This window comes from Myotis yumanensis, unplaced genomic scaffold, assembly GCF_028538775.1.
Source record: "Myotis yumanensis isolate MYYU_CA2020_CCGP unplaced genomic scaffold, mMyoYum1.0.hap1 SCAF_13, whole genome shotgun sequence".
Taxonomy (NCBI): domain Eukaryota; kingdom Metazoa; phylum Chordata; class Mammalia; order Chiroptera; family Vespertilionidae; genus Myotis; species Myotis yumanensis.
This window is the reverse complement of record NW_027223764.1, coordinates 4,637,488-4,779,723: the sequence shown is the minus strand read 5'-3', so window position 1 is coordinate 4,779,723 and position 142,236 is coordinate 4,637,488. Positions and strand designations below refer to the sequence as shown.

General features: G+C 53.7%; 1 protein-coding gene across 1 annotated transcript; it reads left to right on the top strand.

The window, feature by feature from the left end:
• The first annotated feature begins 36,869 nt into the window (after window positions 1–36,869).
• On the top strand, window positions 36,870–135,460 carry TCERG1L (transcription elongation regulator 1 like). The gene is made up of 12 exons (XM_070433232.1): window positions 36,870–37,193; window positions 39,229–39,375; window positions 40,172–40,352; window positions 59,685–59,870; window positions 106,279–106,370; window positions 109,005–109,093; window positions 113,492–113,646; window positions 120,348–120,417; window positions 122,672–122,807; window positions 131,046–131,135; window positions 133,462–133,580; window positions 134,640–135,460. Exons 1-12 carry the CDS (start codon window positions 36,870–36,872, stop codon window positions 134,794–134,796), a joined length of 1,746 nt encoding a protein of 581 aa, XP_070289333.1. The 3' UTR covers window positions 134,797–135,460.
• The last annotated feature ends 6,776 nt before the right edge of the window (window positions 135,461–142,236 follow it).

Genomic DNA, 142,236 nt, shown 5'->3' with positions numbered 1-142,236 from the left:
GGTGATCCAGCCACGTGGGAAGGCAGTCCTGACGGCCACAGCCAGAGCCAGAGAGGTCACCGGTGAGATGAGCGCCGGGCCAGCAAGGTGCCCAGCAGTCAGGAGGGCTGATCTCCAGGGGTGCCCCTGCAGAGGCCCCTCCACAAGGGAGATCCCTTGTCCATTGCACAGTGGGCGGCCACGCCCTGGAGACCCCCCGGGAAGCTCAGGGGCCCTCGTTCTGGGGACATTTCCTCTCCAGTGACACTGGGGGCAATCCAGGCTGTGCAACGAATGGTCCAATGCGTGTGACCATGTCTGAGGCCACTCTGAGGAATAAGAATCCACTGTCAGAACGAATGTCCTACTTTGCAGAGCTTCCCAAGAAAGTAACCACATGGGAATCACCAGCATCCCCGCAGCGACCGGCCCCACAGCGACCCGTCCAGGTGTAGGACCCGACACGGACTGCGCGGAGCTCAGATTAAGCCGCAGCCGGAAGGAGATGCCTGCTGCCCTGTGGTCACCCAAACCTCAGACCCACAGGTGGAACGGGAAAGGCGTCGGCAGCTGCCGTGGGCAATACCCGGGCAATGCAGTCGGGCCGCCTGAGCCACAGGTAATTCCTCTCACTGATCGCGGAGCAGCTGCCAGCTCCACGCCCACTCCCTCAGGAGGGTGACCGCGTGTGCGGGTGTGCAGGCCACATGCCTGTGAGTGAGTGTGCAGTGAGTGGTCCACGGTCGGCGGCCTGAGCAGGAGCCGTGAGCCAGGTGCCTTTGGTTGGGGATCCTTGCAAATGTCCCGGGAGTATGAGGCAATGTTAGTATAATTAAAGCCTGAATCGCTCAAATTATGTAATTGATTACGTTCAGCTTCAATCACGGCTTCTAATTGATGCCGGTCTGCTGCCTCCACACCTGGGCTTGTTGACACCAGGAGCAGGAGCAGGTGGCTCGACCCTGCTGGGGGAGGGGCATTTGGGGTGAGGTGCTGGAGGGGCAGAGGAAAGCCCCAGAACCAGGGTCTCTCAGTGCTGACACTGGGGGAGGGGGGTCTCTTTACTAAAAAGGGGTGACAGCAAAGTGGAAGACAGCCCAGGGCTGAGCTGGCTGCCGCTGAGGATGGGGCCTCACACCCTCATCTTTGTTCTAAGGACGCGTGTCAGAAACTCAGAAATGGGAGGCAGGTGGAGGGGTCACTGAGGAAGCCGAGAGAGGTCAGGTGAGCGGCCTCGGGAAGATGCCCAGAGCACGGAGGGCGGGCGTTAGGGCGCGGGGCCGACCTGGCCTGCCTGCAGGGGCGCCTCAGCCAGGCCTCTGGCTCGGTGCTCAGCTACTTCCAAAGCGGATTCTGACAAGTTTTTCCAGGTCACAGTTCCGTGCATGGACATGCAGAGCAGAAAGAAAATGGTAATAAAAACCAACGATGAAGCCAGAGCACTGGGTAGGTTGGAAGGACACGTTCTTAGCTTTATTTACCCCGTAAGAAAGCCGTATCCAGCCACAAAGAACACACAGCTGATTAATCTTTAAATCTTCTGAGATCCCTCAGCAAGCAATCCTTTAAGATTTCCTTGAGCCTAGTAAAATTTGATCTTTTTTTTAAAGTTTAATATACTCATAGCGAAGAGAGTCACATGCTTTTTATTATTTGAAAGAAAAAGACAAGAATAAGATGAGGATTTATTTTTATTTATGGGCCAAAAACCATATTTGAAACGGAGTAATCTGTTTTGCTGGGACTCAAATCCTCGAGAACATATTGTGTGTGCACGTGGGTGTCTGTGTTTCCACTGTCTTAATCGTCAGCAGACTGAGAGCAGGGTGCCCGCGAGGTTCCTGGGCCGAGGCCGGCTGGTACAGTGGGTGGGCTGCAGCCAGAGCTGGGGTGAGCTGTCTGCCTGCTCATGGGGATACCCGGCCCCCTCGGGTGAGGTCCTCTCAGAGCACCGGGCTCAGCAATGAGCTGTCGGAGCACCGTCGTTAGGCAGAGCTTTTCGATGACTAACACTTTACATTCAACAGACAGTCGTGTCATTAGGGCAGACGATGACCTGGGTGGGGCCCCCGGCTGAAGGCGCCGGAATGAGCATCCCTGCTCACCTGCTCCGTGGGGTCTGTGAGCCAGGATCTGCTCCTGCCGCTGCCCAGGTCTTCACAGAAGAACCGAACGGAATAGAAACATGTGCGGCTGGATGGAGGCTGATGCGTTTGCTTATGAATAACATGAGCCGGTGATTCCAGCCGGACGGGGCCTCCCTCTCCCAGTATGCAGAGATTTTTGAATAGATCAAATGAATTTTTCAAAACCTGCTAATAGTTATACATTATTCTAAGCTTTCCATTTATGTGCCTATCTTCTCTCTTTGTGCTTATTGCATCTGACCTCTCCCTCAGATCCAATACACCCTTCACTCAAATTGCTTATTTTAAGCAGGACACTGCTCCAGCCTTCGCCGACCGTCCCTGTGGCAAAGGCCTTGGCATTCTAGGAGAGCAGGGCAAGGCGCACGCGTGCCAGGTCCAGGTGGCTCAGCTCCATGTCCACGGAGCTGCGCATTTGCAGGCTCCCGCTCCGGGGTCTAAGGAGGAAGAGAGGGCTAACTCGGTGTCAGCCGAGGAGGGAAGACAACTCTCGCTGTCAGTCTTCGGGTTGGACTACACGAAGGCCTGGACAAGGGGAACCCGTTTCAGGATTGGTCCCTTCGATACTTTGTCCCTGAGGTCAGGCAGTACTGGCACGGGAGGAACTGCCTTTTAAAGTCCTTCTGATATGGGACCACGCCCCCGGCCACCCAGAACCCCATAAATTCACCATCAAAGGTGTCAGAGTGGTCGACTTGCCCCCAGTGTCTCTGATTCAGCCTCTGGATGGGGGGTCGAAAGGACCTTTGAGTCTCATCACACACGGTCTCCCTGGAAGGATGGTCCGGGCTGTGGAGAGAACCTGGCAGAGAGCATCATGAGGTCGGGGAGGGTCACACCCCGGAGATGCATCCTGGCTATAGAAACAGCCGTGGAAGCCATTGGGCCCGGAACAACGAGAACCTGTCCAGATGTTGCACATGACCTCCCTGTCCAAGACTTACGTTACCATCTGAATGCACCCCTTCCTGTAACTGGAGAAACAGTGTATCGAGCTGCCATCACAGGTGAGTCCCTTTTCATAAAAAAGCAATAATCTTTCCAAAGCTGTGCTGTCAACGTGACTGTAACACCGTGTCCCGTGACAATTCTAACGCCTCATGCGCGAGCTCACAGGCCCGTGGGTCGCACTGGGCGCGTGAAGCCGCCCGCAGCTGCTGCTCCGTCATCGATGCCCGAGGCGTTGCAGCTGTAAGTAGGTAGGAATTTCCTTCCCACATTTGTTTGTTTTTGATGTCTAGCGTCAGCGGTACATGGAACACTCAGGGTTTTGTATCTGATAAGACGATATTGTAGGTACTGACAATTCATCTTGCAAAGAGACGGCATGCGTTTAGCAGCGTTGATAAATACAGTTTCTACCTCCCTTACAGTTTTCTTAGTAACATTTCATTTTCTCTCCCTCACTTTATTGCAAGAACATAGTGTGTAACACACATAACATACAAAATATGTGTTAATTGACTTATTGATAAGGCTTTCCGTCACCAGTTGGCCATTAGCAGCTATGTTTTGGAGGAGGTGAAAGTTGTACATGGGTTTTCGACTGTGATTTGTGTAACAAAACAGTTGACATTTTTACTTGTGTCACCACAGACGCCTCTGTCCGGCTGCCCTGAATGTGGCCGCTGCACCTGCAACCGGGGCAGCAGGGAGGAAGCGAGCGTCTACCTTCCTGGGTCCGGAGGTCACGGAATGCCAAGGCACAGTCAGGACCGGCCGAGACCATGTGCTGACACTCAGGGCCGCTGGTGGGCTCTGCATCACACTGTGCAGGAAGGAGATGAGCTGGGCATCGGGCTGCTGCGGCCCCTCCTTCCCGTGCATCCTGGGCCCGCCCGCGTGGCCGCCTCCTGAGGACAGAGCCCACTGCCGCTCCCAGTGATTTGACGGCCGCGGTTCCCTCCAAGAGGCAGCTGGGGCCACAAACGGAGAAATCAATGCTTGTCCATCAGACTGTGCGAAAGCTCTGGGGCATCAAGCATCTCTTGCTAATCACCCGTCGAGACCAATCACGCAGCCTGGTAACAGCTGGCCCCGCGCTGTTGACCCGGGTCTGTGCTCAGCCCTGGAGCTTCACGTGGGCTCCTGGGGCGGGGCTGGTCTCCTGCTTGTTTACCCCCCGGGGCAGCTGTGGTCTCACTGACCGACTCCGAGGAAGAGGGAGGCAGGAGCTGCTTGAGGCGGCTCAGGAGCCCCTGGGGCCCCGCAGAGGCGGGAAGGGAGCCAGGACGGGCAGGGACGGCTCGCAAGCCCTCAGGTAAGGCCATGAGGAAGGTGCAGAGACTTTCCAGTGGCGGGAAAGGAGGAAAGTCCTGTCACCAGAGAGAAACGTTTGAAATGAGAACGTCACATAACTGCTCCCAGGGCCCGGAGAAACCAGGAAATGCTACGTGGGCGACTGCAGTGGCCGCATCCACATGGCAGTTTAGGTTCCCAAGGTCCAGAGGTGGCTTTCGCTAAAATGACATCATCCCAGAGACTGTTTTCATGAAAATAAGCTGGCGCTCAGCCGTCTGGGTGCAGTGGGACTACTCCCGACAGGGGCCAGCAGGGCTCCCGCGATCCTGGTGCAACCGAGGCACCAGGCCCCCCAGAGGCACAGCCTGGGGTGGGGCACAGCGTGGGGATACGCCCTCAGTGACGAGACGCAGCCTGGCCCCCGGGTTACAGTCCAGTGGGGGAGGCAGACACAGTTGCAGTCATGCACACGTGACTGAGAGATTTCGGTGTGACAAGTGCCAAGGAGGGGGCCTGGGGCAGGAGGGGCTGGTGTTACCCAGAAACCCCTGGGTGGGCTTGGGTCGTGTTCAATGACGAAGGCAGTGTTGAATCATATCAGGCATTTATTTTTTTATTGATTAAGGTATTATATATGTGTCCTTATCCCCCCCTTTGCCCCTCCCCACCACTCGGCTCATGCCCTCACCACCCGCCGCCCCCACCCCCCATGTCTATGTCCATTGGTTAGGCTTATATGTATCCATACAAGTCCTTTGGTTGATCTCTCCCCCTCACCCCCACCCTCCCCTACCTTCCCTCTGAGGTTTGATGGTCTGATCGATGCTTCAGTCGCTGGATCTGTTTTTGTTCATCAGTTTATGTTTTTCATTATATTCCACAAATGAGTGAGGTCATGTGATATTTATCTTCCTCTGTCTGACATTTCACTTAGCATAATGCTCTCCAGCTCCATCCATGCTGTTGCAAATGGTAGGAGTTCCTTCCTTTTTACAGCAGCGTAGTATTCCGTTGTGTAGATGTACCACAGTTTTTGAATCCACTCATCTGCTGATGGGCACTTAGGCTGTTTCCAAATCTTAGCTATGGTGAATTGCGCTGCTATGAACATAGGGGTGCATATGTCCTTTCTGATTGGTGTTTCTGTTTTCTTGGGATATATTCCTAGAAGTGGGATCACTGGGTCAAATGGGAGTTCCATTTTTAGTTTTTTGGAGGAAACTCCATACTGTTCTCCACAATGGCTGCACCAGTCTGCATTCCCACCAGCAGTGCATGAGGGTTCCTTTTTCTCTGCATCCTCGCCAGCACTTGTCATTTGTTGATTTGTTGATGGTAGCCATCCTGACAGGTGTGAGATGGCACCTCATTGTTGTTTTGATTTGCATCTCTCAGATGATGAGTGACTTTGAGCATGTTTTCATATGTCTCTTGGCCTTATGTCCTCTTTTGAAAAGTGTCTATTTAGGTCCATTGCATATCAGGTGTTTATTGAGAAGGCTGGCCAACCAAGAAGACAGGGTGCTTACAAGCATTCAGATCCTCTTTCAGCAAGGTGCAGGGGACGGGACTATATAGGGGAAGGGGCTGGGGTGAGGCTGGACGTGCAGCCCTGGGGTCCGCAGGCGATGAGACGATGTTGATGAGATGGTGATGTTTTGACTTCTGGTGGGTCGGTCTGACCCTGCTTATCGCTTCTGCTTCCTGGATTCACAGCTGAGTCACCTCCTCAATCGCTTCGCACAGGCCTTGAAAAGGAAACTTAAGAAAAACTTACCCCCCTCTTCACATAAGTATATGTGTCTGAGATTGAAAGTAATATGGCTATTTTTCAGATTAATTCAGGTGCTTTATAGATCAGATTAATGGTCCCCTATCACTGGCGGTGGGGCTGGGGTCCGGAAGTCTTCTCTGTGGGGGTGGCACCTGGGATGAGGTCTTTATCAGGGGCTGGGGGAAAGGACGGGTGTTGGGCAAGCAGAAATGCAGACAGAAATGTGTGTAAAGGGCTGTGTTGAGCAGAGCGTCAGTGGGAGGCCAGTCCTTGGAGCCTAGAGAGCAAGCGTGGCTGGTGTGAGATGACGCTCGGTGGGGTCTGCCCAGACAATTACAAAATGGGGGTGATAGCTCCCTCAGTTTTAAATAAATGCATTTAAAGTCAGGTCGTCGATGGAAATGTCAAAGTCAGCTATAGTTTCGAAAGTGGTTTCATTTCCTCCTTCATACATGGTGATCCTGGTTGAGGGTTTAATCAAAATGTAGAGGAATTCAATTATTTAAAAAAAAAACCCTGAATTTTAGGCTGCTCAAGGGGATAGAAAAACTCATTTAAAATATCCCACTTTAATAATATAAAATAAGACTATCCGGTAATTACAAAATTATATTTAGCCACTGGTTGAATATATTTTAAATCTTTATTGTGACGAAACATTTTCTCCACTTATTAAGCTTTGGGGACATGGGCATCAGAGATGATGAAAAAGACATTTCTCTTTACCACAAGGTTCAATGGGTCGCCCAGGTCTCACAGAGCAAGGCTCACTGGAGAAAAACAGCCCGAGTTGGAAGGTCACCTTTTCACAGGCTGGGGGCTGCTTGCGACTCGAGTCCTGGGACAGGCTTCTCAAGACAGGGACCTGAGGCCCCTCGGCGTGGCTCAGTGGATAGAGCATCAGCCTGTGGACAGAAGGCTCCCTGCCGGGAGCCAGTCCATCCTTGCTGCTTGACACAGTCGCTGCAGAGAAGAAACATCTGCACAGCATATGTTTCAAGGGACCTGGTGTATATGGCATACTGTTCTTAATATGTTTGCTCACCTTCTTGGCGCTATGTGTTTTAACCAAGGTCACCTCTCTGAGAAAGGTTGTTTCCCCAGGTAGGAATTTTTCCCTGAAGTTAGGGAGGGAATAAAACCCCTTAACTAAGTGCCAGGCGGGTAGTTAATCACTTTAACTAAGAACAATCACTCTTAAGCTACATAATCTTTACTCCCTGGAAAAAGAAACGCCCTAACCTTTGGAATAGAAATTGACAGGATTAAAATCAACTGGTATAAATACAGATGTAACAAGACAACAAGACACAGAACCTAGAGACAGGACTTGGCTGGAGATCCTAGCCAGAACCTTGCTAGAGAACATGGCTATGCTGATGGACTGAACACTGTCTCCGTGTCCTTCCTTCTTCGCCGACTCCGTCCACACCTTTGGGGATCCCTGGACCTGCTGGGGCTGGACCCCAGCAGCTCCCAGTTCGATTCTGGTCAAGGGCACTTGCCCGGGTTGCGGGCTCCATCCCTAGTAGAGGGTGCAGGAGGGAGCCAATCAATGACTCTCTCATCATTGATGTTTCTCTCTCCCTCTCCCTCACCCTTCCTCTCTGAAATCAATAAAAAGATATTAAGTACAACAACAAAAAAAGACAAGGACATGAGCAAAGTCGGTATACAGGACATTCCACACGCAAAAGAAGTCCCCAAATCTTGTGCAATACCTGAGACGTATGAACATGTGGTTCACGGGGCGAGAGCTGCAGGAGAGCTAGTTCTGCCCAGGATTCGAGGTCTTGGGCAGCGTGCTCCTTGGTTATTGAAATGATGTCTTTCCCACAGGAACCACCTCATCCACCAACTAGCATTCCTCTCGCCCTTCACCGTTAGCTGAGCAGCAGCATGTACCTTAAAACAGTGCATTGAGGGCAGGTTGTTACTGTGCCGCAGCGCCTGTGTGGGCACTCGCGTGTGTGTCTGTGTGTGTGTGAACATGCTGAGTGTGAGAACGCCACTCCCTCACATCTGGGGTGACCAGTCCTAGAGCCGCCGCCGAGCACTTGGCAACTGTGATAAAGCCTCCAATGACAGGTGTGCTGCGTTGCCAGATAGTTGTGACATTTGTAAAAGAAAGACCACAGTCTTAAAAAGAAAAAAAAAATAGCCAGCGTGCGAGAGGCAGGACCAGGGAAGTGAGCACGGAGCTTCTGTGGGGGTCAAATTAGCCGCTTAGCTTCACTGAGTGACCTCACTTCTCTGAGCCCCAACTTCTTCATTTAAAAAATATCCCAGGCCCTGGCTGCTTTGGCTCAGTGGATAGAGCATCGGCCTGCGGACTGAAGGGTCCCAGGTTCAATTCCAGTCAAGGGCACATGCCTGGGTTGCAGGCTCGATCCCCAGCGTGGGGTGTGCAAGAGGCAGCCGATCAATGATTCTCTCTCATCATTGATGTTTCTATCTCTCTGTCCCTCTCCCTTCCTCTCTGAAATCAACAAAAATATATTTTAAAAATCCTGGGATTGAGTTAGACTCCCTAGGATGAAATACCTGGACCCCGCTAGGACGTCCCTTCTCTGATCTTTCTAGTTAGATGTTCAGTCACCTGAACAGGGATCTAAACACGCAGAAGGAAGGCCTTGTCCCGATGGGCCGCCCAGCGTGCCGTCCTCACCGCACCCCCGACACACCTTCGCCCTCCAAGGGCAGGTGGGCACGCTCAGGTTCCACGCGTTCCATGGTCTCACACGCAGGGGCTGGCTTCTCCCCGCTAAGCAGCATTCCCCATCACTGATTAGGATGCAGGGGTGCCTGCGTGTGTCCTCTCTTCTGCAGTTGTCTATTGCTGAGTAATTTTTCTGACAAGTAAATCACGAGTTCCTAAAGCGCAGGAGAGTGTGAGAGAGCGCGACGCTCCCGGCTGACAGAGAGGCGGGCGCTGCCTGGGGCACAGGTGCGGTGGCTCCGCCGTCAGGGGTCAGGGTCAGGTGCCGCCTCCTCTCTCGCGAGCTCCTCTCCACCTCCTTCCACGTTCTCCCTGGACGCTGCCCCCAAGGCCCCCATCGGTTGAGACTTACCCCCACTCCTCACAGGCTCTGTCCTCCCATTTCTCCCTATTGACGTAATGGAGGATGGAGCAGGAACCAGAGACCGACTGCACAGGCCAGGGTGGGCAGTGAGGAGCAAGATGGCACTGAGCTGTGTACCGTGGGTGCTGGGAGGCTGGGCACCCTGACCTGAGCCGGAACTCGGCAGGGGACAGACCTGTGGGAGTCTGGGAAAGGTAACGAGCTGTGGGCCTTCCCTGGTGTCTGTGGTCTGGGCTGTGCAGCTGGAGATCTGTGGAGTCTGGAGTTTGGGGGGTGGAGGCCAGACTGGCTATTTGGGGGATTCAGTGGCAGGTGGCTGAGGCCATGCAGGGAAGATACATCGAGGGGAAAGGAATGGCAAGGGCGGTGGGGCTGAGAAACACCCAGGGCCAAGCTCCAGCTGCTGGAGAGCCTGCGGCGTGTTGAAGTTGGAGAGGAGAACCTGCAGAATGGAGAGGACCAGGGCGGGACGTGGCCAGGCCGGGTGGAGGCAATGTGAATGGACGGAGGAAAGTCCACCTGTCAGGAGCCCAGGAGCGAGCTAGGCCAGTGCCCGTCAGACCAGGTGATGGCGATGCAACCTGCAGAATGCTCTACCAGGTCCTCCTGACGCATCAGATCCCGGAGCTGAAATTAGAGACTGAGCCTCATAACCAGCCACATCTCCTCACCACGGGGTCCAGGCAGCTCGTGTACTCACCGTTCCGGGCTCTGTGAGGTGGTTCAGTACCTCTGGGTCTCCTGGTGGGAATGCCACCCCCACGAGGCATGCACACACCGCACCCAGCCCTGGTCGCTGGGTCCTTCCCGGGAAAGGAAGAGCGTCCGCCAGGCCCGCTGAGAGGGAGGGGCCACGGGGCTGGTGGGGGCAGAACTGCTGTGGGTCAGTCACCACCGGCCCAAGCGTTTCATCGTCAGCGTGAGCCCCCCAGTCGGGGGAGGAAGCTGAGCGCCCAACGATGTGGCTTCCAGGTCTGGCCTTGACCTCTGACCCCGAGTCACCACATGAAGGCACTTCCCTGGCAGGTCCCGGAACCCCAGGGAGCAAGACGTCCAATGCTGTTCGCAAAGGCCAGAGGCGTGGAGACGTGTGACTGCATGCACTCCCCACGGCCACCAATGCACCTGCTCTGGGCACTTCCACGGCCCTCTGAGCAGCACCGGACCCCGTCCCTCCGTGAGCTCTCTCCTCCCCGTGCCCAGCCCCCGCCTGCTCCCTCGGGCTCCTGCTGTCACTGGAGCCCAGCTCTCGGGGGCACTTTGTCACACTGTTCCAAGCGCTCATTTGCATGCCCGCCTCCCGAGCTCTGGCATGGGCCCCCGAGGACGGGCCTCGTGTCGGTCTTATTTATCGTCGCAGCCCAGTGTGGGTTCAGGGACGTTTGTTGAACAAGTGAATGAAGGAAAGCTTTGCAAAGGGAAGAAAAATCACACCATGCGAATGAGTACGTGCTGATTTATGGTTTCTGCGAATCAGGGATTGTTTATTGGGGTTTCCTTTAAATGGGACACACATTACCCTGCTGCGGGATTACTTTTAATTAAGCAGACACTTGTGTGAAGCTGCTTTGGGTTTAATCTTTTAATGTTGCACATTGTTCATGAATGAGTCTGTGGTGACTTTCCCTCCAGCGACGGGGGGCGCGGAGAGAGCCTGACTCCTCGGGCAGCCTCTGTGTTTGCTGGAGGAGTCAGCTCAGGCCTGAGCAGACGCGTCTCAATGGCGGTTCTCCTCGCAGGGGTCAGACGGGTGGGAGGGCTGGGGTGCAGGCGGGTGGGACGGGCGGGAGGGCTGGGGTGCAGGCAGGTGGGACAGGCATGAGAGCTGGGGTGCAGGCGGTCAGACGGGCGGGAGGGCTGGGGTGCAGGCGGGTGGGACGGGCAGGAGGGCTGGGGTGCAGGTGGTCTGACAAGCGAGAGGGCTGGGGTGCAGGTGGGTGGGATGGGCGGGAGGGCTGAGGTGCAGACTGGTGGGATGGGTGGGACGGCTGGGGTGCAGGCGGGTGGGATGGGCGGGATGGCTGGGGTGCAGGGGGTCGGACACGTGGGAGGGCTGGGGTGCAGGCGGGTGGGACGGGTGCCCTCACCTGACAAGCTGCATGTGACAGGGCTGGGCGGGCTCTCGCTCTGGTTCTGACCCTCTCTTACCCCTGTATTCACTCGCCGATTCACTTTTCAACTCACTCTGGGCCAGTATCCGCAATCCATGAGGAGCAAGGCACAGCCCTTGTCACCGCGGAGCTCCGAGTGTCCTCTGTGCTCCCCAATATGCTTAGCCCATCCACCAGCAGCCCAACCCCACAGAACACACACATGTGCAGCCACACACATGTGCACACACGTACACAGATCAACCCACATGAGCACACTCAGCTACACACAGGCACACCCAGAGGCTCTCAGATATACACATGCACAGACCAGACACACATGTGTTCACACACACACACACACACACGCACGCACAGCTCAGACTCAGAGCTGGGGTGGAGGCGTGGGCTGCCGGGTCCGGGTGCCGTGGTGGTTGGAGGGCTGGGAGGGCTCAGTGCTGCTCCTGGAAGCGATGCCTGAATTCCTCACACAATAACCTCCCAGAGCCACGCGCGGCCATGGCCGCTTTTCAGTGGCGGCAGGAGCTGAGCCCTGACACTGCACTCAGCCCTTCGTGGAAGGACATTATCTGCTTTGGGGAATTTTGCCAAACGCGTTTCCTTCTCAGCTTCAAAAGGAAGTGCAGGCCGGCGGCTGGGCACGTGAGCAGGTCATCGGCCGCCTTCCAGAAGCCAGTGCCGAAGAGCTCGGGCCTCCGAGCTCGGACCAGAAACCTCGCTCACGTGGCCTCCCGGCTGCCCTCGCGTGAAAAACCAGACGCTGCCACAGGCTTACTTTTGAAGTTTAGGGAGGGTGCCTTCCGTTTCATTTGCTGAAAATGTTTTGATGGGAACCAGCTCAAACAGCTCTACGAGGAGGCGTTAAATCACAGTGTCCGTGGCAGAGAATGCAAGAACCGGAAGCGAAACCTCGAATTTGGAGCCGACACAGCGGCCTCTGAGCACATGCTCTGTCCACGGGTGACATTCTGTGTTCTTCCACTGAAGCCGCAGATCGTCGGGGACAGGACAGGAAGGGGCATCAGCAGGGCCTGGAGGTGGCTGAGCTCCTCGTCCCCCAGGTTTGCCTCGTGTCCCCCCGGCCCCGCAGCCCTCGGAACACAGTGATGGGCTGCGATTCACGCTGAGAGCCCCAGAATGAAGCGCTGAACTTGGGTACGGCGGGCGGGTAGCCCTCCACCCTCTCCCTTTTGGGGCCAACGGGGTCTCCCGGAGCCGGAGCCGGGCAGGGCGAGGGGAACTGCGCTGCGGAGCCTGAAAGCCAGCGGGGATTTCCTGTGAATGTGGAGGTGCACACTGCATGCCGAGGAGGCAGGCTCCCCACCACAGACCCGCAGCCATTGATTTTTAAAGCTCCTGGAGAAAACGCGATCTTCCCTGTTTGTTGGTTAGTGCAGCTTCTCGGGGTACCTTCCGTTTCCCGCTGCTCAGAATCCTGTGCGATCACCAGTCACTCGGTCACACCCTGTGCCAGCGGCGGGCCTCCGGGGCCCAGCTGCTGGGGAGTCAGAGACCACCCGTGTGGAAGGACTGACTTTCAAACCCTGGCTGGTGATTTGCTCTGTTTGCCCAGCGTCTCTCTATAGGACAGCACGTGCTGCATCTCCTGGCCCTTTCACGGTCACCTGGGATCTCGGATCTGGAACAATCTGCTTGTTCTCAGGAGGCGTCAGGATTCCCCGTTAAACCCCGTGGTCATAGCGAGCTGCTCGGGGGACTCGGGTGATTCCAGGGTGTCCCCTTGTTGAGCTGAGGGCAGTGTGAGGGCACCATCACCTTTGGCAACTGGCATCTGGGCTGGGGGTGGCACCCAGCGGATAGCAAGGTCAACGCCAGGACCGCCGGGGCCCACAGGGCACGTGGCAAGGCCAGCACCCTCTCATGGAGCTCCACGCTGGCTGAGGGTCAGTAACAACCGGTTGTACCAACATGGGAGCAATGGGCCGAAGAGCAGCCTTTCTCCTGTGGGAGGCATTAGTCCCGCATTTTCGTTGAACTTGCATCCCCACCGAAGGAACGCCAACCCTGCGTGGCCTTAACCTCTCGGTTTAGACTTTTTTTTTAAATATACATATTTTATTGATTTTCCACAGAGAGGAAGGGAGAGGGATAGAGAGAAACATTGATGAGAGAGAAACATGGATCAGCTGCCTCCTGCACACCTCCCACTGGGGATGTGCCCGCAACCAAGGCACACGCCCTTGACCAGAACCGAACCTGGGACCCTTCAGTCCGCAGGCCGACGCTCTATCCACTGAGCCAAACCGGTTTTGGCGGTTTAGACTTTTAATGCTGCCCAGTCATTTCAACGCCGGTAGGATCTGTGGGGTCGGTTTCTCGGGCTTGGAGTCCTGCTACCTGTCTTCCTGGGACCCTGTCTCCTCTCCCCAGAGCTTCATCAAACCCCCACACGTCAAAGCCTGGGTCCTGGGAAAAGGCATGCACAGCAGCTCACAGGGGCTCGTGGCACAGCTCACGTTCTGTTCTGAGCGAATCATTCTGGGGTGAGAACGCTAAGCCTAGAGCAAGGAACTGACGGGCCCCGGTCCTGGTGGGAACGGGAACAGGAACGGGTCCAGGGGCCTGGGGGACGGAGTTCTGGCGACGCACGTCCTGTGGACGCGCGAGTGTTGGGTGGAAACGAAGTTTGCGAGTCACAGGCTGTCTCCCGGCGTGTGGCCTGGCCCTTCGCTCCCACAGAGAGGTCTGTGGCAGCACAGGCACATTAGCCACTGGCTGAGGCTGTCATTCTCAATTCTGTGCTGAGCCACTTTCAAGGGCCCGGCTGCTGATTCTGACACGGAGCTGTAAGCTACCGTGGACTGAGATAAACCTATTGGGAAGGGAGACTATCGTCCACCATGTGGCGGGGCGGGGAGTGTGAGGCGGGGAGAGGCTGTTGGCTCAGGCTGGGAAAAGGCCCCAGTAAACAGGACACTCACTGCCTGGGTGGTCAGCTCCGACTTTAACAAGATGGCATTGAAAATAACCCCCAATTTCCTTTAACACTCAGAAAATGAAATGTCCTTTAGGTGGTCCCTGACATCAAAATGGGTCCAAATGTTAGGCGAAGGGTTCTGAGTTATCAACAAATGCTGCCCGGGGTGCCCTGCGAGGTGCCCCCAAATTGGTGCAAGGAAAGTTATCGTGTCCTGCCAAGCGCAGGGAGGTGAGCAGAGACGCGAGTCTCCATGCCGACGGTCCCTTGCGCTCTGCAGCATTCAGTGGTGAGGTGGCTCACGGGAGCTCTGGTCCCTCAGCGATGCCATCAAGTTGGCTCGCAGTGGAAAAGCTCCTGGTGCAGTTCCCATCCCGAGCCTGGGGTTCCTTCATCAGCAAAGGGTCACTGAGCGCCACTGCACCTGGCGCTGTCCCAGGTGCTGAAGACACACCAGGGAAGGAAAGACAGTAAGAAACCTTTGCCTTCCAAGAGGGGCACGAATGAGTCCTGCCAAAGTCAGCCAGACTGGCCCAGGTTACAGAGCCGTATGCTCACCTGTGACTCACGGGAGGTAATATATGCGTAATGTTTGAAGGCAAAGAACACAACCACCACGACACCCTTGTCCTCCTAGACCTTAGAGCAGGGGTGGGCAAACTTTTTGACTGGAGGGCCACAATGGGTTCTTAAACTGGACCGGAGGGCTGGAACAAAAGCATGGATGGAGTGTTTGTGTGAACTAATATACATTCAAAGTAAATATCATTACATAAAAGGGTACGGTCTTTTTTTTTTTTTTTTTTTTTTTTTTTAGTTTTATTCATTTCAAACGGGCCGGATCCGGCCTGCAGGCTGTAGTTTGCCTACGGCTGCCTTAGAGCTTTCGTTCCAGGATGTAGACAGAAAATGATGGGAAACTGTGACCCATTAGGTGGCAAATGCTCTGGGGAACACTAAGCAGATGTGAAGGAGGCGAGCCCTGGGAGCACCTGGGCTCAGTAAGGGCTCAGCTCCTGGTGAGTGAGCGAGGGTTTGGCAATTGAGAGGGACAGCAAGGAGGCCGCATGGAGCTGGACTTGTGGGCATGTGATGGAGGGAAGGAGGGTGGGACAAGGGCCGGCTGAGCAGGGCTGGTTGGCCCACATAAAGGCCTTGGCTTCACTCTGAGCAAGACAGGCGCCATTGGTTGGTCTGTGAGGCCCCAGGGTTCCCTGGCAGCGGGTGGACATGCTCCCACCTGGCTCCTCTGACGGGCAGGACCTGGGGAGAAGGGTGGCCTTCCACACGGCACAGCCCCAGCTCACTGCCCCGCCTCTGGGAACAGGTGCTGCTGCAGAGACGCAAGATATCATCAGGAGATCCTTCCCTCCCGGCAAGGACAACTGCAGCTCGGCCCGCCGAGAGTTATGGTCAATAAAGTCTCACACTCACAAAGACACGCTCACAGTAGCCACACGATGCGTCCATCTTCGAGTCGAGTTCTATTATCCCAGTGGCTGCTACACCTCTGGGTGTCTTGCTGCATCAGTGGTGAGAGTGTAAATGCGTCATCATTCAGCCAGGCGCCCTGGCTGGAGGACAGCTGAGGGCTCTGGAGAAGAACGGACAATAGCCCAGTGCCCGTGGGTAAACAGGACACCGCACGGCCCACCCAGGAGCACCACTGACCCTCGGTAATGAAGGCGGAGCACGCAGGCTCCCTGGAAGGTGACTGCATAACTTACTCTGAGATTAGACCACGGGACAGACTGGCCACAACCTGTCCACCTTGAGGAAGGCGCCGGATCCGGTGCCATGATCGGCTGTCTGCCAGGCGTTGCATCTGCACCGTGAATTCCTGCAAGTCACCGCCTCACCTGTGCCTTCTGAGTTTCAAACAGAGCAGTTTAATTTTCAGAGACTTACTGCGTTCCAACCAGCTACAGAAATACTTCTATCACATGACGTCAGGCTTCGGAGTGTTTGATAAGTTGTAAATTATCATAAAAATAGAAAGAAAGCGAGATGCTGCCATGGTTGCAGCCGGGTTTGGGTTCACACCGCTGTGACTCCTGAGCTGCCGGGAGGCCTGGGAAAACCTTGTCAGAGGAAGGAAGGAGCGGGGTGGGAGGGAGGAGGGGAGGGGGAAGCAAAGAGAGAAGGGGACGGAGGAAGTCAGTTAATTGTCGTCACCCCGCTCTCTTTGAGCACCTCCAAGTCTAACGTGGATGTCAGTGGTCTAAGATTCTAACCTACCCTGTGGGAGGTGGTCCAGCTGGTGTTCAAAAACAGCTGCTGTTGAATGAACAAGTTGGATTGTTTAGCAAATATTTATTCATTGACTTTTCTCAGCTTAGCTCAGCACCCGCTGCCGGCCTGTGACGCTGGACAAAACCCACACTGATGCCACCTCCCATTGATAGGCCTGGTGCCCGCCCTGCACCCAGGCTCCCTTTAATCTGAGAAGACCCTGACTTTGTCAGGCTGGGTGTGGGAGAGCGAGGTCACGCTGAGGCCGATCTCAGGACACGGTGCTCGTCCTGAGCAGGTGGGCCTCCTGGGACCTCTCAGGACCCATGTTATTAAACAGTGACAGCAAAGGTAAAGCACGGGACCACCCGAGTCTAGGACACACCCAGCGCCTCGAGGACACTGTGGCGTTGGTGCTCTGACAGTGTGCCATCAACATTTTATATGCGACACGCTGGACATACATGTGCATCTCCACGTGCCCAGGAACATGCATGAATTACAGGTAAGATCTCCACTCCTCACCGTGACCCTAACGAGCTGGAAGCACATCTGCCATGTGGTGATGGAAAGCAGGTTGCAGGTCACGTGACTGGAATAGCAAAGGCAGCAGCTGAATCCAAAGGGAACTTCTCCCTGCAGTGACAGGACGTGTCCCCTGGAAACCAGTTGGAGGACAGACATGGTGTCCCTTCTCCCGGAGTCTGGCGTGGGGAGGGGCCTTGGCCAGGCACATGAGGTTGCCATGCCAGCGGGACAGCAGGGCAGGGCCTAGGGGACAGGTCCCTCCAGGGTCCCTGACTCACTGTAGGGGCTCAGTCTCAGGACACACCACCGGGCACCTACAGGTTGGCTTCCCATTCTGAGATGCCCTTCCTTAGCTGTCCCCTCTCATCCCATATTTCCATCTTATCCTCAACCCTGCTCCCCCCGAGGGTCCACTACCCCCACTTGCCCTCATGTTGAACATTGAGGTGGTGGCCATGTGCTGAGGCTGGGCCTTTTGGTCCAGGCGAGAGCCACCTCCCCCCCCCCCCCCCCCCCCCGAGGATAAGGGGCAGCTGCTCTGCGTCGCTGAGCCATTTGGTGCCTCAGAGACCGTGCCTTAGAGGTGGGCTTTCTCTCCCATTGGACTGCCTCGGACCAATCCCACCCGTGGAGGGGAAGGACGTCATCAGAGTGGACCCACGGTCACCAGAGGAGAATGCTGCTGTGAGGGTTCCCAACACTGGTTGTGTCCATTGCCCTCCCCGTGGCGTCTTCCCAAGATGACTCCACATCAGCCAGAACGCGCTCTGTAAGAAGAGACCATAGACAAGCGGAGGCCTGGGAAGGTCATCTCAGGCTGTCCTCAGTCAGCCTTGGCCATAGCAGCGTGTCCCTGCTACCTGCAGGAGGACGGGGCAGAGGGAGGAAACCCACTGCAGCCGCCCAGACGAGTGAGTGAGCGCCCACAAGACCAAAAGGGGCAGCTGGCCAACCCGTGGGTTCACGAGGGAGATGAGCGTTGATGGTGTCAAGCTATGGAGTGTGGGGATCGCTTGTTACGCAGTGGATTCCATGGAAGGCCGCTGAGACGCCAGCACAGTCTGAGCAGGCAGCTGCAGGCCCAGGCCCAAGGGGCAGGAGAGCTGGGAGGAGAGAGACCTGCCAGGAGGGCACCTGGTCGTCTGCCCCTGGCCAGGCAAAGCTCGGAGGACACCGCTTATTGTAGAAACGGACAGCAAGCCGCCCGCCAGCTCTTTCGGTTACAGACGCCCCCGGGGTGCTTAGCCCCCCTCCTCCTGTCTTGTGGTTTGAACGATGGCACTTGTGCTCTGTGGGGGAGACAGCCTGGCCGGGAGTGCGCTCCCTTCCCTTCCCCTCCCGGGGGAAGAATGAATCATCAGCAGGAACCTGCGAAGGGCAAGGCGGCTCCTCCTCCCCGAAACTGAGCGACTCAGCTCCCCACCAGCGCAGCTGCAGGGCTTGACATGCGTACACGGCGCCGCGATACCATAATCAGCGCTAAGCCGATAAGATGATGTGTTTGGACAGTGATGAACCCACGGAGGACGGGATTGGTGGAATTAAATTAAACAAAAATCTGAAGCAGAAACCCGCACTGCTTTCCCATTATCTGAGCTACAGAAAAATTCGTTTCTGTAAACATTTTTTAAAGAGATTTCATCCAGTTATTTCTGGGTCTCGATTACTCTTGAAAATGAGACAAGCTGGCAATTTAAAACAGCTTTCTTTTAACTATTCGGTGCCAGAGGAAAACATAAAAATGACTCTCGCTGAGCAAACGTCCCATACACCGTTGACCTTGCGGGAAGCCCGGCTCTGTGTGAGGCACTGCTCACCGTGTCGCCTGACATGCCTTTCCCTTCCTGTGGGTGACATTTAAAAGTACTTCTTAGAATCAAGAAACATACCCCATTAATCTTGCTTTCCCATAATCCAGAGAAGGAGCAAGTGTCCATTTCTCACTGTCACGGGGGCACGAAGCCAAACCCCATGCCCCCAACCCCTATGCCACTGTCTTCACTCATGTGGCTCCATCAGGAAGAGCAGCAGGGGCGGACGAGGCCCCACCGAGAGGGACGGAGCCGCGGAGTCCACGTTCTCCTGGAGGACCTGTCCGTGCTTCCTTGCAAGCAGGTTGTGGACCGGCCCAGGAGCGAGGCTCCTGACCTGGACACTCTGCCTGCGACACAGACAGCGCATCCCAGGGCCAGGAAGGCCAGAGGGTGGGCAGTTCGTCTCGCCCGTGTTTCCTGTCCACTGTCCTCTGACTCACCGACTGCGGCTTTGCTGGGAGCGACAATGGAGTCCTGACTACCTACCACCGCCTGTCTGACTCAGCCTGAGCCGCTGCCAGGGTCCACATCCAACCGTGCTCTCTGCTTGGGGTCCATAGTTCCGCCTCCGCCCTTGCATAGGGCCAGTCTCCTCATGTGGCCTCAAATTTGCCAAGAACATTGGCCAGTTTCCCCAGCTCCTTCTCCGATGAAGAACCAAGTATCCCTGCTGTTGTCCCCACCTCAGACCTGTCAGCACTGAGGCAGGAGCTTCGGCATTATCAGAGCAGCAGCACGAATTCATCCAGCCATGCATCCTTCCATCCATGCATCCATCCATCCAGGCATCCATCCATCCATCCATCCATCCATGCATCCATCCATGCATCCATGCATCCATCCATGCATCCATGCATGCACCCATCCATCCATTCATGCATCCATCCATGCATCCATCTACGCATCCATCCATGCATCCATCCATGCATCCATCCATCCATCATGCATCCATCCATCATGCATGCCTCCATCCATGCATGCCTCCATCCATGCATCCAGGCAGTATTATTGAGGTGCACTGTGCACAAACAGATGAGATAGAACTCGTGTTCTCGAGAGAAACATAAAAGAAGATGCAGCAGTGTGATGAAGACGTACAACGGGCCACGGGAGTAGAGCAAGGTGTGGGTTAGCAAAGGCCCGGAGGTGACGCGATGCTGTCCTCAGGTGGAGATGTTGGATTTCGGCCTGAGGCGTGTGAGGAAAAGGGGATGGGGGGCGGGCAGCCTCCTCTCCTCAGGCAGCGTTCATGTAAAGAGAAGACTTCGGTGCCTTGGAACAATGAGCAAGCAGCACCCACCAGTGAGTCACAATCTGAGACACACACAGGGACACCAGCCAACGCCTTTCCCAAAAGGATCCGCCTCATCAGGAACCCGGCGGACAAAACTGAACTACTGGAAGGGACTATTGCCACCAGCCGGAGCCAAAGGCCTGGGAAGCGATAACCTCCCCGAGGGCGCTCCCACGCCACCAGCGAGCAATGCCCGTGGGGATTTTAGGAGCGCCCGTCCCTTTGGCCTTCAATAATCTGAAGATAAAGATTTACATGCAAAGGTGGTCACACAGCATTGTGCGTATCAGCAAAATTGGGGAGCCCTAAATATTCCAGAGAGGGGTATGGAGTTCTCACCATATAGGTTCTTGCATGGCTGTTTAAAATCATGTTCGTAAGAAATGTTTAGTGAGAGGGAAAAGTAATGATGGTGTAAGTGAAATTTACATTACAAACGGTGGCTCTGAGTGTTACAGCCACAGAAAGTACGCAGTAGGCAGCACGCTTTCAGATGCAAGTAACAATGTGTGAACTTAGGGTGTCTTAGGTAATAAGGAGTTTACTGTCATCCACAGCAAGACATGTGGACATAGGTGGCTGTAGAGTTAGTCCAAGACCCTTTTGAGGACTCAGCACTCTCATCTTTCCTTTCTGTCATTTGACTGTCCTGGTCCCTCCTGCTGTTCACAAGGTGACTGCCAGTGTCATGGACGCACAGCTATGTCAAGATGTTAAAAACAAAACAAAAACCCAACACCCAGCCATATCCATCCATCCATCCATCCATCCATCCATCCATCCATCCATCTATCTATCCATCTTCATAAATAAGTCCCTAGTAGACTAGCCCTTGCCTTCCATTGACCATGGTTCAATATGCCCATCCCAAAACTAACCTCGGGTGATGAGAGTGGACGAGACAGAGCTGTCACTTTCTGAAGGTGGGGAGGAGTTATGTTCCCCGAGCACGTAGTCACCTGCTATCTGAACAGGGTCAAGAATTTTGCCAGCAAAGACTGTGAGCAGAGGAATATTGGCTGTTGGGTAGACAACCAGCGATCTTCTGTACTCTACTTGGAGTAAAGAAAAATATACTCCAAAAATTTAACAGTAATTATCTCTGGGTTATTGTTGAATTAGAGTTGAGTTTCATTTTCTTCTTTATGTGTCTGAATCCTTGCAAATATTTTCCATCATGTGTGTTTACTTTAAAGTCAGCGAACCAGTACAAGATAATTTGGAACAAACATTTGTATGAAGAAGTTTGAGTAAGTGTGAGATTTGTGTGGATTGTCTGGAGTCACTGAAAATGGAAGTTTCAGCATCTTCCACATCTTCAGATGAGGTGTGTCCCTGTTACCTACCTTAAGTAATTAGGACAATACTTTTCTCTTTAATAATTTCCATAGAATGGCAGAAAAACAGGAAGTGGGGTGAGCTACAGATGCCATGACCAATTGCTAAAGTGAGATAAACAAGGAACAAAAGAAAAAAATTATTCACCCAACCGCAATAAAATAAAAAACATAAATACAGAAAACCAGGTTTTAGAGAAAAGTTAAAAATAAAGGCAAGAATATGTAAATAAAACGTTGTGAGAGACAGTGTGCAAAAAACACTGGAGGGCTATGGCTTTAAAATTGAAATATATAATTAGAAATAATAGTAGATAACTTCAAATAAAAACATTTGAATAAAAGTAGGATATGGTACAGAAAGTAGGAGATGGTACAGAAAAGCATAAAATAATTTATATAATTTATATTCCACTTCCATCCATGACAGATCAGGTGATATAGACTCATCTTTACTCCACTAAGTAGAAAACTGGATAAAATATATAAAACAAAATTTTGGACTCTTTCATTAATGGGAATCCAAGACTGCAGTCCCTGAGAGACAGGAAACAAATTAGGTGGCCCAGTGACCAGCTCACCCATTCCTCCTGGAGGTATTACCCAGACTGTGGCACAAGGAGTGGGTCCCAGTGGTGCGTGGCAGCCTTGCTGAACTGAGGACACAGGTCAGAGTTGAGCAAGGTGACGTGGCTGAATTTGCAGAGCAGTTCACCTGAGAGGAAGAAGCGAAGCAGAGAAAGGGCTCCAGAGAGTTTCATAGGATCCTCATTGCGTATCTGGCTGAAGGTTAAGCTACACATCCACAGTGTGGAACTCCATAAATTTAGGGCGTGTTGCCGTGTGGCTGTGAAATGAACAATTCCTGTTGCTCACACAGCTGGAAGATGTTTGAATGCTGAGTGGCCAAAGTGGCCTTATTTAACTCCAGACCATTCATCAAAGTCATAAGGAAGAATAAGAACAATTGTGGAGTTCATAACATGTAATTGAGTGGAGTGAAAACTGAAGTAAACTGTTGTCTGTTTCTAATATTAAGTGTGAAGCTGTATACTATTTGAAAGCTGACTGAGACATTTTAATTATGCCTATTCCCTATCGCCTCTAATAAAAAACAAACAAAAGAGAAGGTTTTGCTAATAAGCCAGCGAGAGAGAGAAAATGAACACTAGAATTTCTCAACCCAAAGTAATGGTAAAAAACAGGAAAAGTAGAAATAAGGTAAGAAAGAACAGAAGGGGAAGAAAAAGAAATGATAAAATGGTGGACTTAAACCTAACCATATCAGTGAGTACATTAAATGTAAATTATCTAAGTTGCATCGAAAAGGTAGAGATTATTAGACTGGAAAAATGCAATATAACTCTATGCTGTCTTCATGATGTATATATTTTATTTTATTATTAGAGGCCCAGTGCATGAAATTTGGGCACTGGCCAGTAATCAGGGCCCATCAGGGCCTCCTTCCCCCAGCTACCCGGCTGGCTGGGGCCTTCCTTCCACACTGCCCCCTGGTGGTCAGTCATGTTATAGTGAGCGGTTGAACTCCCAGTTGGTCGAACTCCCGAGGGGACAATTTGCATATTAGCCTTTTATTATATAGGATTTTTTAAAATTAAATTTTTACTGTTGAAAGTATTACATATGTCCCCTTTTATGTATTTTAAATATAAAAAGTAGAAAGATGACGAGTTATGTCATGGAACTCTTACTGATACAAGAGCTGGAATGGCTATATAATTACTAGATAAAGATTACAGAAAGAGGAAATATCGTAAGAGATAAACTTTCACAAGGATAAATGATAGAATCATTAAGAAGACACAGCAGTTTTAAGTGCATATGCACCCAATAACAAATTCCAAATACTGGGAGAGTAAATACTCAGAATTGAATAGAGAAATAAAGAAACCAACAGGTATAGTTAGCTCTTTCTCAGCTTCTCTCTAAGTTATCTAAGAGCAGGTCGATATAAAATCAGTGAGGACACAGGAGTCTTGAACAGTGCTAACAGCCCAGTTGACTTAGTTCTCATTGAATACTCCACCCAACAATAGAAAAACACACATTCTTGCCAAGTACACATAAAACTTTGCCAAAATATACTGTATATAGGGCCAAAATGAATAAAAATAAATTTAAAAGGATTGAAGTCGTACAGGTTATGAGCTCTGAACAAACTAAAATTAAATTAGAAATCAATAAAAAACATGTCTAGAAAATCTCAAAATACTTGGAAATTAAAAACATTTTGTACTCAATGATAACAGAGCATATCAAAATTTGTGGGGTACAGATAAAGCTGACAGGAATTTAGGGTTTTAAATGCTTATATCAGGGAATAAGAAAGTTTTAAAATTAATCATCAAAGCTTCTACAGTAAGAAATGAGAAAAGAAACAATATAAAAACAAAATATGTAAAGGAAATGAAATAATGAAGATGAGAAGAAATAAAAAATGAACAAAAACAGAGGAAATAAATGAAAAGTGATATTTTAAAAAATCAATAACATTGATGAGCCTCTACCTAGACTTATTTTTAAGAACAGGAAAAATTCAGATATCGGGAGTGAAAGAGGTGACATCACTATAGCTCCTACAGACATTAAGAGGGCATTAGTAGGGACAACAGTATTCCAATAATCATAAAAATATAGATGAAACTGGCAAATTCCTTGAAAATGGTAACATACCAAAAATGATACAAAATAAATATATCTTATCTACTAATGTATTTTGATTTATATTTAAAACCCACTCACAAAGCAGACTGCAGACAGGGTGACGTTAATGGTGAATTTTATCAAAAGTTTAGGAAAGACATAATACCAACATTACATAACCTCCCTCAGAAAATAGAAGCTGGAACACTTTCCAACTCACTTATGAAAAGAAAGTTCACAAGAAAGCGAGGACCAATATTCCTCATGAATATAGATGTAAAAATTTAGTTACGTATTAGCAATTCAAATCAAGCCATATATAAAAGAATAACATATTATCGAGTGGTAATTATTCTCAGAATGCAATTTAATTTGGCGTGTTAAAAGAAACTTTTTTTTAAAAAAAAGGTGACCTCAATATTATGTGAGAAATGCATTTCATAATGTCAATCAACATCCAAGACTGGAAAGGGACTCCTCGCCTACTGGAGGGCCTGATGCGGACGACTACCCGTACTCGCTGACCCAGCTAAATTCATTTAAAGTTCTCAGGCTTTCTTCTTTTCTGAAATTAGTGTGGGTCCTCTAGTTATTTTGAATTTCGTATGATCATGCCATCTGATTCTAAAACTTACGATGAAGCTGCTTAAGAAACTGCAATTTTCGGGATGGATGAATAGATCAAATAAATGAAATATAAGGTCAAGCTAATTCAGTGGAGAACAAAGACCCTTCTTGGGAGCCTCGTCCTCAGTGAGGAGGCCCTCGGAGACCCAGCACTCCCCACGAGCTAGGAGAGCGCGGGGAAGGATGGTCTGCTTTTGGACTCTGTAAGTTAACTGGGGACTGTAACAGCCTCAGGAGCATCTGTCCAAGGAAAATGGCCTCTCTCTCCTGGCCCCCACCACCCTCACTGAGCTAGCTTCCCCCTGCGGGCCCTGGGGGAGGCCTCAGTGTCATTCAGGGCACAAGACAAACACAGCGCCAGCCGCAGGTGGCTGTGCAGCTGAGTGTGAACGCCTGCCACGTGCCAGGCCCCGAGCACAGGGGCTGCTCCAGGTCCCAGAGCGAAGGCGAATCCGAGTCAGGACGCAAGCGCAGGCACGCAACCGAGTGCAGAGCGTGGTGTCTCCTCAGAGGGACAGTCGGCGTCCTGTGTAGTCAGACAGACGTGCGCCATTGCTCACAAATCCGCTCAGAGACCATCGGCACCACATCCTGGGAAGCTGTGTGGATGCGAAGGCCTCCATGGTCGAGGTTGCAAGTTGTCGTCCAAAAGCCTGTTTCTTTCCTATGAAGTAATTGAGGTGTTTTCTGTTAAATGTTTTTATTGATTTTTAGAGAGAGGGAAATAGAAACATTGATGAGAGAGAAACATGGATTGGCTGCTTTCTGCACGGCCCCCACTGGGTCAAGGGCACGTACCTGGGTTGCAGGTTCAATCCCAGGCCCAGTTCCGGGCACGTGAGGGAGGCAACCAAACCATGTGTCTCTCACATGGATGTTTCTCTCTCTCTCTCTCTCTCCCTCTCTCTCTCTCTCTCTCTCTCCCCCTCTCTCTCTCTCTCCCTCCCTTTCTTTCTCTCTCCCTCTCTCTCTTTCCCTCTCTCTCTCTCCCACTCTCCCTTGCTCCCTCCTTTCCACTCTCGTTGAAGGATCAATGGGAAAATGTCTTTGGGTGAGGATGAGCAAACAGAAATGGTGTGGAAAATTGGTACACATACTATTTTTCAGTGTCTTTGGATCCCACCACCCGCCCCCATAAATATTCTAAGTAACTTCCAGTGGTCCACAGACCAACTGTCCCCAGTGCTGGGCTCTGCACAGCAACCCCTTCTTGGCCATTTGTGAGCAATGAGACTGTGGAGGCGGATGGTAATTAATGCCTCCGGAGAAGTCTGTCCTTGGCATGAAACACGATTCCCTCCCCATCAGCGCAGGGAGTGTGGGTGCTGCGGCCCTGGCTGTGGGGTGGGTGGGTGGGTGGGTCTCAGGAGGGCCCTTGAACCCTCCCACTTGATGCCCAAGCAGCTGGGAGAACCTTTTTGGTTTTGAAATGGCCTAATGAACACTCTGTATTATTGTTGCAACAGAGCTGGTTTTGGCTTGCTGGGAAGGAATTGGGGTGTAGACTCACAGATTAAAGGAAGAACAGTGCCGTTCACACTTTGCTGAAGGTGTTTCCCTTTTTGTAAAAAGAGCTTTTGCATCTTGTTTATCGATAATTTCTGGGAAGGGCAAGAGTGTGCATTTACAAGCTAGCCATGCATCACAGGAATTACATTGACATTATAAAATGGTTTCATTTGTTTTTTTCATTCATTCATTCACTCATTCATTCATTCATTCTCTTGTCACTCATTAATGTGCACAGTGATGGAATGTGCAACATTCCTGGGTCCTGGGGAAATTGCAGGCCTTCCCATTTGCGTGGCAAAACCAAGCTGACAGTGTTCCGTGGCCCCCTGCGCCCATGCTCTGTGAAGGAGAAAGAGATGGCGACCAGCTCTGTCTGGAGGCGCCAGGCCCACCTGAAAGCGGCAGTGAGGTGGGCCTTGGAGAGAGGGAGGGTTGATGTGGATGAAACAGCACGTCCAGGACAGGACCGCCAAGCCCCAGACTGAACCAAGGAAGGGCTGTGGGATGAAGAACTCGCCCTCTAGGACGTCCCCTGTGACTGCCCAGGCGTCACCTGTTTCTCCTGTAACGCTGCGCCCTCCTCCTCCCCGGACTTCTCACCCATGGGGCTGGGCCACTTTCTAAAGAGACTCGTCCTCTGCTCGCCTTTTCTGTGGGTCCTGTCTTCACTCACAAAGCTCGTGGGGAGGAGGTCTTGTCCCACGGAAGCATCCAGAAGAGGAGTGGAGGGGAAACCATAGCGCTGGCTCAAACCCCATCTTCTCCGGGACTCCCTGGCAGGTTCGCACCCGTGTGGGCCTCTCGGGGGCCTTCCTGCGGGCTTCTCTCTTCCTCAGGAGCGTGTCCTACCAGTCCCCGAGAGGTGCGGGCTCAGTCCCCTGAGCTGCCCGGCCCACACCTGGTCGGGGCCAGGATGACTCGGTCCAGGAGCAGCTCTCCTTCCACAGTGAGCTCAGGGCAGCGGGCACAGCTCCGCGGCTGTCCTTGTGCTGGCAAACGTCGTTGTCGTTCCCGGGGTGGGAAGGTGCTCAGGCTACCTGTGCCAGGCTCCGCCCTCCGCCCCTCCAGCCGTGGCCAAGCCCAGGGAAGCCATGGCGCTTGGCATCTTTTATTCATCAGATCTCCGTGAGGCAGGCTCCCACGGGGCCGCGGCGGCAGCATGAGTGATGGTGTTTAAAAGCGTCGTGCCACTTGATAGCAGAAGTGGAATTATTCTTGTAGAGCGACTCATCAATCTGTAAATATGGCTTTTTAATGCGTTTTCCTGTGGAAGGTCAAGTTTGAACGGAACAGCAGGAGTGGCGTCCTTGGGGGCTCGTTGCAGGTTTACTGATTGTTCTTCCTTAAGGACTCTGAATGGGACTTGTTGTTGGACGTCGTCCAGGAGAGGGTCCTTCTGCTGTGACAGGGCCACCGCCCGGGGTTCCTCGAGTGGAGGAGTCATTCTGCAGGAGCCACTGGAGAGGAAGGACAGGAGCCCCGGGGCCGGGCCCTCCATGGGAGCGGGGCACAGTCACCAGCAGGGAAGGGTCTTCCCAGGGCAGACAGGAGGCCCGAGCCCAGCCGCCCCGGGTCACACCAGGCACAGAAGGCGGGCCTGGCCCGGCCTCGTGTGCTTCTCAAACGTAGGTCAAAATGAACCATGGACTTAATGTAAAATGTGAGCCACGAATCTTTGAGGATAAAAAACAGCGCAGGAGAATTTCCTTGGTATCCAGGGCTTGGCAAAGAGTCGCTCTTGATCCCAACAGTATGGCCCAAAGGAGGGGGAAGCGACAGGAAAGTGTTCGGCGCTATGAGAAACCTGTGAGGAGGATGAGAAGGCAAGGGAAACGCCGAGAGAAAATGTTTGCAAATCACCTGTTCCACAAAGAATGGTTGCCTAAATGTATACAAACAGCGCTCGAAACTCAGCATTAAAAACACAAACGATCCCATTGCACAGCAGGCAAAGATACGAAGAGGCATTTAACCAAACAGAACGTACCAACGGCAAAAAAGCTTGTGAACACAGATAGTTTCTAAAAACTACCCTCTCCGAGGGCCCGCATCACCGCTCCAGAGGCGCCTCCTCAGCCCCAGCCCTGCCGTCCAGGAGCCCCCAGGGCGGCCGCGGCTTCCTGCTGGCGGCCCCCCGCGAGGTCTCCTTCAGAGCCGGGGACCTGCCCTACTTCCAGGAACTGGCCTTCCTCTCCGCCAATTCCAGGAGGTGTTTGGCCGTTGTCACCCCGAATATCGCCTCTCTCCGTCTTTTCATTCTTTCTTCACTTTCTGGAACTCTCACTGGACATTCGCCTTTTCCCTTGAACCCCATGTTTCTTGGCCTCACTTCGCACCACCCAGTGCGGCCCCCCGGTGGCGTTTTCCGGGGAGTTCCTCCATCTGTCCCCGTCCACGAGGCACCTCTTCAGCGGGGCCTCGTCTGCCTTTCAGTGCACGTGTTGTGTGTTAAACCCCAAACACCGTCTTTCAAAGCTAAAAGGTTTATTAAATCGGTTTTAAAAATTCACCTGTTGTTTTTTTATAATCTCTCTTCAGCTGCAACTTGAGTACATTATTTTAAAATATTTTAAAAGAGCGCACTAAAATATTTAAATTTTATTTGACTGTATCAAGCACACATATTTTATATTCCGTGTGCTGTGATCCTAACACTTTCCGTCTTTGGGGGTTTGGTTTTTCTGTTATAATTTTTCCTACAAACCTCCCGTCAGGATGGCCTCTTTCCTTGGGGCTCTTGGATCCGTCCCTTTGGTCTTCCTCTGTGGCATATGTCGGGGGCCTGGATCGCCCATGTCCGCCTTCAGGAGGGTTCCTATTCTTACTGCCAGGGGCCTGGGGCCACCATGCCTCCGGGACAGTCTCACCCACTGTTCACATCCCACAGGGAATGTGAATTCTGACGCCTGCGCCCCAGGAGGCCAGCCTGCGGCTGTAATGTTCAGAGGAGGCCTTCTCCTCCCGCCACCTGGGATCCGGTGCCCAGGGCCGCAGCGGGGACTGGGGAAGGAGGTGTGTCCTTGGGCTCCCGCCCCACCATCTCTGGGTGCATTTGGGAGCCACATGGGAGGGGTGCCTCCTCTCCCGCAAAGTCAAGGCCAAGGCAGCATCCAGAGGGCCCTGGGCCCCAGCCTGGCCTGGGTTCTGGGAGGCACGAATCTCACCTGGGCGTGTGGAGGGAGCTCCCCCCGGACAGAGAGGGCTGTGGGAGCCGAGACGCATCACCTCTGCCCTCTCCCGGGCTATTTTATTTATATTATTTTCTTGTTTGCCTTTTCCTCTGAATGTGCCCAGGAAGTTGTCCCTTCTGAGGCAGGGGAGGCCCCAGAGGGGTGGCGGAGGGTGGCCTGCAGGTACCTGACAGGGTACCTGCGGGGGGCGGGGCTTCCAGAGTGCCCGGGACCCAGTGGGTGAGGCTCTGAGCTGGTCGCTGGCTGGTGCTCTGCCCTCACACCTCAGGGCAGGAGGCCCCTCCGGAAGTGCAGCTCCTGGGGCCCCTGTGCATTTTGTGCGATTTCGGGATGGCTCTCAGCATGCCTTGCACATGCACGCCGTTCTGGTCTGATTTTCGTGTCTCTCCCCCAAAGCCATATGTGGAAACCCAGCCCTCAGTGTGATGGCGTGTGGAGGCAAGGCCTTTGGGAGGGGACTAGGGCTGGATGAGGTCGTGAGGGCGGATCCCCCATGACTGGCCTGGTGTCCTTCTAAGGCAGCGGTTCTCAATGTTCCTAATGCTGCGACCCTTTAATACAGTTCCTCATGTTGTGGTGACCCCCCCAACCATAAAATTATTTTTGTTGCTACTTCCTAACTGTAATTTTGCTACTGTTATGAATCGTAATGTAAATATCTGATATGCAGGATGTATTTTCATAGTCACAAATTGAATATAATTAAAGCATAGTGATTAATCACAAAAACAATATGTAATTATATATGTTTTCTGATGGTCTTAGGCGACCCCTGTGATAGGGTCGTTCGACCCCCAAAGGGGTCATGACCCACAGGTTGAGAACCGCTGTCCTAAGGGTCCTGGAGAGCTCACTCTCTCTGCTCTCTGCCATGTGAGGACGTAGCTAGAGCGGCTGACAGGGAACCAGAGAGCAGGTCCTCAGTCGGCTTTCTCTGCCAGCACCGTGACCTTGGACTGACCGCCTCAGAGCTGTGAGAAGTGAAGGGTGTGTGTCCCCGTCGGTGGTACTCGTTGGAGCAGCTGCAGTGGGGGCTCGGACACAGGATACTCTCTTGCTGAGCTACCATGTCCCAGGCACCGCTCTAGGCAGCAGGGACACTGCCGTGACCAAGGAACAGAGGAAGAGGTGAACACGGGACACCTATAGTTCACCCACTTCCAGGACATCCCACCTCTGTGCCCACACACAGCCCCGTGCTTCCTCCCTGTGCTCCCGTAGGAGCCTGCTGAGTGGCTGCGACTTACCTCTGGCTTCCTTTGGGGGAAACTGCACCCACAGAGATGGCAGGACGTCTCCAAGGTCACAGGTCCCCCCAGGACAGAGCAGGGCCCAGACTGAGGTCTTGAGGGGCCGCCTTCTGTGTGACAGCCATTGGTTGGGTCAAACCTCTCTCACGAATGGGCACTTGAGGCCCAGTGACATCAGGGACCTGGAGGGACAGCATCCCTATGACCCCCCCATAGGGCTTGGAGGCTGGCCGTGGGGCGTCTGTCCCCCCACCTCCTGTGGGCCCTAGGAAAGGGCTGCGTGGAGGGAGGGTCTGCCACTTGGCTGAGTCATCGCCACCTGCCTGGTCTTGGGGCAGCTCGGACGCTCACAGGGCAGGCTTTTCAGCAGTGGGCTGGCCTGGCTGTCCCTCCACCAGCGTCCTCATGAAAACCCCCCTCTCAGGGCCCCGGTTTCATGGTTGCATGTATGCCTGCCCGTTTCACCACTGAGCTCCTTAAATAATCACAACTTTCGCCCTGTCTAATTTTGAACATGGAAAAAGGGCAGAAGTCGGGTGCCCCCGAGATTGGTCCCGGAGCCAGTATATTTCCATATGTTTATTAATGAGCGGAGAGTCAGAGGGAAGGTTAAGTGGCAGAATCGCTGAGCGCACAGAATTATCTAAGCTAACAGTGCAGGGAAGAAAACACGGGCTATCTTCTAACACATTCTATTTTTTTCTCTCACCCTAAGAATATTTTATCAAGGAGAAAAATATTAGGACAATCAATGGTGTGTTGTTAGTCATTGCCTTATTTTTTTATTTATTTTTTTGCTGTCAAGAAATAATTTACAATCAGGAGTAGGGCATTTGGATGAAAAGGATTCTGATTGCCGAATTCAGAGTCGTCACCTCTCAGGAGGTGGAGCTGGTCGGTAAAGTCAAAGACTCGTGGCCCAGACTCTGAGGAGGAGGCAAGAGGGGGAGCCTGTACGGAGGCCGAGGCTGGACGCGCCCACCTGGCCTGAGCCTCCCTGGCCACTGGGTCTGTCCAAGGACCCCCTTCTGCCCTGTGCTTGGTGCGCCGGCTCTCGGGAGGGACTCAGATGTCGATGGTCACATTGCCCAGCGAGCCTGCGTGGGGACACCCATCGGGCGGCTCACATCTCCACCAGGGGAGGTCTTTGGTGACCGTCTCAGTTGTGGTCAGCTGGGCACATGCAGACAGGTGCGAACCGCCAGGATCCCCACATCCCGGCCGGCGTCTCCCCTGGATCTGCTCTCCTGGTGCCACTCACCAAGGCGCCTGGAGCTACATCATGAGATCAGACCTTGACCTTTGCAGTTGGTGCTAATTTGAACCTGGTTGGAATCGGGGAGGTGCAGCCAGTGCTGAGCTGCAGACAGACATGGGCGCCTGCAGTGCTCATTGCCAGGGTCTCGCCTGCTCTGTGGCCAGCTCCGCGGGGCTTCCCTCGATCTCTTGTTACGTCATCACAGCGAGATGGCGTTGGAACCGCATCCATCACCCACACCCTCCCCCACCCCAGCCCGAGCCGCCGCTCCTGAATTATTTCCAATTAGTGGATTTGTCATAACACGTGTCCAGCCGTGGCCTCTCTTATATGTCAGCATGTGGCACGGCCACGTGCAATTAGGCTGAGTGACGGCCAAACGTGACTCCCCACAGGGACAGGAATGAGGGCAATTCCCACCAACGGGCCTCTGCCTCGTCCTTCTCTGGGAGCCCAGCCACTGCCTGTGGGGTCGGATTTGACAGTGACCTGACCCTGCTCCACACAACCTCTACGCCAGTGGTTCTCAACCTTCTGTCCCTTTACATACAGTTCCTCATGTTGTGACCCAACCATAAAATTATTTTCGTTGCTACTTCATAACGGTAATGTTGCTACTGTTATGAATCATAATGTAAATATCTGATATGCAGGATGGTCTTAGGCGACCCCTGTGAAAGGGTCATTCGACCGCCAAAGGGGTTGCGACCCACAGGTTGAGAACCGCTGCTCTACGCATTCCAGCACACAGGGCGTTCTGTCTGTCTGAGAGGAACAGACAGAAAGGTGATGGACAGACAGACACTGTAATCTGTGTGACAGGCTGTGGGGTGGGTGTCCCCGTGGTCTGTCTGTCCCTCAAGGGGCTACTGAATGTCCAGTAGAAGCGCGTTTGCCTGAACTCCCGGATTCCCCAGTGAGGCATTATTCTGCTGTGGATAAGGGGGGTCCTCCATGAAACTTTCCAAATGAGGAGATACCCTCCTGCTATGACACTGAGTGAAAAATAAGATCCAAAGGTCTGCATAGGACAAGCTGGAATTAAAACTATTCCTTATCAATGCAATGTTATTAGGTAACTAATAACTAATGTCTAATCTATACAACATATATCATATTACATACAGAGAGAGATTAATAGAAAAAAAATACTGTGCAGGGGAGGCCCCCGGAGGCCCACACCCGTTTCCCTGCCCGAGTTCGATTCATCGTGCTTCCTGCGCCTTCCAGACACGCTGCCGTAACACGCGGCCAGTGAAGTGACAACACGGCCCTTCATCAGACCAGCGCACTCCCGTCCATCTGCAGTGGTGTCTTGGCCACCGCCTGCCTCGGTTTACCTTTCTGTGTTCCCATTTCCGGGCCCCATGTCTGTGCTGGCCAGGTGATGTGTCCACACCTGGATTTCCGTGACGGGACAGCTGTCCCACTCAATTCTTGTGCTAATTCCAGTTCTGTACCTCCATCCGAGACTGTGCCCTGAGCCCCAGACTGAAGCTTCCACTGTGACCCAGGTGGCCCGGAGCCTTCAGAGTCACCACAACCAGCTTTCCTCTCTTTTCTGCCGGCCCCGCCCCCCGCCACCCACCCCCAGACTCCTCATGCCGGGAGGGGTGCTTGGCTGCGCTTACTCCAAGTTGAGCAGAACTGTGGGATTCGCTCCCACTCATCTCCTCACTCTGATGAGTCAGGTATCCAACTGCCAACTTGCCTCCTCCCGCGTAGACACCTCCCGCTTGCCTGCGTGGCTTCCATCCAGGGCCCCTGGTCCCACAGTTGGAGAGTTTCAGGAGGGAAGAACCCGGCAGGGTCAGCATTTGCTTGGAAAGTAGTTCTGGCGGTGCGGGCGGAGCAGGGCACTCCTGAGGTAACATCTTGCCCCCCACCCCATTCCTCTGGGTTTATTTTAACTCCGCAGGCCTGAAAAAACAGCACTTTTATCTCTCTCCTTCTGATTCTTGTATTTTACTTAAAACAACAGAGTAAAATAATTTGAAAGAAAAACCTACAGGCTGCAAAATCGTATTTCGCTGATCTCTCCCTAACACCCAACATTATTTCTTCCCCAAGGTAAAAACAATTAGCATGTGTAGCTGTTCACGCATGGATCTGCACTTGCTTAGGTGCTATTCTCTCACCTCAGCTGGGATTTCTGCTGGTGTCGCCTGAATAATATGGACAGACTTTAGGTTGTTTTCATTGGTTAGGAGAACTTAAGACTCGATTGTGTAGAAAGCTCTTTATAAAGAAAATTTCTCACTGTGATTTATTATCCGAGTGTATGGGGCACCAGCCCGGGCCCTGCCCAGGTCTGACCCGTGGGGGTGCTGACAGGTCAGTAGACCTGCCAGCCAGCGGCACAGGTCCGCCTGCACCGAACCTCTGCTCACAGATGGGCGGGCTCCCATCTCTGGTCCTCGGAGGGAGCAGTGCTTCTTGCTCCGAGTCACTAAAATCCCCGTGGGGATGCGTGTCTCCCATCCACGGGGGTGCAGGGCTGTTCCTGGGGGTGTGGTGGTGGGGGGAGGAGTCCCTGAGATGAAATGAGAGCCAGAAGCAGGGGAAGAGCCCTTACCTTGGGTGTCCCTTCGTCTCACTTCATCGTGGAAACCGCCCTGCATGTGTCCCTAGAATTAGTGGCAGCAGGGTATGGCCAAGGGGCCCAAAGCACTATGTTAAGTGAATACAGTGAGGCCCGCGGCAGGAAGTGGCAGAGGAGTGTGGCCGCTTTGAGGTTCTCTGAGTGAACGAACAGTCACTCGTGACTTCCAGCTCTGGCTCGGCGCCGAGGCAAGCGGCTGCCCAAGGCGCCTTGCACCCGGGGCACACATAGGGCAGCCAGGGAAGGAACATGGATCACCGGTTGACAAACTCGGACTTTAGCAAAACCGCTCCAAGGACAGAGCTGTGTGGGGATGGGGTGAGACACCCCCGCCAGTGCCTGAGGAAGCTCCCACAGATGGCTGAGCCCCGCCTTCCGGGAGCGTGGGGTCAGTGCGTGTAGCACTTTGTGCAGAGAGCACCATGCAAGCCGGGCTTTGCCATGGTTGGTCCCCAGGCCCAGCTTACTCAAACAGGGATCCCCATTACCTGCCTAAAGATGCCTCCTCAATACCTTAGTCTGGCTGTGCCCATCAAGGTTAAGACACATCACCTTTGTGGGCACTTACAAACATAGGCACATGAATTAAAAGCTTGAGTTGAATAGTAACAGGCTTCAAATCTGCTGAGCTTTCTGATTTTAGGTGAGGGAAAAAAAATCCACAACAAAATCTTGCCAGTACTTTTGCATCAAAGAAAGAGATAAATTTGCTAATTGAAAAATGGAGAAAAATATGGAGATGCCAGCTATGCAAATTAACATATGCCCAGATCTAAAAGAAATCCTGCCAGAGCAGGAGGAAATTAAGCAAATTAGGGTTATGTGGAAACAGCCCTGGAAGAAAATGGAAAGCACTCAGGTGGCTTAGTTTGTACCTCGGAGGGTGGTGCGGACCAGGTCAGAGGTGATTAAGAGCACGTGTACGGAGAGTCCCAGGTGTGTCTGTGGGGGCAGGCAGGTGAATGCATGCTGTCCAGCCCAGGTCAGGACGGGTTTTTTCTACATGCTCTTGAATGCAAGCCTCATAACACCCCTTCTGCTTGGAGCAGCAGGAAGCCCTTCACCAGGCCTCCCAAGAAGCACCGGGCTTGAGCTGCAGGTCACTGGTTGGGCTTCTCCACTCAGCGACCTGAGGACCTACTTAGCACTGCGAAGCCTCCATCCCGCCCCAGCACAAGTCCTTCATGACTGGGCGAGGTTCCCAGAGCTGCTATTGCTGCCAGGGAATCACAAAGAAGTGACTGGGCCTCCCAGGGACCGGGTCTGTGGCAGGAGGGAGGTCGCCGGAGCTATTGGGAAGCTCGCCGCCTGGCGGTGACGGCTCTAGAGCAGCGCCGAGCCAGGCTGTGGGCCGGCCAGGGTCCGAGGAAGGGTTTGTCCTTGGCCCCAGGCAGCTCACGGTGCACTGCAGGGGCCGCGTGCGGTGGGTAGAGGAGGAGCACAGTTCTGTGCCAGCGGGAACCCACGACTAGTTTACAGTGGGCTTCTCGCGGGAACCAGGGCGTCCCGTGCAAAGGCCCGGAGGCGACCTGCCTGGTGCGTTGCACTGAAGTTAGTGGAGCGTGGGGTAGGGGCCGCGTGGAAAGAGGACCCGCTGGGGGCTTAGGGAAGTGTTTGGCACATTTTCCCAAGAGAAATCTACTCATCCCCAGCGGCAATCAGCGCCGCCTAGCGTCGGGGTCTGCAACCAGCACGCCCTCGGGCCCTACGCCCTTGACCCAAGTAAAGCCTGGCAGAGAGCGGACCTCGCGCGGTCCCGGCGGCGGGACGTGCCCGGCTTGTGCGCGGCCACCTGGGCCTCGGCTCGCCACCGCGCGTGGATTCCGGCTCCGGGCTCCAGCGCTTTGCGCACCGTGGCGAGGGCCAGCGGCTTCCAGCGGCCGCCCGAGAGCCCGGGGGCGCCATCCGCGGGATCCCGGCCAGGCGCGCCCTCAGCTCCCAGCGCCCCCGCCCGCCCCGCCTGCCCAGGGGTCCAGAGGCGCGGGCACGCCGAGCCCGGGAAGGGTGCAGGCGGTCAGGCGGGGGACGGGAGTCTGGGGGCGCGGGCGGGCGGGGCCCGGGCTGAGGTCCGGGAGGCGGTGGCTGCGCTGCGGCCGCGCTCGGAGGGGAGGACGGTGGGCGGGAGGAGGGGCTCTCCGCGCGGGGCAGGGGCGGAGCGAGCGGCGGCGCCGCGGAACCAAGTGAGTTCTCTGGAGCCCGTGCTGTGGCCGGCCGCACCTTCGGCGCCCGCCCGCCGCCCCCGCCGCCCCCGCCGCCCCCGCCGCCGCCGCCCGCGTGGGGATGTAGGATGCTGGTGAGCGCCAGGCTCCAGCGGCGGCGGCGGCAGCCTCTCCTTTGGCCGATGAATGCAGACCCGCCGCCGCCGCCACCCTGGGTTTGGATGGTCCCCGGCTCGACCGGGCTGCTCCGGCTGGGCGCTGGGGTCGCGCCCCCGCCCGTGCTGCTCGCAGCGGCCCAGCCCCCCGCCGCTCCGCTGCTCCCGGGGCTGCCCGGCTGGCAAGCCCCCGGCGAGCCTCTGCTGCCGCTGGTGCCGCTGCCCTCTGCGCCAGACCACGCCGCCGCCACCGCCGCCGCCGCCGCCGCGCACTACTACCCGCTGCTCCACGGGCAGGTAACGCGCCCCCGCCCCCGTCTCGGGTTCTGGTCTCCGCGCGCCCCTGCCCGGGGCTCGGCCCTCGCTGGCCCGGGCGGCCCCGGCCTGGGGCTCGTGCTCTTCCGCCCCTGGTGGTCCAGGCTCCCCAACCAACAGCACCAGCCCGGCCGCCGTGCATCGGCCACAAAGTTCATGCCTTGCCGCCCCGCTCTGCCCCCCGGCAGTCTTTCAGTCTTTCCCGCGGTCTCCCAGCCAAGCATTTTAGGGACCAGCACCCCAAGGCCCGAGCTGGGACCGAGGTGGCCACAACTTTCGCGGGCCCGGGGTCGCTGTCCAGAGAGCGGTGCTGAAGTCGCCGCCGCGGGAGCCGGCGTGGCAGCTGCGCAGCGTGGCCGGCTTATCGCAGAGAAGTTAATACTTTTACAGTCTCTGCCAGACTTGAAAAGCAGGCTGGGAATCAATAGCTATTTCTGATGCTGATCTGGTTGGGTTTGTTTTTTTTCCTATGTGAAAATAGACTCAGGACAATGCTTAAGAGAATTCAAACCAATGGAAGCTGCAGGGAAACCCTGCCTTTAATACCGAGAAATGTTACCGGTGATAAACCGCCGCCCCCACCCCCAAACTAGGTCCACCTGAGCCCGCCTCATTAGCTAGCTAGTGCCATACTGCACTTTGGAATACTTTGGCATTTAAAGCCTGGAATTAAAAAGGAAAAGTGACTCTACCTTTGATTAATGGTGCAACCGTGCAAGGCAGGCTGGTTTTGGCAAGATCCATTGTTTGCTATCTAACTATGCAGATGCATTTAAATCAGGGGAAAACGCATTTCATTCCAAGGATAGCCTTCCTTAGCATATTCAAATTAACGGTATGTTAGAATCCACCATTTAATTAATTTTATTCCTATATTATCTTGTGAGCTTTCCTTAAAGATGTTGTTAAACTCCGCCCACACTGATCTTTAGACCTAATGATACATCACATATGCAGTCCTAGATATCTATTTTGACGTGCGATGCAGTTCATATTGGGTTTTATTGAATAAACGGTAGCTTTTTGGGCATTTTCAGGGGGTTGCTATATCAGAGTGCTACCACTAGAGGTATATAATGCCCAGGAACTACATTTTTTCTCCCCCCTATATAGAACACTGCATTTTTGGGGGGTGTAAATTTAAAAATATATTTTAAAAAATCATATTCTTCTTCTTTTAACTATTTTTGAGTTCCATGTTTTCTGTTCAGTGACAATATTTAGAACCAGAAGGACATTTTCACATAACAGGAAAATTAAAAAATGCTTCTTTGATCTTAAAAGAAGTCGATGTGGAAGCATTCCGTCTCACTGAGCCACGATTCTGTCAGTTCTCTGCTCGTGGAGATTCAGTTATTTTAACAAGGGAGACTGTCTCCCAGACGGCCTGCCCCTGTCGGTGTTCGCTCGTTGACTCTGTGCTTTGGGATCTTCGGTTATTGATGAGCTGCCCTCACATCTCCTTTGCTTTGGAATCTGTGTGCACTTGTGAGCCGTGGGCAACTTTTAATCTTAACCCCCAAGTGAGTTTTATTTTGAAAATATTATTTGTGTTTGCCTTTTAAAAAGGTAAGTATAATTCATACACAATGCTATACTGAAAGGACTCTCCTGACATACAGCTCTCTGCTTGCTTATGAACAGAATTCACGACTCATACAGGGAATGCCCAGCATCTCCCCTTTCCATGGTGGTTCCTTCTATCTCAGGCAGAAACCCACTTCTTACCGGGTTCTCGTGGTTTTGTGCTTAGGAGTTCTTTCTCAGTATTGAAGAATGCAATGTAGGTAATGCTTTGTGATGGTTCTGATGGGAAACCTTATACATTTTTAAAATGTGTGGGTGTTATTTTTTTTTAAACTGGGGAAAGAGGAGGTTTTTCTCATAATTAAATACATATATTTTAAAAATTCCCTTTAAGAAAATTAAAAAGCAGCTGCCCCAGTAGCTTATGGGACAAACTAGAGTTGATTGCTACGGGCTAACAAGCATTCCCTTCTCTCTTCTTGGGTTTCAGTGGCTATTCAGTGGCCCTTCTCCGTCAATAGGGCTGTCCCCCTCTTCCACTGTGGAGCTGGTGCCCATCTTCCCACATGTCTGCCCATCTGCTCTCCCCCCTCCTGTTGGGAAAGGTTGGATAGACAAACGGATACCCAATTGTAAGGTAAAAATGCAAATAGTTTCATTGGATAAGTGGGAGTCAGCTATGAAGTCGTTGGGTATTTCCATAACAACAGAAAACAGTGTGTTTTCTCTGTGCTAATTGCACTAGACTGACCTTCTAGGTCTAAAGAGGAATCTTTTCAGAATAAGATCAGTCTGTTAAACACCAGTAGATTGGGTGGCGGCAGGGGGGGCGGGGAAGGGGGGGATGGTATTTTGTTTTAGCTTGATATATTTGGATTCCATAGCACAATACAGAATTTTCCATTGTGAGTCAGAATCTACTCTTGACAATGTTCAGTTTTCAAACCTGTAACAATGGGTCAACAGATGGCCTCAAACATGATATAATTCAAGTATAAATTTTAAAAGCAAGCTTTTCTTGCAATGATTGCTTTAAGTATTCCTCCTTCTGGTGGTCTATTTTGGCGTTTGAATTCAAATGTACTAATTACACTTTGTTTGAAAACTAAAAAAAGAAAAGAAAAATTATGTGGTGACTTGTCTATGCCACACAACGGACCTCCTTGCGACGGTTCTTTAGTCTGTAAACGGGCTGCTGTGCTGAATTAATCAAGTCAATAGTTGAAGACCAGCGCAGACCATGGTAACTTCATGGTGACTGTTATTGGAGCCCTGTGGATCTTTAGGTTGGAGAAGGATGCTTTTATAGAGTCCTCACTTATAGACTCTCCAATATTTGATCAATGTAAGACAAGACAAATATTTTACAGTAGCCTTTAGTCTTTCTCATGTGCATGGTCTGAAATGTTACACTTGCTTTCTTTTTTGGACAGATCTTTTTAAATAATTCCTTTGCTCTGGACTCAACGTGGATATATCCCGAGGAATCAAGATTGTTCCATGGGTATGAAAAGCCTCATTTATTGGCAAATCAAGTAGCTGTGTCTCTGTCCAGGCCAGCACCTGCCTCCAGGCCTCTTCCCACAGTGGTGTTAGCACCTCAGCCTATACCAGGTTGGTGTCCAAATAGCCGCGCCAGTGTGCTTTCCCCCCCTTTTCGTTCTAGCCACAAGTGAGAGAGTTCTAGGTCTGAACACTGCATTTGTCATTGTAATGAAACAATTCTTTCAGTAACATGTCATTTCTTTCCATTGGCACGATTCCTTTTGATAAAGAAATGGAGTTTGGGGTAACTTCACTGTGTTTGGGGGGCATGGAATTTGATTTAAGATGAAGAGATGGCAGAAGGGATTTTCCAGGACCATATTTTTGGTGCCTTATTTTTAGAATTGGACCACAGCTTCTGCTGGTCGCTCTTCACAGGGGCCCCAAATGATCAGGACACTCATTACGAAATGTTTCTTGTGTGGGATGAGGTGCACACGTCAAAGCTGCCTGGTCTGCAGGACACACGAGGTTTCTGTGGCCTCCCCTTGGGGGTGATGTTGGGCGTGGTCTATTTGGAAGATGGGTTTTGTTCTGTCTTTGGAGTCTTAGTGACCTGAAAGAACACTTGTCTGGGAATAAACTCCCTTGAAATAATCCCCGCATGAAAGATTGTATAATAAACCCATATAGTAACGGGAGAGTAAAATCGTCTTATGAATTTTTAAATTGATTTTTAAAATCACCTTAACATACGATCATATTATAAAAGCAAATGTTGCCCGTGCCAAAATTACCTTGCAACACCTTCCATTATGGAATATTTTATGACTTCAGAATTACATTAGCTTCCGGTAATTTCCTACCTACCACGCTTGTCTCAACGGGTGTCTCTAAAATTTAGTAATAAGGACATGCCCTGTGGCTAATGTGATGGTCGAGGAGATGGATCTGTGTGCTTCTCTGTTTGCCTACCTTACGTATTCTAATTTGCTATGGATCTTGTTTAGTAATAAGTCACGAAGAACAATTCCATTACTTGTTTTTTTTTTCATGGGTCTTAATGATTCTTGACTGAAACTTGCCTTCTCTCCTTGCCTAGTAAGTAGGCATTACCATGTTATTAAAATCCGCATGAGCAACATCCATACGTGCATTTACAAACATTTTTCACTGAGATGATTATGTTTCCTATTTCATGTAATGATGATGAAAGGTGGTTAGGCTGCATGTGTTAACACAAGGATTCGTGCCTGCAGCTGGCTCTTTTGGTATATGTAAGAAAAATATTTTCATTTCCTAACGCATCAGCAATAGCTGTCACCCAAATAATTGGAAATTAAGTTTAAAAATAGATAAGTTAGTTAAACTGGTTAGGCAAAAACTTTGCGGGAAACTTTCCACCTCTCAGCTCATCCTTGAGTATCATAGACATTTTGCAGTGTACCTTAATCCTCTTCCTAGAACACTCATACTATGAACACACTAAATATCTCTTTAGTTGAAGAAGCTGTCGATGTAAGAAACGTCCAAACCTGTAGAGAATTTTTAATAAGAGTTTATTTGAGCGAAACTGATGACAGCTGCCGGGAAGCAAGATCGCAAACACTCCTGAGATAATCGTTTTGCAGCTTCTTTTATGCATTTGAAATTAAGGAGGGAACCCTGGCGGGGGTCGGATTACAGAATAGTTAATAAGATTATGTAGTCTTTTGAGGGCGGTAATTACTTTTGTTATTTCGAAGGTGTACTAAAGTAGATGCACAAGAACAATGAACAGGGCTGGCTTAAAACCTTTCACTAAAGAAGAGGGCAGAGCGGGGATAAATGATGGCGGAGAGAGATTTGGCTTTGGGTGATGCGTGCACAGTGCAGTGGGCAGATGATGGGTTATTGAGTTGTATACTTGAAACCTGTAGGGTTTTATTAACCAATGTCACCCCAAGACATTTAATAAAAAAGAAAAAAGAAGTTAGAGGCCTACAGTGTTACTGCCCACCATGACCTACCCAGTTAGGAATTTATGGTCAGATCACTGTGTGAGGATGCTTTCTGTAGAACCCCTTTATCTTTCACAATTCCCCCTTTCGATCATAAATCAATCTGAAGGATGTATGGATGACCAACCTTAAGTTGGACAAGGTGGTCTCACAGGGCTAGGAAGGCTCATTTTTAGGAAGTCTCAGTATTAATGTTGTCTTGTTGAAATGGTGGACCACTGGGGATGAGGCAATGCTATAACCATGAGATGTGAGGCTGAAGTTTTCCCCAAAAGGGAAGGGCAGGTAAACGGAAGGCCTTTGGGTCCTATGGCTTTCACTCTGAAGACCATTGGATCATTTCTGTCCTGTGAACTGTCATGATTTGAGTTTTGTCTTCTGTCTCATTTTTTTTTCTGTATTTGGTACCTCGTATGGCATTTATATAAGCCATGAAAGCGAGTATTAAGTTATTTTATACATGTTCAGTCATCAGGAACAGTTGAACTATAATGAAAAACCTCCAAAACAAGTATAACTATTATTAGGACTAATGTTCTTAGCAAACTGGTAAAGACAATCAATTGTTTTCTGTGTTGAACATCAATCTGTAGGTATACAGGCCTTGTCGATATCTTGGGACAGCTGTCTAACTCTGATGTTGGCAGCTTCTCGTCCTCAAGGAGTCTTGGATGACTGTTGTAGGCAGAGGCGCGTAGCAGAGACAAGGCTAGATATTCATTCGCAGTTAGGCGCCTGATAAGTCCCTTCCAATGAAGTTGCAGAGTGTCTTTCATATTTGTCCTTTCCAATAAACAAAATCTCCAGGTAGCAATCAGTGAACTCTAAGTCTGTGTCTCCTGGGAGTTCACTGTGAAAGGAAGTGGCTACCCATTTGACATTTTCTTGAAGTGACTTTATCAAACCTTGATAATAGCTAAGATGGCTCCTTTGAATAATGCCAACTCATAAGTTACTTCACCCAAGTCCATCTTAAAAGAAAATGGGGTTTGCCAGCGAGCCTGGGAAGGACCACGCAGCTATTTTGGGTTTCCAATAACCCTGACCATTCATTTAATTGACAACTATTATTCACCCATACAACATACCCTGGTAGTTTTCTATCACTTATTGTACTATGATTTCCATGTAATTTAACATAAAAACAAAACTTGGAGGTATTCCAGGGGCTCTTCTAGCTGCAAAGTTATTCCTACATATATTGAGATTTTAACCCTTAAAATCTCAATGGCCAATGAAAACTAAGAAGTAAACAACTAGCATTCTTTAGCTTGGCAAATTTGTGAAGATATTTTATAACCTCTAGAAGCATATTCCATTGACATCAGAGTCAGTTATTGACACGGACTTATTTTTATAAACTTGAGTAAAATATAAATATTTTATTAACAATTCAAAAGACACGTCTGTTCTTGAACCAACAAATTTAAAATAGCTTTTATTTAGTAAGGATCAATCTAAAGTTGTGAAGTTGAAAAGCATTTGAGTTAGTTTCTATATTTCTGAGAATTTTAGAATACCCAATTCTTACCAGTGCTGGCCTTCCCATTAATTTTAACAATAGCAGCAGAAGTTGAAAATTACCTTACATTTACAACATGCATACGTAGGCACATACAGACAAACAAACAGAAACATATCTTTTATCCATGAGAAAAACTAACATTAGTTTATGAAAGAACAGTTGGATCCACTTTTTGTATTGGAGGCATTTACAACTTATATCTTTCCTTGACAAGTCAAGTTCCAAATGATCATCCCCTTTTAACATAAGGACAGCCATTTTTAATACCTCAAAGAATTGGGTTGACACCTAACAACATCATTGGTTGATCTATTCATCTAAATCTTTCTTTTAACGCTTCGAGAGACCAATTAAATATGTTTTCCTAATTTTAAAGTTTTTTATGGTGCGTACAAAAAGATTAATCTAGAAGTCACTTTAGAATTAATGGAAGGTTGACTGTCATGGGGCTTGTTGGCCTTGAAGGCATGATTTCCCATGTTAATTTTAGTGTGTGTGTGTGTGTGTGTTTTTTTTTGAGATCTATAGAGTCTGAACAGACTTCTAGGGAAACCAGCCTTTATGTGCATGTCTCCACATGAACCAGATGTGGTGGGTATCCCTATAGGATTGCCTCACCCCCCAGAGGGCAACAGAGATTCTCAGATACCAGGAATACCCAGGGTGAGGGAGAGCTTCCCGGACTCCACCAGAACCATGATGTTTTCCAAGGATGGGAACCCTCTTTCAAGGGGAACATCCTTTCATGATTTAAAAAAACAAATTGGGTCTGAAAGAAACATACACACCTCAACATAATGAAGGTCATAGATGACAAACCCACAGATGACATCATACTCAATTGTGAAGGGTTGAAAGCGTTTCCCCTAAAATCAGGAACAAGACATGATGCCCACGCTCAACACTCCTAGTCAGCATAGTATTGGAAGTCCTAGGCAACGCAGTCAGGCAAAAATGAAAGACATCCAATCAGAAAGGAAGAAGTGGAGTTGTCTTTATTTGCAGATGACATGATCTTATATATAGAAAATCCTAGAGACGACACCAAAACATGGTTGGAACTAGTCAACAAATTCAATAAAGTTGCAGGATACAGAATCAGTGTTTGGAAATCAGTTGAGTTTCTATACAGTAACACTGAAATACCTGAAAAAGAAACCACACCCATTCACAATAGCATCAAGAACAAGAAAATACTCAGGAATATATTTAACCAAGGAAGGAAAAGATCCAAGCAATGAAAACTACAAGATTTTGACAAAAGAAATGGAAGAAAACACAAACAAATGGAAAAGTATCCTGTGCTCATGAGTCAGAAGAATTAATACTAAAACGTCCATTCTACCCAAAGCCATCTATAGATTCAATGCAATTCCTGTAAAAATTCCAGTGGCATTTTTCACAGAAATAGAAACAAGAATCCTAAAATATTTATGGAACCATAAATGACCCTGAGGAGCCAAAGCAATTCTGAGAAGCAACTAAGCCAGAGGCATCACACTTCCTTATTCAAACTGTAATGCAAAGCTATAGTAATCAAAACAGCATGGTACTGGAATAAAAATAGACACATAGACCAATGGAAAAGAATATAGAGAGCCTAGAAGTAAATTCCTGTATACACAGTCAACTAATATTTGACAAGGGAGCCAAAAGCACTTAATGAGGAAAGGATAGTTTCTTTAATAATGATGTTGGGAAAACTGGATAACCACATGCAGAAAAATGAAATTAGACCCCTATCTTACACCGCTTACAAAAATTAAGTTGAAATGAATGAAAGACTTAATCATAAGACCTGAAATCATCAAACTGCTAGAAGAAAACATAAAGAAAATCTCCTTGACACTGGTCTTGGCAACAATTCCTGGACACAGCACCAAAAACATAGGCAACAATAGCAAAAACGAACACGTGGGACTGCATCAAATTAAAAATCTTCTGCACAGCAAAGGAAACAATCAAGAAAATGAAAAGCAACTAGGAAATTGGAGAAAATATTTTTAAATCATATATTTGATAAGGGGCTATTATCCTATATAATAAAAGCCTATTATGCAAATCGACTGAACAGCAGAACGACCAAGTGGTGGGGGCTGGAGCTGGAGAGTGGGCGGTGCCAGGCCAGCCAAGGTGGGTGCCAGCGGGCAGAGGGAGGAGACAGTGATCGGGGGGGGGTGGTGGCCACCGGTGGTGGTGGAGAGGTGATCAGAGGGGTTGTCCCTGGATCATCCCACGGGTCACCTCCCACAGAGGTGCAGGTCTAAGCTGTCAGTCGGACCTCCCCAGAGGGCTCCTGGTCTGCGAGAGGGCGCAGGCCGGTCTGAGGGACCCCCCCCCCCCCCCCCCCGCTCCCGCCAAGTGCATGAATTTTTGTGCACCGGGCCTCTAGTTCAAAAATATAAAGGACTCCTACAACTCAATAACAACCCCCTCAAACAAACAAAACAAACAGTCTTATTAGAAATTGGGCAGAAAAACAAAACAGATATTTGTCCAAAGAAGACATACAGATGGCCAACAGGTACAAGAAAAGATTCTCCATTATCACTAGTCATCAAGGCAATGCAAGTCAAAGCCACAATGAGATATCACCTCACACCTGCTTGGATAACTATTATAAAAAAGATAAGTGATAACAAGAAGTTGGTGAGGATGTGGAGAAAAGGGAACCCTTGGGCATGACAGCTGGGGAAGTACATTGGTTCAGTCATTATGGAAAACAGCATAGAGGTCTAAAAAATTAACAATAGAATCACCATATGATTCAGTGATACCACTTCTGGGCATGTATAGAAAGGAAATGAAAGCAGGATATCGAAGAGGTACCTGCATTTCCATGTTCATTACAGCATTGTTCACAGTAGCCAAGATGTGGGAGACAACCTAAATATCCATCTGTAAATGAATGGATAAAGAAGATATAATATATGTAATATAATTGGATATTATTCAGCCATGAGATAGGAAGAAGTCCCACCCTTTGGGACAACATGGATGGACCTTGAGGGTGTAATACATGAGAAAAGCCAGGCACAGAAAGACTAATACCGGGAGATCTCACTTATATGTGGAATCTAAAAAAGCCAAATCTAAGAAAGCAGAGACCAGACTGGTGGTTGCCAGGGCTGGGAGAAGCGGACATGGGTAGATGTTGGTCAAAGGTACAGACTTGCTGCTGGAAGACGGATACGTTCTGGAGCACTCACGCACAGCCCGTGATTATAGTCAACAAGACGGAATCACCTACAACAAGGCTGCCCAGAGATTTGACCTCAAATGCTCTCACAAAAACAAACCAAACACCTCCAAAAAACAAGACAATTCTTAAATCAGCAAGCTAAGCTTCCATCTTAAGAAACTAGAAAAGGGAGAGCTAACCTGTAAGACGCCGAAGGGAGGAAATAGTGAAGATAAGAGCAGGAATCAAAGAGCCTAAAACTAGAAAAATAGAAAGAAAATCAATGACACCAAAAGTTCTATTTTTTTTTTTTTTTTAAGAATGATCAATACAGTCAAACCCCCCCTGGCTACAGAGTATAAGAAAAAAGAGAGACAACACAGATTGCTGAAGTCATGATGAGCAAAAGGCATCACTATAGATTTAGTACTAGAAATTTAATAGGAAAACCATATAGAGTACTCCATAACAATGAATTTAACAGCCTGGAAGAAACAGGCGAATTCTTTGTAAGACACCCCTACCTGTGCTTACTCAAGAAGAAACAGAAAGCACGGATAGCACAAAAGCACTGAGCCAGTTCTGTTCTTCCAACAGCGAACACCAGGCCCTGACAGCCCCACTGCAGCCCTACCCAATGTTTAAGGAGGAAAGAAGACCAAGTTTAAGTAAACTGCTTCAGAAAATAAAAGCAGGAATAACATTTCGCAAGTTATTATTATTTTTTTTAGGTCAGCATCCCTCTGATATGAAAACCAAATAGATATTACCAAAAAGACAATTACAGGCCAATATGCTTCAGAAACATAAGTGCAAAAAAATCCTCAACATAATATTAGTAATGTACACAACTCGCAGCGCACCGTGAGCCAGTGGGGCTTTTTCTAGGAATGCGATGCTGGCCCAGCACTAGAAAATCAATGTCATTTACTTCACAGAAACAATGAAGAAGGAAAACAGCAGGATCGTTTCAACAGATGCGGAAAATACATTTGTCAAACTCAAAACCTATTCAGATATTTTAAAAAAACCAAACAAACCTCTAATTCAACTCAGTATTAAAGGGGACGTCATCAGACTGACAAAGAACATCTATGAAAGACCCATAGCTGCAGTCATATTTCATATCGAATGCCTGATGTTTTCTGAGATGGAGAACAGGACGAGGATTTGTGCTCTCAGCACTCCTATGCAAGCCTGTACTGGAAGGCCTACCCAGTGCAATAAGGAACAAGAAAAAAAAAGAAGAATGAGGAGCATGCATACAGATTGGGGAGGAAGAAAAGAAACGGTCTCTATGTGCAGACAAAACGAGGCATGTAGACCACCCCTAAGAGTCTACTGAGAGTGGCTAGTGCCAACAGGTTGTTTATCAAGGTTGCAGGATACAAGGTCAATGTGAAAATTCAATTGCAGTCCTGTATTGCTGCTGATGAACAATTGGAAATTAAAATAAAATAGTAGTACATTAAAGCACCCAAAACATGAAATGTTTACAGATAAAGCTAACAAAATAGGTACCCAGAAAACTAGAAAACATTGATTAGAGAAATCAGACATTAATACATGGAGGGATATTTTGTGTTAATGGGCTGGAAGACTCAATAACGTTAAGATGTCAGTGCCTTCCAGGTTGACCTATACGTTCCATGTAATCCTAAATAAAACCCCAGTTTCTTAGTGGCTTGCAAGCTAATTCTATAATTGGTATAGGAAGCCGCAGGAAGTAGAGTAGCCACAACAGTTTTGAGAAAGAAAACTAAACGTGGAGGAAGCATAAATAAGTGATTTGAATGCTTGTGATAGAGCTATAAGAACGTGGGCCTTGTGGAATTGGCAAAAGGATAAGACCAAAGATCAATAGGAATAGTAATAGACCTTCCAGAAATAGGCACACACATATGTGGTCAATTGATTTTTGACAAAGGCATAAGGGCGATTCAATAGAGAAAAGCTTGACTTTCCATAAATGGTTTGGGGACTGGTCTTTAAAAAAAAAAAACAAACCTTGACCAATACCTTGTATCATATACAAGAATTAACTCCCAGTAGATGATAGGTGTGATTATAAAACCCCAAACCCTAGAACTTCTGGGGAAAAAAAAACAACAACCCACACACATAAAAGAGAAATTTGTGATCTTGAATTAGGCAAAGGTTTCTGAGATATGACACCAAAAGCATGAGCCATAAAAGAAAACGCATGGATGGACTAGATTTCATCCATATGAAATGCTGCCGCTCTTTGAAAGTACTTGAAGCGAATGAAAAGAAAAGCCAAATACTAAGAGAAAATACTTGCAAAGCATATACCTAATAAATAATTGATATCCAGAATACACAAAGAACTCTCACAAGTCAAGAACAAGAAAACAAACAACCCAACAAAATGGGCAAAATGTGTTACCAGACGCGTCGCCAACGAAGACGTGTGGACGGCAAATGAGCGCAAAGATGCTCGCTGACCTCCTCAGGGCCGGGCACGCTGAGTCCGCCGTGAGGGCCCCCACACCTCTCAGAGGGGCTGTAACTTCAGCATGCAGGGAGCGGCCGGCCCTTTCAGAACCTGCTGGTGGGAATGCAGTCACTTTGGGGTGAGTGTGGGCGTCTCTCACAGGCATACCCACATCCGATACCCAGTAATCTCATGCCTACACAGTCACCCAAGAAAAACAGATATGCCCACTCAGACACCTGTGCCCAACGGCTTACGGAGGCTTTGTCTGTAAGCAACAAGACCCGGGAACAATGTAAATGTCGGTCACTTGGTGAGTGATGGACGATGACGGAGATACCGAGGCACGGCTTCTGGTACAAGCAGCCAGCGGTTGGACCCCGAAGCCGTGATGCTAGGTGAAACGATCCAGAAGCAAACATCCGTGTCATACGTGATGCCCTTTTCATGATGTAAGACCAGACACAGATCAGTGGTTTTCAGGGTTAGGGTTTGGAGGAAGGTATTGACGATGGGGGGCTCGCGGGGAGAGGGTTAGGGGTGGTGGACAGGTATCTGACTGTGGTGGTGGTTACATGACTGCTTGTGTTTATTGAAATTCGGAGACCTGTGCACCTGAAAAGAGTAACTAGCTGAACGCAAATTTTACGAGAGTGCACCCAACATTTGCTTTTTTAAAGAAAGAGACTTAAGAGACATACCCAGTGCTATGTGTGAAGTTTATCTGACCCTGGTTTGAAAGAAAAAGATGGGAAGACAATGGGGAAAATCCAGACACTGACTATGTCTTGAATAATATTAAAGAATTATGTTAATCTCATCAATCTGTAGGTGTGACAGGTGTTCTGTGCTTACGCTCTTTAAAAGAACTCTTATACTTTAGAGTCGACTACTGCAACGTGAGGATAAGCTCAATCCGTGCCGCATGTGCTTGGATCCAGGCGTGTGGCCGGGGGACACGCGTGTAATGAGGAAACATGCCCACTGCCAGCTGGTGACCGTGGACGGTGGTGACGCGATCATGGGGCTCATGGTGCTATTCTCCACTACGTTATTGCTGGAAGTTTCCATAATAGCAAAGAGAAAAAAAATAACGCCATGAAGCACACTTCAAAAAAAATGACAGAGTGATAGTGGGGATCTCACCTGACTGCCACAGTGCAGGGAAAGTGAAAATTAAAGATGAACCCTAAAGAGACACCCGGCAGCCTTGAAGTTACACGACTACCAGAAATAAAGGAACGAAACAAGTCAAGATGAGAAAACTAGACCTTTTATGAAAGAAGCAAACATGATGTGTGCCTATTAGGAGTGATGAGTTGTGGGCAGTGGTACTAACGAGCGAATCCAAAACTCGAAATGATGATGATGATGATGAAGATGATGATGATGTGAACTATGGAAGTGTGGGGACCAGCGTAAATTCACTTTCAAGTCAAGGCAATAGAAAGTTAGAGAAAACTAAGGAAAACCTGAGGAAGCAAATGATAAGAATAAAGGCAAACATTTATAGTTTTAAACACAAAAATAAATTCAATTGATGAAAAATTCTGTCCGCACTGATGGTTATAAAACCAGAAATACATGATCTGGAGACATCTTTTCTCAATAGTAGTCATGATTAGGTTAGCTATTTCCTGGGAGGTGCTCAGCTTGGATCAAGATGGACACCTGCATAAAGGCCCACAGGACTCCTGCCTCCTCGGACCAGACTTCTGCTCGGACACCTCCTTTTCCCCTGCCCCTTAGCCTGACCCTTCTCAAGCTTCACCAGTAAAGTCTCCCAAACTCCAAGGAGAACCCTTTAATAACAATAGTTTGTTCAGAACATAGAAAATTGGTGACATGCTAATATAGATTTTAGAAATTATTGACCCATTTTACCAATGTTTTTAGAAAATAGAAAACAAACAGAAACAAGTAAATTATATGGTCAGATTTCAGTTGTAAGGGGAGCTGTAACAATCCTAAAAGTATCATTGAAAATGTAACAGTCTGGTAACCATAACAACTGCCAGGACTCAGTGGAGCATTGCAGAAATTGTATAAAAATAAGAAAAGCATGGCAATGACATCATATATGTGGGTTTAATAAGAAAAAAATATGTTCTTTCATTAGGTTACTAGAGGCCCAGTGCACGAAATTCATGCACTTGGGGGGGGGGTGTCCCTCAACCCAGCCTGCACCCTCTTATAGTCCAGGAGCCCTTGCAGGTTGTCTGACTGACGGCTTAGGCCTGCTCCTGTTAGTCAGACACCCTCCGTCAGTTGGACATTCTTAGCGCTGTCACGGAGGCGGGAGAGGTTCCCGCCTGGCTTCTGGCTGAGCGGCGCTCCCCCTGTGGGAGCTCATTGACCACCAGGGGGCAGCTCCTGCATTGAATGTCTGCTCCTTGGTGGTCAGTGCGCATCACAGCAACCCTCATTCTGCCGTTCGGTCAGTTTGCATATTAGCCTTTTATTATATAGGATAGGAAGATATATTACTTGATAAAATGCAATAGCCATTTAGAAAAATCAGAAAGCTAAAGACCAAAGTGTAATCCCTCAACATGATACATAAAATGTATCCAAAATCTGCTACATTACATGGCAAACGTCATTGGTGTTTCCATGATAATCACTCACTATTTACCTTTTCCTTTGATCATTTTTAGCCCATGCAATAGGAAATGAAAGACAAATAGGAAATGCCACTTGAAGTTTATAACTTTTATGTTTTGAAAACTCATGACATTCAACTTTATAACTCTCAGAACTTACAGAACAGTTTGGCAAAATGGATGATAAAATACAAACGTACAAAAGACAGCAGATTTTCTGCATGATAACAGTTACTTAGATGTTGCAATGGGGAGCTTACCGTCTTCATATGGGATGGACAATCATATAAAGCACCTGGACACAGCTGTCAGGGCATGTAGATAGATGGCTCATAACCTTCACTTATGTATGAACCTTAAACAAAGAAACTAAGAATTTGTGGAATTATTTTCAACTAGAGAGACTCACTATGGACTTGGGTAGGAAAAATGGAACATTGTGAGAGATCAATGATTTTCAAAGTAAGTTATGGATGTCGTACAATGCTAATTATATTACTTTTTGAAAAAATTTAAAAATCTTGATCACGGAATATACACCTGAGATGAACAAATATAGGGTGCCCCCCAAAATGTATACACACACTCTGAATAATTAGAAAGGAAATATTTATTAAAAACACATTTAATTTTCAAAATGGAACTGTCAGCTGTTAAAGTGTATACATTTTTTTTTGGACACCCTGTATATATATATTTTTAGAAATCTGTAAGAGGGATTTAGCTTATTCTAAAGTTACATCAGTTTTTAAAATGTGGTACTGATGTACTAATCTACATATAGATTATTGTAATAAGTTTTAAAAGAATTGTTATGGAGAACAATGTTCTAATACCATAATAAAAAAATAGACACAAAGAGATGACTCACAACATTATTATAAATTATTACTTGTAATTATGATTATTATGCAAGATGTGGTTTACTCACAGGTGATTCAGGAAATGCAAATTTAAACCAGCAAATATAATATTCTCCTATTAAATTGGCACAGGTTTTCAAAAACCTTGGCTCTACTCAGTGTTTGCAGTAGAGAACAGTGTTCATTCTTCCACAACTACTAGAAGTAGTGTGTTTTGAGTCATGCGACTGGACTTTCAGATCCTTTAAGATGTTAATATAATTTCACTCCGTGAATCTATGTATCTGGCCGGTTACAGAAAGAGCACGTGACAACCTATAATCCCAAGAGGAAAATTAAATCTTCAATGTCCTTGACTAAGTAATTGCCAAGCGAATTGTGAAACATCACGATTTAAAATACCTTCAACTCTTAATAAAATCACATTTGGAAGATTATGTAGACAAAAGCAAATGCTTTTATTTTATTTTAGTAAATGTCTAAAAGCAGGGAACAAACCGTTTGAACCGGATGATCCGAATTCTTGGAGCACCAGACGCACACTCACACTCATGTGCACACTGACCACACACAGAAGGAGACACATCAAGATGTTAATCGTGGCTATTTCTGGTTGCTGTATGCTGGGGCGAGGGGTACTTTTATTTCCAACTCTGTAATACCTTTTATTTCTGTTGTTGTTGTTAATCCTTACACAGAGGATATTTTCCCATTGACTTTTAGACAGAGTGGAAGGCAGGGGGAGAGACACAGAGAGAGAGAAACATCGATGTGAGAGAGACACATGGATCGGCTGCCTCCTGATGCGCCCCAGCCAGGGCCAGGGATCAAGCCTGCAACCGAGGTACGTGCCCTTGGCCAGAATGGAACCTGGGACCCTTCAGTCTGAGGGCCAACACTCTATCCACTGAGCCAACCCGGCAAGGGCTTATTTTCCACTTTAACGTGCATTATTACTTTTATAGTCAGACAAAAGCCATAGGATACATGGAAGTGCTTCTCTCTTCCTCATGCCATTGAAAATGAGGGTGTTTCCTGCTGCTGGGGCTCGTCCACCCGAGACACCCACAGAGGAGATAATGGAGCCGGCCCACCTGTCCCACAAGGGCCCCGCCCTGCGCGGGTGATGCGGGGGTATCTTTAACCACACGTCAGGTCAAGGGCAGCGTCCTTGAAGGATCAGGCGTCCGGAAGAGCCTGGGAAGAGGTCTCTCACTGCATCCTTGCAAACGTGCCCTGTGGATCCATGGGTTCCAGCAGAGGTGGCAGCACGCAGCTTCCCAGACAGCGAGCGTCCCCACAGAGCGCCCATCCCAAGTGCAGCGGTCTGTCCCCACCGAAGACTGTGTCCGGGTGCTGGTGATGCGGAGAGAGTCAGCAGTCAAGTGTCACCGAAGCCAGTCGGTCCTGGTCCAGAACCAGCCGGCTCCCCGGAACCCATCCTGTGACGTCGCCCTCAAACGGGGCGCCTGGTACCCGGAGATCTGGAGTCATAGGCTGCACAGAGAAGTCTTTGGGAACCCCCAACATTGCTTAGCGCGTTGGGGGAGACACGCTGCTTGTCTGTGATGGAAAAGCAGATATCTTCGCAGAAGAAGCAGCTGTGTTTGAGTCTCAGAGCTGCCCGGAGGCCCTCGGGGCCTTTCAGGCTGGTGGGGGTCAGCCTGGGCTCGGCCCGGTGGCCTGTGGATATGTCAGCGCTTAATTCCGGTTCCAGAGAAAACTACGGGGGATCCCAGAGGCGCCGGACATCGGGCCATCTGGGAGAAGTCAGAAAATGCCGCACATGGAAAATGCTTACTCAGCCTCCCCCCAGCAAGTGGCTGAAAATTCTGCTGTGAGAGAAGGATTTTGATGCCAGTCTGCCCGGGTTCAAAACGGTCCTGCCACTCGCCAGCTGTGTGCTAGCTGTGGGCACTTGAGTGCATCACACCAGTGGCATCTTCCGTGCTGGCGGTACCTACCAGCTCTCAGAGGTAATCCCCACAAGACGCCGCTCCGCACAGGAGGGAGGCGGCTACCTCCCCAAAAGAACCGGGCGAGCAGCTCCCCGGTGACTGCCTCATATTTTGTCTGTATCACACGTACCTCAAGGCGCCATTTGTATGAAAATTGGTTGTGTCTCCAGACCCAGTGGTAAATTATTCAGGCATCAACTAAAATTGAGAGACTGTCTAGATAATGAAAAACTTAAATGAGGGTTGTGTTTACCAACACAACTTATATCATTTTAAAAAATGAGGAATTTATGGCTGGTGATCTTTTCCCCCCCTTGAATTTATGGGTGACATTCCACAATGTAATGAATCAATTCGACGCAAGGTGACAGTTCTAAGTCACAGATGTGATACAGATTCTTTATACTAGTGCCGAGATGGGGACGAGGAAATGACAAAGAAGATGTTGGAATTCCATAAAAGCGGACTTAGGAAATTAGGGCTATCGCCTCACTTTCATCTCATTGGAAGTTTCCAGATGTTGGAAAGCAGCAGTCTCTAGAGGAGATACAACGTGAACCACATGTAGAATTTAAAATTTTCTGGTACTCATGTTTCAAAAGGTATAACAAGCCAGGCTGCCGTGGCTCAGTGGTTGAGCATTGACCTATAAACCAGGAGGTCACGGTTCGATTCCCAGTCAGGGCACAGGCTTGAATCCCAGTGTGGGGCGTGCAGGAGGCAGCCGATCAATGATTCTCTCTCATCATTGATGTTTCTCTCTCTCTCTCTCTCTCTCTCTCTCTCTCTCTCTCTCCCTCTCTCCCTCTCTCCCTCTCTCGCCCTTCCTCTCTGAAATAATTAAAAAATATTTTTAAAAAAGACATAAAAAAACAGGTGAAATTCATTTTAGTCATTTATTTAGCCCAGTGTCCAGACCATTATCATTTCACCATGTCAACAATATAAAATTATTAATGAGACATTTACCCTTTCTTTGGTTTTGCTCTTGAAACCCAGTGTGTGTTACACCCAGAGCACATCCCAGTGCCACGAGCCACAGGTCAGGGTTCAGTAGCCACATGTGGCCGATCTCTCCCGGGTGGGACAGGGGAGCATGAGAAGCTAAGTTTATCTGTGGGGCTCTCAACAATCTACCTGTGAGTGCATTTTAGAGAAACCGCTCAATCAGGAGTTTAAATAAGCATTTCAAAGAAATGTACTCAGTGCCCATTCTGTGAGCACATTGGATTCAAACGTGACCTCTCTCTGTCCAAGGTCTTATAAGAGCCCGCCTGCCCCGCCCCCCTCCCTGCCCCCTCCGTGTTGCTGAGGCCAGTGGAGGTTTCAGTAAGTGAGCGTGCCAGCCGCTGGCAGAGGCTCCGTGCACAGGGCCCAGGTGGGTGCCAAGGCGAGTCCTCCAGATGCCTGGGTGGCCAGGTGTCTCAGAGGGGAGGGGCCCACCTGCAGGGCTGGGGGTCAGACACAGCGTTCTGGTGCTGGCATGGTCCCCGGGCCTGCCTGGAGTTCCTTAACCCTCCTTGGATTGTTGTCTTTGGCAGCAAACAGGTATGTGTGGCTATCAGGAGGTTCCTCGGGACAAAATGTGCCAACACAGCTCTTTGCAAGTTTGGCCCTGGAGGAGGTAGACGGTGATGATAAACAGAAGGGCAGCGCAGGCCCAGCGCGGAGCTCGGCTTCCACAGCCACCCGCCAGCTCGCCTCCCCAGGCTGCCGCCGAGGGAAGCACAGGGTTAATCACTGTTTTGCTTAAAACATTGATTTTTTATAAGTAATCCTTACGGGATAGCATCTCTGGCGTATCTCTCAGCTGGCTTAGCAGTTTTCTGATTTTCTCTCTGGCTGGACCCCTCTTATCTCACTGCTATTTACCCAACTCAGGGATTCTCTGCCGTCCTCTGGGGAAAGCGAGTTATGCTAATTATTTATCCTTCGGCACAATTTATTGAGTGCCTGCTCCTCTTCCAAGAGTCAGCTCAAGAGGCTCTGGGGGTGGGGGTGGGGACGGCTGGCATCCCAGGGTGCCCTTGCGCCTGGGTGGCTCCGTGGGCAGCTCGTACCTGCGGTGTTTATCTGTTTGCATCGCGCTTCCTGCGGCATCGTCGTCTTTCCGGCCGAGCCTGTGCAGACGGGTGAGCAGAGGTGCTAGCGAGATGCCCGACCGTGGCGGGGGCGCAGGAGAACACCAGGCCCCCGTGGCGGGGGTGCAGGAGAACACCAGGCCCCCCCGTTTCATCTTGCACACCAGCCGGGGAAGTTCTTCGGCTCCCGACTCCCAGCGCGCACTCTGCCCCCCACCAGGTGCTCGTGTCTGAGAGCTGCCTGTGCTGGCGGTGGGAGCGAGGTTCTGCTCCTGCACAGGGACCTGTGCTAATGTCAGCACTCCTCGCCCCTGGCCGAGGCCTGGGGCCTCCTCCCAGCTCACCCCCTCATTCAGAAAAGAATGTTGTCGCTATTGGTTATTGACTTTCTGTCTCCACTGATAATAGTCAGTCGATTTGGGGAACTCACCGGAGTGAGTTGGTAACCAAATGAATTCAGAACAAGCCCCAAACTATCTTTCCAGGTGTTTGCTTTTAAACAGGCAGATCAGTTTGCTTCCCAATTTTCCTTTTCAGTCGACACATCATTTCTGACAGCAAAATCGTCACCTGGAAATAGAAATGTCCCCACCCTTTCATTTACAAAGCAGCTTTTGCCTTAGCATCCGTTCCTTCAGAACACGGCGAGTGTATCCTTCCCGGGTAAACCTCTGTGTGAACAGGAAGTGACGTCATGCCCGGAATCCCTGGGCAGCAGCCCGGGGTCATCGGGTTTGGTGGTTACCGCTGGGCCACAGCAGCGGACCTGTCCCTGAGCCGGGCAGGCACGTGGGTGAATCCCCGGGAAAACACCTGCGGAGGAAGAACACCCCTGCGGGAGCCGGAGGGCGAGGCAGGTGGAAGCAGAAGCGTTTGAGTGGGGCTTTCACAACATCACGGCATCGGCTGACGCATGCGTGCCTCAATGCTGGTGCGGCTGTGCAGGTCACGGTTGCTTATAATGGGCGGCACCTAGTGTGGTGGGCTGGTTAGGTCAATGGTTGGCAAACCGTGGCTAGCAAGCCACATGTGGCTCTTTGGCCCCTTGAGTGTGGCTCTTCCACAAAATACCAGCTCTTCCGCAAAATACCAACTTCTGCGCATGGGCCATGAAGTTTTAATCACACTATATGTGTGCGCCCGCACGTGGTATTTTGTGGAAGAGCCACACTCAAGGGGCCAAAGAGCCACATGTGGCTCGCGAGCCACAGTTTGCCGACCACGGGGTTAGGTGGACGCGGCCAGTTTGTGTGGCGGGTCCCTGGCCCGGGAGACAGGGCTCTGACTCATAGCTGGACCCGGGGAGGCCCTTGGATGAGAAGGGAAGAGTATTTTGTAACATCTCACAATAAGGGCTTCCCGACAACCCACCGAAAGCTGAAACCCACCTTCCGATTCTCAGTCCTCTCCCCTCGCCCCAGTGTCTCCTCAGTGCCACCAGCCTTCATATAAAGCAAACCAACAAGGAGAGCGTGGCCGCGTGCGCTCCCCACCGGGCAGGTGTACTCCTGAAGGCAGGCTTCTGTAGGCTGCGCTCTGTCCCTGGGAGCTAAATGTGCGCGGCATTAAGCCAGCCCACGAGGCACCGTTGGCCGAAGGGCATGCCGTGCGGGCAGAGGTGGTTTTGAGATCTGTGCTCACTGAGCACATCGCAGCCGTCCCTGCTCACCGAGTGTCCTCCCCACACGGCCGTGCCGGCTGCTGCCGTCTCACTGGGTGGACGCACATGCAGCCGTGTGCCTTTTGCTGATATTTCTAGTTTCTTGCTAGAAACCTCTGTCTCAAGGCATCGGGCACATGGATGAATTACAGGAAGGGAAATGCCAGGTTAAAAGTTGTGAACTGTATTAAGATTTTGTTTTTTATTGCACAATTAATTTTATTGTCCTTTGAGAATGATAGTTCAATTTATTGCTAACAGGTATTATGGAATTTTTATTTATTTATATTTTAGATCATACTTTCTTTTCTTTTTTTAAATTTTATTTTCATTGTCTAAAGTTTTACATATGTCTCCTTTTTCCCTGCTTGAACCCCCGCCCGCCCCCCCCCCCCCGCCCCCCGCCATTCCCACCCCGGCAAGCCCCCACCGCCCCACTGTCTGTGTCCGTTGATTATGCTAATATGCATGCATACACGTCCTTTGGTTGAAAACACATTTCCAGATTGCTTTCCAGAGCTGAGCAAACGAGACTTCCACCATCAATATAAGCTGGTGCCTACAAAGTGTTTCTCAGAAACCAGTTATTCCAGGCACTGAGGGTCCCTTTTTTATTTTTTTTAAGCTTTACAGAGAAAGCAGAGAAGAAGTCGGCTTTCGCATTCTCCCGTGATGCCGAATAATCCAAGCTGGATCTGTATTTGCAGCCCGACCCTTCACAAGGAGCTGCCAGGCTGAGAGGGGTGGGGCCTCCCCATGGTGGTGGCCAGTTGGGTGGCAGCCATGTGCCCAGGGCCCTCTCTGCCCCCAGCACAGCTCCCCTCTCCACCTCCTCCCCCCACTGCTTGTGCTGGTCCCTGGGCCCCCTCAGCTCCTGCTCCCAGCATCATCTCTGACTTTGCACGGCCCTGCATCCGGCCCCTTCTCCGAGGAGCTGGTGACGGTCCGCGTGTGCTCTGTCACCTGGACATCTGAGAACGCATCACGTTAGCTCTGGGGCAGTGGCACAGTGTCCACTCCCAAGAAAGGGGGCTGGCCCACTCTTGGGTTCTGTGCTCGTGTGTTGCATCATGAAATGGCATCTGTCTCCCGTGGCCCCGGTGTCCCCCGCTGACCTCCTGGCCCTCTCCCGCAGGTGGTTGCCACAACAGCCTTAAGCCCGTCGGCAGCAGCCCCGCCATCGCCATCGCCGCCGCTGCCGCAGCCATGGTCTCCGTGGACGCTGAGGGACTTGGGGGCCCCTCCCCCTCCGGTGCGCAGCCCTGCCACTTCCTGACGCTGGCACCCATCAAGATACCCCTGCGGACTGTCCCCTTCCCTGGTAAGCGGGAGCACGGCCTTCAGAGCCTTGAGTCGGTTCCAGAATCCACGGTAAGGAGCACGAGGTGGGACCAGCCACCCGCAGGCGCCTGGCTCCCTGGGTCCGTGAGCTGTGGGGCAGCCAGGCTGGCCAGGGGTGGGGCGGGGCAGGGAGTATACAGGTTAGCTCATCACTCATCTCCACAAAGGGAGTCGGGTCCATTCAACAAGGCTCTGTTAAGTCAACCCGGGCATTTTCTGCCGTAGGGCAAAGCTCCCGGTTTCTGTTTGAGACATGCCACGGCCCTCGCTAACTCGTTAGGGGAGGGGACACGTAGGGGACAGGGCACGGCACCGAGAAGTTTGAGATTTTCTTACCAGAACACGAAGGGAAGCAGAGCAGCGTGCCAGCAGGCAGTCAAGCATCTCAGTCAACACAACACGGAACGTACACCGTGGGCCTCGTATGGACTCTCGGCGCCTGGGAGTCCTCCTGGCCTTGCAGCTGGGCCTGTTCCGAGCACAGGGTTGGGGTCTGCCCACTGCGGCAGGAGCTCTGTGAAGCCCCGGAGCCTGTGGGCGTGCCTGACGGGCCGGGATGGCCACAAAGGCGTTGAGTCCGGGCGCCGTGGGGGCGGGGGGGGGGGGGCTCTTCTGAAAAGTCCTCAGGTGGCTCAGGGGGCGGGCATCCTGGTGTTCTGTGCGGTGCCTGATGCCCGATGCCTGCAGGGGGTTCCGGAGGGAAGTGGGAGGCCGGTCCTGATGGGTGGCGACTCCGTTGTCCACACGTGTTCACAGTGTACGTGGGCGTCTGTGGACTGTGACCACGATGTCATGTGTCCAAGCCGTCCTCTGAACGCATGGTTAGGTCCCTTCCGTACACATAGCAAAAGCCACGTCTCCTGGGCGAGTGCTCTTTGATTTTAGCTTTCTTTTTTTTTTTTTAATATATTTTATTGATTTTTTACAGAGAGGAAGGGAGAGGGATAGAGAGCCAGAAACATCAATGAGAGAGAAACATCGATCAGCTGCTTCTTGCACATCCCCTACTGGGGATGTGCTCGCAACTAAGGTACATGCCCTTGACCGGAATCGAACCTGGGACCTTTGAGTCCGCAGGTTGACGCTCTATCCACTGAGCCAAACCGGTCAGGGCTGATTTTAGCTTTCTATGTGATTCGATAAGACAAACGGAAGTTCTGCAGAGTTCTAATATTGTACCCTGGAGATAATGCTAGAATTCTTTTTAAAAAATATATGTTTTTATTGATTTCAGAGAGGAAGGGAGAAGGCGAGAGAGAGATAGAAATATCAATGATGAGAGAGAATCATTGATCGGCTGCCTTCTGCACGCCCCCTACTGGGGATCGAGCCCACAACCCAGGCATGTGCTCTGACTGGGAATCGAATCATGACCACCTGGTTCATAGGTCGATGCTCACCCACTGAGCCACACCGGCTGGGCTAGAATACTAATTCTAGTACTAGTATCATTAATTGCTTGGTTATCAGCAATAACAAATATCACTAGATTGTTACCTGTATGAGTTCTAGGTAGAAAGGGAGGTAGCCTGGCTGTCTCCAGTGTGGGGAGTGCTGCTTTGCTCACCTGGTTTCTGGTAACTCTAACGTGGCCTTCTCAACACGGGCCACCGGCTTCCATATTTCTCTCCCAGGTTGATAAGTTAGCTGGTCAGCAGAACATCGTACTTTCCAGAACAAAATCTTACGTCTGTTTCGGCATGTTACTGAGCGTGCATTTGGGGTGTGACGGGGAAATGAGTAAACCACAGAGACGATCTCTGAGTGGAACATAATTTACAGTCGTGTCAGGATTTTGGTTCAGAGCCATCAATCCATTGGCGCTTATTAAAGACGACTAAATGTGTTTCAAGGAAGTTACTCTTAGAACCGAACGCCATGGCACCAGGGGTAGCTTCACTCCTGGGTCTCTCACGGGATTTATAAAGTAGATGCTCACCAGGCATCTCTCCGCGCTGCATTTTGTAAGGCTCTGTAATCACATTTGCCATAATGTGCCTTCGGGAAGAAACCAGACAGGCCTGGGCTTTGTCTCATAGATAACCGCCCAGACGCTGCCAAAGAAATGGGAGGGGCGGGCTCAGGGGGCTTCTAGAATGGCCTTTACAGTGTTGGCCTCGGTCTGGTTCCTGGAAACCGGCTTTACTGAGGAGGCACCTGGGTGAGGCTGAAATGCAGGCTGGAGGCTGGGTCTGGACCGAGGACCCCAGCCAGGGGGTGGTCCGGGGCTCCGGGGCCCATCCCCAGCATCAGGAGTGACAGGTGCCCCCAGTGAGGGGGTCTTCGGGCGACGCGACTTCCGATGTGTTTTCCTGGCTCTCTCCTCCTGGCCTCAGTGGGAGGCGTGCGAGTGAGACTGGCCGGGGTCCCGGTGACCACCTTTATACAACGTCCCTTGAGAGCCAGGGCTTGAGGGACACGGAGGGGCCAAGGGGTGTCTGTCAGGGCTGCTTCGAGCCGTCAGCAGCCCCACAAACGAGCTTCTATGAGACTGACGAGCTGACTCTTCTGCTGAACATTCTCCGTGGGGGTCGGGCCGCCTGCTGGGCAGTCCCTGCTCCCTGAACGTAGGCGCCTGGAGCCGGGGGAGGAAGCGAGGACGGCGTTGCTAGCACAGCAGAGCTCATAGACCACGGCCGTGCAGCTCTCTGTGGGATTTGCTCCGCATTCAAGCGGATCTTATAAAAGCAGGTGAACTTTAATGTCGCTGCGATGAATAATCCTGTTTGCACTTAGACGATCACTCCCATTTTATCAGATGAGCTGGGTAACCTCGGGAGCCCCACATGGCGCAGCTTTATGGTTCTCAGCGGGGGAGGGGGGTGCTCCCCCCGGGGCACATTTGGCAGTGGCTGGGGACATTTGTTGTTGGGGGGGTTGCTATTGGGATGTAATTCTAGTGGGTAGAGACCAGTGGTTCCGCCACACATTCTACAATGCCCAGGACAACACCCCGTGGTGAAGAGCTACCTGGCCCCAAATGTTAGCGGTGCATGTTGGGACACGGCGGTGTGTATTCTAGAATTCCACGTAGACGGTGGGAACCCGTATTGGGGTGTGGACGGTCTGCCCTCATTGGGAGAGTCAGTGACCCAGTAAGTGAAGGGCTTGAAAAGAAGTAGGCGGGGAGCTGGGAAGGCCGGCCATGTTACACGAACATTACACGCCTGTAGCGTGACTTAGAGCCCAAACAGGGTACATGTTGAAAGAACCCATGGCCCGTTCCAGTCGCCCATCAGCAGTGCTTCCTCTGCCCGAGTGGCCGGCACCTGCAGCCAAGTTCGTCCCTGCGGTTGCTCTTCTCAGGACCCGTGCTTTCCTGGTGCCTGCTGGCCTCCTGCTCACCGCAGTCTGTTCACACCTGTCCCCGCCCTAGGCTGTCAGTCATCTGCTGGCGGGCTGCCCCAGGCACCGGGGTCTCGCTCACACAGGGCTCCACGCGTGACTCCACGGCAGCTTCCCCTGCTCCCGTGACCACTCTCCACTTTGTACATCAGCAGGTTGTGTAACCTATTCGACTTCACAGAATTTCCTTTTTTTTTTTTTATTCCTCACCCGAGCATATGTTTTTATTGGCTGAGAGAGAGAGAGAGGAAAAGAGAGAGAGAGAGAAACATCGATGTGAGAGAGACACATCGATCAGCCAGCTCCTGTACGCACCCAGACCGGGGATAGATCCTGCACCCTGGCGTGTGCCTTGACAGGGGACTGACCCCATGACCTTCCAGTACATGGGACAATGCTCTACCCACTGAGCACACTGGCCAGGGCCACAGAATTTCTAATGCTCCCTCTCACAGGTCTGCTCCTATCTGAGGGGCGGTAGCAGGAGGCGGGCACAGCAGGGTTACCTGCAGGTGTGGGCAGTGACGGGGGAGCTGGCCGATGGGGGATGGTGGCAGCGGGCACCTCCTCTTCCTTCTCCTCAAGCAGGTCTCAGCAACACAGCCTTCCTCATTTCTGACCGTTCCCTTAAGCCTTAGCACTTAGGTGCAAGCACAAACACTTTCGGGGTGAAAGGTATCTGGCACCCTGTGCATTTCCTAGTGTGTAAGGAAAAGGTGAAGTTTACCAAGGGGAGAAAGTCAGTCCTGCGGGAGGGTTTGTGGCAGAGCAGGGCCCGCTGTCCCCTCTCTGGGAGGGTCCTCAGACTCGTCATGTTTTTGTTGTTGTTGTTAATCCTCACCCGAGAATATTTTCCCATCGATTTTTAGGGAGAGTGGAAGGGAGGGGGAGAGACAGAGACAGAAACATCGATGTGAGAGAGACACATCGATTGGTCACCTTTTGCACACACCCCAACCAGGGCTGGGTTTGAGCCTGCAGCTGAGGCACGTGCCCTTGACCATAATGGAACCCAAGACCCTTCAGTCTGCAGGCTGACGCTCTACCCCTTGATCCGCTAGGGCCAGACCCGCGTCTTGAGTGTCCACAGGCGTCTGGCCCAGGTGCTGGGCGGGCGCCACCTGCGGCAGGCGATGACGTCGCGGAGGCGAGCCTCGGGGTACGAGTGACGGTGGTTATTTTTAACCCTCTGCCCACCATTTCGTCAGCGTTCAGGAGAAAAAGGGAGGATGGGGGGTGAGTGGCGGCCACCGTGGAGTCATTACCACGCAGCGCAGCACAGCGAGGAGGCAGAGCCATCTGCCCGGGGAGCCGCTCGCCACCTGTCCTCTGCTCCAGGGCGAGTGAGTGGGTGACTGTAACATCCTGTCCCGCCACCGAGCAGCTGGGAGTGACTGTGCTTCCCCCTCTCAGTAACTCACCCACCGAGCCACCGAGTCAGGAAGCCCCCGTGCCAGGACCCGCGGGCGCAGCCGATCCGTGGCTGTCGCCGCCTCATTGGAGAAACCCGTGGGTGGGCAGCAGGCACCGAACAGCCACAACCCGGGGCTGGCGGATGCAGCCTCTTCCTTTATTTATTTATTTTTTTAAATCCAGGAATTGTTTCCTCCTCCACTGCAATGAAGAATGTCATAATACATATTAACATTTCAGAGAGGCTCAGGGACAAAAATAGCATCGCAGCACAATTACTTACACTCCAGAGTGTCGGAGACTCAGCTGGCTTCGGTGGGAGAGACATCTGTGTGTCTAATACAGGGATTGCGCGGCTCTCGGGAGGAAAAATATTGGATTTAAACAACCTGGGGGAAAAGACTTCGTCTAGTTTGTTTCCACAAATGAACTCCTGTGAAGGATGCGAGCTACGCGTGGCCACGCTGGCACTGCCACACTTCTTTGCTCCTCACCTGAGGAGGTGTTTTTGTTGATTTCAGAGAGAGAGAGGAAGGGAGGGAGAGGGAGACACGTGCACCTTAGGCGTGTGAGGGGCAGAATTTCCTAAACAGGGAGCCCCTGGTTGGAATCCAAAGGGCTTGGCAGGAGGGGAGTCTGCTCTTGCTCACCCACCTCCTCTGCTCGTATCTACCCACCGGGCTCCATCCGTGGTAACTTCCCGCGGAGGGAACTCCAGGCTCGGCATTAGCCGTCCCCCCTGTTAGCTTCCATCCGCTGTTGGAAAGGAAATTGGAAACGCATCACGCACATTAACAGCACGCACGTGCGTGTGCCACGTGGACAGAATGCTAGACAACAGGCCAGAGACGTCCCCCTGAGCCTAAGGAAGGGGCATCTCCCTGCCCTGATTCGGGGAGCCCTGGCTCCTGTGGGCCAGGGACAGTCGCTCCCTGCAGGTGCCATGACCTCGTGCGCCCAGGTGTGTGTGGCTCTAGCAATCGCTGCGGAGCTGCGGCTTTCCTGCGTTTCGCGTCAGTGTAATCAGAGTTCATGCGTTCTTCTGTGATGGCCTTTTTTCTGCTCAAAATGAGGTGTCTTCACAAAGCCATTCCCGCCCGTACTTCCAGCTGTAAGGCCATCCCCTTCATGTCGGTGTCGCATGTGTCTGTACCTGTGCCTCCGCCCAGTACCTGGCCCTCCTGAGAACGGTTCATTCCCTGTGAGAGGCGAACCCAGGATGCGACTAAGCAGTGATGGCGAACCTATGACACGCGTGTCAGAGGTGACATGCGAACTCATTTTTTTTGGTTGATTTTTCTTTGTTAAATGGCATTTCAATATATAAAATAAATATCAAAAATATAAGTCTTTGTTTTACTATGGTTGCAAATATCAAAAAATTTCTATATGTGACACGGCACCAGAGTTAAGTTTCAAAATGCTGACACGCCGAGCTCAAACGGTTCACCATCACTGGACTAAGGGGACCTGCAGAAAGAGAATCTGTCACCCCAACTAAACCCGTGTGCCCGGAGCACGCACGTCCGCACATGCGTGTGCTCCCGAGTGTGAGGGTCAGTGCGTGGGCTGGGTGTGTTGTCAGGTGACTTGGGCCACGTGGGGTGCTGGTGACAGGTGCTGTGCTGGCGGGGGGGGGGGGGGGGGGGCGTCAGAGGGAGGCGGATTGGAGAACCATTGGGAGAAGCGTGAGGGCCCAGCCCCGTGGTGGATCAGGATGGACGGCGAGCGGAGTTGGAGAATCAGTGCTGAAACCCGCTGTGGCGTCTGCTGGGGCTCGAGGCCTCGTCTCCGCTCGTGTTCATCTCTGTCGTCAGATCTGGTGTCATTTCCGGTTGTGAACGCCTGTGTCACATACACCTGGCCTTGTTTCTATACCGAGGGGCTCACCCTGGCGGGTGTCCTGTTGGTGGTTAAGGTCCTTATGGGGCGAGAAGCGGATAAACGCAGGCCAGGCTGAGTGGGTGCTGCTGCTTGCACACACACGTTTCAAAATGTGATAATCGTGAGCAAGAACGTGCCGATGTTCTTTCCATGGCTCTTGCACAGGCCTCGCCCCTAGCCCTCACACGCGAGTAGTGGACAGACGTGAGCTCACACGAGAGCCATGCTCACTGGCCTGACAGCTGAGCTTCAGAAACGTGCAACCAGGGGTTTGAAGTAACACTGTGCCCATGGGGCCCAGACCAACCAAAGCACAGGGCGATGCTGACAGGCGGCACTCTCAGTCTGCACACCGCCCGCCATGGGGACTCCACCCCCAGGCCTCCTGCTGGGTCCTGGGCAGCCGTCCTGATGCTCCTCGCAGCCCAAGAAGCACAGCCCCCTTCTCACACTGGAAGGGCCCAGGAATGTCTCACCAATTTTACAACATGTTCGCATGCACGTGTGCGCACACATGCACGTGCACACACGCATATACATGCACACACATGCACACACACGCACACACACTGCATCCCTTCCATCAAGGCCGACCTCAGACCGGCTCTTCGCTACGACACCAGGCTTAACTATTCACCAGAATGACTCCCCACGGCCGCCTCAGAAGCCCCACCTCTGGTCGGGCCGTTGCCCTTGGAAGTGCGTGTCCTCTGGGTGGAATGGCTGCCGACTTGGAGAGCCGTGATTCTGTGGGGCGAGCACACACATCAAGGAGGAGGCACCCCCTGCACAGTGAGCTCACAGTGGGCGCTTAGCCGAAGCCGGTGTAAACCTCTCGGTGTTTCCCCAATTTATTATTTTAAGCCTATTAGCAAGCTATGATGTTGGCTGTTATTTCCAAAAATAATTAATCAGAGATGAGTCAAAGAATTCCGAGGAGGTTAGGCTTGGCAGGACCGCCTGGCGGATTACACACTGCAATTAGCACGGCTCCCTTGGCCTCCGTCCTCGCGACCCTTTAATTACGTTTCTCCGACACTCTCTCCCGGACGCGGTGGGGTCATGGTCCCTGCTCCGCACGCTGGTGGCGGTGATGCCGACGCCCCTGAGAGAGTGTGGGAGGCTGGCCAGTCCTTCCTCAGCGCAGATGTGTTCTGAGAAGTTCAGGTTCTTCTGTGGGGAGGATGGGACTGAAGTCAGGCTCAGTGCCAGGCCTGGGCCCGGGCGTGATTGACAGTGATGCCACCACAGGGTGGCCCCATCTCTAGGGCGGAGCTTGTTGGTTCCAGGTGCCCAAGAACCGGCCCTGGTGGGGTTTCTCTTCACCCCATGCCCACCAGCAGAACCCATCCTGGTCCCTGCAGAACCCGCCTCAGCCTGTGGTCACCCCAGCTCCGCCACGCTGTCGCCCCAAGGCCGGAGTGTTCTTGGGCAGGAAGACAGTGACTCTCCTGTGCTCAGGAGAAGGGAGATGTGCGAGGTTTTGTGATTCCCAGCCTCACCCCCGGGACAGCGCGGAGACCCGTTCAGCAGCCGGGTGGGCGGGACGGGGGCCACCTGAGCCCCTTAGTCCCTTAGCCGGTGAAGTCACGGAGGGAAAGCATGTTCAGATTGTGACATGATTTTTTAAAAAAAATATGTTTGTATTGAATTTTAGAGAGGAAGGGAGATAGAAACATCAATGATGAGAGAAACAGGCTGCCTCCTGCACGCCCCCTACTGGCGATGGAGCCCGGCGTGTGCCCTGACTGGGAATTGAACCAGCGACCTCTTGGTTCATGGGTCAATGCTCAACCGCTGAACCACACCGATCGGTGAGATTGTGACATGAATTTAGATGTCATTAATATTAACTAGGTTTCATTAATATTGATAAGTGCTGTTCCACGAGAGTCCCAACCTCAGGACCACGCTTTGGCACCAGAATCCAGCCGACACCTTTACTCGCCTCATTGTTAACCCCCAGCAGCTGAGGCCTGGGCTTCCCCCAGGTCCCCTTTCGGTTGTTCCCGACTCTGTGCTCTTGCGTGTCACCAGGATGTTCTTCAGATTCCTCTCTGCACCTTTCCGTTCAGCTCCTCTTCTCTCCCCCCACCCCAGCCCCCGAGGGCCTTCATTCCTCAAAGCATCCATCTTCCCGAATCATCCCTCCTGCATCCCGGCAGCTGCCATGCGGGTGGTGTCTGCTGGCTGACAGCCACGTCTCGGGATGCGGCGTCTCCATTCCTATCCCAGCCACACTTGCCTGGAGCATCTGCTACCGTAATGTCCCAATAAAAGGAAATTCCAATCTCTTTGATGTTTAAAATTCTCATTTTCCTGCAAACCTGACGGATAGGTTGTCAAGTTTACACAATATGGGCGTGAGTTGTTTTTCTCTTAAGAAATTGCTCTCACCGTCTTCTAAAGCCGGGACTCGTGGAGGGCAGGGCCCACTCCAGCCCGTGTGAGCGCACAGGTGTGTGTTTTTTCTGGAAAGACACTATGGCAAGGGCACCAGGTTTATCTTTGATCTGCAGTGACGTTCTGATGGTAGCTACACATTTAAAAATATTAACTCTGGGGAAAAGTCTGTGGGCCTTTTCAGTACAAAGATTCATTGTTCTCTACTGCTGGGAAATTCTCTTATTCACACACACACTCAGACGTGCACACACATGTGCTGTGAATATAGATTATAGATTGCATTTTATATTGTGCTACACATTATATTATGCATTACAACATGTACCATATAGAGTATAATGTGAATACATGTAGCGTGAGAGAAATTCCATGTAAGAGAGTATGATGTGTTCACATGACATTTACATCGATTACACACCTATTGTATGTCATCTCCTCCCCCGTGGGGATGCTGTGTTTCTGGGGTCGCAGCAGGAGGCTGTCAGCCATCGTGGATCGTCCCCCCTCGTGTGTTGTTCTTTTCTCTCATCTTTTGTGTCTCTGACTTTTCCCCACATCCCGGGAGGCCTCTGGACCTGTGTTTTCGAAGTGTATTGAGTTGGAAGGAGCCCTTTGCCCCTGAGCATGCCTGTCTGCCCTCGGTCGCCATCTGCTCTGCCTGTGGCACCTGGGGCATCTGCTCTCCTGTGGATGCAGCATTTGTCCTTTTCCTTTTCGCTTCTCTCTCTGACTCATCTGCCCCCCCTCCCGGGGCTCCTGGGGATCATCGTCGTCTATTCTCTGTTGCCGTCCGGCTGGGATGTCGTCCTCCATGTTCTGTGAAGGTTCTTAAAGGCCCCGTCCCTTCTGAGGGAAATCAGGAGCCCAACATCTTTAAAAATATATATATTTTTTAATTTCAGAGAGGAAAGGAGAGGGAGAAATATATAGAAACATCAGTGGGGAGAGAGAATCATTGATCAGCTCCGTCCTGCACGCCCCCTACTGGGGATGGAGCCTGCAACCCGGGCATCTGCTCTGACCAGGAATCGAACCCTGATCTCCTGGTTTATAGGTCGGCGCTCAACCATTGAGCCATACCAGCCGGGCACCCTGGGAGGGTCCTTGACTCTGCCCTGAGTCTGGTGTGGCATCTGCAGGTGAGAAGGGACTCAGCCTTGTCATGCAGAAGCTGGGCGTTCAGTCATGTGGCAGGATTTCTGAGCGCCGTCTCTCCCCAGAGGGTGATGTCACGGGCCTTGCTGGGCAGCGCTGGCGCTTTGGCCACATCCCTGCGGAGGGAAGCCGCGGAGTGTTTGCTGACCGGGTCTGATTGTCACCCAGCTTGTTTGCGCTGTTCGACCACTTGTCCCAATCTGCAAACAGCTTTCTTTCGAGATAACAAATAAATAAACAGATAACAGAGGGACGTGCTCATTGTCCCATATGCCTTTATTCTTAGGAGATAAGATGAATGTTGACATTTAATTCTCATTTTTATTCTGGGCGTTGCATGAACGCCTCCTCGGCGGGTGTGCTATCGGCAGATCTTCGGTTCCCGTATCAGCAAACAGTTTATGGGCTGTTATTTACTTTCTGTGTCCAATAAAGGCTGCATTCAAGCGAAGGCGTGAAATTCCATTTCCTCAGGCAGCTGCAGATATGACGTCCCTGAGAGTGACAGGCTGTGCCCACGCCCCGCGCCGGGCCCACTCCGTCCCGGCTTCCCGGGATCCGCAGCCATAGTGGACTGTCCTTGACGAGCACACTTGGACTGGAAGGGGCTGTCCTTTGGTCACAGCAGATGAATAAGTACCGGAGGGGTGTTGCTTTTTTATATATTTTCTTATTGATTTCAGAGAGGAAGGGAGAGGGAGAGAAGGATAGCAACATCAATGATGAGAGAGAGAGTCATTGATCGGCTGCCTCCTGCACGCCCCCACTGGGGATGGAGCCTGCAACCCGGGCATGTGTCCTGACCAGGAATGGAACTGTGACCTCCTGGTTCATAGGTCGACGCTCAGCCGCTGAGCCACGCCGGCCGGGCGAGGGGCATTTGCTTTTAGGTTCCCAGAGTTTCAAGACTGCGGCAGGCCGGGAGACCGGGGTGTGCCTGGTGTGTGGTTTGTGCCAGGACACCCTCCTGACCAGGAAGGGTGGCTCCCAGGACTGCGGGGCAGAGGCTCCGGACACCACGTGCTGAGCCAAAGCTGCAGCCAGGCCTCCCCCGCTTCAGCCCAGCCGTCCTGGTGGCCAGAGGGTTGGCCCCTCTGGCGGCAGCTGCCAGGGCCGCTTCCTGAGGTTGTGCGGTGGCAGACTTGCAGGTCAAGGCTGACCGCGGTTGGGGTAGCAGTGATGGGGGGAGAGGTCGAGGCTGGGTGGCGGGGTGGGGGGGGAGGGGGACGGCGGCGGTGGAAGGAAATCAGAAAACCCTGACATCATTAATGGTGCTTTGACTTTCAAAACATGAGAGTATTTTGACGAAAATAAAGCAATTTCCTGTACCCTGCTTGAGTTAGGGAAGCCAGAATTAGGGCTTTCAGGGTGAGAGGGCTGCACAAAACACTCTTGCTCCTGAATCAATCAGATTCCTAAAGGAGGAGTCCAGGCAGCAGCAGCCCAGGCTCAGGATAGAAGGGCGTGAGCCCTCGCCCTGGGGCCGGGGCGGGCCCTCCGCCTGGGGGAGAAGCGCTTTGTGTGGCTGAGCCCCAGTGTGGGCGTGTTCCTAGCAGTTACTCAAGCAGAGAGGGGCAGAGGCTTCCGTGCCAGGGGAGGTGTTGAGCTCCCACCGTGGCCACGCTCTTCCCCAGGCCTGTGTAGGTCGGCGGCTTTCCCATCTTGTTAGTGTGGCCCAGGACCTCCATGGAACTGCCCGCACCCACCCCCGCCATGCTGTACGCTGTACGGCTGTGCGGGTCTCGGCCCTCCGTGGCCTCACGGCTCCCGATACTCCGTATAGAGACGCGGCAGACACAGGTTTCCGCTCAGCACGTGGCTCAGCCAAGCACCACGTGGAAGCACTTTTAACGCTCCCTTCATCCAACGGGGATTTACTGCCTGGTGGCCTGGCATCGCACAGAGGGCATTCCGGTCCCTGGCCTTGCCAAGCACATAGTTCTGCAAATAATGTCAACCTCCCTCACCACCCCCTCTCCCCCCGCTCCACACACACCCATCAGCACCAGGAGGGTCTGCTTCAGCGATGCCTGAGACATACATCTTTACTGTGGGAAACATTCGCACCGGGTTAAAGTGCTGTGTGAAATGGTGAAGTTTCATGCCAGCCCCTCAAATTACCCATCTTCACCAGGTACAATGCACCTACACATTAAATTAGCAGGTGCACTAATTTATCTTCCTTTCTTTATTCATTGTCTCATTTCAATATACATTCCCTAAGCACCTACTGTGTGCAAGGAACTGTTTTTGGTACCTGGCAAACCGTGAGGAACAAAATAAAGATCTCTGTCCTTGAGGGTGTACACCTACGGGAGAAGCAAATCCTCACAGAAGAGGGAGCACGCGAGTGAGTGATGTGGGCGGTAGACAGTGATCAGTGGTGGAAAACAGGCCTGGCCGACGACGAAGGACACTCGGAGGCAAAGGGGGCCGTCACGCTGTGCGTAGCGTGAGGGGGCAGGCTCACTGGGAAGAGACCTTTTGGGTGAAGCTGGGAGCAGGCGAGGGATCCCGCTGGGGCGGGGAGGGGGGGGGGTGGCTGTCTGGGGACGGGACATTCCAGCAGAGGGAACAGCCTGCGTCGGGGTGAGCTTGACATGAGTATGAGCCATGGGGAGGCTGCAGACGGGTGTGGTGGTGGGTGGGTGGGGGGGGAGGGGGGTGGGCAGAGGATGGGCAGCGGGGCCACGAGGGATTCACAGGAATATCTTTACAGCAAGTGAACTGGGACTTTTGCAGGGCTTGGAGCGAAAATGCGCCAGAGATGTCTTCTGGTTCGAAAGGGCCACTGGCTGCTAAGAACAAGCCTTTGGGGCACACGGTGAAACAGGTGTCGTGTGTGAGGGGATTTTAAGAACGTGGAGAGAATGGATCAGGCGACGCTATTTGCAGCAGCCCCTGGGGACACACAGATGTCCTCACTTCTCCGCCTCAGACTTTCCTGCTCAGAGTACAGGCTCCTGGCGGCGTCTCCTTCCCGACACAGTGGGCTCTCTCAGGGTCCGCACTCCTGGGGGGTCAGCTCTGACCCCAGGTCTCCTGGGTCAGCCCGTCCTCAGGTTGGGAACCGCCTCGGTCTCAAAACTTGCCCAGAAAATGGTCTCCTTGTGCTCCGCGGGTTTCGTGTTTGTTCCCGCGATTTTAACAACTCGGTGCGCTTAAGGCTGGTGGTAAATTGCAGAGCTATCGCCGTCATTCGCCAGGCGGTATTAGGAAAGTTAGCGTATTTTACTACCACGTGGATTTCCAACAGTGTGCGTGACAGGTACACGGTCTCTCAGGTGCGGTTTGGCGGGCGGGGGGGTGGGGGAGGGAATGAGCCAGAAATAATCACAACAAAGACACTGGCGATCCGCTTCCAACCATCTTCAAGGAATGAAGTGATTTCTTAAAAGTTTAATGGAAACTAAAATGACAGATTCTCCTTTTAGTGCACTGTATATCCCATCGCTTCAGCATTGATGTTTTAATGCGGCTCTAAATGGGTTATAAAATTACATATAAAAACAGCGCCAACAAGGGGAAATATCTGGACAGAAAAAACCAGTGAACTGTAGACAGGAGAGAAAAAAGTCACAGAAAAGACTGAGACATTGGAATGAATACTCTAAGTCTTATATGTGTGTATGCATATATGCATATAGAGGTACGTATGTCATACACCCACATATATCAACACTAGCTCTTATTTAAAAAATGCAGTGCCATGAAGAAAGGGATCCAGAAAGTAGAAATGCATGAGCTAATAAAGGTACAGAATGCGTGTAAGTTTGTGCCGGGAGCCGGTCCATCCTTGCTGCTTGACACAATCGCTGCAGGAAAGAAACATCTGCACAGCATATGTTTCAATGGACCTGGCATATATAGCATACTGTTCTTAATATGTTTGCTCCCTTTGGCGCCATGTGTTTTAACCAAGGTCACCTCTCCGAGAAAGGTTGTTTCCCCAGGTGGGGATCTTTCCCTGAGGTTAGGGAGGGGATACAACCCCTTAATTAAGTGCCAGGCGGGTAGTTAAGCTACATAATCTTTACTCCCTGGAATGGAGATAAGAAACGCCCTAACCTTTGTAATAGAAATTGACAGGATTAAAATCGGCTGGTATAAATACGGATGTAACTAGACAATAAACGTCAGATCCTCATCAGCTCCTAACCAGAACTCCAACCAGAACTTTGGCTGGAGATCCTGGCTATAGGTCCTGACTAGGCTGCTGATCAACTGAAGGCTGTCTTCGTGTCATTCCTTCTTCGCCGACTCCGTCCACACCTTTGGGGACCCCTGGACCTGCTGGGATTGGACCCCAGCAAGTTTGTGACTAACAAAGAATGCCAGTTGTAACAATGAGACCTCAATGGTACTGTGACCCCCCCCCCCCCCCCCCCACATTATGTTACATCGTTACCCTGCGTTATAGAGGCAGACTCAGGCACCGCTGTCAGCAGGAAGAGCATCTTTCTGAAGACGAGCGTGTATCATTCTCCTCCCACATTGATGCCCTCTGACCTACCATCCCCTCCAGGGGAGTTCAGTCTTAGGATGCATGCACTTTACTCCAGGGAGAGCTATTTGTGACACTTAAGACGTTAGCAGCGACTTGCCTCTCCTGTGGTACTGTAGGTAAGTTGTTCTGTGAAGTGACTCTTCTATGTAGCCGGTAGCCTTTTACAAATGCTATTTGTAAAGACTACAGTTTACCGTGAACTGCTGACCACACTCGTGTTTCAGAGGCAGAGAGAGAGAGACGAGGAGGGTGAGGAGATGTTCATGAGACAGGCCTGGCTCCCACCTTCTTCTCTGGGAGATGAGGGGGGGGTGTGTCTGTGTGGACCCCCCTCATCCTTTGCCCAGCCCACCAGCCACATTTGAGGTCTGGCAGAGCCGTGAGCGGTAGCCAGCCCACCGTGCCCGGGCTTAGGCAGCGAGCTGCACCACATCCCCTAACAAGCCGTCGCCCCACGTGACCGTGGGAGAGTCAGGGATGAATGTTCCAGGGCATGTTGGCAGTTGGCAGGTGAGGGTGGGACGCCTAGCACACGGGTGTGCCATGGGCTGCCAAGACTTTTCTCAAAGATCTTGATATTCTCCGTGAAGGCAAACGGAGATTAGCTTCCTCGCCGATCCATCTACTTGGAAAGAAATAAAAAGTCGGGGTGGAGTTCTGAAGGAAGAATGAGCTCCCCAGCTCTGTCCCTGAGTGTGTGTCGGGCTGGGGAAGTGTGGCCCCAGGTCCAGTCTGGTGACACCCGGGACCCAGGAGTGACACAAGGAGAAGGGACTGGCAGGTCACGGAGCGGCACCTCTTCTGGACGCTGGTCCTCAGGGAACAGTCCAGGGGAATAGAGCTGGGCTGCTACAGCCGTGCTCGGGGGCAGGCAGGAGAGGTGGTGGCCTGAGCTGGGAGGAGGGAGTCAGAGTCAGGTCTCAGAGACAGACAGACAGAAACGGGATGGCGGCGGGAGCGACAGGACCCGGAGCCTGAGATACTAATGAGCCGGAAGAAGGGTGTCCAGCCGGCGCTCGATCTGCAGCTGAGCACTGGCGTTAAGGATAATGGTGCCCAATGAAAATGAAAATGTCACACAGAGACCATAAGAGGCCCCCTGTTCTGTGAAAAAATGAGAATGAGGAACGTTCTCCGTCAGTGATCAATATCTGAATGAATGACTGTAATCTCTGTACTAATGACAGTGCGTAGCTTGGACTTTGTGCTCCGGTCTGTCACCCATTCATCCAGTCGGCCTCAGGGACCAGGGTAGCCGGACAGCCAGCTTGACTGGCGGCTCACCTGCCGCTGGGCAGGAGGCCTGGCTGCGCTGGAGGTCAGTTCGGTGAAGACCACGGGCGTGTGTGACGCAGAGGTTTCCCCGAGTCCCCTCTGAGCTGAGTCGGAGGACCCCAGGAGGTACTTGCCCGAGGCTGCATTAGGCTGTATGTGTGCTGTGGGGGTTACTCTCCTGCCCGCGCCCAGACAGGAGGGAAGCCGAGGTCGGCCTGGGACCAAGCAGAGCCCGAGGCCACTGTGTGGGGCTGACTCCGTCCACCTCTGCCCACGCCCCTTGGCCCCCTAAGTGCACCCTGAAATTCCAGTTTGCAGCTGCGAGCCCAGCCCGGGGGAGGGAGGGAGGGGTACCTTTCCCAAGGCCACATGCACAGGCATAGAGACGGAGTTCCCCCTGGGCCAGGCGCTGGTTGGGCTTCCACCAGCCATGGCATGTCCGGCCCTGGTGGTGATCCAGGAAAGCTCCCTTCCCATGGCCAGTGGCCACACCCACGGGAGGTTCTGGAAGGCAGGCCTCTGAATGGGGTGTTGCTTTCTTCTGGGGCCTTGAGTGCAAAGGGCCAGGCCAGTTCGGAGCGTTGCTGTTGTGAGGAGGCTGGTGGCAAGGAACACCCCTGAGAGGGCGGCCAGCCCCTGGGAGACGGGAGGGCGCATCCCCGGAGCCCGGAGCCCACTGGCCGGTGCCACAGGGGCGGGGCCCAGGCGGGGGGTGTGGGGGGCGGTGAGAGCCCCGGGGGGAGAGCCCCCTGCACGCAGGTTTTGCTTCTGTGCTTTTCCTTGAAGCAGGAAAGCCTCCGTTCCTCTGCGTCTCACACTGGCGTCAGAGACAGCGCTTCACTGTCCCTCTTCCCCCGGCAAGGTCAGGAGTCTTTTTTGTTTTTTTTCTGAATGAACCGGGTTTTTGTTGCCTGGCATTTACACTTATAAACCATCATTAGTTTCGATTACACGTATTTAGCAGGTGGCTCATTTACGCGGGATGCCGAGAGCCTGAGTCTCTGGCTGCGTTTCTGGGCCAACAGCTGTCCCAGCGACGACGTGTTGCCTCCTCGGCTTGTTGGCCCCAGGAGACCAGCGTCGGCTCTCCGGCCGGAAGTCTTCAGTTCTCAGGGCTGAGGTGCAGGGCTGACAGGCCGCCCCTCCCCCGATGGAGGCGGGGGCCTTCCCGTGATGGCAGCTGTGGTCCATGCGTGGGCTGGCATGTCAGAGCGGGCTGAGGGCACGTCAGGGAGCTGCTCCTCCGATGGAGGCGGGGCCTTCTCCGAACACTGAATTTTGTGCAAAGAAGCCAACACATTTTTCAGGCCCAGGGCCCATTAGAGTGGCACTAATTCACATAAGGACCCAGCGCTGTTCAACACGTAGCCGTCGATGTCCAAACTCAAGTGCCATTTGCGGCTGATGTGGAGGCCCGCGTCGGGGGCGGACGCTCAGGGCCCCGACTCCGCATCGGTAACTCATTGTTTTGATGGACTGTCGCCTCCGCCGCGCTCGCACTGCGCGCGCAGAGAAACGGCCACCTTAATGGCCCGGAACCTGTAGGCTGTGTCATATTTATTGCGTCATATGTTACACGGTGGCGCTCCAGACTGAGCGAGGCGATTCTCTCACGGGTTTGGGTTATGGATGAATATGACTTCTTCCGAGGATCGGGAGGGTTTTGTGTGTTTCCACGTTCTCAGAGGAACAGGGCTTGAAGGTGCGTGCAGCCAGCTCCCAGAAACAGGCCGACATGAGGACACGCGTGGCCACACGGCCTCTCCCCTCAGCCGCAGGTGGCGGTGACAGGAGTTGGGTGACCACACGGGGCCTGGTCCGCTGGACCCTGCGAATGTCCCAGAGGCGTGTTGTCTGCAGAAACTTGGCCTCTGCTTCCCGGAGGGTTTGAAGGCGGCAGGACCGCGCATCCAGACCGCCCCCCTGTGCGGGCAGGATGGGTTCCGACGCATTCGTGCGTTTAGGGGCCCCACAGCCTTGCGGGGGCTCGACCGGCTCTGAAAAATGCTCCCAAACAAGTTAATTTTGCGAAGAACTCTAATGTGTTTTTAATGAGTCATAATAACAGATGTAATTTTAACCGATGCGTGGCATAGTTTTAAAATGTCTTACTTTCCAATGCTACATCCCTGTTTTAAGCTTTCGGAAATTTCCCCTTTGGAGACGCGGGCCACGGTGAGGAGACCCCGTCTCTTGTGGGCTGCCCTCCCCTTTCAGGAGGGGGTAGGCTTCCCGGGATCGTGCGCTGACGCGGGAAGGGTCTGCCGGGCCTTCCTCAGGCACCTCCTGGCGGTTTCAGGAGAAGTCCTCGCTCTATCAGAGTGCCTCCTCCCTGCACGGAGTCCCTTCACTCACTTCCACTCCCCGACGAGCCACAGCACATTTCATAGACTAAGAGGAGCTTTGGCCCGGCCAGCGTGGCTCAGTGATTGAGCACCGACCTATGAACCAAGAGGTCGAGGTTTGATTCCCGGTCAGGACACATGCCCGGGTTGCAGGCTTGATCCCCAGTGGGGGCCGTGCAGGAGGCAGCCAATCGGTGATTCTCTCTTATCATTGATGTTTCTCTCTCTCTCCTCCTCTCCCTTCCTCTCTGAAATCAATAAAAATATACTTTAAAAAAAAGGAGCTTTGTGTATAAACTAGACTAGTGTCCCTCAGAAGGGCTAGGGTTCCAGTTGGCCAACAGGACTCTCCCATTCCTTGCCCGGATGTCACAGCTGCAGCCCAAGGAACCCCAAAGGCAGCCTTTTGTGCTTGTAGACTATGCCCAACCCCGCCCGCAGGCCTCATCGCCCCTTTACTGAAGGCCCTGCCCGCCCCTCGGGGTCTCCCGGGCCACCTGCACAGCCCTGTGCTCTCTGTGAGGGTGGCAGTTATGGGCACGTATGATGGGGGAGGGGGTAAAAGGGGGAGGGATAGTGAGGCCTGAGTTTAGAAGCCATGCTGCTGGGCATCTCTGGGGCCCCCTGGCCATGTCCCTTCTCTCTGGGCAGTAACTGGAACCCGCACCTGTCCGTGTGCACAGCTGGAATCACCCACCATGTGACATCAGGCCTGTTGTCATCGCTGTGCCCTGTGCCCAGTTCAGGGCTCCTTCCCGTGATGGCATCTAGGGTCCATGCGTGGGCTGGCAGGTCAGAGAGGGCTCGTTTGCCTGGGGCCAGCAGGCAGAGGGAAGACCCCCCCTCTCTCTGAAACCGGGTCCTGGACCCATAGACACTGGGGATCGCAAAGCTGAGTGCACCCCGTGTTCTCGTCCAGAGCAAACCAGGCAGCACATGAGCAGGTCTCCGCGAGGCAGGCGGTGTGTCACGCCCTTACTTATGGACGAGTCAGTGTGCGGGGGAGGGAAACGCCTCGGTGTTTTCTGAATGGGCAGCCCTGCCCCCTGCACACGGCCCGTCCGGAGACCCGGGCTGTGTCCCCTCCAGTCCCCAAGCCGAGGGCCCTGGGACAATGTTGGCCCGTGTCAGGCTCCTCGTGACCCTACTTGGCTGGCCGCTCCTCCCTCGCTGCCCAGGTTCCGAGGGCACCAGGCGCCCTGGCAGCGAGGTCCCGGCCTCAGCACCGCATGGTCAGTCACAGGACATATCACCACGTACCGGCTCCGAGGCTGCGGGAGCCACAGGGTGAGTGGGGGAGCCCGACCTGGGCTCTGTCCTGCGTCCACAGCCGGGATCCTGTTACATCCCCATGGGAACCATATGGAGCGTCGGAGGCCCCTCGTTCTTCTTCCATTCACCCCCCAGGGAGCAGACAGTCCGAGGGAACTCTCCCGTTCTAAGCTCTGGGCTGGGCCCAGGCCATCGGGGCTCCACAGGCTGGGGTTCCACTCACATCCCTCCAGAGAGGGGCCGAGGCGGGCAGCGGGGCAGCGTTTCAGTGGCAGCAGTTATTGTAACAATGGATCTGATCTTACCTCCCTATCCATCACATGCACTGTTTTCTCTTAGCAACCCTGGTGTAAATTGCTTTTTGAGGAATAAATGGACAATTCTGGTTGATGAGTCTTAGCTCCCGGGGCAGGGAATTCGTCCTTTTATAAAAGCCATCAGGATCTACTTATCCGCCGTGGTCAGCGGCGGTGAAACCCAGCGTCCTGGGTGACGGGCAGGCTGTGTCCCGTTCATCGTCCTGCTGTCCCCACTGGAGCCCCCGTGAAGCGGAAGGGAACGTGAAAGGTCAGATAAATGGGCTCTTGCTCCGTCTGTGCCTGGGAAGACTCAGTGTCCTCCTCTGTGATATGAGAACGGCACGATAAAACCTGCTTAGAGTTTCCAAAGCAGGTAGATGGCCATTTCATCCAAGATTCTCACAACAACCCGTGGAAGAGGAAAAACATTGTCAGAGGGAAGGCCTTACTGTAGTGGGCGCGCCAGCAGCTGCAGGCCTGGAGACGGAGTGCTTACGAAGAGGCCCGAGGCTCTGCCAGCTCCACTTGGCCTCAGTCCCCACTCCGCCCTGATGTCTCACACCCGACCCACTTCTGACTTTATGTCTCTCCTTGGGCTTTGTTCATACGGTTGGGACTGTTTTTGTCCATTTCTTCTTCTTAACCAAGGGGAGGCTGAACAGGAGCTGACTCGCCGATGACTCCTGGCTGGATTTTGCCAAAGTCAACTGCTTTACCTTACAGAACTGATGTCTTCCTGTGCGCCTCCACCTGCAAGGCCACGGCAGGGACAGAGCCACCTGCCCGCGTGTCCTGCCCTTCCCTGCGGCCTGTGCGGGTCTGTGTCTGTCCGGGGCCAGGCAGCAGGGGCTGGGCCATGGCCGGGTCAGGTCAGGTTCAGGGCAGCAGCCATCTGGTGCTGCTCTTCGCACTGTAGGCTGGTCCCTGTGTCCCTTGGGCGGGTAACTTTGCTGTGGGGGTTTCTGTGTTTCCCTGCAACCCTGGTTTCTCCATCTCGGTGCCGTTCCTGACCCAGGAGAGGTCAGAGGACATGCTTGACCCCTGACCACGCTCTTCCCAGCCTCAGCGACGTTCTCGACAGCCCGGGCTTCACGTCCTTCCCCTTCCCCCCCCACGACCCCTCTGACCGCAGCCAGCACTCCCCGCCCCCCCCCTGCCCCCCCCCCCCCCCCTCCCCTGTGCACTCCACTCCCTGTGGGTTGTGTGTGCCAGGCGCACTCCGAGCCTGCGCCTGCCCCCTTGGGCAGTGCCTGCACAGCTGGGGCTCCAGCATCCCCACTGGTGACCCCCTTATCTCCCCAACAAACAGAGAGCCTCCAGGCGCGGAAGGCCGTGCTTTCCCCAATTACGCCTCTTCCTTTCTAAATTGGAGTTAAAATTTCCATTTATATTTAAATAGACATTTTAAGGTAATTTCCTCTCAGCAGCTCATATGCTTATCTAGTGGTGCGTCCCCCATTTGAAACGCTAGGATGGGCTTCAGTATCATCGGCTCTGATCAGCCGGTCCTTCCTGGCTCCCGAAGGCGAAGGCGACGTGGGCGGGCGCAGCATGGGAGCCAGGGAAGACTCTGGCCCAGAGGTTTCCCAAGGATCAGAAGTCGTGGGTGGGTCGGGACCGGCATTGGCTTTAAAGGAAGTAGCACCTCTGTTGGCGTCTCCCACTCAGAAACACGAGGATGTTGGTTCCAGGGGAGGATGCTGAACGGACCGGGCCTGGCTGGGTCCCACTGCTCGGTCCACCACCTCACGTGTTCGAAATCCTTCTTAAAGCTGAACTGAAGCCTGCTCCCCCCCCACCCATTAGTATTTGGCGCTTCCCGAGACCCAAAAGCAGTGATAAACTTTGTGGGAAACATTGAAATGACAGACACAATGCCTTTCGCTCCTGACGCTCACTGTTTGGGGATCTAGAAGGTGGTGACCAGGACCGAAAGCCCTTTATTAAATAATACAAAGACTCCAGTTTCCTAAAAGCGGGGCCCGACTCAGGAGGAGGGGGTGCTTCCAAACCAAGAGGCCGGTCCCACGGGGTGAAGGTGTCGGAGACAGAGGTGAGATGAGCTGAGGCGCCTCCAAGTGAAAGCGGATTCGGTGGGGAGGGGAGAGGTGAGTGGTGGCAGCCCCCAGCACCCCCTGTGAGCTGTGGCCGTCCCATGGAGGCAGGCTGGCTGGGCTGGACCTGAGTCCTGGGCGTGAGGAGGGTGTGTGGTGACGATGGGAGGGACCCTGGGGCTGGATCCGGATTAGGGATTAGTCGGCTTCACAAGGGAAGCGCAGCCCCTGCCCAGCTGGCCTTGGACTTGAGCCCTGGCTGAGCTCCAGCCCCTTGGGCCCTAGCCCAGGCACAGGTCCCGGGAAGCCAGGTTTTTGCAAGGAGCTGTGAACGTGCAAAGTGTGCCTGGCTCTGCTGTCAGCAGCTCCTGGTTTGGTTTCGTTTTGTATTAAAAACTTGTCCTCATCCCGATACACAGGGGCCTCTACCAGGTTAAGTTGATTCCCTTCCCACTGTCCTCACCGGTGCCTATGAGAGCTTCTTGGGACCTGGGTAACCTTAGGTCCCCACCATCCGGGGTCCTGTGGGGCAGGGGTCCTGTGGGGCAGGTGTCCTGTGGGGCAGGGGTCCTGTGGGGCAGTCGTCCTGTGGGGCAGGGGTCCTGTGGGGCAGGGGTCCTGTGGGGCAGTCGTCCTGTGGGGCAGGGGCCAGCATTTCTGCCCGATTTGTCCAGCGCAGAAGCAGAGCTAAGCTCATCAGGGGCCCTAAACTTCTGTTCAGCTGAACGCTCACATCGATGTGTGAATTGCTCTCTCCTTAGGCTTTGCCTCGGCAAACAGCAGAGCAAGAAACACAGAATCCGTGTGTTCAGGGCTTCCCTGGAGCCAGGTGCTGCTCCGAGTGCTCTGTATAAGTGCGCTCCTGGGACTGTCCCAGCAGAGCGGGGGCGGGGGGGGGGGGGGGGGGGGGCGGGTAGCTCCGGTTATTGTCTCCAGGCCCTGGGTAGGGCCAGGAGGGACAGAGCCCGGCCAGGCCGGCCAGGGGTGGCCCAGCTGAGCTGGAGTCGGAACTGAGGCTGCAGGCTCTCGAGCTCGTCGCTGCTCTCTGATATTTTCCTAAGGATCTGAAGAACAGCATTACATTTCAGCACCGTATGGGAGTTCACAACCATCCGACTCCAGTGACAAGTAATTTTATAACACAAACTCCCGCTCCAAGTGTGTCTGTTTTCTCTTTTCGAGCTTCTGTACAAATGTCCAACAAGTGGGCCGCCTGGATTTCAAGCCCTCCAAGGTCGTGGGAAGGTCACTGCAGGTGTTGATTTTGCTGAGTGTCTGGGTGTTCCTTCTGTCCGCCTTGAAACGTGCCATCTTCCCAGGTGCCGGGGCTGCACTGGCCACGACAGGAGCCCACGTGGCCTCTAGGGGGCTGAGGGCCAGCCACAAGAAGTTTCCCATCATGCATTTGGCTGGATGGCACACTCTCTTGTTGCTGATGCAGCCGCTGATTGAGGCTGATTAGGAAACAGTTTCCTGGGCCGTCTGCCTTGCAAGACAAGAGAAGGGCATTTTCAGGCTGATTAGCGATGAAAGTCTTCAGCTCCAGCGTGTGGCTGTAGGTCACACTCTCCAGCGGGAGGACAGTGTGTTTGGAGCCTTTCTGTAAATAGGGTTTCAGTCGTGTGGCCCAGGCGGGGCACCTCCATCTCCTGTTAGAGCACGTGTCATCTCAGGCCTGGACCAACAGCCTGGCTTAAACCATCCTAACTACCCTCGCTCGCCTTAGCTCTCTTCAACTCTCATTACAAAATGATATTTTATTTGCATCTGTGTTTGCTCACAAACATTTCCTAAGTTAATTAGTTGTGTTATTAGCCAGTGGTAAATAGGCCTAATTTGTTAGCTTCAGGTGTAATTAAGAATCTTGCAGGAGCAGACCTTGCAATTCCTGAGAAACCTCAAAGCATCATCTACATGCATTTGTCAAACCACCCGAACCTCCTTGCTTTTATTTACTGTTCCACTTTGGAGTCTAAATGTAATTATGGACTCATTAGGTGAAGTCTAATAATTCTGATCTTACAGATGCCAAATCTAAATTAATGAAAGTTTCCATCATGCATGTAGCTCGATGCATGAAGTTTCTCATCATGCATTTGGCTGGATGCATGAAGCTTTTCATTATGCAATTAGCAATATGTATGAAGTTTTCATCATGCCTTTAGCTGGATGATTGACATTTTCCATTGTGCATATGGCTGGATGAATGAAGTTTCCCATCATGTCTTTGGCTAAATGAATGAAGTTTCCCATCATGCCTTTAGCTGGGTGATTGACGTTTTCCATCATCCTTTGGGATACTCTTAACTTTACGGCATGAACGTGGACACTGAGAAGGACTTTGAGAGGCCTTTTCACTCAGACCTTGCAGAATAAACTGCACCCGGGGGGCGGTTCCTTGGCCAGTCTATGAGCCAGCGGCGAGGGAGGGGACGAGGCAGACACAAGCTTAGCTGAGCCTGCCCACACTTCTGTGCATCACTCGGAGGATGAGACAGGACGGTCTCTCATCCACCGGAGAGATTAGGACAGTGATGGCGAACCTATGACACACGTGTCAGAGGTGACACGCGAACTCATTTTTTGGTTGATTTTTCTTTGTTAAATGTCATTTAAATATATAAAATAAATATCAAAAATATAAGTCTTTGTTTTACTATGGTTGCAAATATCAAAAAATTTCTATATGTGACACGGCACCAGAGTTAAGTTAGGGTTTTTCAAAATGCTGACACGCCGAGCTCAAAAGGTTCGCCATCACGGGATTAGGATGTCCTGGCCACACTGCACCCTTGAGTCACCCAGTCATTGTTCTGTTTGTCTGTGAGCTTTGCTAGGCTGAGGAAGAAACCAAGAGTAGGTTTGGCCGGGAGATTTAAGCAGTGGGTGCAACTGCATGCTTCCAGCCTGGGAATATAACTCTCTAAGCTCACTCAGGCTGCTCAGCGGCTTTCTTCCATTGATCTAGGTTTCGTTTGCGAATGTTTTGAATGACCCCACCCAAGAATAATAACAGTAGTCAGAGCGATCCTGGGGGCAGGCCGGGACCCAGATGCTCACCCATCTTGGAAGAGCTACGAATGTTCTCAGCAGCAGCAAAAAGACGGTGTAGGTTAAACGCAGAGGGAATTTCGGTCCGTTCGGTGACTCTGGTGTCTCACAGTTAACACATGGCAGGGCGTGCTTGCCATGGTGTTCGCCAGGGTTCGGAAGCTGGCTCCCGAGTTCCGGGCGCTGGAGCTTGTCATCACCAGGGCCTCCCGTTGTGCGGCACCGCCCACACCCCGGCTCTTGTGAAAGGAACTGTAGCCGAGTCTAGTTCCTTCTTTAAGGTTTCCTGGTCTGAATCGAGCCACAGCGTTGCTGTCCCTGCACCGGGGCTCCGAGTGGGGGAGGGCCGGGCTCCGGAACAGGGGAGACAGCCCGTGAGACCCTCTGTGCCCCCGTGGCCGTGGGCGCTCTGGTCCCTCCGCGAGGAGCCCTGCTCTTTAGCTTCTCTGACCTGGTGATGCTGCATCGACGGCCCGGCTGCGTCATTAGCAGCTGGCGTTGCTCCAGCAGGGGTTTGCAACTCGTCCAAATGCAGGTGATTGCTGGGGTCTCTGCAGCGCTTTGCGTGTCAGCTGATTTCATTCTAAAGCTGTCTCCTTGCTCCTGGTGTGCGAGGCTGTGGTGGAGGTCGCTGCCTCCCAGCTTTCTGTTCTTCTCTGATGAATTTGTGTCCACGTGTGAGCTGATGGGGCAGAGAGAGAGACAGACAGAAAGACAAAGAAACAGAGTCAGAGAGACGCACACAGTGTGTAGTGTGGGGAGGCGGCGGGGGGAGAGACAGAAATGCAGAGAAACGGAGAGAGAGGCTCGGCTGGGCACAGGGACCGTGGGAACCTGGCTTTCGTGCTCTCCCCCTCACAGCATCCTTGCTGGGTTTTGGCGAATGGGTGCTTTCTCCCTGGGCACCCAAACCTCAGCCGCCCTGACCCCTAGGCTGAGGGTCTGCCTGTGTCTGTTTCCAGTTGCGTTTTCTTCTTTGGCCTTTGCATCCTCCCCGACGCTGTGACTCTGTATTCAGTCCAGGGCCATGTGCTGCCCCTGAGAACCACGCTGAGCGTGACAGTCACAGGTGGAGGGCGGAGCTCGGGGAGACCCGGGGGCTGGGAAAAGCCAGCCAAGGTCGGCGGGCAGTCAGAACCGGCTCGGCGGATCTCTCTCCGGCTCTGGGGATGGCAGCCACTACCCAGAGGTCCAGGACACTGTAGTGTGGGTTCAGGGCTCACAGAGGGGAGTCAGGGTGGGAGCCTCACTTCCCACAGTCGGGGCTGGTACTAGAGGCAAGGCATTGGCCCAGAGGCAAGAGGAATGGAACAGTGGGCACTGGGCAGTGTTAGGGCCTGGCAGGTGGTGTAGGGCCTAGAAACCATGGTCCAAGAGCCAGGCTCCGAATTAAGCTTTATCCCATAAAAGCTGTCTGATCTTAGGAAAGTCACTCAACTTCTCTGTGCCTGTTTCTTCACTATAAAATATATATAGACAGTCCTTGGGTTATGTCGGACTCGACGTACGTCGTTTCGTGGTTACGTCGCCATCTCCCATTTATTTATATATAAAAAAAAGTTCCGTCATTTTGACGTACATACATATGTGCTTTGTTTTTTATTATTTATTTACCACAAGTAAAGGTCAGGAATTGTCATCTTTCTTTTAAATTTTTTGTTACTGTTTCACTTCATTACTGCTGTGTATGTGCTCCATGTGAGTGACATAGGAGCTTATGTAGGTGGGTTCCGACTTACGGCGAAAATCGCGTTACGTCACACCATAGGAACGGATCTCCGACGTAACCCAAGGACCTACTGTATTAAAAATGTGGCTATTTATAGTGCAGAGGGTAGATGGAAGAATTAAATGAAATACTGGATGTAAGGATGCTTAGTGTCAGGCCTTGTACAGAGTAAGGCACAAAAGTATTAGTAGCTGTCATGAGGATGGTGATGGTGGCCACAATGGTGGTGATGGTGGTGGTGGTGATGGTGATAGTGAAGGTGGTGGTGGTGGTGGTGGTGGTGGTGATGGTGGTGATGGTGATGGTGATGGTGGTGGAGGTGGTTGTAATGGTAGTGATGGTGGTAGAGGCAGTGATGGTGATGGTGATGATGGTGATGGTGGTAGAGGTGGTTGTGATGGTAGTGGTGGTGGTGGTGGTGGTGGTGGTGATGGTGATGGTGATGGTGATGGTGATGGTGATGATGGTGGTGGTGATGGTGATAGTGAAGGTGGTGGTGGTGGTGGTGGTGATGGTATGGTGGTGGAGGTGGTTGTAATGGTAGTGATGGTGGGGGAGGCAGTGATGGTGATGGTGATGATGGTGATGGTGGTAGAGGTGGTTGTGATGGTAGTGATGGTGGTGGAGGTGGTAATGATGGTGATAGTGATGGTGGTGGAGGTGGTTGTGATGGTGGTGATGGTGATGGTGGTGGTGGTGATGATGATGGAGGTGGTAGTGATGGTGGTGGAGGTGGTTGTGATGGTGGTGATGGTGTTAAATGGCATTTAAATGGTGGTGGAGGTGGTTGTGATGGTAGTGATGGTGGTGGAGGTGATGACGATGGTGATGGTGGTGATGATGGTGGTGGTGGTGATGGTGGTGGTGATGGTGGCGGTGGTGGTGATGGTGGAGGTGGTGATGGTGGTGATGATGGTGGTGGTGGTGATGGTGGTGGTGATGGTGGTGGTGGTGGTGGTGGTGGTGATGGTGGAGGTGGTGATGGTGGTGATGATGGTGGTGGTGGAGGTGGTGATGATGGTGGAGGTGGTGATGGTGGTGGTGGTGATGGTGGTGATGATGGTGGTGGTGGAGGTGGTGATGATGGTGGAGGTGGTGATGGTGGTGGTGGTGATGGTGGTGATGATGGTGGTGGTGGTGATGATGGTGGTGGTGATGGTGATGGTGGTGATGATGGTGGAGGTGGTGGTGATGGTGGTGGTGGTGGTGGTGGTGATGGTGGAGGTGGTGGTGATGGTGGTGATGATGGTGGTGATGATGGTGGAGGTGGTGATGATGGTGGTGGTGGTGATGGTGGTGGTGATGGTGGTGGTGGTGGTGGTGGTGATGGTGGTGGTGGTGGTGGTGGTGATGGTGGTGGTGGTGGTGGTGGTGATGGTGGAGGTGGTGATGATGGTGGCAGTAGTGGGTGATATGTGGCAGTGGTGGTAGAAATGTTGTGGTTAAGAGCAGGGCCCCCAGCACAGCATGGGACCAGACAGTAGGAAGCTCTCCTCCACCCCCTCCAGGCACGTTGGTGGGTAAGACAGAGCTGTGGTTGCCTGCATATTGAGGTGCCCAGTCTTTTCCCCAGGGTCACCAGATACAGTCGATCTGGGGGATCCGGTCTAATACTAGTCCTACCCGCTGGGAGCTTAGCATGGCTCCTGGCCCCTCCAGGCCAGCCTGGTTCTTGCGTTTGCAGGTGAGGGCTGTGGGGCCTCCAGCAGGAAGGGCCTGGCCATGCTGGGCGGGACTGTGGAGTTTACCCCCCACCCCCCGCCCACACAGCATCTCTTCCCCACCTTCCACGGCCCTGTGCCGCCGTCCCCAGAGCTCAGATGCATATGCCGTGGGCACTGTCCAAAACCAAGCACTCAGAAGGCCCCGAAGTGAGTCTGCGCCAGAGAAAGAGATTGAACGGAATGTCTCTGGACATTTTATTTTGATTAAAACATTAAAGTGCACGGCAGCTCTCATGGAAATTGTAAATCTTTACCGGAGGAAAATGAGAAACCAGGACCGACGTGAAATAATGGCCTGCAATGCCTCCTTGATTTTACATGGGAAACTGTGTGCCGTCGCTGCCAAATTAATTTTTGGAAAATGAGTTATTGACTGCAGTTATAATTTATTACTAATAACGGAATATGTTTGTAACCTGGGCCTGATGGGGCAGGTAGCAAAGCAGGGACGAGGAATAATAAGGTGGGAGGGGGCCCCCAGGAGGGGAGGAAGCCCAGGGCACCCCAGGACAGACCTGACAGGCTCCTGGTGACACGTAACGTGACCCTGTGACACTCTGAGAGCTGAAGTGCATTCTTCGGGGTCCGTAGTTTACCTTCCGGAGATTTCAGTGACTTGGCAGAGCATCGCTGAGCAGCAGAGCCTGGAGGCCACAGTGGCCATTGCTGCCCAGGTGGCCCTTTCTCCTGTTTGCCCACCAGCACGGCCATTGGGCTGTCTCTCCACGGAGGGGGCTGTGCAGGGAGCCTGTGTCAGAGGTGGCTCTGGTCACAGCAGTGACTAAAGCAAGAAGGGGGGCGGGTTCTGGGCTCTGCTCAGGACGCCCTGGAGACTGAGCTGACACTTCCCGCAAAGCTGGGGACCTCGAGAGAGACTTCGACCGCAGTCTCCTCATCTGCAGGATGGGCACAGTGACAACTCCTGTTTCTTCGGGAAGAGGCGGGGGGGGGGGGGGGGGGGGGGGCGGGGGCGGGGGGAGGGAGAGAGGAGAGAGAGAATATGAATGACTATGGAGATGTTTGGAGATCCACAAAGCTACCCTGAATTTCGGGGTGGGCCTTCTAGTTCCTCCAGGTGGCTTTTATCTCACTGTCGTTCCTTGCTTAGCCAAGCACACATTTTGAAAACTCAGAAAAGAAAAGTATCCTGTAGATTTTAAATCCTCACCTCTGTTGGCCTGACAGCCCAGCGAGGTCCCGGTGGCTCCAGGCCCAGTCTGACCCGTGAATGCTGCAGCTGTAGGTGTGAAACGTATCTGTAATCTGGCGATTTTGGTTTTCTCACCGTTAAGATCCTGGTGTGTGAGACAATAATATTTAGAAAGCATTTATCTTTGACAATTAATGTTAGAACATAAAGTCTTCTTCCAGCTTCAACTGATTTAAATGCTTACATTTAACCAGACAGTTATGAATGGTTATGTTCTAATTTATTTTAATGGGCATTTAAACAAGGGTAACATGTAGTGATCATGGGGTGCTCTTCTGTGGTCGCCGTGGATGGCTGGGCGGGTGGGGCAGGTGGGGCGGGAGGTCGCCTCAGCCCTAGTCATCAGCCGCGTCCTGGACTCTGTCCGGGGCTCCTGCTGCCTCTGGCCGACTCATGCAGGACAGAAACAGTCAGGTCTCCGCCATGCTGGGCCCTCAGTGAGGTGGCCCTGGGGGAGCAGCACCCCTCCATGGGGGGGCCCTCCTAGGCTCCCATCTGGGCGTGGTCTGCACAGCGAGGCCTCAAAAAGCGGGTCCTGCAGCTGGAGCTGTTTTGTAGGAAGTTGTCATTTCCCCCCAAATAACAGTTCAGCCTGGGCGAGTGTCCGGGTGAGGGACAGGCTGCAGGAGGCGGCTCCGCGGGAAGTCTCGGGGGACGAATTCACACCTACCGCTGCTCCTGGGGGAGGCCGCCTCGGAGTCCCGCTCCTCCCCCTTCCCTCTCACTTTTTGATTGTATTGCCGTTTTTTGACATCAGAAGAAATTGAAACCCTGTTTAGGTTTCATGGTTTCACATTTCAGAAGTCGGTGCTGCAGCCAGGAGCCGGGATGCGTCTAATTTATGCCGCGCGACCTCCCTTCTTAATTCTGCAGCCTTCCACCCAAGGGATCTGCTGGGACGGAGGCGAAAGTGCTAAGATGTACATTTTCGTTCTCTTTTTATGGGAACCACTTATCAGGCACAAAAGGCAATAAAACCAGGTGTGATGAGATTGGATCGAGAGGATGGGCCTGGTTAGGGAATGAGCCATTTGACGTGACTCAGCGGGCTTCTCAGACGGGCCCCAGGAAGAGCAAAGGGGCAGAGGCCCAGGTCCCGGACCGGATCCCGACACAGACTGGCTGAGCCCTCAGCCCGTGGACGTGACCCTGGGCTTAGAGGCCACGATGTTTCCAGCCTGGGCTGAGGATCTCTTCTCCTCCCACCGATACAGTGAGCAAGGAGGTGGGGGAGACTGACCCCCAACTTCTTCTTGGTATAAAAGACCAAGTAACGGTCTTACATTTGAATATTTCAGTGTTTCCGTCTGTGATTGTTTTCTGTTTAGTTGTGAATCCTCACCTGAGGATATTTCCCCATTGATTTTTAGAGAGAGTGGAAAGGAGGGGAGAGACAGAGGGAAACATTGACAGAGACACATCGACTGGTTGACTCCTGCGTGAATCCCGCCCAGGGCCGGGGATCCAACCTGTGACCCTTCAGTCCACAGGCCGACGATCTAACCACTGAGCCACAGGCTCAGGCTGCTGTTTGGTCTTCGTGAGCATATGTGACTGTGTGTCAGGTCCAGGAACAGACTCAGACCCACGGGCAGCCCTGGGTGAAGGGGTTCGTGGGGGAACAGAGTGGAGGAAACAGGGAAGCCGCCTGGCGGAGCAGCATGAAGGTGTACGTACCACGCACCTTCGCCGGGACAGAGTCCGGATGGACGTGCGGAAACTACACCCTGGAACTTCTAGAGCCAATCGTGGCAGGACTGTGAGGTGCTCTGCAGTGAGGCGGCTTTTATCTGACACAACAACACAAATCCAGAAGCCCCCAAAGAACAGAACAATAAGTTTGCCCCCTTACAAATAAAAACCTGGGGCACGAAGCCATGATCACCACGCAAGTCAGAAGGACAGCAGGGCTTTGCTGGTCTGTCCCAGCCCAGAGAGTCTGCACACTGCCAGGCGGAGACAGGCCCCCCCCCCCCCCCCCCCGCCCCCCGGGAGGGACGCGGGAGGAAGCAGGAATGAAAGTCCCGGAAGAGGAGAGACAGCACAGGGGTCTCTTCAACACGGAGGAGGAGGTCGGAGACTGTGATACTGATTGCCTGTCGCCATCGGAAGTTCCACGGGGCCGGATGTCACCTCTTTGGTTTCCTCATCCTCCCCACACCACCCCCACCCCCGGCCAGGAACAGTGCCTGGCACATAGTAGGTTCTAATAAACATTTGCTGAATGGAGGCACCCACAGCTGTGCAGCCTCCAACCCAGCCGCTCCCCGGTGGAATTCACCCTCACGTGGACCCCCGGGCTGCTCATGGCCACAAGAACTGTAACAGGAAACGGCTAAAACGATCTTTGTGTCCACCCATGGGGTCGGTGCAAATGCTGGCCACCCTGCAATGGATATTGTTAAAAAGGATGAAGCATGCTTTACTAACCTGGCTCCCAAAGATATATCACTAGATTTCGGAAAAAGGTGCGCCCTAGCTGGTTTGGCTCAGTGGATAGAGCGTCGGCTCGTAGACAGAAAGGTCCTGGGTTCAGTTCCGCTCAAGAGCATGTACCTCAGTTGCAGGCTCCTCCCTGGCCTGGGCCCTGGTCGGGGCTCGTGCAGGAGGCAACCAATCTATGTGTTTCTCTCACATCGATATTTCTTTCTGTCTTTCCCTCTCTCTCCCACTCTCCCTAAAAATCAATGGAAAAATATCCCCGAGTGCGGATTAAAAAAAAAAAGGTACAAAGCAAGTATTTATGAAGATATGTTTGTGTACAGAAAAAAATAGAAAGCATGTGTACTCATCTTTGTCTGAGAATGCATGATTATCGAAGGCAGCTCACCCGGGAGCGTGGGAACATTCATTCATTCTAAGGAGAGATGCGCGTCTGGATTTAGGAGTGCAGGCAGACGGTTCACGCATTTACATTTTTTTGAAATTTGAATAATTAACAGTGGATGCATCACCTGCTAAAATTTACATTGATTGGAAAGGACACGCACAGAGCCACGTCCTGTGTGTGTGTAACTCGCACATGCAGAACATCCAGAGTCAAAACCATTGAAACGTGTGTGAAGTATCTCAGGAATTTTCTGTGATGATTGTCCTGAATCGATGTAAATTACATGCGCATTATGGAGCACAGAAGTCACCAGAATAGAGAGATGGGGCTTTGTTTCCGAGGTGCTAATTAGATGCCGGCTGCTTGGAGGGAAACTGTCTGTGCATGTCTTTGCTGTTTGGTTCGGAAGCTCACTTGTCTCCGACGCGGCCTGTGTTTCCCGAGTGGGTGAAGCGGCTGTGCAGGCGGCAGGAGACTTGTTTCCTTGTGAAACTTTGGAACCCGTTTCCCAGTTGCTCTGCGTGAAGCGGGCCAAGCCCCTCATTTCCACGATGTCCCCTCCTGTCAGAGGGGCTTGGAGTCCCACTATTTCAACTCATAAACTTGCCCATCGATACGACGACTTGCATCGGAAACAGCCGGGGAGCTTCACAAGCGTTCAGAGCTCTTACCTAAGGCCACCGATGAACCTTCCGGATGGCCACGCCCTGCATCTTCTTGTCAGAAGTCCCGTGCTCCCGCACTGACCCCCCCGCCCCCCTCCCGAGGCTGGCGATGGCGGTGTCTGCCCGGCTCCCGCTTGGCGTGTGCTGGGGACAGAGCGGAGGAGAGGCCGCCTTTCAGGACAGCGAGAGCATCCAAGGTGCAGAGCATGCGTGTAACTCCCTTCCACAGGGGGGCCCTGCCATCAGGCAGGCAGCGAACCAGGGCAGGTGCGGTGACGGTGGGGACCTGGAGGGAGGCTGCGTGGAGCACCTGGTGGCATTCTTCCTCTTCTCACCTGTCCACCCCGAGTTCCCCGGACACAGTGCTCTGCAGGGGCAGCTGTAGGGCCTGCAAGACAGCTCTGCAGGAGGACCAGTGGCCCAAACCTCGCCATGTGGGGTGGTTTTGTGTTTGAGGGACAGTGGAGGGAGCTGGCTGGAAGCTGGGAAGCTCAAGACCTAAGCGGGCACAGCAGACAGCACTGCCCACCAAGGCAGATGCTCTCAGCCTTTGGGTTCCCATCAGTTAAGGACAGAGCGGCTCCGTCCTACATGAGGCCATGGGGTTGAATGCCAGCAGAGCGAGCGCCAGGTGGAGTGCTCTCGGAGGCCTCTTGGATCTCCCTCGTTGAGTCCTGGACAAGGGAGAGTCCAGCACAGGGCAGGACTCGTTTGGACGTAGCCCGAGGTCATGTAGGCCTAGCAAATAGCTGCTCCTCACTCATCATTCTTTTCTTCATTAGACCCTCCTGCACCGGGAGCTGGGGTGGGGCGGAGTGATAGTGAACTTGACCTATGACCCTTGCCATCACTGAGGCCACTGTCTTTGGTATCTTGAGCCTCTGCTCTCTATTTGGCTTTTGGCCTGTGCCTCTCTGTTATCCTTGGGGCCGGGGTGTGTGCTCAGGTGGACTTGCTGAGTCATAAGGTTCAGAGCTGTGCATAGGACACGGGGGAGGGTGTGGGCAGGAAGGGGAGGACCCTCGGGGGTAAAGGGCAGCTGGCCACGGGGTGGCAGTGTGTGGTAGGGGTCAGATGGCAAGTGGCTGCACCCTCGGATGAGGTCTCATCTCCAGCTTCCGACTCGGCAAAGCTCCCCCACCCTGTGTTAGTCTCAGTACCTCATTAGTCTAGTCTGACAGCTGTCTGTGGGGGAAGCAGACACCTCGCTTTATCCCTGGGAGGCTGCTGAGAAAAGAGAAAACCAACCAAGGAGCAGAACCGAAGGTGAGGTGAGTGCAGTGCCCAGGGCAGAGTCCCAGGTGGGATCTAGAACCTTTCATGCCGCAGCCCTTCCACCTGTCCAACCAGATGCCCAACCAGATGCCCAACCAGATGCCCAAAGACGAGTGTCTTCAAGGACAAGTGACCACGTTCAGTGCTCAGCTGTCCTCGTCCTTCCATAGGAAGACCGGGTTTTCTTTTTCTTCCTGGAACTTTCTAGATCGACATCCCTGCAGAGCCTCTGGAGACAGATTGTACTGAGGTGGGCGGCCTCCCAGCTACAGAGGGCCTGGCTCTGGAGTGGGAACCCTACCGAGGCCGCAGCTCTTGCCGAGCGTGTGTCCAGTGTCGTGTTTATTTGCCATTTGGTTCTCTGTGGTTTGATGGCTCTGCACGTGGGAGGGGCCGATTGACAGGCCTACGGATGTCTTCCAGTGGGTGGCTGATCATCCATTGATGTGCACATTTAGCCAGTCATCCAACATTTATTAAGCATCTATTTTGTGTCAATCACACAGTTGGTTTAGAGCAGATTTAAAGATGAGAAGCGTGGCGTCTGCTCTGAGGGAGCTCGCAGACACATAATGAGTCATTAGATGTGTCGCGCTGGAGTGGAAATATGCATAACGCGTTGTGGAGCACAGGAGGACAGTGAGGGCCGCACTCCGTAGTGCTGGGGGCGGGCTTGCAGAGGGCGGGGCGCTGGCCTGCTTCCAGGCGGGAGGGACTGTGGGCCGACAGGGAGGCAGATACCGGGAACTAGAAACGTCCAGTGCGGAGGTGGGGGGTTGGAAAAGCCCACAGCTCAGCCCAACCAGGTGCAGAGAGCACTGTCATCCAGGTGGGGAAGTGACTACGGCCCAAGGGGTCAGTGGGTCCCCACTGAGCACCACTGCCGGGTAGGTGCACGGCAGACAAAATGAAGACTCGGCTCCTGCCTTTCAGGAGTTTATCTTCCAAGGAGGAGGGATGCGTCAGCCAGGAATGTAGGGCAATCCTTCAGCGAGGAGGAGCAGACAGAGTGGAGGGCAGAGCAAGGACAGCATAGAGAGCCATGGACAGCGCCCCAGAGAGCAGGGGTCCGAGCTCAGATCGGGGGAGCCGTGGGGAAGTTACTCCAGACGGAGCAAGTGCTAAAGCTGCACCCCGGGCTTGCTCTGGGGAGGGGGTCCCGGCAGTGGAGAATCTTGGGAACAAGATATTGACAGGGAAGGAAGGGGTGAGACTCTAACCTGCAGAGGGTGAGGTGCCACTGAAGGGCACGGGAGTCCAAGGTCGGTGCACAATGGAAGTGCTGGCTTAGGGACCGGAAATTCAGACCCTAGTTGACCCACGTGGTCACCGGCCCGATGGAACTGGGAGGAAGGACAATCTCAGACAAGAACCTTCATTTGAGTTATTTCTGAAGTAAAGGGTCTCTTTTTACCAGATGCTTTTTGATGAGTGTAGGCTTGGCTTTTAAATTTTTAATGCCTTTTAAAGGAAGTAGTCATGAAAAATGCAGGTTCCTTGGAAAATTCCTAGTGTGCTGTCAGCCTGCGCACGCCCCCACCCTGGGTAGCAGTGAGCAGAGCAAACAGAACTCAGATGGGCCGGGTCTCCTCCTCCCCAGCCTTCAACAAGAGGCACCTGCCCTTGCCATGAAACTCCGCATTTGTGTGCACAGCGGGCCAGCGTCTCCACGCCTCGCAGAGGGGTTGCTCTGCCAGGTGAGGGGTGGCTTCCCCGGTGCTCTCGGGCTGAGGCGACGCATCCACGCCCGGCTCGCACACACACAGCTCTTCCTCCCTGCACGCAGAGCCGCCATCCCAAGCCTGTGTTTGTTCAAGGTTATGTTTGCCTTGAACTAATTAAAGCCATTTGTATCAAATGACTGGAATAACTTCCCCTTTGGAAATAAAAAAAATAACTGAAAGAAGCTGCTTAAAAAAAAAGAAGAAAAAGTCAGAGTTAATTTCAGCAACTGAGAGACGAGCCCTGCACCATCAGTTCTGTGGCAGGAAATGTGGAAGTAAGCCAGCCAGGTGAGGTCTGCATTTCCATGTGGATCAGCCTGCAGAAGGCAGGGCCGCTCCGCCCGGGCCCTCGGAGAACAGCGGCCGCCTGTGCGGGGCAGCGGGGAGGCCTCAAAGGCACTGTGGGCCAGCGTGCACTTCTGTGCTCGGGCAGACCCGTCAGTCATGCGAATGGTTAGGGTAGGATGCATTGATCACTAATGGTGATTCATATCTATTTTAAAATAGATGTTTATTCCTCTTGAATGAGACACCCCCTGAGGCCCTCCTGGTGCCAGGCCCGGAGACACTGAGCGAGGCTCCCGGCGGCCCGCAGACTTGACGCCCACATACCCTTCATGGGTGCTTTCCTCTCTTCTGTGCAGCAACAATGCAGGAGTGTTTTGTAAGAGGCATGTGCACTCACACGGAAGACTCGGGGACCTGTGAAGGGTCTAGAACAGTGGTTCTCAACCTTCATGCCCTTTAAGTACAGTTCCTCATATTGTGACCCAACCATAAAATTATTTTTGTTGCTACTTCATAACTGTCATGTTGCTACTGTTATGAATCGTCATGGAAATATCTGATATGCAGGATGGTCTTAGGCGACCCCTGTGAAAGGGTCGTTCGACCGCCAAAGGGGTCTCGACCCACAGGTTGAGAACCACTGGACTAGAATATTCAGTAGGGCGGTTTGATGTAAAACAGGAAGCAGACACACACGCGTGTACAGATGCACTTAGATTCACTGCTGCGTCCGATGGATTGAGGGATTGATGAGCGACGAAGCTGTGGGAGCAATGGATGGTCTTTCCCAAAGTGTTTGAAGGAAACTGCCCCGTGTTCCCCATAAAATTGTCAGGAAAGAATAAATGCAACCGCAGCTCTTCAGAAGACCCAGCTGGGTGAGCGGCCGTGCTGGACAGGAAGAGAGTTGGCCCTGGGGCCACGTTTGCACACGCGGGGAGGAGGGTCTCCTTCTGGGCTGGGCCCTCTCCGCTTGCTCAACCACAGGCTCACCCTGCGTAGTGGGTGAGGCTGGTTGAGGATGTGTGTGCCCCAGTAACTGCTGAATCCTGTCCCATGAGCACCCCCATGGCAGACACTGTGTGCGGCACTGTATGCTTGTGTCTGTCCGCAGCCCAATCTCCCCTGTGGCAGTGGATTTAATGTTTGTTCCCTACCCCTCGAGTTCCCAATGGGGTGATCCTTGGAGGTGGGGCCTTTGAGAGGTGATTAGGGTTAGATGGGGTCATGAGGGTGGGGCCCCTGTGATGGGATTAGTGTCCTAATAGGAGACACCTGAGAGCTCTCCCCCTCTGCCATGTGAAGGCACAGGGAGAAGCTGGTGTCTGCACCCCAGAAATGGAGCTCTCACCGGAATCCCACAGTGCCAATACCTTGATTTTGGGGCATCCAGCCTCCAGAGCTGTGAGGAATAGATGCCTGTTGTTTAAGCTGCCCGTTCCATGGCATTTTGTGATGGCAGCCAAGGTGCCATATTTCTCTCATTCTGTTGGGAAAATGGAAACTCAGAGGGTAAGCGATTGCTCCCATGCTTCAAGGTAGTATGTGGCAGAGCTGGGTGGATTCCCAGGCCTGACTCCCAACCTCGCCTCTGTGCTGAGCTCGACACTCCTCTGGTCCCTGAGGGAGAGGTGGCGACTGTCTCACCCTCCCTGATGCCTGACCCTCCCAGGCCAGGTCTCTGACCGAACCCCACAGCAGCTCCCTCCTCCCAGGCCATGGCTCCACGGTGGGGGAGGTCCCAGCCCGTCCAGAGAACTGGAGATTCGGTCTCAAGCACGTGGACCAGGGACAGCATAGAGCAGTGATGGCGAACCTTTTGAGCTCGGTGTGTCAGCATTTTGAAAAACCCTAACTTAACTCTGGCACCGTGTCACATATAGAAATTTTTGATATTTGCAACCATAGTAAAACAAAGACTTATACTTTTGATATTTATTTTATATATTTACATGCCATTTAACAAAGAAAAATCAACCAAAAAAATGAGTTCGCGTGTCACCTCTGACACGCGTGTCATAGGTTCGCCATCACTGGCATAGAGCCTCCAGACTGGGAGGTGCTGGCCCTGTTCCACGGCGGGCAGCGTGTGTGTGAGCAAGCGGGTGCCTGAGCCCTGGCGTTCCCTGTCCTGGGAATGCGCCGGACCCAGAGGCCCAGCGTGAGGCTCCCCTTCAAGGCATCGCTCATAACAGGCCACACTCAATGGTCTCGACCCCTGTTCCAGAACTCAGCCCTCACAAACCTCACTTTTACACGACAGTTGCTTTAATATTGAATCCCCCTTTTTTCTTTTACAGAAATGTTCCTCTTCTGATAAAATTGAATCATGTAATTTAGAACAGAATATATGTAATCGTGCGTTTCTCATCCATGTATCAGTGAAGGTTATATAAAAAGGTACTTGGAGAAGGGTTGAAATCCGAAGCCGTGACTACTCACGCTGAGGTAGCTCAGGTATTAAGTGCGATATCTGAGGCCGCAGCACTTAATTTTAGCGTCGTCACAATGTGCCTAAGAATAGCACAGCTTCTCCTGAGTCCCTTTCTTCCCTGAAAGAATAGTAACAGCAGAAAGCGGCCTTGAAAACCGTCTTCAGTGTGAAAATAAGAATACAGTCGTTTTGACTGTATGTAAAAACACTGCATAATATGCTACATATATTATGGATGACATTATTTCCAGCTAAATTTCATATTTCGTTGTCCTTACATTTTTTCAGCTTCCACTGCTCCCTGCAATGTACAAACGGGGTGGTGGGGGGAAGCGGGGTGACGGTTCTAACTGAGCCCAACCTGACCTTGGCTCCCCTGCTGGTCCCATCTTCCCTCACTGGCCCGGGCACCTGGGGGTCAGAGTTGGGTCACAGATGACTCAGCTCTGGGACTTGGCACTTGCAACTCCTCATCTCCATATGACATCCCTACCCGCTGGTCCCAATCCCTTCCCATCTTTGGGGTCTCCCTTTCATGTCAGTGTTCCAGAGTCTCTGTCATCATGGGTCCGAGTCACCTGCCCAGCTGCAGAGGGCCTCACCTGGGTGCCCCTGGCCACAGGGTTGGTGAGTCACTCACTGCCGGCCAGACACAGCTCACAGGCCGAGCTGAGAGCAGGGCACATATTTTTGGCCAAAAGATGAAGTGACAGTTATAACCCTTTGTCTTCCGGAAGGACTGATGTTGCCAGGCACAGCGGCGGACACCTCTCTGCGGTGGGACCAGAGTGGTTGCCGGGGAACTCAGGGTGTCTGCACCCCGACCACACAGGGGGCCCTCCCGCGACTAGTGCCGTGAAAGAGCTGTAGGCTGCCCGTGGCTGTTCCTAGCATGTTCAAGGCTCTACTCACTTGTTATAGATCATAGATTATAGATGATTATAGAGTATAGAGCAGGGGTGGGCAACCCCTGGCACGCGTGCCAAACATGTCACACCAGTAACTTTTGCTGGCACGCGAAACCCTCTCTTATAATCTTCCATTTACAATTTTTTCTTAATATCGACTTTTTTATTTTTCAGATAAATTCAATGTAGGTGCATCTTAGATAAATAAATGATTTTACATAACATGTATACATTAAAAAATAAATGTATTTTTCATCATCATATACTGTGTTTTTGTCGCTCGAATGAATTTTATTATTTCTTCAAGGTTCTTCACATACGTACACCTTAAGAGATATCAAGTAGGCGTAACATGTTCTCAAAAAATTAGGGTTGGCACACAGAAGAATTTTGAGTCAGAGATTTTGCTAGTTTTGGCAAGCACTCACAAAAAGGTTGCCCTTCCCTGGTATAGAGTATAGATTAGCAAAATCTTCATTAACCTCAAAATCAAAATAAAAAACCTGTGATCCTTGCTTAACTTGGGTTTGAAGGCGGTCGTGTTGGAGGGTGGGACTCCGCCTGAACTTCCCAGGGTCATGAGGCTGGGCTGGCTCGACCACACCGGCTGCCGTAGAGGCTGGAGGAGCCGAGGTGACCGCAGGGGCCCCGGGGGAGGGTGCTCTGTGGGGCACATTCTTTGGATCTCTGTTTAGTGCATTTTCAAGTGGAAAGAAAGGTTTGAACACCTACTTAAATGTTACAAATTTTGACGTTTTGGTATTTATAACGCAGGCCAGCTCCACCTCTGAGCATGGCTTGGCTTCTCACTGTGACCCCGGAAAAGGGGCCAGACAGGTTCTCCACCACGGTCACTGCAGTGCAGCTCCTGCCCAGGTGGCCGGCGCCCTAGCCGGCTGGCTCTGACAGTGGTCTGCTCGCCCCTGCCCTTCAGCACAGACTTGCTTCTTCCCCCCAAAGGGAGGGCAGGGGGTGTTCACAGGAGCACCCCAGAACCCCCACGCTGTGACATTGACTCTGGTCAGCAGAGGCTGCACAGCTGGGCTGACGTCCGCACGAGAGGGAGCCAGGAGCGCCTCGGTGATGACATAGCAGATCGTGTCCCCATGGGGCGAGCACACCTGAGTCGCTGAGCACTTGAGTCGGAGAGGTTAGCGGGCTCTGGGGAGGCGCCTGCCCCTCAGGAAACAGTTCCTGGAGGCTGGTTCTGTTCAGCCTGAGGGACAGCCAGCCGGTGTGGACGCGGTGGTTGACCCGGAGCATAGACACCGAGGAGGCGGGGCTCAGGGTGGGTCCGAGGACCTGGGGAACCGAGGTGGGCGGGAGGCCTGTCCTGTGCCGTGGGCCTCCCAGGGCCCCACAGTGTGACCAGGTGACAGGGGCTGTGGAGACTCAGGCTCCTGAGGGTGAAGGTCTCCAGGCCAGTCTCCAAGTGAAGGCTCGCACCCCGAGAGCAGGGGTCCTGGGCCGAGAGGGTGAGGAGCTGCCTCTGGAGGAAGGCCGGGGCGCACACGCAGCCACGACGGCTCTCTCCAGCCCTGGGACCAGCTGTGATGCTTGTGGTCACACTGTCCACGCCCAGCTGGAGGGGACGAGGGACGCTCAGCGACAGGCCTGCGTCAGCCGTCCCCAACAGCACTCCGAGGCCTCTCGCCGTCGGCTCGCTCATTCCTCAGAGCTGCTGAGAGGTCTTCATGCCGCGGTCTTGCTTTGCATCCATAATCCTGCTCAAGTAAGACAGGTGGTCGTGTCCCCCGGAGACACTTGGGCTCTGAGGCAGAGTTCTCGGGGCCAAAGGCAGATTCGTGTGCGTGCACCCACCAGGGTCTGCACCTGCTGGGATCTGCACCTCGGGGCCTTAGGGCCTCGAGCTTTGCTGTTTCCACTCCAACAACTCTAGGCCCCTGTGGAGGCAGCGGTTTGTTAAAGCTCCGAGGAGAACCCGGGGAAGATGCAAAGCCTGGGGGTGAGTGAGGGGAGACTTCATAACTGTTGCACCGAAGAGGCCGGGAGATAAAGGCAGCAAACCAGGTCGATCGCTAGAAGGAAAAATAGTGGAGACAGACCTCGTTCCAGACCCAGCGAAGCGGCAGTGGGAGAGCACGGTCAGACTCCGGCGGGGACAGGAGGCGTGCAGGCTGGCGTCCCCGGGAATGCTGTCCCTGCTGCGGACCTGCCACCTCTGTGGCCGTGGCAGACCAGGCACGCCCGGGAGGGGTTCGTGCCCGCGGAGCAGAAGACAAGAACGTGCTGTTGGTGGCAGAGGAGGGAGGCGGACCCCCGATCAGGAAACCATACACTTGGGGGCAGTTTCCGTCCCGTCTCGAAGCAGCCTGGAATGCAGAGGCTTTTACTATAACAGACGACTTATTTTTTATGTCACCTTTAGAAAGTCGCAATGCTGACATTCTGCTTGTTTGTGTTTTGCATACATGCGTCAGCTCCTCTTCGGTTCTGACTAAACAGTGGGTTTAGAGGAATCCATTTATCTATCGCCTGTAATCGCTACAAACCCATCATCATAATAATGGTCTTGTCTTTGTGCGCGTGTGCGGGAGGCGGGTGCAGATGGAGGGTCCCTGAGCCCCTGGTGCCTGCTTTCATCACAGCGGGCAGCAGGGCCCGGTGCGCCCCCGGCACCCCAGGATCCCTCCTTTCAGCCCCCTAGCCCTGTGCTCCCAGCTGGACTGGACTGGACCGTGACCATGTCCAAGGACAGGGGGCCTGGGCTCTGTGCTGGGCTCCCCTCACTGAGCTGCAGCCAGGCCCCCCTAGCACCCCGTCAACCCCTGCCGCCGGGCCCCCCAGGCTTCTCTGGGGCTGGCTGTGTCTCTCTCGTCTCCGTTGGCACCTGGGCCAGCAGCTTGTGCGATTTCCCCCTCGGGCAGCGTGAAGGCTGGGCTCCGGCCGCTTTCCCCAGGACCCCGTCCCCTCAGTGTTTCCGCTCCTGCGGAGGAGGCAGGCTCTGAAAATCAATGCATTCTTCAAGCCTCACTGAGAGCTGCAGACAGTGGGCCTGAGTGTGTCGTCTCTATTATCTCAAACATAAATTGCATTTTTCCCTTATTATCACGATTCTCAAAGGAGCCCAGTGCTGCTTAAATGGACAAATAATCGTAGCCCTCCCTGGAGGCTCGCTTGTTACCTGGAACACAGCGCACCTCGTCTCTTTTCCTTTTGTGTGAGCGAGGAGGTTGCCCTGCTGGCTGCAGAAATGATTTTCAGGTGGCGCTTACGGGCAGACGCTGGACTAAAATGCCGCCCATTCTTCTCCTTACGGCAGCGGTTCTCAACCTGTGGGTCGCGGCCCCTTTGGCGGTCCAACAACCCTTTCACAGGGGTCGCCTAAGACCATCCTGCATATCAGATATTTCCATGACGATTCATAACAGTAGCAACATTATAGTTATGAAGTAGCAACGAAAATAATTCTATGGTTGGGTCACAACATGAGGAACTGTATGTAAAGGGCCAGAGGGCTGAGAACCGCCGCCTTATGGCGTCTCTACAGAGGTAGGTGGGTGGTTTGTTATGTGTTCTTGGAGGTGAGAACATCTTCGCACAGAAATGGGGCCCCTGGATTGTGGCCGACAGGAAATGGGCCCCAGTGGCTCTGGGCTTGTCCCCTGCTTCCCTCACATCCCACCCGGGCTCTCCAAGAACGGAGGTCACCGGAGAGTCATCCGTCCCCAGCACGGGTCCCCGACAATGACCTGTTTGCCAATCTCATCCCAGGGGGCCTTCCATTGGCTGCGGGCCGAGGCCAGGTGCACAGGTGTCGCCGTGGATTTTCTTCGTAAACCCTTCCCGGAAGGGCCAGTGGTCTGCCACAACCAGGAACCCCTCATCCCACTGGCCCCTCGGAGCTACGGCGCCTCCAGGGCATGTGGTTCGGATCATGTGTGGGCCGGGGGTCCTCTCGGTCTAAGGGGAGACTGTTCCAAAGGGACAGTCCGTCAGAGGTCGCTTAGCTTTTCAGAACAGGAGCAGTGAATCCTCGGTCCTGCCTACTCCTTGGGCTACTCCGTGTCCTTGAGTTGGGAATGAGCCCCCGTCCCCAGCTGGATCTAGAGGAAGCGTGTTCTCACCGGCCCTCCGAGGCCACCGTGTTCGTCTTGTGTTGCTTTGGGGTGTACGCCAGGCAGTTCCCGGTGTCCTGTGGACTTATGGAATCCCAGAATGGGAAGGGACTTAGGAGATTATTTCATAGATGAGGAAGCTGAGACCGGGAGATGTCAATATTATTGAATTAAAATTAGGTTGAATTTCAGAATCACTCTTCGAATTAGGAGATGCTGATATATTTCTCAGGTCTTGTTTTCTTTCTTTTTTTAAAAAAAAATATATATTTATTGATTTCAGGGAGGGAGAGATAGAAACATCAGCGATGAGAGAGAAACATCACTGACCGGCTGCCTCCTGCACACCCCACACTGGGGATGGAGCCGGCAGCCTGGGCACGTGCTCTGACTGGGAATCGAACTGTGACAGCCTGTGAGCCACACCGGCTGGGCATCTTTTTGACAAGTTAGACCATTTCGGCTTGTCTGCAATAGTTCTTTGTTTCAATCATTTTTAAAAAGCCATTTTTTGAATGTTTAAACACATCCTAGTGCTTTATTCGACGTGGGTCTCCTTCGCCGCGGCCAGGGCACACAACCACTCCTGGCCCGTCCCCTCCTGTCGCGTCCACGCTGCCCTTGATCTGGGGCCTGGCCCCAGGGGATGGCAGGTGCCTTTGCGTCTTCATTTCTGAGACTCTCAGAGAGCAGGTGCCTTCGATCTGGACCACTGACCAAGAGGCGACGGGCTGGAGAGCTGGCCGTGGAGTCTGGACGCCGGCAAGCCCGCCGCATTCTTCTCTTACAGGAACGAGGTCGATGAACTGCTGAGCCGCGAGAGTGCGCAAAGCTACGTCTTGCCCCAGAGAAGGAGCCCGGCTTTTCTGTCCCCACTTTTCAAGGGGATAAGGTCCTGCCACTGTCACCCCCCCCTCCCCCCCCGCCAAGAGCTCCTTTCCTGTGCTGCCCTTGGGTCAGCCTTGCCAGGTCCTGATGCGTTTTGAGGGAAGAATCTGATCGCTCCCCACAAACACCCCAGGCTGTTCCGGCTCCCCGTGAGCAGGCAATACATACTCGACAGGTGATCTATGTAGAGATTTCCCGTCTGGGCCCCGTTCCCCCCAGACTTCCAGGTGACATTCCCTGTCCGCCTTCCCTAAGGCCAGTCGTGATCAGACCGGTATTTAGCATGGCCGGGCCCGAGGTGTGCCTCTTGGTTGTGGCCACAGCGGCTCAGGATTCTGGGGCCGGGGCCGCCTCTGTGTGAGGACATGGTCTGTTTGCCACCAGCCTGAGCTCCGGGCCCCCTTAGCAGCCTGACCCGCCAGCTGGCTGCTGGGGAGAGCCTGCGGGGTCTTCAGAGTGACAGCTAGTGGGCAGCAAGCCTCGCTGTGGTCGCAACATTGCTGTCCACCCATCTGTCACGTGACAGATGAGGGGGCCCATCGGCTCTGTGTGCTTCGGCCTTTCCAGAGGCAGCAGCCCCGTGGGGACCGGACATCGGTCCAGGTCCAGAGCTGTCCCCTCTGCGCTGCCTGCAGCCACGAGGGTTCCCGGCACAGACGCCTCCAGAGGCATGATGCTTGGGCCCCATGTGGGGTCCAACCTACATGGTCCCTTCCTGCAACCTCCTCCCCAGAATGGGGGTCAGAGGAGGCCAGAGTGGCTGTGTCTTGAGGAAAATGGGGTGCAGGTGGGATGGGCTCTTTGGCCCTTCCCCCCTCTCTGCCCTCCAAGTGCAGATGCCTGAGTTGGAGGGGACCTCGAGGCAACTTCCCGCCACTTCCGTGTGTGCGTGTGCATTTGCAGAGGAGCACACATGTATAAAGAAATGCCGCTGTCTTCATGTCGTCCCTCACACCGGGTCCTCCCTGGACCTTCCTGGGCTGGACAGAGGCTTCCACAGGGTCCTGGCCTGCAGGGCCATGAGGCGCCTCAGGGCTCCTCGGTGGCTGTGGCTGTGAGGTGGGTGGGAGGTTGATGGCTTGGGCTCCTCTCCTAATTCTTGGTGTGAACAGTGGTTAATCCCGGCGTCGCTCATGGCACCTCTCTCCCACTCACAAAAGCTTAAGGTCTCTGTAGACGTTTTAGAACAAGGTGAAACCTAAATTGTTTTGTGTTCAGAATCCAGGTTTTTTGACATTTCTCCTTCTGTCTTCCAAACAACTACTCTTGGAAGTGCAGGGTTGTCTGGTCCATGGCGAAGCCAGCGGCCACATTAGCGATGAGCAGACAGGAGTGGTGGCCACGAGCCGTGGAAGCCTAAGAAACCTGGTCCCCCATCAGCCTCCTGTCCTTGTCAGGGAACCCCATGTCCCCTCCAGCCGTAGCCCACGTGGCCTGGTCGTGAGGTGTGGCCGACAGCGTTGGGGGTGGGGCTGCGAGCAGGCACAGATGGGGTCACCAGAGGAGCTGGGCCTCGTTGGAGGGACTTGCCACGAGACCACCGTCCAGGCCACATGTTGCCCTTGTTTAGTTTTCTCCAAACGGACGTGACCAAGGGGATGCTAATGACGACTGTTTTGGTCTAGCAGAGAAAAGCAGGGACCGGGTCCGCACGCCCCGCCCTCCTGCCCTGATGCTGCGCACGGAGAGGAAGAGCCCGGCCAGGGACGAAGGACACAAGGTCGGTCTCGGGACGTGGAATCCTGGCGGAGGGGGAGGGGGGGGGCGGTCTGGGCTGCACACCCTTCCCACCGCTTTCCCATGTGGGGACGCATGGATGCTTGGCCAGTCCCTGTGCAGGACGGTCAAACCCAGAAATTGCAGCGGACGCCCCGGGAAGGATACGGCGTGGGAGAGGCTTGGGAGAGCAGAGCTCGCTGGGTGTGACCCTCGCTCCCGTGTCCTTGTCCCCACATTTCACGGGGAAGCTTGTGCACGCAGAGTGGCCAGGCTGTGGCAGGCACCCCTCGGGCAAGGCATGTCGGTGTTTGGCAGTGACTTTTCAAGAAAACCCAACACACATTTGTTTAACACGTTCTGGTCTTAGACCTTCTCTTTGCCCGATTGCCAAAGGCATTTTAAGGACCAACCACGAATGCATGGGGCACGTTGCTGTCACGTGAAGAACCCCAGAGACCCGCTGTCGTGGCTGCATTGGAAAATCACTGCTGGGGCTTATTTTGTCCGGATCTGTCAGATGGGCCGAGGCCCCTGGTCCGCCCAGTGCATTGTTTACAATCCCTCTCGCTCGGCTTTGCTCGGCAGTCTCTGCCTCGGGCCTGTGGCGGCCCCATTCCCTGGTTTCCCTGCCAGCGCGGCAGTCCAGGCACCACCGCGGTGTCCACGGCCTCCTGCCCATCTCAGTGCCCAGGAACTGGCGTGAACGGATCCCGGATGTCAGTGCAAATGAACGTCTTGTTCCTCGGTGGGGGGTTTCGCTCTGAGAGAGCCGCGCTATACCAGGGTGACATTTATTAATCAGTCTTTCTAGGGCCTTAACTACTTTCTTTATCACTTTGCTCTGCGTGTCTAATTCACTTTTATTACCTCAGCGTGGAAGGGGAGCTTTATGCCTTGATTAGCCATTTTTTATCACCAACAGGAAGCCATCACCTGCGCGGGCCTCGGGACGAGCGAGGGCCTCGGCAATTAGCGGCTCCCAGGCCCAGCGCCGCCGAATTTAAGTGTCCGCCCCTCACAAATCACGGCCCACCGCCTTTCCCCGAGTAATTAGCGGGAGCGTCTACTACGCCGCAGCCCCTCATTGGGTTGCGCCTGTTCAATTAGCCCCGTAATGAAACTTTCCCCTCGTTTTTCTAATTGGATTAGTAATATAAACTCCGGTCTTAATGTATTTTTCAGTGCAACCCTTTCGGAACATTCCCTGTCCTGTGAGTTATTCTTCTCAGCCTCGTTCGGTCACAGGAAGCAAAGGCAGTTTCTTCTACCCCCAAGTTCCAAGAGAGATCGCTCTGAAGCTTACAAACCGAGGGGCAACCATATACGTTACAGATCATTCCCGTAGGGTAGTTACTTGTCGCAAAGAACAGAGGGGCGTGGGGAGACCCAGGACAACACCGAGGCGCGTGTGTGAATGGATGACCCCTCCTTCCTGGGTTGACTCGTCTGTCGGTTAGCAGACGCCCCCGCCCGTGTGCCCGTCCGGAGACCACGCAGGGACGCTCCCGGGTGAACGTTTCCACCCCAGGGCTGCTCGTCCTTCCTCTCGGCCATTTGGTTCGGATGACATGAGCCCTCTCGGTCCTCAGCTCACGGGTGGACGGTGTCCACGGGCCGCAGCCTCCCTCTGTCGTCCACGTTGGGCAGAGCACGGTTGGTGTACGTGTTGGAGATTTATCTCACCGTATAGACACGTGGGGTTTCCTTTTTCTTTTTTAAAATATATTTTTATTGGTTTCAGAGAGGAAGGGAGAGGGAGAGAAACATCAATGATGAGAGAGAATCATTAGTTGCTTCTCCTGCACGCCCCCCACTGGGGATCCAGCCCTCGACCGGGCATGTGCCCTGACCAGGACTCTCCCCATGACCTCCTGGTTCCTGGGTCGACGCTCAACCACTAAGCCACACCGGTTGGGCTTCTTTTTCTTTTTAAGTTTAGGGAAAATAAATCTCCATTTTCTTCTAGGTGTTCACGGCCTCCTCTTTATTTTATAAATAGAGACACAGAAACACGGCGTTTTTCAAACCCAGCTGTGTACAAACCACCTGCACACTGCACTGCCTCTTGAACTCTGGCCCCAGCTGGGAGCTCCAGGAGGGGACGGTCAAGGGCACAAACAGCCTCTGCAAGTTCGTGGCTCATGGCTCCCTCCTGCTGTCAAGGGACGGGGATGGGCCAGCCCCAGCTGCACCAGGGCCTCTCGCAGCTTTCGGTTTCTCTGCCCCCGACTGTAGTGTTTTGGTGGCACAGTGACTCCAGCCGCTGGGTCACCCTGTTTCCGGAGATGAATCCGGCGGGCTTGTCTGCCGCCAAGAACTTACGGCACCCGAGAGCCACCTCTGGCTGCTCTGCCCGTCTCGTGCCTGTGAAAGCAGACGGTGTGGCTCCTTCGGGATAATGAGGATGCCTGTGTCTGAGTTACTCCCCACGCTCTGCTGTGCCGCGAGTTCCATCTTCTCAGCCTAATTGCCTGGTCCCTTTGGCTGTGCTGTTCAGAGCAGGTCATTATCTCACGGGCACTGTAGGCAGGTCTGTCTGCAGGAGACTTGTTATTCTTTACTTGGTTGCCTGTCACTGAAGACGAGTGTTTAAATAAAAGCATAAAAGGCGCTCTCCTTCTCTTTCTGCTGAAAGGAGCCTCCACCGATCCTCGTGACAGGAGAGGACAGCGCGGCCAAAGGCAGCAGACCCGTGGCCTCCACTCCGGTGCCCGGCTCCCCCTGGTAAGAGGCCCTGAACCCCGAGAGCAAGGAGCTAGAGCCTTGCCTTGTCACCAGAGAGGGATGCGTGCTCCTCAGGTGAGACTGGGGCTTAAACGTTAATTGGCAGCTCGTGGCAGGTACAGTTCTGCACACGCTCACATCCTGCAGGGGGGAAAGCGGCGTTTACGTGATGCGGTTCTGGGACAGTGCATCTGCGAACATATGTTAAAATAAGAATGCCGGTGCGTGTGCGTTGGCGAGCCCCGGCGTCTGCAGAAAAGGCGCGTGCGTGCTCCAGCTCCAGAGGGTTCCCTGTGCCAGGAAGAGTAGCGGGTGGCTGTTCATAACGACACCAGTGAAAGTAAAATTGCTAAACACACAAAAAAGGTGAGGACTCCTCCAAGGAGTCATTGCAAATACCTTTGGGAGTGAGCAGCATTGGTTCTTAGATGCCCTTTCAGCATGTGGAGTGATTTGGAGGCAGAATGAAAAGGTTATTCCAGGAAAAAACAGTTTTAGAACCGGAGCTTAGAGAGCAGGATGCAGTTGTGGGGGCTGTGTGTGTGGGGGTGGGGGGCGGCGCATTGAGAGGGCGGACATCACAGCCACGGCGGGTGCTAGGTGCCAGGTGCCGTCTGCCGTCAGCCGGTGCGTCCCGGGGAACCCTGTGGGCTGTGTCCTTCCAGTCCTGCTCTTGGCTCATTCTTGTTAGTGTCCAGGCAGCCTCACTTGAACCCGGAGACAGCCATGGGCCGCACCTGTGTGGGCAGGTGGGCGGGGGAACCTGCAGTAGGGACCCCCCCGAGATTGGCCGCCCCTGGGGTGCGATGAGCTGGGGCTCTGATGGATGCCACGGCGAAGGAGGTGCACTTTGAATCTCTCTGAGGGCGGACTCTTCTGGAAGCCCTCGCCACCGTCGGATGGAGCCCCCGGAAAGCTGTGCTGTGAGGACGGGCTGGGTCCCGGGCGTCGTTCTGGTGTTGAGCCCACGCCGCCTGAGGGTTTCGAGTCTCCCCTCCACAGAGCGGAGCCGCCAGCAGCTGCGGGCCCTGCCTGGCGTTTTCCTGCTGCTCGTTATTTAAATACGGGACATATGTTTCTGTGCAGCAACAGAGATGGGTAGATACAGTCTTGCAAGAGGCAGCGGAGTTGAAGTGATGGTGGTCAGGCCCACAGACACGTGGCCCAGGTCTGGTTGAGTCTCTGTGCCATCAGCTGCGCTGCCTGCGGGTAGGGACGTGAGGACTGTCTGGGCGGCATCGGGTCAGGCTGCCACCCGTGTCTCCATCTGCCCCTCAGCGTGGCACACTTCCCGGAGAAGGAGGGGCTGGAGGAGGTCCCCCGGGGGAAAACAGCAAGTTGAAAGGTGCCCAGGCATTGCTCTCAGCTGTCCTGGACGGCCATGTGGCACCAGCCTGGCCAGCCTTTGGGAGAGATGCGAGCCGCCCGCCCTGGAACTGAGCGGTGAGCACACGGAGGCTGCGCTTCCCGGCTCAGAGCTGCCTGGCACCCCGCACTGTGCCCGCCTCGCCCTGTTCCCGAGTGGCCAGCAGGACGTCTGGGCCTCGGCTGTGCTCCACTAAGGAAACGCTGTCGGCGGGCGGGCGCTGGAGCTGGGGATGGCGGGGTTGGAGGACGGGCTGGGGAGGGGAGGGAAGACACCCCTGCGTGTCTCCTCCGCGCTCGAGACTCCCCTGCAACACGTCACTCCCGACACGGGATGAGCGGGTTTACACGCAGAGCGGTTCTTCCACGCCGGCTGGGTGGCCACAGTTTAACCCGGTCGGACACTGTCTCCCTGGAGACAAGTCCAGGTTATCACCTGGGCTTCTGACCCATCTGTGGTGGATCCAACAGCCCCCTCCTTGGGTTTGATTAATTTGCTGGAATGAATTTGTTCGTTATTTAGATATGAACATTTGGGGACATATGTTTCACGAACTCAGAGACGGTTTACTCATAGTTCATAATAAAAGGATGTAACTCAGGGCCAGCGGATGGAGAGAGGTGCAGGGCGAGGTCTGGGAAGGGGCACAGAGCTCCCGGGCTCCCCGAGAGCGCCACTCCCCCAAATCTGTATGCTCCCCAACCCAGAAGGTCTCTGAACCCTGTCCTTGGGCTTTTATGGAGGTTCATTACGTGGGTGTGATGGATGACATCATCGGCCAGGGGTGATGGGACCCGATCTCCATCCTCTCCTCTCCCCAGAGGTCTGTGGTTCCAACCCTCTCGTCACAGGGTGGTTCCCTGGTCGCCACCCAGCCCATCCTCAGGCACCATCCCACGCCGCCTGTGGTGAGAATAACCACACACCATTTCACCTTCGCCACGCCTGCTCTCTTCCCGAGGAAATCCCGAGGGTCTGGGGAGCTCTGTGCCAGAAACAGGACAAAGATCAAGTACATCCATCCTATAATATAATAAAAGCCTAATATGCAAATTGTCCCCTCAACTGGGAGTTCAACCGGGAGTTTGACCAGGGGGCGGTAGCAGTGGCAGGCAGCTGGGGGAAGGGAGCCCTACCCCCACCCCCGGCCGGCAGCTGGCAACTGCTAGGGACCCTACCTATGCATGAATTTCATGCACTGGGGCTCTAGTTTCATTATAAACCAGGATATCACAGGAAGGAAGGTGGGATGGAGGTTCTACTCTCCCCTCCCTGAATCTTTGTGTCTGCAGATCCCATGGCCCCTCACCCAGCCACCCTGGAGACCAGCCAGGGCTGCTCAACCATGCTGCCAGGTCAGCCCCTCCCCGAGACAAAGGGGTAGGGGGTAGAATGAGGAGAGGAGAAAAGACAGCAGGGCATACGGACACTGCCTCTCAATTCCGAGACTCAGCCCTGGGATGTGACCCCTTGAACACCAGGCTCTGGCCTGCGAAGGGCACTTCTCCTGGGACGGGATGCACAGGGCGAAACACGGAGGGTGAGAGGGACCCAGCACGTCTTTGTGTGGGTGGGCAGGCACCAGGCATGTCGCCCCTCCCTCCGGGGCTGAGGTCGGAGCTGGGAGAGAACCAACATGTCCCCCACCCCGTGGAGCCTGCGCACCCTGGGCTTCGCTACCTGAAGGTGACCGTGCGAATCCTGCTCCCCACGAAGCAGCAGCTCTGTGTTCGATGGCGACCTCCGGATTTTACGTGTTAGGGCTGCTACGTGTGGGTGCTCTGTACCGGACTTAAACTTGGTGCAGGGCCCAGAGCCTCTGGGGGTGGGAACAGAGAAGAGGGAGTCTGGCCGCCATCCAGGAATTACGCTGTGATTAAGGGAGGGGAACATGCACGTATTACTTAAAACGATACATAAAATTAACTTCGCATGGTACAGCGGGCTCGGTCTAGTGGGAACCAGCTGTGACGAGTCGATGGTCTGTGTCTTCAAGGGAAGCTGCTGCTGTCATTGCCCGCCACCAGCGATCTGGCTTAGTCGCACCGCGTCCCGCTGGCCCAGAGCCGGGCTCTCTGTGCCCGGATAGAAATGTACCGAGTTAATTGTCACTCCGCTCCCTGGGGAACAATCCCCTATTAAGCCCCTGGTTCACTGCGTGTTCCCTTACTTAGAAGCTCGGTGGTGGAAGGTAGGGAATACCCCCGCCTTTGGAATCCCCCCAGCCAGGGTGTCCAGGGAGCGTCTCTGGACCCAGCGTCTCTGAGCTCAGAGGTGGTGCATCCCCAATGCAGCAAACGTACAAGAGACAGTCTAGGATTGGGAGAGAATGGGGCCAGATAAATCCCCAACTGTAAAGCTTCTTCCTTTTTAAAAAACTTTTTATTATCTTTTTCTTAATCCTCATCAGAGGACATTTTTTTTCCCACTGCTTTTCAGAGAGAGTGGAGGGAGGGAGAAAGGGGGAGAGAAACATCCATGTGAGAGACGCATCGGCTGGTTGCCTCTTATATGCACCCCGACTAGGGGGCAGGGAGCACACCCACAACCCAGGTTCGTGTCCTTGACCGGAAAGTGAACCTGAGATCCCTCCGTGCTCAGGCCAATGCTCTGGCCACTGAACACTCGAGCCAGGGCCCGAGCCCCTTTCTTAGTGAAATGGACTTTTCCTATGTTGACTGGCACCAACGGGGAAAATCCCCCAGGAGCTCAGTGGGAAAATGCGTGTGTCCACCTGGTAAGGAATGCCGGGGCCTCACGGTTGCGGGAGGGGCTTTCTGGAAGCCATGCTTCTTGGTGTCTTAGCACCTCCAGTTCTTCAGGGGGAGGGCAGGCGGCAGGGAGGACCCTGGAGGTCGGGCTGGTGGCCTCAGCGGAGGCCCGTGGGACAGCCAGGCTCCCTGGACGTGCTCTGGCCAGAGGTGAGGTGGTCCCTTTTCTTTGGAAACCAGACCCCTGGGAGGACGTGGGGTGGGACCCACCGTGTCCTCCGTGAATGTCTGTAACTCAGGTGGGTTTTTCCATCGGAACAGGTGCGTGGTCTGGACGGGCGATGACCGGGTTTTCTTCTTCAACCCCACGATGCAGCTGTCCGTGTGGGAGAAGCCTGTGGACCTGGAGCACCGCGGGGACCTCAACAGGATCCTTGAGGACCCGCCGCACAAGCGCAAGCTGGAGGCCTCGGCCGGTGAGCGCGGGCCCCACGCGGGCCCCCGTGCGTGTCCAGGCGGAGCGTTCCCAGGGAGTGGGAGGGACCTGTGCTGTCCCTGGTTGTGGGGACATTGACTTTGAAGGCAGCTTCAAAATTTAGTAATTACGTTCTTATGGCGCTTTCTGCCGAAACATCGATCCTCCGGGAGGGTCGGCTCTGGCTTTCTTTCCGTGTCAGTCTTTAACTCAGAGAAGGAAGGCCTTTCATCCCTCGGCCGCTCCACGTGTCCCTCCCACCTCCTTGTTAGCCAGCGTGTAATTTTCTCAATGGCTTTCGGACCCCACTGGAGAGACCAGGTGTACACAGATAACGCGTTTCCTCCCCCGGGGGCGAGAAACCACCTATTGTTTCCTTGGAGGCTCCTGGAACCCGTGGAGCCATGTGCTTGGCGAGGGGACGGTGCCGGGCAGCGGGCCAGCTGTCCCAGAGCCAGAGGAGAACATGGCGCGTCTTCGGTCTGGGTCTTTCCGATTAGACCGCCCACATTTTTCATTAGCTCTGTGTTGGGCGAGCCCCTCCCTCAGTTCGTGGGCCACACTGTGGGGGCACTTGAGGTCAGCTCTGCGCTGACCTGACACACAGGCGCTTGACCCCTTGAAAGAGGGGTTTGGTTTTATTTTGTGGGTGTTTGTTGGGTTTGCAATGACATTTTTGTCTCTACTGATCTAGGGCTAAAATGACAGCAGCCCCCTCTTTTAGTCAAACCCAGAGGCATCTGCCTAGATTTCAGAAGAGGGGGTTCTATAAGCTTTCTTGACATTTTCACAGCTCTGAGTAGAAGCCACTGCTTCTGGGAAGCTAGTGTTTGTCTCTCAGGATGGAGAGATGACAAGTTTAATATGTTTGTTTCTGTTAATATAATAAGGACATTCTCCAGAGAGCTGGAGCCCGCGGATGCTGGAAAAAGAGGCGTGTTCTGGGCGCCTCTTGAACCGAATCTGTAAAGTCTTAGCCGTGTGGGGGAGGAGACAATAATTTTCCTCCCACCTTTCTAAGCTCTGGCTGGGCTAACAATCAAATTAGCATGAGACGGATGAACAGGAGAGAATGTCCCAAATTTCTCGTGGATGTACGTATGGGGCCCCGTAAGAATGTGGGGCGCAAGGACGTCAGGCCGAGGAGGTTTATACGCCATTCGTAGCTGGAGAGGAAGGGGGGAAGGTTGTGGTTTGAGACTTCAAAGGGCAGGAGGGCCACTCGCCTGGGCCTGGGAAAGCCAGTGTTTGGTAACTGAGTGTTTGCTGGGCCCTCAGCAACCACAGGGCCTCGCCGGGTTTCTCTGTCTATGACCCTTAGTTCTTAGTAACTGTGGTTACTGTGATGTAGCTGCCTCCGTGGACAGGGCCTCGATCTAAATATTGGGGGGAAGGTCAGGAGTTCTCTCTGCATCTTCTGTTCCTTAAAAATAACCAGGTTAAAATATTCCATGTCCTAAAGAGGCACGCGTTGGGGTGACGAACTCTGCTCCCCCTCAGCTGATGGCAGGCACAATAGAAATTGGGTCTGGGATGGCTTTCTCCTTTGATAAGCAGGCATCCATTTTAAAAATGTACATTTTTATTGATTTCAGAAAGAAAGGGAGAGGGATAGAAAGATCAATGATGAGAGAGAATCATTGATTGGCTGCCTCCTGCATGCTCCCTCCTGGGGATTGAGCCCCAAATCAGGTCATGTGCCCTGAGTGGGAATTGAACTGTGATCTCCCGGTTCATAGGTTGATGCTCAACCACTGAGCCACACCGTCTGGGCTGGCATCCATATTTTTTAAAAAAATATATATTTTTATTGATTTCAGAGAGGAAGGGAGAGGGAGAGAGAGAAACAACAATGATGAGAAAGAATCATTGATTGGCTGCCTCCTGCACGCCCCTCCCCCCGCTGGGGATTGAGCCTGCAACCCGGGCATGTGCCCTGACCGGGAATCAAACCCAGGACCCTTCAATCGCAGGCTGACGCTCTATCCACCGAGCCAAACCAGCCAGGGCATGGCATCCGTTTTTAGAGGGATATTTAACATGCTGAATGAGGGCTGGAGCCAGAGACCCTGAGAGAAAGCCACCTCTTGAGGTCCATCCCTTGGGGTCGAGAACTCCGCACGCTGGGGGATGTCAGAGCACACAGCCCATGAGAAACCGTAGGTGCGTCGTGGCGATGGTTCTCTTTGCTTGGTGGAAGGCGGATCACGCAGGCAGGCTCCTGGCTCCTGGTTTAGCCTGCATTCTTGTAGATAATTGGGTGCTGTTTTTACTTATTTACTTATTTTCCCCAACCTTGGTCGCCATGAGGAGGCAGCTAGCTCATTAGCAGTCCACGCATAGTTGCTCTCCCATTTCTCTCATTTGGAACAAACCAGGCCAGGGCCAACTGAAACTGAATCACATTCACAGACTCCCCACTGAGGCACCTGCCAGTTCAACGCTCAGGAGGACCGCAGGAGGGGGAGGGACAGTGGTAAGAAATAAACTGAGGCACGTTACACATTTCCAAAGTTTATTTGAGCAAAAAAGATTCTAATCGGGGAGCACCGAACCAGAAGTGGTTAGGAACGCCTCACCCACAGGGAAGGACTCATGTGGTCCAGGGGCAGACGCGAAGAAGGGAAGTTATTGGCTGGCTGTGGTTTAGAGCCCAGCTGGCTCCTTAGGAGTGGTTGTTCTTCGTGTTTTGATTGATTCCATAACCACCAGGCAGGCCCTGGCTGAGATTTCTGTTTCTTTGTGGGGGTGTCCTCACATTGAGCCTCCTCACATTGAGCTTCATGACAGGGACCTGAATTACGGGGTCATAGGTCAGTGCTCCATTTCACTCTAGACCACGCGTCTCATTGTATACTGAAAAAGGGGGAGAATGGAGCCTCAGACCCCACAAACACAACCAGGGGCAACCAGTGAATTTAGCTGCAATATATTCAGGTGTTTTTGTCTTCTATCCACTTATTCCGGTGGCCCTAACTCCTCTACCTAGATAGGTGTGTGATGATACAGTTACATGTCGTCACGAAAGTTTTAACTTTGCTTTCTCTTCTAAGAGCGATGTTCTTAAACCAGTAATTTTTAAAACCCGAATCTTAAAGCTATGCCGGTGACCTCAATTCTCAACTTCCTGTTGCCGGGTAGAACTGACATTTGAATGCACAGCTTCTGATTTCCGGAGATCCACCCACATGGTTTTGCCCGAGGCAGGTTTCGGACAGGAGGTGCTCTGGAGGATAAGGAGGGATTTCCCCGCAGAGCTGTGACCTTCAGCCGTCAGCCGTGGCATTTTTCCCTGGCTGGTCATCCACTAGGACTCATTAAACCATTTGACCCTAATGAGGATAAGAACCAGCTCCAGGAGCGATAGTGATTGGTGGAGACTTTATTAACTGTTATGGATTTGAATGTAGTAATGCCTGTTTCTAGTCTGAGATGGAACAATCAAGCATTCCAGTTGATAGCCTCTATTTTTCAGAAGGAAGCAAAATAAATGAATTCTATAAAACAACTGCTACATTTAGCTGCTATTAGGTTTAGAGGTCTGTGTGCACGCACATGTATCCACGTGTGTGCGCGCATGTATGTGCGCGCACGTGTGCATATGCACGCATGTGCATGCGTGTGGGTGCAATACATGTATGTGTGCGCGCGCACACACCTTGGTGTTTCCTGGGAACGACAGGCACTGAAGTGGGAGCTGAGAGTGTGTGGCAGCTCGGGGGGCAGCAGACAGAGCTGCCCGCAGTACTGAGCCGCCCATCACTCAGCAGGTCAAGAAAGGGCCCCTTTTTCTCTGTGCTGGCAGGGCTGAGAGATTAAGGCGAAGGCCTGAATTATTTTCTAATTATCTTGCAGAGCATCCAGATTTTTTATGGTCTTAGCAGCCGTGCTGTTAGCTGAGATAAATGCTTGGGAACGAAAGTGAATGGAAAGTGCCAGCCCTCGCACGCATCCCCGACACGTTGCGGGGCGCTCAGGCTATTACGAGCTCTTCAGCGTAGAGGGGGCATGCTCCTCGGCCTATGACGGGGTTCCGTCCCCATAACCCACCGTAAGTCCAAACGATCATAAACCACAGATGCATCTAATGCCCTGAACCTGCCGAAGGCCCTCGCTCAGCCTCGCCCACCTTGACGGTGCTCAGAGCATCCCGCTAGCCCACAGGCGGGTGATTCTCTTGCGTTCCATCTCTGCCTCTTCTTTTTCTCCCCAGAAGCAGGGGACACGGGTGGGTGTTTTGTAGACATGGCGGGATGTGATAACTCAAAACACAACACCGAGAACACACTGGCCACGCTGAGCATCAGAGGGTCACCCTCATCACCCCACCACCCGGCATCACGAGAGAATATCCCGCCCCACGGCATATCACTAGCCCAGAAGAGATCAAAATTCAGAATGTGAAGTGCGGTTTCCGCTGAATGTGTGTCACTTTCACTCACCGTAAAGTCGACAAATCCTAAGTGGAACCACCATAAGTTGGGGACCAGTGCACTCACTTTTGTTTTCCCAGGGTCAGCTTTCCTCCAACCTGTGGAGAAGCTGCCCTGTGCTTACCTGCAGCCACAGTCACCTGCTCCAGGTGATGGCAGAACCCTCCTGCAGCCCGGCCCCCACACTGCTGCCTCATGGCCTCGGCCGCTTTGCCTGCTGTGCAAATGGGAAATCCAGGCCCTTCCTCCGGGAGGGGTTGGTGCAGCCTGGGGGACAGACTGGGGACAGTGACAGCGCAGGGGGCTCATCCTCAGAGTGGGCAGGAGGAGGGAGGGTGAGACGGGCGATGAACACTGCAGCTCCTGCTTTTCTGTCCCTGCTGGTGCCTCCCAGAGGCTGAGGAGGACAGGAGACCCCGGCGAGGCCTGCCGAGGTGGAGGGAATGCGGGAGGGACAGCAGGGTAAACGGATGGCTCCACGCAGCTCCTTGTGGTGGGTGCCTCTGTGTGAGCCTCTGTGGCTGTTAGAACAAGTCATCCCAAACCGAGCAGCTTAAAACAACGCAGATGTGTTATCTTACAGCCCTGGAGGTCGGAGCCCAGCAGAAGCCTCCGTGGCCGGGGCGGAGCTGTGTTCTTCCTGGCGGCCCCCAGAGGAACGCGCTCTTGTCTCTCCCAGGTCCCATGGCTGCAGGGCAGCACCTTCGCAGCGCTCTGGCCCACTCCTCGCAGTCCCTCTCCCACACTTAGGGTCCTCGCAATGCCCGGGGGCCTGCCTGGAGGATCCAGGGTTGCCTCCCATCTCAAGGGCTGCTGTTTGGCAACCTTCATCTCCCTCGGCCTCCTAACTAATCCATCCCCAGGCTCCGAGGGTTAGGGCGTGCACGTCTTTGGGGTCTTATTCTGCAACCCACCGTCGTGATCCCTGCTTTACAGGAGAGGGAATGAGAGAGAGGAGGGTAATCACTTGACCAAGGTCACTCTGCTGTGAAGTGGGGGCCGGGACCTGCACCCTGTGGGTCTGACTGCACAACAGCGCGGTGTCCGAGGCTGTGATCAACACGAGCTCTGGGAGCCTGGGCCCCGTGCCTGCGCCAGGGGCAGCCGGGGACAGCAGCCGCGGGCTTCACACTGATGGGTCCCAGCCGCCACCGGCTGCACTCGCTCTGTAAATGTTTTAGTCTTTTACATTCAAGACAAACGTACATACACTGTCTCCATGGGCACACACAGCTGTGACACTAAAGGGTGCTTTCCCGAGCTGCGTGTGCCCAGGGACAGTGTACACGGTCTCTAGCCACAGGGCGCCAGGGGCCACACTCAGCACGATCTGAGACCAGGGCCCATGGAAATGTGGACTCCATCCCCACCCAGAACTCCCCCACCCCGCTCTCTGGGAGGAACCCTGACCTTCCCATGGACCCTGTCCCACTTCCTACCCCACCAGTGGCCTGGCCTACGCCTCCTCTTTGCACAATGAGAGAATCAGGCCACTTGTTCCCATAGTTCCGTGTCAGCGCACACCCTGGCCAGGCTCTGTAAGGCGACCCCTGCACCCGTGCCCATGCGGGGACACGGCGGTGAGAGGTGGCTTCCTGGGGAAACTAACATAGAGAATGAGGAGCAGGGCGCCAGGCCGTGGTGATGCCGGGGAGCGTTGGCAAACCGCTCTGCCGGCCAGGACGGGAGTCATAATGTTCATTTTTCCTCTCTTCCTCCTGGAGACCAATATGAAACATCCAGGCACCGTTTCACTTTTTCATTCCCAAAGCTCATCAAACATTGATGGAGCCGACCTTCTCGGGATGGGAGGAGGGGAACTGTCTTCAAAATCAGTTTGGCTTTTTGAAGTAGCCTCGGAGCCGGCACTGAAGGGCAGGTGGCCTGCGGGAGAAATCTGATCATCCATCACGGGAGACGAAAGGAGGGGCCCGCTTTGGGGGTTCACGCACAGGGACGCCAGGCAGACGTGGAATGGAAGGGCAGGGGCGAGGAGTGGACACCCACCTTCGTCTCCCGTCCTCTGGCCCCTCGGAGGGCCTGGCTTCCCCGTGGCAGGGCGGGGACACTTGTCCGCTCTAAGGGAGTCAGGTTTCTCTTTGGCGGCCATGAGAGGACCCGCTCCCAGAGAACGCTGGCCGCAGGGTTGGAGGCCCATCATGAAGGGACATCTGTTTGCCCGGTTTCCCGATGAGTCTGCAGGGAAGCCGCCTGGTGGTTTGCCAAGCAGAGTGCTGACGCTCCTCCGTCCTAATCCCATGTCTTCCAGCCGAGCACAGCGACGGGTCGGGCTCCGAAGACGGCCTGGAAGACCCGACCGTGAAAACCAAGAGGAACCGGTAGGTGTCCTGTCCTTCCTCTGGCTCTTCCCTCTGCAGAGGATTAGGTGGCGGAGAAAGAAAAGGACTGTTGGGCTATGTTGACCGAGCAAAGCAGGGATTCAGCGCTGAACAGAGGCGGGAGGTCTGAGGTTCATCTCAGCGACGACACGTGGTGGGCAGGCGTCTCGGTGGCTCTGGCCTCTGGAGCCTGTAGGAGTGGACAGGGGTGACCAGGGGCCAGGTGGTGCCCTGCGCTGGGTGAGGGGTGGGTTTGGGCTCTGACAGCTCTGGGTGGGCATTCAAGCTCTGTCCCGCTGGCTTTGGGATTTGAGGCAAAGCAATTCCACCTCCATCTCGGGGTTTTCATTTGTCAAAGGCGACGGGAGAAGCTTGAGGTGACGCCTGCGTGAGCTGACCCCATGTGGCTTCCTGTTGCCCTCAGGGAAGGGTGGCTCAGTGAAACCCTTTCCCCAGGAGAGACCGTTCCCACCCCACTCGGCCAGGATGGAGCGGGTACCCAGGCAGTGTGGCCATGGGGCTGCCGCCCTCTCCCTCGGGACAATGATGGCTGGAGCGAGCTTTATGAAAGTATCCGAATTTACTTTTAGTTGACGGCACCAAAGTCATTCAGCCATGAGAATATTAAAAATCTATTTAGCAAGTTTGCATTTGCCTTTGGCCAGTTCTGATTGAACCGAGAGCTCGGGCTGCAAGGCGCCCTGAGCTCCTGAACCACATGTTTTGTTGAATGAGCTTGAGCGTGAGATCGGCGCCGAGCTCCCGGCACTCTTATTCATCTTATTTCAAGTTACAACAACACGAGTCTTGTTTCCACACTTCTATTTTTAACCAATGGAAATCTATTATGAAGAAATCCTAATTATACTCTTCGGATTATACAATTGCAAATCCACTGGTAATTTTCTTTTTTCAAAATTCCACACCATCACCTATGAAGCAAAGCTTGTACATTCTCCCGAAATAGTTGGTGTATAAATAAGATTTCCTAATGGGCTGAGCAATCATTTCTTTTCTTTGCACATTTTGCATTAGTAGGATTCTTCCCTATTGCAACCCTCGTAGGTGAAAACCCTTGGGAGACACAGAACATGCTTAGCAGGCCCCCCACCCCCCCTTGGTCTTGATGCTCACAATTCCCTGGACAGACAGGGGCAGGAAAGCCACGTACTTGGAGGGTGTCGGGAGGTGGGGACTCGCCTGGTCCTGGCCACTAGGTGACCATATGACCTTGAACGGTCCCATCGCCTCCTCCCCAAATGCAGTCGTGCAGACTGCCCTGCGTCCTGAGAGTCCCCAGGTAGGCACACCGTCCCCGAGGAGGGCTGCCCTGAGCATCGCAGGGCTAGCAGCACCCCTGACCTCCACTCCTGGGAGCTGGGAGCACCTCCCCAGTGTGACCACCACAGATATCTCTGGACACTGTCCAGTGTCCCGGGAGCAAGTCACCCGGGGTAAGCACTGTGCTAGACGCACATCAGAAAGTCCGGACGTGCCCTAGCTGGTTTGGCTCAGTGCATAGAGCGTCGGCCCACGGACTGAAGGGTCCCAGGGTCGATCCCAGTCAAGAGCATGTACTTCGGTTGCAGGCTCGATCCCTGGCCCTGGTAGGGCAAATGTGGGAGGCAACCAATGGATGTGTCTCTCTCTGTCTTTCCCCCTCCATTCTACTCTCTCTAAAAAAAAAAAAAGAAAAGAAAAAGAAAAAGAAAGCCCGGATGTGACTGTGTGAGGGACTTTACCCCCTGAACCCCCTGAACCCCGGGGTCCCAGTCTCCCTGTTGTCACTGAGTCTCGTTTTGGGTTGGAACTCAGGACAACACTTGCCAGAGTTGGGGTGTTGTCCTGAGTTCAGAGCAACTGAACAGAGCAGTTTCCCCATCACCGTCCTCCAGGCGTTTGTGCAGAACCAAGGCCTCTCCCGGAAAAAACAGAGCCAGGTGTGAACTCTGATGATTTGTGAGACTCGGCCTCCTTCCCCGTGGGCCCGTGGCTGCTCGGCCCCCCGGTGCCCCCTCCGCCAGCTCCTCGCCGACTGCCCATCAGTTAGGGTTTCGGTCTCAGCCTTCCGCCCGAAATGCACCAAAGCAGTTTGCACGGCGAGAGCCGACGCCTCCACCTCCGCTGGGGTGACTGCGCCAGGATTTAAAATGAGTTTCCCGAGAATAAGAGTCTTTGTTGACAAAGAGCTCCTCCGAGGGCTCTGGAGGCCGCCATGGGGTGCGTTTAACTCTCTGTGTCTTGTGCCCCAAAGGACCGAAGGCCGTGTGAGCCCTGGCCCAGAGGAGGCGGAGGGAGAGGACAAGGGCACCAGGACGCCGCCGCCCCAGATCCTCCTGCCGCTGGAGGAGCGGGTGACCCACTTCCGAGACATGCTCCTGGAGAGAGGGGTAAGCACCCGGATCCAGGGCCGGCTCTCGGAGCGAGGAACCGCGCCGCTGTCCCCCCGTCACAGAGGTCACTTCCAGGAAGCTCCTGTCTGTGTAAAGAGTCCTGCTGGCGCCCGGCCAGCTTTCAGGGTCCACCCTTCCCAGAGGGACCCCCTGGGCTTCCTGACTCAGGCAGGGTCTTCACGCTATGGGTTTGTCTGACTGTTTTTCGTTTCCAAGCTTTCTCCATTGCAGGTGGCTACGTATCCCATGTTGAACTTAATGGGGGGAAACACGTTATAATCGAATCTCCTCCCGGTGCCTTTTATGTCCTGCTCTGGCCTTTGGGTAGGAAACTCGCTGAAACATGCGGTGAGCCCAGTCGGGCTTCTTCAGAAATGAGACTGAGCGCAAAGGCAGCCACGGGGCCTGTGTGCGAGGGTAATTGCAGTGAGTGCTGTCGGTGAGCTTGGGGATCCCAAAGCAAGTTCCGCACAGTCAGCACCCGGGGCAGGTGCCGTGGGAACTGGGGTGCGGGGCCGTGGGGAAGAGAGCTCCCCCAGAACAGCGGTCTGAGCAGGGCCCCGCAGAGCCGGGCTGGAGGGCGGGCACCGGGAACAGAAGGTCCCCGCTCTCAAGAATCAGAAGGGGGTTCTCGCAGCCACTTTCCCCGGAGACCCACTCTTCTTTGCACCAGGACTTTTAATGCCCCCCTTGCTTCCTCTACTGACCGTTCACCCCCAAATAAAACGCAGCCTGGACCACAGGGGACTGGAAAGGAAAGCAGACGCGTGAACTGAAAACCACAGTGCAAGGGCTTTCCCTGAATTAGCATGTCACCGAGGAACATGAAAGCCCAAGGCAGGGAATGCCAGGGACACGCGGGAGGAGGTCCTGGTGGGAGGAGGTCGCTCTTTGTTTTTTAAGGACGTGATTTTAAAACTAGATGTATCTATTAAGCTGCAAATTCATTTTAGAAAGGGTCCTAGTCCCTCGGACCAGGATGAAAAGAACCGGGGCCAGGGTGCACCTGGCGTCCTGCCCCTTCCTGCTCAGCCATCTGCCCGCCCTTTCTCTGGATGTTCCGGGGGATGTCAGCCATGCGAGGCGCATGGAGACGGAGACGCCCTCCCTGCCACCCAGTGGAGTTGCTCGTTGTGGGGCCATCGGACTGGCCTCGTGGTCCTGGAGGCTAGTACCCAGTGTCACCGCGGGTCACCAGCTGTGGTGGCCGCCCTGCCCACCTGCCCCTCCTTCCACTCTTGGCACGGGGTCCCCTTCCTGGCCCTGCCTGCTGCCCCTGCCCCGGCTGCCCTATGTTGCTTTGCCTCCCTCCATGTTGCCCGGCTACCGAGCGAGCCGCAGCTCCTGGAGCGTCGGGGCCTCCTGACATTTCTTGAGGCTTCATCTTATTCAGATCTACATTTTCATCTTTTTGCTTTGGAAACCCACCAGCCCCAATTCACCGTGACCGCATCACACTGACCTGCGTGAGCTCAGGGCTGCCCGAGGGACCCCCCTTCCCTTCCCGGGGACGCCGGCCGGCTGCATTTATATGGGCTCGTGAATTGATCCCAGTGGCCTTGGTTGAGCGGTTTTCCTAATGAGATTTCCAGAGCATCCCTGCCTCACGGAGGTGGGAGGCTCCGTTCGGCCTGAGATCCTCCCCCCTGAGCATCGGCCATGGGGAAGGAGAGCCCCAGCCGGGTGTTGGGTTCCCGGGGAGAGAAGCTGCGGTGGAGCCCGAGCCCAGACCTCAGGCCTCCTGAGCAGCTCCGAGGAAGCCCACATGCAGCCCCCGGTAGCAAAGACTGACTGAATGACTGCTGATGGCAGAGAGCAAGGCCACTGTTTATGGCTTTGACTTTATAAAACATGCAGGCAGACTTCATAAGTTCCTCGTGCCCATGAGGATGCTATAGCTGAGCCCATCAGATTTCTAGTCGCTTAACAATGAGGCAGAGAAAGGTCACTTTTTCATGAGCTGCGTGATTAATACGATGTTTCATTGCCTTTGTCCAGAAATGCATGTGCTTGTGGAGTGATGAGGCGAGGTCCTGTGGGTTTCTAGTTTACAAGGGGCACGTTTGAGGCATTCCTGGGCTTGGGGTGGGGGCAGGGCCTTCGGCTTTGTGGTTTGGTAGCAGGTAATTGATGGCTCCGTGGAAGCTTTTGTTTTTATTTTGTTTCCCTGCACAAACCTCAATGCAGCCTCTTGGTAAACTTCAGCGTCTAAAGGGGCCAGTGTATTCATCTAATCCCGCCTATGTAGGTAAATGAGTTCAGAATGATTTATGGGGACCTTCTTCCTTCTGCAAGGCCTCCCTCGGAAGTAAGCATGGCTTTCCCAGGAGCTGGGAACGGGAAGGACTCTCGAGAGCCCTCGCTCTTCATTCGGGGACTCTGGGCTGCAGGTGCCTGGGGTCCTTGCAGGGCCCCTCTGTGGGTGACCCTGGGCCTGCTTCCCGGCCACCAACACAGGCCAGCTCCTGGGGTTTGGCTCTGAGTGTTAGATTGAGGACATTGCAGACGGCACACTCACCCCAGCCCGGTCACCCGGTTTCCACCCTCACTAAGACAGCCACCGGCCTGGGGTTGTTAGGGTGAAGTTGGTACAAATGAAGCAGAGGCTCGTTATGGGGGCCCGGGGCTGACGGGGCAGCTGGCGCCTTCTCCCAGGCAGCAGGAGGGCCCTGCCTGTGAGTGATGGGTAAACGGCGTTGCTCTCCGGGACTGTCATGCACACGCTCGTCCTCATGTGCAGGTCACAGGTGGCAGGGACGTGGCCCTGGACGTGAGGGAGAGGAACGATGTGTGACTCGAGTCCTGGGCACCGTGACGTCTGCTCCACAGGGGTGCCTCTTTGCTCCTTGGGAAGCTTATCTGCCTCGGGTTCCTATGGCAACGCTTCAAAATCTCACAAGACACATAATAATACCGCTAATAAAGTTATGCTATAAAAGAATGCATGCTTATTATAGAAAATGTGCACAATATTAAGAGTATAAATAAGAAAAATCCCCTGAAATGCCACCCTAAGAGACAGTCAGTACATTCATTGGGTGCATTTTCTCCCAGTCTTTTTTTAAAAGTATCAAGAATGAACATTTGATCTTACAGCATAAGGAATATTGAACTGTGCTATAGTTAAATGTGGCTGAACATTAATTTTTTAAATATATATTAAACATTAATATTTTACCTAGTTTATACACTTGTATACTATTTCCTCCTTTTAATCATTTAAAAAATATTAATATATGTTTTGGGAAAACGTTTCTTGATGAGGCATAAATTGTTGGTTCAGAAATCCTGCATTTCCTTTTTTTTAGTGCATCTTGCATTTGGCTGTTTTGAATGATGCTCTGATGGTGCACCCCCCCGCCACCCCCCCCCCCCCCCCAGGCAGATCTTGGTCATTGTGAGGGCGTGTTCCCTGCACCCTGTGAGCACGTGCCCAGCATCCCCGCTCATTGTGAAGCAGGCTCCTCGCCCCAGGCCCTCCCGGCAGCGATGCTCGAGGTCCTGGGACCACGCGTCCAGCTCGCTCCGCCAGCGCCGGGCAGCGAGGAGCTTGGCGTTTACTGTTGATCGTTTGGGAATCTCCTTGTTCTTTTCCTTGGGTTGAGGCTTCCTTCCGGCTTCTCTCCTGTGGGTCGTCTTTCCCGGAGGGGCCGCCAGGGCCTTGGGGACACAGCTCTTCAGACAGTCACCTCTCCGTCAGCATTAGACAGGCTCTGCCCGCAAAGACGGCCCCGGTTCCTAGGATGGGTTACAACGACCCCGAGTGGGAGAATAGCTCTCAAAGTCAATTAAGTCAGCCAAGCATATGGTGGAATAAGAGTGTACAATTGTATTTATCCGTCAAAATGGAAACAACAACCCCGAATTAGTAAAATACCATGAGCACTGGGAGGTGAGGGGTGGGAGTCTGGGTGTCCCAGGCCTCTTGCTTCCTTCTGCTTCACCTGCAGGAACCTGGCTCACCTGGCTCACCTGGGCTCATGGAACTTTCCACGGGCTGACCGCTCCCACCTCTAAATTCAGGATTAAACATCTGCTCAACCCAGCAGGGGTGGGGACCGGGGTGCAAACCCCCACTTCCCTGTCCCTGGGAGACCAATCTCAGGCCGGTTCCAGCATGTTCTCCAGGACCCTGCCAGGCCTCCTGTACCGTCCATGGCTTCTCCTTCCCCGTGACAGTCTCCGTGAGCCCGGAATCACCTCCCAGGTGCACTGGCTGCACCCCAGCCCCTGTCTCGGGGCTGCTTCCCAGAAATTCAAAGGATGACACTGTCTCACTGTCAAGGACACGCCAAGGGCACAGCCTCCCCCTCCAGCCTGTCCACTTCCTCTGGGTGGTGTCCATCTCCCACTGCCTGTAACGGTCAGGAGCTCCTGCACCAGAGACAGAAGATGCGGGCGAGCGTTGCAGGAAATTGGCTAAAGAGGGTAATGGTGTGAGTGCTAATTGCAAAGAACAGTGTTTGTTGTCAGCCTGAGCAGCAGACGGGAGGGAGGGCTAGAAGGGAGGGTCCAGGATGGCCAGGCAGCTCCTCAAGCAAGGAATTGGCAGCATCGGGGCTCATGGGGGGCGGCCGTGGGGTGCTCAGGCCAAAGGGACGTTTATGCACCTTCTTCAGGGGCCGCTGGGTCTCCTGTGTGGCTAAGCGACTGTCACCTCCACCTGCCCCCAGCGGCCTTGGTGCCCCTCAGGACCTGGCACCTGCTTCCCCACTTCCCTCCACCAGGTGAGAAAGGCCCTGCCCCTCCCGCCCGAGGCCTGTGGTCCATCCCCCCGAGAGCAGGGGAGACCGGAGTTGGCAGGAGGGAGAGAGCCCGTGGTCCGTGGGTCACCCACCAACACAGCGTGTGTGATCGTAAAATTTGCTAAAAAACATTAGCTTCCAAAGTAACTGGATTTTTGTTTGAGATGGAGATTGGCCCCTTATGGAGCCCTGGGCACCCCAGTGCCGTGGTCAGGAGCTGAGGCGGCAGCAGGTCCTCTGGGCCCCGATACAGTCAGGCAGGAGGCGACGAGGATGAGGAGGGCGGTGCGGACAGTCACCCAGATGCACACGGAGCCAGGATGGGGTTCCCAGCTGCTCAGAGGGGAGCCCCTGCCTCAGCTGTAACTGAGTGAGCCAGACGGCACTGACACCCCCCCTTCCCCCCTCCGAGGCAGACAATCGATCCTGAGATTCAGAACTTGGCAGAGCCGTCCTTGGCCATCTTCCTGCCTGTCCTCCGGCCTTTAAGTCCTGGCCTCTTCTGGGATCCAGGGATTGACAGAGACTCAAAATAGCCTTTGGCTTTGAAGATCAAAGCAGCGTCTGCTGCCCGCAGGTGCCCCTGCCTGCCGAGTCTGGTCTAGAGACGGAGGGACTGTCGCCGGCATCGGGCGCTAAGGGACTTACGTGATCTCACCGTTTAGCCCGAGCTGAACTCTCAGACACTTTACTTAAACGGGATCCATTTTCCTCCAAAATACAATCTCCCCAGCGGCCACGGAGGCCCTTTGCTCGGTTCTCGGACGGGCTCTGGTGATGCTGGGACTGAGGCGGAGCCGTCTCATCCGTGACTTTTCTCCTTTGTGCTCAAGACTGTGCACCCCCACCGTGCCCCCCTCCCTGGCCTGCTGACCCCCAGGGGGCTTTGGTGAGGGCCACCCTCGAACTCTGTCCTCTGGGTGGGGACAGCTCAGTGCTCAGCTGGTTAAGAGGCAGACAATGGAGCTGTTTGTTCTGACAAAACATGTCGTTGGGGTTTCCAAACGAGACATTTTCACGAAGAGGCGTTGAAATAGCTGTAGAAGGAAGGGCCGGTCCCAGGGGCTGCAGACAGGGCACCAGCTTCGACCTTGAGCTGCAGCCTCCCTCTGCCTGCCCTCCCTCCAGCCGTGGCATCTGCAGGTGCAGATGGTGCCGAACAGGGACGCCGTGCCAGCCAGCCACCACGGTGACCTCTGACCCTGCCCGATGTGGCCACTTTCTGGCGGTGGCATCTGTCGGGTGGGAGGTGGGCCCTGCCGCTCCTCCTGTGCCCGCGCTGTAGACGCCAGCTCTGGTGTCTCCGCTGGAGAAACGGCAGGGGACAGACAGCCACTCCGACACAGTGACGTCAGAAGACATCAAAGGCAGGGGACAGACAGCCACAACGACACAGTGACGTCGGAGGACCTTCGCTGAGAGGCTGGCGGCTGCAGGGGCGAGGCCACGCCGGCCAGCCCAGCCCACAGTGGGGGAGGCCACATCCCACGACTGCCGGGGCAGAGAACAACTCCAATCCCGGGTGAAATGAAGACCGTGCGTAAATGCGAGAGGCCAGCGGCTCTGCCCACCACGGTGACGACAGACACGCTCCCGCCCAGACAGACGGCTCCCCCTTCACGGACAGCGCCGGCCACCGGTGGGCGCACGCTGGATGCCCAGATGTTTCTGGAAGGACAGCTGCTGGTTGTCCAGAGCTGACACGACGAGTGGGGAACACGGTTCCGGAAGGACATGGAGTCAGCCTCACAGTCAGGCTGCCATGGGAGGCTGGACGTCACAGGGGAGGGTGTGAACTGCCTGAAGGGTCCCGTTGTTCAAGGACCAAACTCCACAGTATCCAGGGAGCGCGAGGTGCGATGGGTAGAGATCAGTGTTGGAGACAAAGGGAAGTTCAGGAGAGAACGGCACTGGTCTGGGGGACCTGTGTGTGGGCAGAGTTCTAGAGGCCCCAAGACCGCACCCCTGGGTGCACGATCCAGAACAGTGTGGGCGGGGCCTGTGGACAGGGTGGGGGTCACCAGGACAATGTCACACTGTGAAGGGTGCTGTGGAGAAGAGGGTGCCTTACTGTGGAGGGGAACCCCGGGGCTCCTCGGGGCTGAGAACAGCCCCAGGGGACGCTCAGCCTGCCCCATAGGGGGGACTTTCTGTCCAACATGTGGGGACACAGGCCTGGGGGACTGGGCATTTATCAGAGGCGATCACGGGGCTGATTGTAACGAGTCATTGAGGGTCTCTGTTCCGGAACAGCTGTGCCCACCTGCAGGCAGCAAGGGCCCTGTGTCACGCGGATGCTGTCTGGCTCCCGCCTCCGTCCTGGGCCCCACACCCCGGCCACCCCCTCTTGACTGCTCAGGCCCTGCAGGAGGTTAGCGTGGCTGCCCGGGGATACGACGATGCCTGTTTTATCGCCATAAATTATAGTCGCTGTCGACGTGGCTCATCTCAAGTATTCACAGATTGTAGATTCGGTCAAAGGCAAGGATGATATACTGTTAATTTTTTAAAAATGTATTTTATTATGCATCTACACCTCTGAAGAGTGTCAGCAAACTGGTGGAGTGAGTTATGTGACACCGAGTCCCTGGCAGGGCCCACAGGAGACATGAGACTAAGTGTCACGTGGTTTGTAGGTAGGAGCCTGGGCAGGAAGGGAGAACTAGGTGGACACTGAAGACCTCTGAGTGCAGTGTGGGCTTCTGTGAGCGTCGTGCGGAAGAATCGAGAGAATGTGGAGATGCTGACAATATGGAAATCTAGGTGTGGGGTACATGCCGACTTTGCAATATGCTTGTGACTTCTCCGTAAACCTTAAACTATTCCAAAATAAAATAGTTTTAAAAAATAAATCCCACCTCAAAAAGGGTTAAGTGTGGATTCAAAATCAACTAAGCCCAGCCAGTGTGGCTCAGCGGTTGAGCATCAGCCCAGGAACCAAGAGGTCACTGGTTCAGTTCCCAGTCAAGGCACATGCTCAGGTTGCAGGCTGGATCTCCAGTAGGGGGCGTGCAGGAGGCAGCCGATCGATGATGTTTCTCTCGTCGATGTTTCTACCTCTCTATCCGTCTGCCTTCCTCTCTCTCTAAAAATCAATAAAGGAAAAAAAATTAAAAATCAACTAAAATGATGCTCCACTCAGACTATTTGCAGGGCGTGGCCTCTCCCTGGGCTGAAGTTTTACGGTGCCCTTTCTTCCTTCAAGCTGTGACAGCCCAGCGTGTCACAGCTCCAAGGATGTACGGGGCTTCGGGTCAGAGACGTGTGGCCCCGAAAGACTTCCCAGGAAGGAATAGGGTCACGAGAGTAGACGTGAAACTTCCTAGTGCTCTCAGCATGGACGTCTTAGAAGCATGACGCGTCGAACACTTTTCGGCAGCACTGCATCCCCGCCCCGGCGGCCTGAAGGCTGTCCTCGGCCCGTGACCTTGTCAGCGGCTGCAGGCTCAGCACAGGTGCTAAAAACGACTCTGTTCCTCCCCCCCTGCAGGTGTCAGCGTTTTCTACGTGGGAGAAAGAATTGCATAAGGTCGTGTTTGATCCCCGCTACCTCCTGCTGAACTCCGAGGAACGGAAACAGGTACCGGGTGGCAAGGCCTGGGGTCAGCCTGGGGTCAGCCTGGGGACGCGGCATCAGGATGACCCTCCTGGGAGCATGGCTGGAGGACAGATGCTGCCGTCGGGGGGAGGTGTGGACGGGTGCTCCAGCCGGGGAGTTGGTGGCTGGTGTGTGGCGGGTCTGGAGGAAGGGTAGTCTGTCACCTGCTTCATGAGCTCGCCCTGGATGACCGTGTTAGGGAGATGAAGGTCTGTTGTATGAACGGGGAGACTGGAGAGGCCCCAGGGAACAGTGTCCCTAAGTAAAGGGTGGATGTCCCCACAAAGGGCAGGGCTGGATCGCGGGTAGCCTGCCTGGAGCATGTTTCAAAGGGAGGCCTGGCCGACGGGCGCTTGGTCCCGAGGCCGAGGAGGAAGGGAAGGAGCCGGTCGCTGGTGCACTGGGCATGAGCGTCCACAGAGGGTAGACACCAGCGTTCAGAGAATCCACCCCACCCCGGGGAGAGGCGGCAGTCTAGGAGGCGTGGAACCGAGGCTGACCTGATGGGGGGACGACAGCTGGGCCCCGTTCAAAACACACAGCCCTGTTTACGCATGGAAGCATCCCACTCGGAGCCTGTGAGGGCCTCCCGCCAGCATCGTGGTCATGGCGAACCCTGAGGGTCCTGGGGCGGCGGAGGGGAAGCGGGTGAGCCTAGACAGGGAGCGGGGGTCCAGGGCCTGCAATCAGACCCGTTTCTATGGTAACGCGAGGTGTTTCATCTTGTTACACTAGAACATGCCATCCTGGGACGAGAGCCAGCAGGGTCTCTGTGGGAAAGCCAGACCCCGGTCTGAATAAAACGGGTCCAGTTTGCTAAAGAGACCCGAGCCCTGCGGCATGAAGTGAGAGCTGCGTAAATAACGCGGCAGAGAGAGCAAAGGGAGAGGAAAGAGGGGTATCTGATCAGGCGGATAAACGGCTCTGGGCAGAGAGAGGGCCGGGCTCTCTCTCCAGATTTAAAATGAATAGAGCAGGACTCCCACCAACAGCAGAGCCGCACGCTCCTGTTTGGGTAATAACCCCGCGTTCACCTTCCCGATGAGTTAAAATACCAGGCAACCGGGGAGATTACATCACCGCCTGCCGTGAAGGGAGAATCAGCCGGTCACATCCCGACTTCGTACATGTGCGCGCGTTGTCCCTTTAAGTGCCCTGCGTGGATGTCTCTGCTGCTGCGTCTTCAGGGGGCGCCCAGCATTCCGTGTGTCTCATCCCAGAGGCTTGTGATGGATGGAATCCAGAGCCAGAGACAAGCCGCAGCGTCCGTCAGCCCATCCTGTCCCCTCCGCCCTGTCCTGTCCCTGGTCCCCTCGGCAGGAAGGCGAGGCTTCCGGACACCCATATCGAAGCCCGCCCTCCGCCAGGGCCACTGGTCGGAATGGCACAGAATTGCTCGTTATTGGCCTGATAGGATCCCGTGTGGGGTTTTCATTCATCTTTTCATTTGTGTTGGCACATACCTTCTGCGGATGTTCTCCTTCATGTTCCTGAGGCTCGGAGGGCACGGGCAACCAGCAGCCCTGCTCTGCCCGCCGTGGCTTTAGCATCTGGAACAACCCTTTTCCTGACGTTAGAACAATGAGCCGCCTTAACCTACCAGAGGGAGGGCCACCCCAGTGCCCCAGAGAAACCGTCCAGTCCTGAGGGATTTGCCTTCTGGGTGTCCACGCCCTTCCCAGTGAGGGGCAGGGCTTCCTGCAGACACACAGCTTGTCAAACTCGGGCAGCCAGTGTCCAGGCTGGGTCTCCTCTTGGTCCTTTCCGCTTTGATGACCTACCCGGTCACCTGGAGGCTCCGTGACACCCCCGGTAGAGGGTGACCCTGAGCCCACACTCACAGGTGGGTCTTTCTGGAGGCCAGAGTGTGCGGAATCAGGTGCCGCACTGACTCACAGACAATGACGTTGCCATAAGAATCGACTAGAACAGAGTACGTCCTCTGGGTGTTGCTGGCTGTGATATGAGAGTTGGAGGGACGGGACTGCAGGCTGCTCTCCGAGACCCAGGAGGAGACTCACGGTGGCCTCAGGGCTGGGCGTCCGCACTGCCAGCTCTGCACAGCCAGCCACTCCCCGGCGATTTGGTGTCGGAGGGATGGTGCCTGCAGGGGCCGCATGCTGGCTTCCCGGGGGGACCCAGGCGGAGTCCTGGGCAGTGACCCCTCCAAGGGCCATGGCTTATAGCTGCAGCCCCTGTGAAGAGAAAGGCTCGCCTCCGGTCCTGCTGTCCCCTGTAGTGTCTGAAACACAAGGTTGCATGTCTGATACGCAGCCCCCTAATACTTTTCTCTCGTGTGTGTTTTCAGATATTTGAACAGTTTGTCAAGACGAGGATAAAAGAGGAATACAAGGAAAAGAAAAGCAAATTGCTGCTAGCCAAAGAAGAATTCAGGAAACTTCTGGAGGAGTCGAAGGTGTCGCCCAGGTATGGAGAGAAATATGCCAGGAATGGGGGGAGGGGGCTAAGGTGCCCCCTGGACCAAGGCTGAGCTTTTCCCTGCACCCCAGGTGCCCTAGCCACTCAGGCCCAGCCCCCCGCCAGGCTCCGAGGGAGGCAGGTCTGAATCCCTGCACGCGGCCCCTGGGCCTCGGCCGCTCTGTAGCTGTCACAGCTCCTGAGCTTCAGGTCCAGACCTGGAAGGAGCGAAAGCCCTGAGGACCCCGCGCTGGCGAAGGTTCCATGACCCCTCTCCAGTGACCTCACAGGGACTCCCTGGCCTGGCAGTTACGGATTCAGTCCACCAATATCTGGGTGCTCAATACACCCGGCCACAGGGCCAGACCTTCAGGATGTCCAATGGGAACAAAGCCGATACTGGCGTTCCCACACCCGTGAGGGAGGGTTGAGTAAAACTGCACTATGGAGGCTTATGGAGGTATAACCTTGACGAAGGTCATGCCCGAGCCATGCGCAGGTCTCTGGCCCTCCAGATAGGGAGCATGTTCTCGAGGAAAATATGGTCGGCCTGACGCTTAATAATGAGTGGGCTTTAAATGAAGAGTGAAGAAATAAGGGAAGGGTGTGCCAGGCAAGGGAACAGCATATGCCAAGACCCGTGGCAGGTTGGTGATTGGTAAGAGCAAGAGACGGAAGAAGACCTGTGTGGCTGAAACCATGATGGGGGGCAGGTGGGCAGCAGCGGGCTCAGAGCGAGGAGGCCGGAGAGGCAGGGAGGCCAGGCTCACTTCTGGAGGCTCTTGGATGTGCCGACGGGGGGCCTGCAAGTGAAAGTGTGCACACACCTTCGATGGGTCTGTAGCCCCAATGGGAGAAGCCCAGTGTGGGGAGCAGGTGGGTCAGCTGTTGGAGGCCCAGAGCTACTCCCTCTAGCCCGTTGATCCCCCCAAACTCCCTGCTCCCCTGGCCCTGCAGCTGGACCTGGGGCAGGGGCGCCCTCCCTCTCGGGCACGGCCGGCGGGCACGGTTCCGGAACACCGGGACTCAGCTCAGGGAAGGGCTTAGCGGGACCCTCTTGCTTTTCAGGACCACATTCAAGGAGTTTGCCGAGAAGTATGGCCGGGACCAGAGATTCCGACTTGTTCAAAAAAGGAAGGACCAAGAGCACTTTTTCAACCAATTCATCCTTTCGCTTAAGAAACGGGACAAGGAAAACAGACTCAGGCTGCGGAAAATGAGATGAGTGTGTGGAAAATGCAATAAGACTGAGCTTCGCGGGAAAGGGATGGGCGGTGGGGGAGGCCCAGGCTACACAGCGGGGGTGCCTCCCGGGCCGGCTCAGTTCTCAGAGGATTACTGTTTCATATTGAAGCTTTTTGTACAACGTGCAGAGTTCGATGCATTTCTAATTGCCATGCCATGTGGATCCCTTGGTTGTTTTAATTCTGCAAATGACTTGTAATATATACAGATGCTAAACCCACTGCAGGTTGGTAACTCGGCAGAAGCGGGCACCATCTGAAACCGTCTCAAGGCGTTTTCCCGAGTTGAGCCGACTCCCTGCAGCCTCCCTGCCAACCTCCGTGAGTCCCTGCGGGCCCCCAGGAGTTCCCGGAGCCGGGGCGCTCCTCACTCAAGTGTCCTCACGTCTCCGTCTAGTTTTCTGCGTAGTAGCAATAGGGTACTTTATCATTCGTCATGGTGACATCTGTGAACACCAGGGCACAGGGACGGTGGGGGGGGGGGGCACCCCCAGGTGTCGTAAGGTAATCACCTCATACCCCCGGGACACCCGGCCCGGAGAGGGGGCTGCACTGCCTGTCGGAGGTCCCACCGAAAAAGAATTATTTTGTACAAAATCATCCAATGACATTTGAGTTATTTTTATTGTATGCCCAGAGTGTGCATGGGACTTTTCTCATCATCTTTGTATAGAAAAAAAAATTTAAAATTTTTAAATTAATAAATATTTTAAACCAATGTGTTTTTGTGGCGAAGTCTTCCAACACAACCTTAAGCAGCAAAACTGTGTGATAACTGAAGATACTCTATTTTGAAACATTCACAAAAACATTGATAATGGCCCAGATGGGCTCTCTACATCCTACTCAAACAAAACTCCTCCTTTTCAACGTACAATGACGTGGGATAAAGCCCCGGATAATGAATCGTGTTCTTTAAGTGATGGAGCGCCCATCTACTCACTCCCAGGTTCAGGGAGTGTCTATTCAGAGACGCTGCCCCTGGCCCCGGCCCACAGTGGCACCACCTCCCCGCCTGCCTCTCAGTCCCACGCATATTAGGACACACCTGGGCACGTGGGTTCTCTCTCTTGGGCTGTGCCCTGGTCTTCATGCCGGTGCTGTTCACAGGTCTCTCTGTGCGGTGCTGGGCCATGGGTCGGGGGAAGGCCGTGGCCCAGTGGGGTGTCTTATATAGGTCATTACTGGGAATTGAACCTTGACCTCCTGGTTTATAGGAGGCTGCTCCTGGGGAAACCAATCCCACTCCCATCAGCCAGGGTCTCATCGGGAACCAGAAACCACCTTGTGATCTGAGCAGGGCCGTTTCACGGGAAGAAGACTAACTGATGGATACGTGTGAAGGCCAGCAAGGACAGAGACGGTGGCGGACAGAGGGATAGCTGACCTAAGAAGCAGCCCTTACCCCCAGGGCTCGGAGAAGCCTCTACAGAAAGTGCCTCCCCGCCCGGCAGGTGTGGCTCATTGGTTGAGCGTCGACCTATGAACCAGGAGGTCAGGGTTCAATTCCTAGTCAGGGCACATGCCCGGTTGAGGCTCGATCACCAGTCGGGGGCGTGCAGGAGGCATCCGATCAATGATTCTCTCTCTTCATTGATGTCTCTCTCTCCCTTCCTCTCTGAAATCAGTATATTAGAAAAAAGGCAGAGGTTCCGCCCTCGCTGGAGAAGGCACATCTGCTCAGCAAGTGGCAGGGGTGTCATTGCTGCTCCTGTGCTGGAACCGCCTCTGGGTCCGGGAGAGCCCCCCTGTGTCCTCAGCTGCTGGCCACCCAGGCCTCAGAGGAGGGGTGCAGGGGAGCTGCAGTGACCCCGTGACGTAGTCATCTACGGGACGGGGCTCACTGGGGACGGGCCCTGGCCAACCAGACATTTCCTTCCATGGTCTGTCTTCTGTCCCTTAACAGGAGTCCGACCCCCTCTCCTGCCACGGCAGCAGGACCGGGTGTCCAGGAGAGCACAGTGAGGTCGAGCTGGCTGGTGGCAGTGAGCAGACATTCGAAACGTTTTCGTTTTGGGGGAAGGAGAGCAGATATGTTGGATTATCAAGAAAAACACTCCCTCGGGATGCCCAAGCGTGGAGTTCCCAGAACTGAATGGGGGCAGAGCGAAATGGCGATGAGCCGGCAGCCGTGTGTGTGGTGTGTGCACATGTGCATGAAACAGCCCATGGTGGAACCTGGTGCTCAAGTGTGGCTCCCAGTAGTCCCCTCTCTACACCTTCTGTCACCACCCCCTGCTCACAGTCCCTCCCGGGGAGTGTCCGAATGCCTGCATTTCCCCGGGCCCCTCGCTGGTGCTGGTCATGTCTGTTCTCTGAGCCCCTTGTCATCAAGTCGCCTCCTGGGCCCCGTCTCGGCCCCATGGGGACCGTCCTTTGGGGGGTGACCTGCAGCTCTAGGAGACAGAAGTCAGGGCCATGAAGAGGAACAGGCTGCAGCTCACAGGAGGACAGAACCCCTCTGCCCTTGCAGCACGGGCGGGGCTCCAGCCTCAGTGGGCGGTGCTGCTGCTCATCTCCGCGTCCACCCGCAATGGTGTGTCCACTGTAGGCCCCTGATCTGCCTGTGAGGTCTCGGGATGGAGGCGTCCCACGTGCTTCTTACCATAAGGCACCTTCCGGCAAAGCGTGCGGGGAAATGAATGATTTTACCCTCCTTCCAACTTCCTCGCCTCGGCAACACTCGCAGTTAACACAAAGCCCAAATGTGTGGCTCGGACTGGCCCAGGTGAGAGGCTCTCTGGAGCCACACGTGTTTGCACACTCACCGTATCTTCTCACAGCGCCCAGCCCGCAGGGATGTGGAAGGAGGAATCCTGATCCAGTCAGGCCTCCGAATGCAGAATCAGCATGTGCATGAAGCGGCCATTTCCCGGCTTCGGGGATCTGTTCCTTGCACGTCTGACCGTCTCGGTCAGAGCAGGGTCCCCCCAGGACAGCGGTGGTGGAGCGCTGACAGGGAGCGTGTCACTGTAGCTCATGTTCACGGCCACTAAATTTTGGCTAAACCACTGGACCGGGGCCGTAATGGGAAGACATAAAAGGGGCCCACAAAGCATTCAGGATTTTTCGGTTTTATTTAGGATATAAAAGCAATATTTATTACGGTCCTACACACGATGAATATTTCTTGCCACAGCCATCATCACGTTGCAACCGACGCCATATTTTAGAAATGGAATGGCCCATAAAGGCCCAATGATCGGACCGTGTCCACGCCGTCTGCGTCCGCTCCGCCTGCTGGTGGCCTCGGTGGGGTGGCTGGCAGGGAGCTGTTCCCGGAGCTGATTTCCGAGGTCAGCCTGACCTTGGTGGCCACGAGGTCTGGACAGCAAAGCCTGGGTTCCTGATGCGGGCGTCCTTTGTCCGGCGGGGTCACTGCTGCTGAGTCCCCTGCCAATGCCCCTCCTCTCTAGCTGAGCGGGGGGTGGAGGGGGCAGAACAACAGGGCCGCATGTGGCGATGGGCCACAGCAGCCACTGAGCCCCAGCAAGGCCACAGCCCGGTTTGTTCCAGGGGCAGAAATGGAGAGGCAGCCCTGCCCTCCGGGAGCAACGAGTGCGGAGAAGGCAGAGTGGCGAAGTGGACCGCGCTGGCCTGGGGTGCAGTGGCCCTAAGGCGACAATGGCACTCAGATGTCCTCAACTCGGACCTCTGCCACACGTTTCCCTGCTTCCTGCTTTCTAACTCCTGTGATCCTCGCAGGAACCCACAGGGCAGTCAGGATCGCCCCATTTTACGGACGGACAGACTGAGTCAGAGAGGCAGTGAGCGATCAGGCTGGAGTGCAGGCAATTGGCCTCGGGGCCCTGGTGTCTCACCATTGCTCAGCAAGACCCCACACAGTCATGCTGGGAGGTTAAGCCAGGACCGGCTCTGAGCTCAGAGTTCCCTGTACCCCCTTATCTCCTCCAGGGCACGTGGGCCCTCAGGAGTCCCGGTCCTATGCCTTCCAGGCAGCAGAAGTCACCTGCCCAGGCCCACGGAGCTAGCACACCTGTCCCCGTTTCTCTCCAGGGCTGTGCAACGCTCTGCTAGGCAACGCTCTTTAAAACCAGAGACGTGGGGTCAGAGATTCCGGCACCCGCAGCTGAGCCTGGTCTGGTCTTTAAACTAAAGATCGGATTCCGCTCTTTCCAAATAGCCCTCCCCATGCTGCGGGGGCTGAGGGTGAGCAGGGCCAGGTGAGCCGCAGGGCAGGCTTGATCGATGCCACGTGCGCCATACCCTTATCCCGGAGAGAGCGTCTTGGCCCGGCGGGGCTGCCCCAGGAGTGACCTGTGCCTGGGCCTGTGGGGCCGAAGGGTGGGTGGGGAGGGGAGGTCAGGAGATGGCAGGTAGGGGAGGGAGAGGCCCCCCAGGCAGCTGGAGCTGGGAGGAGGCCGGCCTTGCCCCAATTGCTGTACTTAATCACCCGACGGAGGTATTATTATTATCCCATCTTCTTATGACTCAGGCTGAGATAGGGGAGTGAATATACAGCCTGATTATGCACCATATAATGTATTAAGCCAGGAAGGTCTTAAAATTAAAACATTTAAGAAGAACTATCTGGGGAGGTAGTTAAAATCCATTTAAATCCTTATCAAATAATGAAAATATCTCGCGGTGGGGCGGGGGTGGGGGCGCGGTCAGCCTCTTAGCTGTGTTCACTTCCACGATTTAGCATAAGACAGAATTCCATGAAAATATTTAGGATTTAGAAGTCCCTTTTGGCCCCAGGCTGAGAACACAGGACAGGGACAGGGTGAGCTCCATGAGGGGTTCCTACCCCTAAGGGGCAGGGTGTCCTTGTCACAGACCCGCTGGCTCCCCCTGGGGGTGCTGGCAGCTGCTCGGGCTCCTTCCTTCAGCTTCTCTGCCCCTGGGCCAGGCACCTGCGGGTGCACAGCACACCTGTGTGGTCCAGGTTGGAAGCCTGGAGGTGGAGAGACGGCCATCCCCCAGGTCCTGCTGGTCCCGTCCCCCTGCAGGCCCAGCCCCTGTGCCCTGTCAGCCTCAGGGCTTGCGGCTGGGCTGAGCCCTGGCGCATACACCTGTCCCAGGTGTTAGCCATCCCCTGTGTCGGAGGGGACAGCAGTGGGACAGAACTGGTTTCTTCTGCTCAGAAAGCTCTGAGCCCAGGCCACCATGACCTGTCATTTACGGGGTCACCCTGTGTCGCTCCCCAGCCCTGTAGGCAGCCGGGCCATCCCTTACTGCTCTTCCAGGATGGGGCGGTGCAGAGGCCGGACCCACCTGTCTGCTACCAGGTCCCTACAGCCGGGTCCCTACAGCTTGGAAGGAGCCCTGGGTCTGTCTCAGCCCCTGAGGCCTCACCCAGGCTGCCGCTCCCCGCTCCCATTAGGAGGCACTCTCCCTCACAGGTTTTTGCCTGAGTCCTCACTCTGGCTCTGGAGGAAGCCCAGAGAAGGGGTGATGGTCAGGACAGAGTCGGGGTGCAGCAGGGCCCCCACTGCTGCGGCCTCTCCCCGCCTGGAGCTCCTGGTTGGAGGGCACAGGGGCATTGCTCCGTCAGTGTCCTGGCCCCTGTTGGCCGTATGGGGGCTGTGTGGTGGCGGCTGCTCCTGGGAGGGAAGGAGGTCCCGGGCAGCCTTGCTGAGAGCTTCATGCATATTTCATACATTCATCTCCTTCTCAGCAGTCCTGGCACCAGGCAGACAGCGGTGTTGGAAAGCACAGACCGAGAGGTGAGGGGCCCGGATCAGCCTGGTGACTTGGGAGGTCGCTTTGCCAACAGACTCAGAGGAGCTCTTAGCGGGGAGCCCATGAGCTCGGAGAAGGAGCCAGCCCGTGACTGGTCAGTGAGTAATGGCCCCTGCCTGGCCGTGGGCCGACGTGGGGAGACTGGGACCAGGGGGTGCGAGCGCCCAGGAGGGGGTGCAGCTGACGTGGCACCGCGGTAGCAGGTGTCACCCTGGCGGGCAGGCAAAGTGGCTGAGACGCCACACGTGCTGAGCCTTTGTCCCTCCTTGTTTGAGAAGGAGGCTTCCCTGCTCAAACGAGATGAGATCTGGGAGGAATTAGGTCTTTAAGAGGTTTGATGATGGAATTTTCCAAAAGCATAGACGTGGGGAGAGAATAATGGCCCCAGGCACCCTCGTGGCACAGCAGGAACCAGGCCCTAGCGCTGGGTCCCTTGAGTGTCCTCCCCGCTCCAGTCCCCGACGTCAGACCCCGCAGGAGTGGGCACCTGGGCTGATGCTGGCAGAGGAGGCCCAGCCCTCCTCCCCCCCACTCCTGGCAGGTTGGCTCACACCTGGGCATCCCCTGCGTCTCCGGCACCTGGACTCTCGCTCCTGCCAGGGGTGTCAGAGCGGGGTGCCCTTGTCCCAGTGGCTGTGACATAAGGAGAGAAAGGTCTGGCCCTGGCTCTGTAGGTTGGGTTTCGTCCCGGACCCCGAAAGGTTGCGGGTTGGATTCCCAGTCAGGGCACACGCCCAGGTTGCAGGCTTGATCCCTGGTGGGGGCCGTGCAGGAGGCAGATGATCGATGTGCTCTCGCATCAATTTTCCTCTCCCTCCTTCTCCCTCTCCCTCCATCTCTCTGTAAAAATCAATAAACTATTCTTTTTTTAAAAATCAACACTAGAAATAATTAAGAGAGAGAGAGAGAGAAAGGTTTGGCTGGGGGCACCCAACCCCCCCCCCTCCCCCGGGGCCGCCATGGGCCCGAAGAGCTCTTTGGGAGCCGGCTGGGTGCCGAGGGCGAGAGCCCAGACTGCGTCTTTAGGTTGCAGAGCTGATGAGCTTTCTGGGAAGAGATGCCATGTGATAACCAGCCCGGGCTGCCTCCTGCAGGCAGCTCAGACCCCACGCACCCGCAGCGACTGGTTCCACGTTTCTTACTGTTTCTGATTTAATTCCCTTCCCTCCACCAGCGTCCCTGGGGGCTGAGACCGCGGCCAGAGCACCTGCTCAGCAGGGACCTAAGTCAGCTTCCCGGGGAGCGTCCACACGGTCTCTCCTACAGGGTCAGAGCCGTTCTCTCGGCGGTCACCTGTCACTCTGGGGCCTTGTTGCCCTAGGGCAGTGGTCGGCAAACTGCGGCCCCTTGAGTGTGGCTCTTGCACAAAATACCACGTGCGGGCGCACACGAACAGTGCGATTGAAACTTCGTGGCCACACTCAAGGGGCCAAAGAGCCGCATGTGGCTTGTGAGCCGCAGTTTGCCGACCACTGCCCTAGGTCACCAACCCAGCGATTTGATTCTGCTGTTCTCCGTTACCTGAACGGCACTCAGAGAGGAGTGGAGCCTGGGCAGGTCGGCAGCAGAGGCCGGGCCAGGCTGGGGGGAGGGGAGGGCTGGATTGGAGGTAGAGGCTGCAGGGGCCCAGTGTGGGCCATCAGGACCCAAGACCACAGCCCCACTGGGACCACGGACATGGGACATGCTTTGAGCTCTCACGGAGAGCAGGGATG

Bases quoted from the DNA above. Each gene is read 5' to 3' on its own strand.
- TCERG1L (XM_070433232.1), top strand. From the start codon at position 36,870: ATGCTGGTGAGCGCCAGGCTCCAGCGGCGGCGGCGGCAGCCTCTCCTT. The intron at 39,376-40,171 runs GTAAAAATGCAA...TTTTTTGGACAG, and splicing joins AACGGATACCCAATTGTAAG to ATCTTTTTAAATAATTCCTT. The intron at 109,094-113,491 runs GTAAGAGGCCCT...CCATCGGAACAG, and splicing joins CCGGTGCCCGGCTCCCCCTG to GTGCGTGGTCTGGACGGGCG.